A 144,179-nucleotide genomic window follows, 5' to 3' on the forward strand; every position below is an offset into this window, starting at 1 on the left:
ACTCTGAAGATGATCTGTACTGCTCTTCCTATCTGACCCCGGTGCCTGGTCCCCAGGACAGGACATCTGGAATCCTTTGAAGGTGCCCTACTTGGGTGATCTTCCTGCCCCACTGATTTTATGGTAGGGTCTGGCCAAGATTCCAGATAACATTTATGACAGGATGTGGCCTAAGAAAAAGAACACATAGGCATTTTGCATGAGAGATATGATACAAAATACACATGAGATGAAACATATACCTAGGTAGTATTGTTTTCAAGCAATAAGTTTTTACACATAGTATTGGGTATCTCCTCCTCTCTAGCGGTAAAACCTCATAAGAGTGTAAACCTCCCAAAATTAATTGCCTGAAAACAAATGGTCCAAACATTTATTCTGAACATGGCTTGTCCAAATCAGGCCTGATTGTTTGCCAAAGTCCTCAAACACCTGACCATGATAATGTTTTTAATTGGGTTGAGTTTATCAATATTACTACAACCCAAAATACAAGTGCGGAACATACAGTGGATATAAAAAGTCTGAGACAAAGATAAATCATGTCAGAACTTTTTCCCTCTTTAATGTGAAAAAAACAAAACAACCCTCACAATAACCTGGTTGCATAAGTTCAACCTTGGTTTCATCAGACCATAACACATTTTCCCATGTGCTTTTGGTGAACTTGATGTTTGTTTTTGCAAACTTCAGCCTTCTTGCCACCCTACCCCATAACCCATTCATATGAAGAATACAGGAGATTGTTGTCACATGTAGCGCACAACCAGTACTTGACAGAAATTCCTGCAGTTCCTTTAATGTTGCAGTAGGCCTCTTGTGAGCCTCCCTGACCGGTTTTCCTCTCGTCTTTTCATCAATTTTGGAGTCTATATTTTCTCCATTTAATGATGACTGTCTTCACTGTGTTCCATAGTATATCTAATGCTTTGGAAATTATTTTGTACCCTTCTCCCGACTGATATCTTTCAACAATGAGATCCCTCTGATGCTTTGGAAGCTCTCTGCGGACCACGGCCTTCTGTCTGAGATGCAACTAAGCAAATGTCAGCTGAACTTTATTTGTGATTAATCAGAGTCACTTTAAATGATGGCAGGTGTGTAATGACGTCTATTTAACATGAGTTTGAATGTGATTGGTTAATTCTGAACACAGCCACAGCCCCAGTGATAAGAGGGTGTGCACACTTATGCAACCAGGTTATTGTGAGTTGTGTTTTTCCCCTCAAAGATCTCAGTTTGTTTTGCAATTGAATTGTTCATGTTGTAGGTCACATTAAAGGTGGAAAAAGCTCTGACATGGTTTATCTTTGTCTCATTCTTAAACATCACAATAACCTGGCATTTTAACAGGGGTGTGTAGACTTTTTATATCCACTGAAAGGATGCAAAAAAAGAAGGTCTTAAATCTTTTTCACAGAGTTTTTGTTTTCTTTTAAAAAGATCATGATATTTTAAGGATAAGCCAAATTATTTTACCACATTAATTAGAAAGACATTGATAGGAATTTTATTATATTATATGACAGTAAGCTGGTCCCTTTAACTTGATACAAGATACAAAACAAGGTATGATGCTAAACTTAAGATGTACTTCTATATTTATGCATGCAGATATCAGGGTAACTAATATGCTCCTGGGTTCTTATGTTCAGATGTCCTAGGCAGTAATCTATAATGGGAAAAAGGTCACCACAACCAAAGATAGTGGTGGATGCCAGTGAATTACAGAGAAAAAAAAAACATGAAAGCATCATTTAATTATTTTTGTGAACCTTTACAACCACATACATTTTTTAAGTTGCAGAAGAAATTAATATAATTATTATTAATAACTAGTATTTCAATAATCAATTGTATTTGGGTAAACTACAGCAATAGCTTATGAGGGAGGTTACTTACCAATGACCGGTGGGCCCATGGAACCCAGGCGGCACTTTGACAAGCAGAGGTGGATCCAGGGGGTCAACTGGGCAATTGCCCCAACCCCCGAGAAAGCCGACAGTATGCTTCACAAGTAGGGATAAAGACTTAAGTCCTGAGTCCTGGACTTACCTCTTTATACCCCTAGTTTCAACACGGGGCAAGGGAGTTGTATGTGACTGTCTGGATTTGTTTGTGCATGTGTCTGGGTATAATAGCATGCGTGTCTTGGTATGGGAGCATGTGTGTGTCTGGGTATGTGTGTTTGTGTCTGCCTGTGTGTGTATTTGCCAGAGTGTGTGTCTGGGTATGATAGCATGTGTTTCTGGGTATTTGTGTGTCTTGCTCATGCTTGAGTCTGTGTGCGTTTTTCTGTCTGTGTGTGTGAGTATGTGTGTCTGCGTGGGTATGCGTGTGTCTGGTAATGTTCGTCTGGGTGTGTGTACATTTGTTACTGCCTGGGTTTGAGTGTGTATGTGTCTAGGATTGGATGTGATTTTGGTGGGCATGGTTTTGGTGGGGAGAGGGGCAGCATTTCATCCTAGGACAGCACAATGTCTTGGACTGGACTTGCTATGACTTCATAGAAACGTTTCTGCGTTTTGTGGCTCCCACACATTTCAACTGCATGTGCCAGAATTAGTTTCCTGCTTCCCTCCCCATTATTTTTGTTATTGTTTATTTTGTAGGCAGGCTTCCCCTCTTTGAGGTGGTGCTAGTACCAATGCACAGTAGGGCTTATAAAAAAAAAAAATATATATAGAAAGAAAATATATATAGTATTTACAGTACATATTGTGACAGAGTCTATATGAGGGTTGTAAATGGAAGGTATTTAGGATCCAGAACCCTCCATAGCCTGTACTGTTTGTGTATAATTATCCTACAAGACAGTGCTTTCTATCCATCCAGGGGTGTCATGTGTGTGGAGTTTGTCACAATATATAGGAGGCAGGGATGAGTGATGTTCTTGTCATGACAGATACAGACAACAAAGGCCACATATGCTCTGTGCTCCAATGTGACTTCATGTGATGTCACGTCAGCCAACTGGAAAAAATTTTTAGGTGTCAGGTGGCCAGCATGAGCTTGTATTACACTCAACATTTCACTGTACCTAGTCGAACTGTGGCCCCACATTTTCCACTCTGACCATATAAATAATTGTTTAAAAACATTTATTCTTGATTGTTTAGTAACTTGAAAACCACATTTGTTTTTTTTACGGGTTTGTCAATAAATACATTTGTTCACATGAATAACTGAAATAAAATATTTCACTTTAAATAATACCACTGTATATATTGTATTTGTTTCATTAGTTTTATTCATTTTGGCTTAAACTTCACTCTATTAAAAGGCAAAATAGAGATTGTGTTTATTTAATTTCTGTTTTCTCTTTAAGGATTGCTGTAAATAAGATTCTAGTGTGATTCTTTTGAATACTGTTGATGTCAATGATAGACATGAGACACGTTATCCTTCTGGCTGTACTGCCGGAGAACCTATGACATGCATTAGGGTGGGCATGAAAGGCCTTGCTATCTACCCCCCGCCTTTGCATTTCACTTACCCTGGTGAAGTCCTGTGGTGGGAGCGCAAGGCCTCAGTCTTGCTGTCCTGCCACAGGGTGGTGAAGCTGCGCCGCAACCAGGGCCTCGAGCTCCCACCACCCCATTCAGGGCAGCGGTAGGAAGCAGAGGAGACAAAGGGGGCCGAGCGGTTGCTGAAAAATGTTTCATGTGCGACCACTCGGTGCCCCTATCTCTCCTCCTCTCCCTGCCTCCTCGATGCGGCCCTGGCCTTAGTGATGGGACGGCCACATGACTAACACTACCCTGTGTATATATACACTACTACACTACACTGCTACTGACACTGAAGCTTTTTGTATATTTTTATTTGTCCTTGAGACTACATTCCTGCTATGACCTTAAAAATGTGAATGAAATGCAAGAACATGTATATCATACACAACTATGGTATGATTAATGGTGCTAAAACTGTTGACAGGTATGCCACACACCAGCCATGTGACAAAATTCTTTATTTTATTTGCACAAGAGAAAATGTGTAAAGCATCATACACTTTTAAATGTAATTTTGTGAAGTTTAAATGGCACTTAAATGAAGTATGTAATGTCATAATCCAGATTTTTTCATTATATCATGTCAGATAACCTACTGTGCTCTATCAGCACATAAATAGGTTATTGTATTACTATTCCTCTAGGCATGTGTAACAAAAGCATTTCTGTAATTGATACTATGCATGTAACAAATTTCAGAGAAGGGCTAAAAATATATAAAAAGCTTTAGGTTAGTACTTAGTGTCGGTAAAAAGATCACACTGGGAAATACCGTACTGATACAACTACATGTACGCTTAAAGTAATGTAAGTAAAGTAGAAAAACACAGGTAATTCTTTAATTAACCCCCTGTTATCTATGTACTGGGAGAAGGTAAGTCATGTTGGTATTCCATGGTACCTACATATTCTTTACATATCTGATGTAGAAATGTGCTGGATGTTATGATACATAGAGTTAAAAAACTCTTTCACCAACATTCAATATAATTTAGCATGGGGCGATTAGCTAAACATATTTGTTTTCCTTATTTGTAAATTGAACATAAATATTCCAGGAATAGCTATATGAACTTTAGCAGACAAGGTCATGATATTATTGGTCTACAAACTGACCTTTACATTAAATGCAGATAGATCTGTTTACAATCCAGATGAGCAACAGTAAGCCCTGACATATCTCTATTAAGTCTTGAGAGCAGCTCCTGTAGATTAACCACTATCTGTAAAGAGTACTTTAGGACAGTGCAAACAAATAAAAACCAAATGGATAAATGTATAGCTACCTACACTCAGCTTAGCTGCACAGGTGGAGTGTACTCCCACCCTGTACAAATAACATGATATAACCAGAAACAGGGAGAACAAACAGGCACCCTCCTACTAAGTGAGGCGCTTCTGAATGAACAAATATACTGGTACTCGGTTTGATGTGCATGACCAAATGTACAAAAATAGTCACACCACTATAAATCACCACGCATCATTAAAGTCCAATAAAATAAATAAATGTATTGTAATTAATGAATAAATAGAGGAATTTGATATGTAATAGCAGTGATCCAACACACAAAAACTAGCAAACTCAAACTGTTAGTTCCACAGATTATGGAAATATATGGACTTTGGAGGGTGCAGATTGCAATATGTGGGGGGGGTAAATACAACTGATTTTGTAAACAACACTAAGTGATATTGAATTTTGATCGATTGCCCTATGAACCTCCTGAAGAAGCTGGGACTTGGATTTTACCCAGTGAAACGCGTTGAGAGTCTAGAGGCATTGTGAAGCAGAATTCCTGGATCTGTTTTGGACTAGTGAGACTCTTCCAGTGAACTGCCTGTGAGTCTTTCTAACAGAGCAGGTTCTATCCTTTATTGTACTTTGTTACGCTATGTTTATTGTATTGCTTTAACAGAGTAAAACCAATTTGGAATATTTTCAATTGAGGCAATTTTTCACTTTATGTTCGTGAGTGCATTTAACCCAAAATTTAATATCACCTACTGTTGTTTACAAAATACTACACTATCAGTTGTATTTGTTTTTTTCAACACATATTACATCCTGCGCCATCCAAAATCCATATATTTCCACTGTCTTATAAGCACCTGAGGAGTGCTAGGGAAGGCTGCGTGTTTATGCGTGGGTATTATTATAATTATTTTCATTTTCACTGTATTCATTGAAGAGTGAAACACCTAGTTGTTTTATTTCCACAGATTAGTCTAAATGTCCACAGTTGTAAGGGTCTTATAAAACGCTACAAAAAAATATGGTGGTCCAAGGAAAAGAAGACTCCCTCTACCAGATCTTCTACCCTCTATTAACAAGTAACCATAGTAACCTGTGGCTGTAGGCAAGGTTTTGTCCCAATTCAGCATTAGTTAAAAATGATCTGGCTTTCCAAATCAGTTTAATAGCATATTGCTGCACTAGTGACACTATAAAGACACGTCTAAAGCTCTACACATTTTTATTAGCTTTAATATGGCTTATATAAATGTTTTTTTCTATAGGTCATGTAGACACACAGAAATGTACAAGTACATTAGTTAAGTAATCTTAGTCTGAAAGATGAACTATAAACAGTTTTAAAAAATCTGCACCTCAGGTAATCATGAACCTTTGTCACTGGAGAGAATCTATATACAACAAAATGTCAGGTGTCCAACCTTGGCCACCTTTGTTGGGGGTAAGGTTCGTGATGGACATGGGACTGCGTGAGGCAGCCATTCCACAGCTGTGATGGAGGTCTATGATACAAAGGGTCCATGAATTTTACATCTTCCTGGGCTGGTCAGGGGTGATCAACCTAACTGACCCATGATCCCCACTGCTTACAAAAGTGGGGCAGCTGGAAAGCTTAGTGGGACAACAGGACAATGTTGTAGAATCAGGACTGTCATATGGAAAATGGGACACTTGAGAGGTATGTGATTGCTCAACATAAGAGAAAGCCTAAGAGAAAGTAGGTTTAGTTTATGGCCTTTCAGCAGGAAGAAACATAATGTCAGACAAGATTGGACAAACTGCTCTTCCAATTTGATTCTTTGTATACATTTTAAAGGCTTTTTTATTTTATATATTGCACAGTAAACATGCTGATAATGTATTATGTGTGCAATCAACAATTTTAGTAGGAGGTGGGCACATCAGTCACATTTACAATAAACATTTAACTCACAAAGTTTACATTGAGTGGACAATTGTTCTTCGGGGAATAACATGACCATGTCCAAACTAAATGTTATGTATTGAGTTATCGATCAGTACCTTATCTCCAGTACTAAACCAAACATCTTGCAACTGGTGGTGAGATATTTAAATGTGTACCTTGAAGCCTAACCTAAGAACATTCATCCATGGCAACTTTCAATAAGCAGTATTATGTACCCTCTCTTATTACATCCATTGCCGTCATCCACCCCATAGACTCAGTACATGGTAGCTAGCCACTGCATGTTATGGTTCTTCTATTCTATGAGGCAATCACTGTCATGTAGGTACTGCATAAATATAGGTACATACATGCTACAGTATGCTTAGACCACCAACCACATTTAGAAGCCTAATATTCCTCTACATCTTGCATCCGGACATTAACACTGTGTTTGAAGACAGCCTTTCCATACCCCCTCTCTCCTTGGTATGACTCACTGTAATCAGAGAGCACAGCAGTGTCCCAAGGAGATCCATATCACTTCTGAATCTCCAAGGTCGTTCATCTACCAAAAAAAGTGCATAGGCTATGAAAGAATTACGGCATTAATAATGCCTGTACTTAACTATTATGCACAGGGAATAGAAATCCTTTTGTAAAACAACACACACAAATACGGTGCCTTACATATTTTTTAGGCTAATATGTATGACTCCAATTTTAATGTTTAATTAGAAATGACTTATGAAATCCTCTTAATATTAATTTGATAGAAGTTGGTGTTATACTATGCAATGCTGATAGGGCTGTGTGTGTGTACAGTGGAATAACTGAATCATATAGCCAATATGTTGTGCCTCAGGGAATTTTAATAAGAAATAAGAATATTTTCAAGTGGCTCAATTTAAAGTATCAAAATGCCTGTCTGGCTATCCTGTTATTTTTTTAAATGGGCATTCCCGGGATCATCTTACTTTCTGAATGTACATATTATGTAGCCGAGCTATGAGAAAGTTGAAATACATTAATATTGGTGCAATGCACCAATTTCTAAATATCAAAATAATAGCCAGATGGAGGTAATCTCAAAACACTAACTGTGTTTTAATGTTGTTGACTAGGATGCACACTAATATTTACCAGGGTGACCTAAATTTGTGGGACAACCACTCCATAGCTGCTATATATAGCATCTTGTCTTTCCATACATGGAATGGAAGGCCAGCAGCATTCCTGTACAGATAGATATTATTTTTGTTTTCATCAGTCTGAGCCTGGTTAGTAGGTTAACACAGACCTTGCTCTTCTCTGCATTGAAAGTCTTACTTCTACTTCCACAGGTAAGTGTTATGCCTTTTATATTATACAATAAACTAGTTATATGCTGATTGTTAAGAAGACATAGAGTGGACATAGTGGAGGTGGATTTGGTAAAGTAGAAAATATAGGAAGGAAAACACATACTGACATATAAAGTTGAATTCAGTTACGGGTAACTTTGATGATGTCATCTATTTACATAATTTATGTTTAAATCTGCCTCTTTTTTGTAGGTTATGATTGCTTGGAGCATTTGAAATATAACCTACAGGGGTTAAATACTTTGTTCTTAAATACATGTAAAGGAATAATATGACATGGCTTTATTATGTGTTTTATTTTTAAATCTGTGTGTTCTATTGTATGAAAATATCAGATGCTGTAACATTTATTGCACCCCTAGTATCTTTCTTTGAGTTTTCTACCATGTTTGACTTCATTTCACATTTGAAACATTTGCTAAACAAAGAATATATTTGTATAATAGGATGGATAACCATGACAGCCAAGTATTTAAACTTCTTGTTAGTAACTGAGTCATCTAATGTGCCCTCTTAGATCTCTTAGGAACCATTAAAAAAATCCTTCTACTTAGCTAACTTGAACACATGCCACTAATAAACTAACATCCAACGTGGCATTAGATGCATTATTTGGCAATTGCTGAGAGTGGCTTTAGAACAAAGTCAAGCATTTAAAGCATGTATTAATGTGTTTCATTCAAGTAAGGATGTTTCTGAGATATTTTAAACACCCTTTTTATGCCTAGGGCGTGTTAAGCAAATAAATATGATTGTGTATGCTTATTTTCATTCAGACTACCAAATGTAAGTTACATAGACATGCTTAATATAAGGTAACTCATTTTTGAGTGTTTATTTCTAAATTCAGAACTAGTGATGTTCAGTATTCATCATTATGAACGTATGATGGAATTGCTGGTCACATCAACAAAGCGGCTGACATTTATCAGTGTAAATTTTGCTGCAATAGGTTACTCCTGGTAGTAAATATGAAATTCCAAAGCCTTTGTGTATCAGTGTAATTATACTATGCATGTAAATTTGAAAATGTGTGCTCTACTGGATCTTAAAGTGTGTAATAAAACAAATATACCACTGATATTTGGAATTCTGACTTAATAGAACCCAGGAAAATGGCTATGTTTCAAAACCAATGCATATCTGTCACCATTTGTCTAGGTAACAAAGTCTTGGTTTGAGGATTTACTGTTATATCCTGTAGATGCAGGAGGCGTTTAATTACAGGACACAATGACGTTGTCCGTAATTGACTGAACAGTCAATTTGTTATCACATTATTTTAACCAAAAAAAAGTCTTCGTTCAGCTTACCACAATTTGCACTTACATCACACCTCTGTTTTAGATGTGATCTCAAGTTACATCATGACAGACTTGGCATATATGTTACTGCCCTCTCATTATCTTGAAAGGGCTGCCCCTGTTCTGCACTGATTTAAAGAATTTGGGCCACTACTAGATGACATGTTTTACTTGCAATTCCATAGTCCACCAGGGTGTCTAAAGTAAAGAAGAGTCTAAGCAGCTTTAACATGGCGATTTAATCATTTCTGCATTCTTGTTTTGTATTTTCTATACATTCTTGCAAAGGTTTAGAGATGGGCTCCACAGATGCCAGAAAAATTCTCTCACCCTAGCTATGGAGTCCTCAAGAATGTAATAGGACACAGACGCTTTGTGTGCCTAATTTTATAATTTTTTTACTGCATAGCTTTTTGCTATTTGTTATTTTCCACTCTCCATTGCTTAGAAGTTAAATAAATGTTTTTTGACTAGACAAGTATTAAAACAAGTATTTAAAAAATGTCCCCATGCTAGGTGAAATTCTTGTACAAAAGAACTAAGAGAGTGTGGCACTACTCCAAAACAAATGCGTATTTGTCACCATATTTCAGTTTAACAAGTCTCCTGTTTGAGTATTTGCTGTAAGTGGAGCAGTTATCGGAGACTTTATAGCAGGCTTTTAAAAAATAATTTGGAGAAAGCCAATGCATTGATAAGCTTTTGGATCATGTCCTGTTTTTACATGGGTTATGGTAATTGCAATTTTAATTACATACCAAGTACAAAATATGCTTTTCTGTTTATAAAATTGGGTTGTGAGGACAGGGGTGTAGAAGAAGCTGCTGCACAATTACCCCTACAACATTGTGTCCACATATCTTCAAGCTATTTTAACATATTTTGGAAAGTATGATAAGACATTTCATGAAGTGTCTGTAAATAGACATTTTAATTACTAATTTTGAAATCTTCATACAGACATGAAATGTTGAGAACATTAATGGTCCCCTTATCCACAATCCTCCAGTGTATAGGGTCCCTGTAAATTCTTTGCAATTATGGCTACCTATCTAAGCACTAATTACAGGCTCTGCTACTGTGTGTATGCCTTTGAAGCTGTGTCCTACATTTTACTACTATCTGCTCTCATTTCTGCGGGTTACAAATAGATATAGTGAATAACCTGTTACCTTATACGATATTGTAATATTGGTGGATTGATATGACCACTTACTACGTAAGTATATCACTACGTGATATATGACTTACAACTATAAATTCAGTAGTAGTAACAAACGCCTCCCTTGCTAGCTTAACAGTGTGCACTTAAGCCAGTCTTGGATAGAGAAGGATTTGTTTTAAGCATTTCTGTTGATGGAAGTCTTTCGTCTGCTGAATGTTTAGAGCAGCTGCAAAGGCGACTTGGATGTTATCACGCTTACCACATGGTACTGATGGAAGACACACAGGGCAGGACAGAAAATAATTTTGTCCTTGTGAATCCAGTGAGCCGACTGCTTAAATATAGAGTGCAATTTCTGGCTCATTGCCATAAATACACTAGGACATTGCTAATATTAAGGATATATATATATATATATGTATGCAGAGCCGGCCTTAGGTGTTCTGGCGCCCTGTGCGGACTACTCCTCTGGCGCCCCCCCATCCCAAAAAAAGAAAGGAATAAAAACTTGTAACAAAACTTGTAACAAAACCCCAATCACTATATACTACGCGAAACATTGATGTGGTCTAGGCCTACCACTTAATTGTCTGGCTTAGTAGTAGGGATGCACCGAAACGAATTCTGGACTGAAACCGAAAGTGCAGCATTTACCTGGCCAAAACCGAATATGACCCCCCCCAACAACATGAAAAATCTAACACTTTTATTTAAAGTAAGTAACACACCAAAATAGGAGAAAACAATTAAATAATATTATATATAGTCCAAAAATAGTTACCGGCACTCCAGGGACTTTCCAAATAACCACACAAACAACTTCGGTTTTCAAGTCTATATATATCATATATATATATATGATTAACAGCAATCACATTCCTATCATGCCCAGGCATACCCAGATTCCAGGATTTACTCGCAGACTTGGCATGATAGGAGTATGATTGCCCTATCTACCCCTTCTCACTCTCTTCTGCCGTATCTACCCCTTCTCACTCCCTTCTCCCTATCTACCCCCTTTCCCCTGTCTCACTCCCTTCTCCCTATATACGCCCTCCTAACTATCTACCCTTTCCCTCTTTGAAGTTCACTTACCTTTCAGGAGTCCTGCGGTGGGGGTGCAAGGCCTCTGCCTCCCAGCTCTGCCACTGTATGGAACAGTATAGAATGATGGGAGTTATGATGTACTTTTAGAGCATAATTAGATCATGAAAAAGACATTGGAAATGGTACAGCATAACACCCATCACTCTCACACACTTACCAATCCACACACATACTAATCCACACGCATACCAATCCACACGTATACCAATCCACACGTATACCAATCCACACGTATACACTAATCCACACGTATACACTAATCCACACTTACCAATGCACACATATATACCAATCTAGACGTATACCAATCCACACGTATACCAATCCACACGTATACCAATCCACACGTATACCAATCCACACGTATACCAATCCACACATATATACCAATCCACACATATATACCAATCCACACACATATACCAATCCACACACATATACCAATCCACACATATATACCAATCCACACACATACCAATCCACTCTCACTGAATGCTTTCCTACCTTTCCTCTTTTCTCCTTACAGTTCCTTTTCCTCCTCTTCGTTCTTCTTCTTCTTCAGTTCTTCTTCCGGGTCAGAGGGCACGGACAGCGGTGGGCGCGGCTTCAGTGTTGTGCGCCGGGATCTGACAACAAACCCCGGCGCACAGCAGCTGTTGCTGCGCGGATCACAAGGGAGCGGTATCGGAGGTCTTTAACAGACCTCCGGCTCCCTTGAGTGATGTTAAGCCGGGTTCAAGGGAGATCCTTGAACCGGCTTAAAATCACTCAAGGGAGCTGGAGGTCTGTTAAAGACCTCCGATACCGCTCCCTTGCGAGCCTGCTCCTCCAGCGGCGGACATTACTGTCCGTCTCTGGAGGGGTGCCGGGTGCCCCCCTGATGAGCGGTACCGGGTGCCGCTCGCCCCCCCCGCTAGGTACGCTGCTGACGGTCGCACAGGTCGCACACCCCAAAGGCCGGCCCTGTATGTATGTGTGTGTGTACTTAGACTGTTCTTTCAAAATCAAATGGTGAAATTTGACAAGACTCTTTAATTGTCCTTACATTCCATTACTTTCTGCACAGACATCCCTAGCTTATAGGCAGATAGTACATTATGCGTTATTTGAAAAGTTAAATGCTCAATGCATTTAAGTTGAGATAATAAGCCTCAAAGTCTACTAGCCCCTATTTCAACTGTTGGCAGTGACCACGAACAACAAACAGGGGTAAAAAAACCTCATTTCACTATCCCTAGAATTTTCACATCTTTGTGCTTCAATACTTTTTTGTAACATGGGGAAGACATTCTCTACCAGCTCAGTGTCGTAATTCTCCTCTACTGAAGGACAAACCCCCCTAATGTAAGGGGTTAATGTTTTAGTCCTTACGTTTTATTATACCAACAGCGGCAGTAACATACCACCTACCCTTTTTCCCACTATTCATAATTTAGTAGTGCTCTTTATTTACCAACAAACCAATATATTTAACTGCTTAACAAATAAACCAACCACTTTCTTAAGGATGAGTATGGCACCTCTCGATATATGTATGAAAGCAGATAAGAAAAAATGGTGGTAGAGTGCATCCTATAACTTTTCTTACATGGGGCACCCTGCCATCTAGTTACACCACTGTTTCAATGCAGGCATTTAGCTTATAGTGTATAATATAGCACACAAAGCTAATAAACTAGTTGTTACAGATTAAGACCATCCCAATGCTATTTATTTGGCCAATATTCCTTTCTTAAGATATGCAAGCTGTGATTGAGGCAATCAATTGCCTAACTCCCTGAGAAGCAATTATACTTTTATTTACCAGCTTTATTGGGTTCTCTAAATCACTGTATTTGGTTGCGCCCATCAGTTTTGTGTTGCTTCTCTTTTAAGTGATCATTGATTTTTAATGGCCCAGGACTAATTAGGATTATCTATTAGCTGCATTGTATGATGTTTATTGTGAGCGCTCTCTCATTTTCTTGGTGTTTATAATACTTCACATTGTTATTAATTCCCATTAATCAAAAAAGCAAGAGTATCTAATCGCCCATCGACACAAACAACATTATGCCATATATTTCTGTTTATGCAGTTCTATAACCAACATTGCTGGGACTCCTTGCAAGGTCCATTACTTATAGAAAAGAACTTTGCACACTTGCCTAATAAGAACATACACATGAATATACATGTGAATTGCAGTTATATTATGGATCCAATAAATGCCAGGGACAAGTGTTGTGTAAGAATAAGCTTATTATAGGTTTATACAAACCTGATAATAAGCAATCACAGACATCATAAGCAACTGGTATCTTAAGTAACTGCTCTTGTGGACCTCATGCTATGCACTTGTGTTTACAGTATGTAAGAACAGGACAGAGAACATTTAATACTATTTGTCAATGAAAATTAGAGAACAACAACATAAATCATTGCAAGATGCCCTTCACAGTCCACAGTTGGGCTGGTAAGCTAGAGAGGCTTAGCAGTTCTTCCATAACAGCGGTATACCTGCTAACTGCATATTGGATTTTGGTATTTGGTGACATATTGGCTACAGTGAGGTCTGTCCTTCATCCCTTTACCTTTCCTGTTTTCTTTACTTTTGTTTTTACCTTTCTTTTCCATACACTTTCATTCCCATTTCTCTCTGGGATGTGCAATATCTTCTATATGCTTTAGTAGCCAGCTGCAATTCTAGTTTTAAAATCCGCTTTCTTAAGGCTGCCAGATCTTCACACCGTGAGCTCACCGTGTTCAATTGAGACTCTGATTCATGAGCTAGCACATTAAAAGATATTTGTGTTGGTTTAGCTAATGAATGAGACCTGCACTGAGCTTGTTCTTAAACAATATATATTGAAACTAAAGTACCACCATCACAAGTAGTGTTTATGCAACCAAAATACTATATGCATCTTTGTGTGTAACTATGAAAGGATGCTGAAAAAAAGATTACATAAGTAAATTATAATGAATACAATTTATAAAATACATTAATAAACATAGTGCTGCAGAGAAAAATAAAATAGTTTTTTTTAATAATACATAATACAATAATAATGTCTTATTACACCCAAATGACAGAATGTCATATTCAAATTTCCATATGTGATTTTTATTCCATTACACATTTTAATTGAATACAAATGATGGTGTAGTGTTAATTTGTATGTAGCAGACTAGCTGAAATATGTTAAAAGTTACACCATATATGGTCAGTAAATATATATATTGGGCTGGCCCAATATAGGAAAGCAGTAGTGTATTCTGACCTAGGCCAAACTAGATCTAAGGCATCAGTTCCTGGGGGTTGATAGTTCACTGCTTCTCAATAGGTTGGTTGCAAGGGAGATGCTTTATCTCCCAATCTGGGCCATTTACCGAGCAGGTACAGCCTCCATAATAAGCAGTCATATCCCTCAGGAGTGAGGTCATTATGTGCAGCTGGGCAACTGCCTTGGGTTAGGCCTTTGGTAGTGACCAGGGTAAATACCTTACTGGAAAAAAAGTTAACTAGGTTACTTGACAATGTCTACCCTTATATCACGACTGCCTGCCACCACCTGCTCAATTGTACCATATTCTACATCTAGCCCATGACAAAATGGGTACGTCAGATTGTACACAGGAAGCCAATAAATAAAAAGAAGCCGAGGAGTGTGACAATGTCTGATTTGTTATTTTGTTATCTGTCGATATAACAACAAAACGGCATGCAAATCTGATTGGCATTTCTAATAACTCTTTAGTGCTTGCCTAGATAACACAAAATGTACACAAAACAGAGAAAGAAACCATTATATACCCAGCGAATACCATTCAAAAGCACTAAGTATTGGGGATTCTGTTACAACATCTGGCCATATGTTGTTTAGCCCGCCACTATGTCAAAGCACCCCAAGTTTGGTGAGCCCCAAGTGATTTCTCATAGCTATATTGCTTACCAAGGAGCTAAATAAGTGGGACTGCACTGCATTTTAACCCACTGAGACTCTCAAGCAACTTAAATCCATCTCTGGACACTTTTAATGAGGCACCTGTGAGGCAAGTGGGGTGCCGAACCCTAAGGTTTGGTCAAAACCTGCAAATATGCAAAACAACAAGAATACAGAAAAGAGCATAAAAGGCATACACATTCAGATTCACTGGTAGCTTCCAAAATAATAATGACCAATAGCTACACATATCAGTGCTATCTTAGAGTGTCAGAGTATACTTTTGTGACACAATTTAAAGCAAATTAGCTACATCAATATCTGTTCAGGGGTGATATTAACCAGCTGTGGGGCTTTCTGATGCCCCTGCTCTTCATGTGTGTGTATTTACCTCTTTTTGGCTAAGATGAAACTGGAAACGTATGACGCTTACTTGCTTGGGTCCTTTTGATTTGCGTATCCTAACACACCCATGTTAAGCTTAGAATAGAATTATTACATGCAAAATTACCATGAAGACCATACTGTTTCAACAGCTGTGCATAACCTTCTAATTTTGCCCTTGGCTGTTCTTAACTCCTAGACAAGAATCAGATCTCTTTAAGGACCTTATCCATAATACTTTTTATAGGAACTTCTGTTGTTTAACAACTGGCTAGATTCAAAGTAAGCTATAAATTAGCTTAAGGGAATTTTGAGGAGTAGTCATTTAAGACAAATGGATATGAGTTTTGTAGTTAAAATTATGTAAGATCCAACCTAACCTCAAGTAAAATAGTTTTGTGTTTCATGACAGTGTCAGTTTTCAGATTTAAAAGATTAAAAAAATGGTTACATTTTTTTAAAATAAAATGTTCTTTCCTAAAAAATCTAATTCATTATTCTGTTACCTCCAAGAATTCCAGATTACAAAGAAATAAAATAGGTTCTAACCAGATTTTTAAAAACTAATTATATTTATGTTTTTGTATGGTTTTATCGCCCCCTACCATTGACTTCTGTAATCAAGTTGTAACAACAATCAGATACAAGTCAATACAAGTGTAGTGAAGACAAGTAATTGTAAATACACAGTGATCAAGGGGTAAATCTTTATCAAGATTTTGTAAACACTGGCTTTGCATGTCATATCGGTTGTAATTGGACATCACAGTGATCACATGACCAGGAGATCACAGGATTGGGTTCTAGAGCCAACCCACTGAACTAGAACCCAACAAAGACCACCATACAAGTTAAGTTTAAAATGTGGCATTCTAAGCCATCACAATTGTTCCTAGGAACCATTACATACCGATGACATAGAAAACAGGTTAAACACATTTCCTTTCTCAGATTGAAAAAAAAATATTTTACTTTTGGTGCTGGACTTTTAGAAAATTTTCAGAAAATTTGGAGTATCAGTTGAAATTCACCTTGTTTTCTAAGGTGACCAGAATTCCTGTTGAATGAGTGACTATTTTTATAATAGAAAAATAATGTTTTTATAATAGATTCACTTTAACTAAGAATTTATATACAATTACCTAGTGTCAAGTAGTAGGTCCATAAAGACATGGTTGGATGAGTTTGGTGTTGAAGAATTTGACTGGCCCACACAGAGCCCTGACCTCAACCCCTTCAAACACTTTTGGGAAGAATTGGAGATTGCGAACCAGGCCTTCTCATCCAACATCAGTGCCTGACCTCACAAATGCTCTACTAGATGAATGGGTAAAAATTCCCACAGAAACGCTCCAGGATCTTGTGGAAAGCATTCCCAGAAGAGTGGAAGCTGTTGTAGCTACAAAGAGGGGATCAGCTTCATATGAATGTCTATGTTTTTAAAATGCAATGTCATCAAAGTACCTGTTGGTGTTATGGCCAGGTGTCCCAATACTTTTGTCCATATAGTGTACATACAATATAATTGTAAGCATCATGCATGTAGCTTGATCCCCCTCATTTTTTTGTCAGGACCCTCAGATGGATGCATTAAAAAAGGTGCATATTTTCATGTGTGTGTCTTTACCAATAAATATGGGTGACACAAGTGCACCTTGTCATACTAGCAGTTTTTGGTACCTTACTTTTTTCAATATCATACTTGTAAGACGAATATAGATTTATTGAGTGCATTGCATTGTAATTTGTAGGATTTGGGAATCTGATGGATCCCCATTAAGAATTTATTTATGCTTAGAGCATTAGGGACGGGGTCCTTCATTTTAAGGTGACCAGAATTCATGTTGAATGAGTGACTATTTTTATAATACAAATAGAATATGTTTCTATAATGGATTCAGTTTAATTACTGTACATTGATATACAATTACCTACTGTCATGTAGCAAAGTACTTAAGGTTTCTCTTTTGGGTCCAGGTCATTTTAATATTTAATGTTATTTAATGTTTGGGAGTGACACAAAAATAAGTGACTTTAATAACTTCGCTACTTTGCATTAAAATTTTGAGACTGATTATTGAAAGTTTGAAAATCAGAGATGTTAAATAAAAAGCTTTCTATATCCTCCTCACCCAGTAGTATCATACATATTCATTCGCATGATACATTTAATTACATCAAAAATATTTATTTTAACAATGTTTATAGTACATGCCCAGGAGTGGAGACATTATTCTTTGCTTATATATTTTTTATAGGATACACTGATTACTCAATATTTTATAACTATACAGTAACAAATATTCAGAAACAAAGTGTCATGCATTTAGCATTTTATCATTAATGAATTACTATTTTCATTCTGTGAGAGCATTGTTGTATTAATTATTTTCTTCGCTGTAGAGACATGGCAAAAGTTAATCCAACCCCTTTTTTTGGTTTTGCTATGTTAAAGGTCTTCTGGGCTTCATGTCGACAAAATCCTGCCAATGTCCAACAGTGAAAACCACATAAAAATAAATGTTATTGCTCAGCTTGTTACAATGTTGTGGAATTTAGTAAAAGGTCCTTTGCCAACAATGAAGATTCCCTTGCCTGGGCTTTGTTCTAGCAGAATGCTGTCAGTCATTATTGGTTTTACTGCTAGTAAACAAATGTGCCTATGCTATGCAAAACTTTAAGAAGATCTTGTTCCGTTTTCATGGCAATAACATATGGGTGCTTTCTTTTGTGTTAATAGCAAAGTTTCGGGTAAACATTATGTCTTAGACAACACCTCACATGATGAAAGGATTATTTCTGGGAAGGGCTTGGTAACTCAGCAGTACTAGGAACGATTATTCCAGGGCTTAATGACATAAGAGTTAAATTCATCAGTAGTAGGTGAAACAGCACCTAGGATATTTAATCATAAATGCATTTTATTGATTGAAGAAAACATTTATTTTCATATATAATAAGCATGGATTTCTTTTTATTTCTAGAGGCCGGCACCATGTCGTCCAAAGTGGTTCCTTTCTACCAAAAGAGACAGAAGCATTATGACCAATCGTATCGCAACCTCCAGACCAGATATGTAGTACAGGAATATTCTGCACAAAAGTAAGTAGTAAACAGTGAAAAAAAACATGGATTTTAAACGCATGAAACTTTCCTCCTTTGTCAATACACAATTTTCTTATATTTCTTTATGAATAGAGAGGGCCTTGCAAATCACTTAAACTCAAAAAGTTACATAAAATGTATTTACTTATGGAGAACATGATGCTAATGAAGTCCAGGCGCTATGTGATGCATAAATGTACATTTTAAACATATAGTGATTATAATTTATATTTAAGATCTCAGTTTGTCATAGTATTATGTTTTTGTACAATAGTTTAATATATACACTACTTTGTTTAATGAGACTGGAGGTTATAATAAACACTTTATAGATTGTCCACTGAAGATAGACTTTGTTAGGGATATTAATGAGACAAAATAGGCAAAACCAATATTTTATCACACACGCAAAATAACGACGCTATCAATTATTGTGGGATCGCATCCACAATATTAATACAAAGAGATACCCTATATTTTATCTCTGATCCTAAATTCTTTCAGACCGCCGAAAATTATAATTCAAATTAGATATATATCACCACGATAGTCAATCAAAAATATTATTTATTGTAAACACAATTTATAAAATATCTATATGACTCACACAGTGCATGATATAAAACAGAAAATTCTTAAAACATGTCAAATTGAATCAGTTCCAAATACAGTATATAATCGAAAGTTATCAATATGAATTACTACTTTATGAGTCTAACACACACAATTAATTCCCATTCCACTCAGCAACCAAAATAATAATAATCAGGGCAGTAATAAAAAGATCACTAACTCTATCTATATATTAGTTCTACTAATATGACAAAATAAGAGTATTAGTGAAGTTCCTAATAGATGCAAATAATGTCAAACTTCATCTACAGGTAAAAATACCTTTTCATTATTGTCATTATCACGGGTTATAAGCTGCAGTCTCACAAGCCGTCATATACAATAACGTCAAATACTTGCTATTTCCCAGAAGAAGGGAATTCTATATGAAGAAGACAAAATTCACCTCTATTTAGAATAATCAAACAATTATAATTACCACCACTTGTTGCTGTGGTCCAACTGATCCTTGTAGAAGTTAATCCAGGTTCAATGGCAAGAAATTAAGTGGAAAGAAATATAACTTTCTAAAAGTTATATAGGTTAGGACTCAAAGTAACTCTAAGAGTAAAATTACGGTGTCAGGATCTTAAGATTCCAATTCTCTGGGGTAAATTTGGTGACTTAGTCCGTCAGGATGTGTTTGTTTCAGGGTGCCTTTCTTTCAGGGTGCGTTTTTAGGGTGAGTCCCCTCAATTATTAAAGACATAAGCTTTTAAAGACAGAGCTTATTATCATAGCCTCCACCTCTTGATTGGAATTCTCCAATCATAACGGTGGGTTTTACCCATTATAATTAGGACTTCTACTCATATTTACACCGTTGTCATTTCTTAATTTACCTGTGAGAGACGCTCTGGTCTAAGAAATAATTTAAGACCATTACATATGCGTTTGGAATTTATCCATGGTCACCCCTATCTCTAGATGTTACCTTCTAGATAGTAAATCAGGTCTTTGTAGTCACCCATATCTCCAGATGTTGCCTCCTAGGTAGTAAATTAGGTTTTGGTGGTCTTACGACGTATCCCCCATTCCAATTTACATTCCTAAGGATATGTAGTGTCTACTCCTTAACTTTCTCATGGAAGATAAGGTTAATTGGATCATATATACTGAAGCATCTATATACATGAATACTTCTTTGTTCTCAATTATAGAGGGAACAAGGACAAAAAGAAATAATCACTATATGATTAAGTAAAATAAAATGGCTCTGACTCCATTTTGTGCTCATGTAAAATACAGAATATATAGAATACATGTTTTCCATCATAAAATATCTGACAACTTAAACTTGTACCACATTGAGGTCCAAACTATTTCTTTTGAAGACTGAATTGACTCATAATGGTAGACACTCCAATGCCTTAATAGTTCATGGTTTAATGCATTTCACACTAGTTCAGGATTATTGCCTTGTTGGCATTATTATTGCCTTAATGGTATTATTGTAGCATAATATCATGTGACATCTTCCAGTCTGTCGCTGGAAGATGCCACTACCAGCTCCACTTTTGGCTCAGCTGAAAGAACAACATAAAGAAGTGCCTTCAGAAAAATCTTTGCTATATATTACCCTACATTTTTCATTTACATGATGTAATTGCCAGGAACACATTAACATATCAATGGCTATAATTCCCATTTCTACACTGGCAGGCAGAAGCTTAGGTTTCTGTTAGTGACACCTTTGATTTTGGGATCCGTAGACAGAAAAATCAAACACATACCAAGCAATTTCTATGCCTTTTGTTGTAAGAATTACATTGTTTTAAGTATATCTTTTTCATAATAGATTTTTGTAATTTTCATAATTTATTTTCACTTTCTTCTTCCAGCTCTTCTTTTTTCCTGACAAAAATCAGAGAAGCCAATCTCTTTATTTTTCTTGGATAATCATCACCTGTGTCTTCTTTCATCCAGATTATTAAATAACTCCATAGATGTATTTTATGTAGATATGATCAGAAATATAAAAATATATATGGAATATATACTTTGTGTCTAAGTTAGATTTGAGTCTTTTGGATCACCAACATGTTATTGTAAAACACTAATTACCTGACGATGTTCAATTTTCCATTGTGTTTTAGATATTTCAATTTGTATGTCATTGTAACCTGTAAGTAACAAAGGCTTTTCAAGCTTCAATTTAGGTTTTGTTATTCCAGACTATTAGGCAATGCCAAAAAAGCCATACATTGTTAAAGGCAATTTTATAGTTATTGTTTGGTTTAGACCAGGCAGGCTATAAAATTCATTTTGCACAAACTTGACCTTTTTGTGTTAATCTCCAGTAGGAGTTTAATACTTTGAATAACAGTAGCCTACAATGATATAAAGTAATTTAAGTAAACAGAACAGTAATAACAGTATATGTTAATTATATTCTTTGTATAACTGATTCATAAGTCGTTAACAATATCCTAAGACTTTTAGAGGCAATTCACAAAGATGTGCAAAATCTATTGATAGGTTCCCCTTACGGATTTAAAAAAACCTAAAAGTTTATCTGCAATTCTGATTGATCACACAATTCAGTAAATATATATATATATATATATATATATATATATATATAAATATAGTATATATATATTTAAATAAAATATATGTGAAAATATATGTGAACACTAGCCTTAGGAACCATTTAATATACATGATTTCCTTCGTGTCGCTTTAGAAGAAGCTCCTCGGCTTCTGTTGAAAGAAGTGCAGCAAGTTCAACAAGCTCATCACTGTCAAGGAGCAGATGCATTTGTGGGGCTGATAGAGATGTTCAACAATACTATGTCCCTGAGTTTAGAGCAAGGTACATGCTGCTGTATGCCATTCAGAGAGCATTAATGGCATGGCAGAACAAAGCAACTGTACGACAAATAAAGTTGCCCCTTCTTAAATAAGAATGCGTGGGTGCATTCACTAATTTGGTGCTAATCACATTAATAATAAATGATATTGCTACAATGTGTGATTCTTTAATAAGTTGGATTTTTTTACTTGCTTTTCATATTCTCCCCTTCAACCTTTTTTTTTTATAAACAATAACCAATCAATCAATAACATGTTAACATTTGAATTTTTTTTTAAATACATCATACCACTTCTTGCCTAGGTTCTGCCTTCTCCTCACCCACTAATGCCTACTCCCAACCCACTAGTGGTGCTACCTCTCCCGCTATGTGTGGCTAGCCCTGCCGCTAAATAAAACCATACTCCGGAAGAGTTTGGACATACAGGGATGGAAATGGCATGGAATATATGGTTTAGGTTTCATTTTGTGTTTCTGGACTAAGAATCCTTCTGGAATTTATTTTTGCCATTTTTAAATATTGTTTCTTAAAAGTACAAAGAAGTAATAATATTGAGGGACCCAGTAGAGGCAAGGCTGGGGATTAGTCCTTGTGGAGTATGCCAATGCAAAGAAAAGCAGTCAATCACTGGCAGAAAAACACCTCCTTTGAAAGCAATGAGAACCCTTTTCACAGACATGTATACAGGGGGCTTTATTAAACCCCCTATGGATATCGTATGTGAGCCATGTCTGGAACTGGCTGGTGGTGAGTATCTGCACACAGATGAGCAAGAGTTGCATTTGATAGAATGCATCTTCTGCAAGTCAAATAGCTAAAAGGGGAAACGTGCAAATGAATAGTGATGAATCTCTTTATGCATTTGAGTGTACAAGATGTTTCAGGATTCCCAACAAAGATTGCAAAAGTCTCACCTTTGGGTAATTACTATAACAATACAGTCCCCTAACATTCTTAAATGGCCTTAGGGTGATGCCTCTCTTAATGGCCATCCATGCATTATTATTGTGTTTTTGTGAACCTGATTGGTACCATATTAGTCACCATATCAAAGACTGCATCGTGGTTTATGCATCTTGGAGTGTTGGAGCTTCTGCATTTGACTCTTCCATCCTTTCTGATTTCTCCAAACTACTACAGGGCAATTTTATTTCTCTTATATAAGAAAACAAGGCTAACACCAGTGCCCATTTTCAGATTTTTCTCAAGTACAAAATATCTTCTTAAAGTTTCTGCTATACTTCTTCTTTGGCAAAATAATCTGACCGAAACAGTATGTATAATACATACTTTTATATTTATAGCTTCATAATTTCTCATTTAGGAATTTTATATAGTGTAGTATGCCTTGATCCATTATTTTTCAACCTGCCAGTGTTCCATTTCTGCTGTCCTGTACTCATGAAACAATTTGTGTTGTCAATTTGTTTTTGTTATATAAAAATATTAATCTCCTTCACCCTAATTCATTTTTTTCTTATCTCTGGTGTTATTTCCAATTATTTCCAACTCATTTCAGGCTAATTTTCTTTGCTTGTTCTTTTTAATATTCTAAGTGCATTGCTCTCATTGATAACACCTTTTTCAATGCAGCTCTCTATAAACTCTTCTCTAGTCTCTGACACATCTTTTTAGTTCTGTTCATCTTGCTTTAATTATGTATGTTTGTGTGTGTATATATGTATATATATATATACATCATAGTTTACTGATAAGAGATAAGACTTGAATCAATGCATTGTGTGTTTAAAACTGAAGAGACAAAGCAGCTTCAAGGTGGGATGGATTTAGAAAGTAGTAGGAGACAGGTGAGCAGATTATTAGAAAAGTTGAAAAAGGAAAAAAGTAATTCATATCAAGGAAAAAAGAAATATTAATGAAGATATGAGGGCAAAGCAGAAAAGAAACATGAAACTACAGAAGGAAAAACAATAACAGATAAAGGATAAGAGAGAAAGGGAAGTCATATCCAGCAGACAGACATTGATGTGAAAGAATGAGAGAGAAATAATGATGGTATCTGCTATGTTGTCCATTCTAACTGCTTCTCATAGAATGCATGTGTTTGCAATGATCAAATAAATAAAACACTGATAAAAATTACAATATACATGGTACATTAATTAGCAATTTTTTGTTTGACAAAAACAAACGTTAATCTTCTAGAGCTTGTTCCTTACCTAATTTTCCTGTTTATACAGAACCCATGAAGAACATACAAAGCAACTGTCTCAGCGGACTCAGCAGACTCAGCAGACTCAGCAGACTCAGCAGACTCAGCAACATCGCAGTTATGACAGAAGTTTACACTATTCAACTGAACTGGCATTTTTGCAAGAAGATGTTCGTATTGCAAGAGCCCTAGCAAGAGAACAGATTGACAAAGCATCCATACAAAGAATGGTAAGTGAATGCTGATTGTACTTAAATGAAAATATACTTTGAAATCACATGTTTTAACTATATGTTCATGCAGGTAGAAGAAAAATTGGCATTGCAGAGAAGCATCCACGAAGAATGCATAACTCGAGCTCCAGATATCTTGGTCCGGCTGAGATCCCACACTGTTTGGGAAGGAATGCCTGTGAAGCTTTTCTTTACTGTACAAGGATACCCTACTCCTTTAGTACAATGGTAAGGAAATTCTGCAAGACCATATTTGTGGACCATTCCAGTTGCACAACTGCTAGTGACCTCCTTAAACCTAAATCTGCGAATTGGTGCATGCGAGCAGGTTTTCTTGGACTTTACTTTGAAAAAATTAAATCATTCTATGATTGCTGAAACTTCTCTTACATCACAATTCTTCTGGAATAAATGCATAATATGCATAAGCTAGATATAGGATATACTAAAGGAAAGTACTCAGAGGTTGGGCAGACTGGATGGGCCTACTGGTTCTTATCTGCCGTCACTTTCTATGTTTCTATGTTTGATAAAAGATTCACAATTGTATAATTACAATTTAGTTTTTTTTTTTTTACAAATGTAGGTGTTTTTTCTTAAGCAGACCACCAGATTCCTGAATCACAATATAGGACAGTTTTAAGCTATGTACAAATTGAAAACCCAAACAATCCACCTAAGCCATAAACACATTACAAACATGTAGAGGAGACTTACACACTGACATAGAAAACTATAAACGGTATGTCTAATGAGGACATAGAATCAATGCTTAAGGGTTGCTTTGCTTTAATAATTTATGAATATTTTATAGGCATTTCTTAATAGTCAGGATAACTGGCAGCAATTCTGAAAAAGCCCAGTGCACAAACATATATACATATAAAAGATCTGACTCTGAGAGTTGGCAGGGACTTGACATAGCTGAATTTATTTTTTTCATGTAGGGAGTTACTGAGAGTGACTGGTAATCCACCTAAGAATGCAGATACTTGTTCTCTGTGCCCACTGAGATATATTGACCTCGAGTATAAACTTAAGAAGCAAACATAGAACATTTTTCAGATCATGCGCCTCTTTACCAAAAACATATATTTTTTTAAGCTGTGACTTTCAATAAACAGCTAGAAAAAACCAGTTGAATTTTAATTTTCCAAATTAATTTCCCGCTTAATTTGTTTTTCACAAATTTGACTATATAAAAACACTGCATGGTTCATAAGCCCCATAGTAGCATAGTCAAAAACATTACAATTCCATTCTGAAGAGCACTAAAAGGAAATGCCTCCTACAACACGCTAGCCATTAGCTATAATTAAATTGTTGGTTGCATTTGAAATACATGAGCTGTTTATTGGTTTCTATGAAATGTCAATGCTCCTTGACATTATTTAGAACTAACACGATTGTTTATGACAAAATTGTGTTTGCCGATGTAAAGAATGCCCTCCTTCTTATTGTGATTAGGTATAAGAATGAATCTTTGATTACCCCAGCAAGTGAACCAGGAAAATACAGGATTGAAAGCAAGTATGGCGTGAATAGTCTGGAAATATACAGGTGAATACCTATGCTGATTTGTAAAACAAAACTGCAGCATTATTTTGTTTCTGTTAATGATGTCAAATTATAATAGCACACAGGCTTGCTGATTTAACCCTCATTTCACAGATTCTTTTTCACAAGTCCATGAGTCTGCAGGTGGGGTGAGGTACAACATTTTAACTCACTGATTTTACTGTCCATTATGAAAGACCAACCCCAGTGAGCTTCTTCCAAAAGAAGGAGAGTTGGCCCGGCATAATTTATTCTTAATATAGGTTGCATTTCTTACAATATATTTTAAATTTTTACTCTTCTAACAAGAGAAGTTAACTGGACATAACCTCTCATAATCAAAGGATAACATCACTAAGTCAAACTATACAGCTCACCTAGATTTACCTACAAATTCCTGACTTCATGAATAAAACACCTTAGAGAGCTAGAGAATGCATTGAAATTTGGAGCACAATATTAATGTATAAGGAAAGAAGATTGTCAAAGTCTGACGCCCAGAAAAAGTAAAGCCTGTTAGGATCTCCTTATACAATGACCGTCCACAACTGTACGCTATAACTAATAAAAATAATCAATTTCAGCTGGAATATTGTTGAGGCATACTCTCTAACCATTTGCAATGCTTAGAGTTGTGAATTATACCAGCGTTAATCATTTGTATTCTTCAGACAAAAGCCACAGAAAAGCCTCCACCTAAAAGAATAATAGACTTACTATGTATATTTAGCCAAATACATTGCAGGAACGTTTAGACCATGCCATTGTGCCCAACTGGCAATAAAGTAGTGGGCAAATCGTCTATAACTAAAACTTAAATGACTGAAACACTTGTATTAATCAGAAAACCACTCTGATTGGTAGAGGACAGTGCTCGCAAGAGCCATTGTCCTAACTTTTTAAACTTAAATTCATCTTATGAATTTTATAAATGTTAAAAGAGCAACATGTATGATTTATGTGAAGGCCTTATACTTGATATGTATCTATCTTTATTTATTGAAATGCATTAACAATAAATTCAAATGTATTTCAGCTGAGTGAGAAATAAAGGCTCTAAATGGTTTCCAGGGAACCATCCTCTCCTTGGATCTGAAAAACTAGCTAACGGCTAATATTAATGTCTGGCCGAACTAATCATACTGTTGCATAAAGTACATTTGTTTGATTTGTTGAAATTCTTACTACAAAATGCATGAAATTATATTCTCAGCTGTTCATACCAAATTGCTGAGCTGTATGATATTTGATCTATGGATACTTAAAACGGCTTGGAATTTCTTGGCTGTCATCTTGACTGTACTGTAATGTTAGAGAACTTTTCCTGGTGACATTTGTCTAGCTGAACATAGCAAGTGTTCTTTGGTTGGAATGGAAAATGCTTAAAGTGCCTAATTGAGAACATCACTTTTAACTATATAGTTTCAACAGATTTTACTAGCATCAATCAGTCTTATCCACTTATATTATTTCATTATAGTACTTCATTTGTAATAATTCAATCCACTAGTAAAAAGTAAACATACAAAATAGAATTTCACACTGGAGAAGAACCATTCAGCCCATCTAGTCTGCTCATTTTTCCTGCTGTAAAGACTGAAACCTTAATCAGTCCATAGTCCATAAGCCTATCCTATGCATGTTTAAATTTATACTTGCTTGTGGTCACTTCCCTTCACAACCAACAGGGCATTTTTATCACATAGTCTTTTTCTTGCTCCAAAATATAACATACATAAAACATAACAATCCACACTTTTTTTTCCATATTAAAATATTATGCTGCCTGGAACCATAAAGTAATTCAGACTATTTGATAGCATAGCAATCACAGTGCACAAAATATTTTGGGTAAAGGCATATGAATGTGGTCACTCACTGAAGATATACCACTGTTTTTATAATTTTTTGAAGCAATCTATCATTCACTCAGCATATGAAAACTATGCACACCCTGCACTTAACTTGAGCAGTCACCCTTTTACCTTTAGTCCACATTAAATTATATAGTTCTACTAATGTATATCATTCAGCTACTTTTTTTTTTTTTTACGAAACTTGCAATCACTTTGTGTTTTTATAAAGTATAGGTAACACGTTGTTATTTTTTAATTCAGAAATATTGCAGGTGAAGAACTAATTTACATCACAGAATACTTGAGCTTTAATTTTAATGTTTAACAGTGCTTCATGTTAGATGAGCTATAAATCTTTTTCTTTTTATGACTGCCACCATGTGGAGAGTTTTAGAAAATGCAATTGTAGTTCATTAGGAGTCAACCTAATAAAACCGTAAATGAGATGTCTATACTTATTTAGATACTTATGGTTTATTGGTAAATAAAAGTAATCCATTATGTTTGAGTGTAGAATAGGGAGCATATTTTTCATAGCCACTAAAGGGTTAATTTATATTTAATGGATTACTTTTATTCAAACCCTTCCTATAACATAAGATATGTTTTAACTGGGTTACAATTGACCATATTTCAGTATTGTGGTTTAAATGCCGTACAATAATGATGTTTGTTCTATTTCCTTTTAGAACCAATTTTAACGACACTGCTACTTATACAGCTGTAGCAACAAATATTCACGGACAGTCTTCCACCAATGCAGCTGTTATCGTAAAACGTGAGTAACGAGTAACATATTATATTATGGGTTTTTAGGGAAAAAAAGGGTATAAGCATGCTAATCCGGGGAAGACCTAGTACCTGGGAGCTTGCATACATTTTTTTGGTAATATCGTGTTTATTGGTTTTGAGTATACAAATGAAATATTGTGGGTACAGAAGGAAAAAAGGGGAACATAATGCAATTCAACATGCAAGAACATAGTTTCCGCCAATCTCTACAGTGCCGTGACTACAGAAGTAGTAGCATTTTTAACAATTTTAAGATTCAAAAGACGGAGCAACATCCTCCAATTCTGCTCTATAAAAAATCTGCACCATAAGTGCTTACATGCCTTCAGAAAAACATAATGAGAATAAAAATAAAAAAATGGAAGGGTAAAGGGAAACCTCTGCGCTAATTGCCGTTTGTCTATTGATCTGTCAGTAAGCTAACCCAAAATAGGTCTCGCACCAATTGTTTACCTCATCCTCACTCATCACTCTTAACCATGGATCCCATAGGGTTAGGAACTTATTTTACTGATTCTGGGCATTATGAAATGCCCTTTCAGCCTGACATATGTGGCCCATCAGTTCTAAGACCTCTTGCACCACAGGTTGGTGTGAATTCTTCCAATTTTAGCCACCACCATTTCTGTTGATTTCTGTGCTGGTGTGGGACATGTTTAGGAGAGCCAATTTCTGACACTCCGGCACTTGGGTATGCAAGGATGTTTGCATACATTTAATCCTGGTTAACCTTTTAAACATAGAAATTACTGTATTAAATCATCTTCTTTTCTATAATATAATATAAAATGATTTTGGATTACCTATAGTTACCTATAATTGGTCAAATCTTAGGAGCAAGAAAGCCAAAAGGCTCCTTTATTGTTACGTCTGGGTTCTAATGTTTTGCACCGATATACAGTACTTCTTTGCTTTAAATCACTACATTTGCGCTTACATTCATCTATTTCTTACTTTAACAAACTGACTACTATTTGAACCGAACATGCACTAATTATCTAATGTATCATTTTAAAGGCTTTAGAGGTGATGAAGATCCACTACGCTCTGTTTCAATACCAGTCAGTCGTAAGTAAACCTTGAAAACCATTGAATGCTATTTCTGTGTATAGGTAATATCATTTCATTTTCAGGTTAGCCTGTAAACTCCTAAGCAAATACACTAGTACCAAGCTTTGTTTTTCTTTACAAAATGCATGAAAGTAAAAGTGTGTATTCATGGATCCATTTAAAATGCACTTAACTGTAGGTGTTAAAAACCACAAATAAAAAGGGACAATGGGTGGGAAGCGGGCAAAGCATGGCAGAGAGTGGGCCTAACTAAAGGCATACTTGCCAACCTTTGCTCCATGTGTCCCGGGACAAAAAGGTTGTGGACTCTAAAGTAGGCAAAGTTACCGGTGCTGCGGGATCCTGCAACATTGAACTCCAGGCTACCTAGTACAGATACTGGGTATTTGAAACTCATTTACCAGTGTTTAGGCTGTTGGCTGTTCAGGACTGTTGGCAACTATGGCTAAAGGCCCCCACCCAGAGATTAAAATTCTGCCCAGGAGGCCTGTCAATCAGCTGCCATACATAGAGCCTCCAGAAGACATCCAATGAGTTTCTAGTCATGAGAAGAAACAACATTACTCCAGTCTAACTAGGCCTATACACACAGCCCAAACTAATAAGAGTCATAGTCACAAACCAGATGAACTGAGCACAAAAAGATCTAACAATCTGAATGACTTTAGGGCATCCCAGATATATGTAAAGCAGAAATTACTGTATATGTCACATTTTAGATTATTATTATTATTATAGAATTTAATTTTGGTATATGTCGCCAATAATATGATATGTAAACACACATACTGTAGTACCTTTTCAGATATGTATTCATTTTTCAATAGTATCAATCCAAAACAAAAATATTTGTTGAAAAAATTGAAATCATTTATTTCCTGTAGACACATTGTGAGTATAAAAGAAAAAAATTGAATATTGAACTTTGAGCTCAATACATCAATGTCATATTATTCTAAATTCCATATTTTCATGTGTGCACATTTATAAAGCTACTTGAAAAGTATGCAATTTCAATAAAATATGAAAAAATATTAATCAATAAATGCTGTATAAGACTATGGTATAATTTTAGCATATGAGGATCCATCACTGTCTATCACATGAATTTCAAATTCATGCATGAAACATTTTGTAATTAATTTTATTTTAGTCATTGAGTAATAAACGTCCATATCATATGAACCAAATTGGCGTTTCAATAGTGCTATAGTTTAACATGAAACAGGATAAGGTGGCAAAAACTGCTAAAACACATACAGCACACCAGACTATTTCTGTGAAAAAGGCATCTCACAGGCTAATTCATCACGGAACCATTCGTGGTAGTATTACTTACCAGGAGGAAACATATATCTTCTCAGTTTTATTCATGTCTAGAAGAACACTGATGGATTTATGGAAGGCATTCTCATTTTTTTCCTCTAAGTGAAATGATGAATAGAGCAAATTTAAAACATGCATGAAAAGTCAATGCATGAGAAGAGATTGATTTGTAGACAAAATTAATAAGACATTGATAAAAAACACCTCTTATACTAAATTTGCTATAGTTCTGTAAGCAGCGTTTGACAATTTGTAATGATACACAACTGTTAAACACATTTAGCCGCACCATACAGCAGATGTTATATGTCATTTTGGATAATGTTGAAAATCAATGTGATCTGATCCTACTGAAAACGTAGTAGTCCTTCCAGCTGTAAGTTCTCTCTTTGTTATATCTAAGTAAAGAAGGTATTATCTTATCGTTTTAATTACTTTGCTTTTACTTAGATACCCAAAAGATTCTAATCTATTTTGCAGATATCGTGTTTCAACAAAAAGGTCTTTGTTGAAGCCATCATGAGTGAATTATATTTCCCTTAAACTGCTAGCACCTATCAGACGTTTCAGCCTCATTCCGCACTCTATAACCATAGTTTATTTTGACCCCTGTTTCTCCCTTCTGACCTCATGTATTCCAATTCCACAAGCATGCGCCTCTGTTTTTTTCTGCTCCCTTACACACTACTTCCACATGCATAAGGGAAGAGGAACATAGAGTTATGTACACAAGCTCTTGCTTCCTTGCTGGACATACCATTTTTTGATGGTTTTCTGATCCCCCCAACCTGTATAAATCACTATGGCCCAGCTGGGTGTCCATGATCACCTTGTGAGGTCACCTAATCTAATTTGAAAATGCCACAATCCAAATGGGTGTGGTTTTTTGAAGACCAATAATCAGATAGGTGCAAAGTAGCAGACAACCAGCACAAGGAACAAGACAAGAAAAACACATAGGCAAGCAACCATTATACTGTAACTCAGAGGCAGACAAGAGAGGTTTCAGGCAATTACCTTTCGGCTTGGTACTAGCACCATAAGTAAAAAAAGATAGAACATAACAAACAAATTTGAATGCAAACACAAAGGGCCAACTCTAGGACTTGACTCAAGGCTAGATGATTAAAGGTTTTGTTCCAGCTAATGATCATTGGAGTTTTGAGTTATTTTTAATAATTCTATGTAAATTGATATATATTTAACATGTTACAATTAAATATTAATAAGCTTTTTTTTCTACTACAGTACCTTTGTCAGCTGCAATTTCTTTCGCCCATATCGACATCCAGTTCTTGGAAAAGTTTGGTGTGACATTTGGGGTTGAAGGTCAAACAATCACCTTATCTTGTTCTGTGCTTTTAACTCCTGATATCAGTAGACTACAGCCACGACCAGAATGGTATAGAGATGGTGAGTGCAATCTAATACTTGTATAAGTGTATAGGAGAACTAGAAGCAGCCAGTGGAAATCTGGTGTTAGAAAAATATTGGCGGTAGAGTTAAATATTGGCATTAATTACATGTTTCAAGTTATGTTTAAGTTTTATCATAGCTAAACGCCAAAGGAATTATGAGCACCTCCACAAGACAGAACACTGAGCATCCCTGAGCTGTCAGAGACCCCATGACTGCGTAGGCTTATAACATCCATACAGATATCCGTAGAATAACTTTACTCTTCCCCAATAAGACACTAGACACAAATATGTGGACAAAGGCTTGGCCACAGCTTTATCGACCAAATATTCACTGCCAGGCCAGCTTGAAGACATTAACCAGTCCGCAGCTGTGAGTAAACAGAATATTAGTGCATATTAATCACTAGTAATTGAGGAATAAGCCACTGCCAGGTGACGTCCTTTAGCTCCATCATATTCACCAAGCGTTTCAAACCAGTTGTATTGGCCACCACTGGCTTTGTCTCTCCCAATTTCTGCTGTTGTGGAATTACCAATATTAGTCTTCATAGAAATATATTCCTAAAATTCCAGATCTTCTCCCTGTCTGATCCTGGTTAAAACGTAAGCAAGAAAGTGCCAGCTGTGTTTATATACAGTACCTGCTTGATAGAAAGTTGTAAACATGAGCAATGAATGAGAGGTACACAAAGCATAGGCCAGCAGTCATACTCCCCTTTCCCATTGGTTCAGGGGGGGGCTATTAATTTCAATATGCAGTAAACTCTAGAGATTAAACTGTTAATCGTGCCAATTCGCTCTGTAACTGTTTAGATGATACAGAGATGCAATAGTTTTTCGTTGAGGCTCACAAAGATGCTGTTGAAATGAAGCATCATAAGAAACAAGCCAGATATACTGTACTTGCTACTATTGTGGCTTCCACATCATAGTACATGCCCATGCAGTAGACATATAATTTTGTTTTTCTTTAGCCATGACAATATATAAATGCATCAGGATTTAAACTGAGATACATATTATACACAAAAGGCAAATAACTATTGAGAAACATTTACATGTGAAATGACAAATGCTGATTATTTTGAGACAATGTACTACTGTTTTTGTCATTTTACTCATTATTTTAACAAAGTTCCTGTTTCAACAAATAATGACGCTAATGATTTACATTTCAGACGTATTACTCAAAGATTCCAAGTGGAACCAGTTGCATTTTGGAGAGGGGCGCACCACTCTGACACTTAAACATTTGAATAAGGATGATGAAGGACTGTACACTGTAAGAATAATCACAAGGGGTGGTGTCAATCAGCACAGCGGATTCCTCTTTGTGGCCGGTATTTTTTTCCATTCTAATATTGGAGTGTCTTATTTCAAATATAATCATTTAGATCTGTGGGTAAATCTCCAAAAATATTTTTGTTGTTATTTTGCTAGTAGTAGAACACCTAGTAATGTAATTACTTTCAGTCTATTGTTCATCTTGTGTTTATTAACATGCTTTGTAATATGTTTGTAGTATACAGACTCATGTCTAGATGGTATCAAATTTAATTTCCTGAAAAGCAGATAATCTTGTAACAGTAATTCTAACGAAATCCCTTGATTTAACACCGTGCACAATTCCCTACTGTAGCTCTCTACACAACAGTTTCTCATGTAGAAGGTCAGCTTTGCTCTGAATAATGAAGGACAATAAATCTGTTAATGAAGACATTGTCCGGGAAGACAACAGTGACAGAATGTTTCCTAATTTAAGCTATTGACTAGTGCAGATCCTCGTTATTAATTAACATGCAAATTTACAAAATATGAAAGGTTTTCTAATAAGCCCACATGAATAGAGTTAAAATATGTATTAGAAGAATTATTCTTTTAGTAAAGTCCAGTCCAGACACTTTTCAAATCTGTCACAAGTTTATGTACATAAAGTCCATGTCAGCATATTTTACATTATACATAACCTGATGTATTTACGCTTTCCCTTCTAGAAGTAACATGATGTATAGCAAAATATATAATAAGTTGTTGATTTTATAATTACAATACAATTACAATAGTGATAGGAACTTTCACTATTTTCTTGCAGGGTTATATGTGGCCCTAATAAGGGACTTTTGTATTCCACCTCTGTTGAAGTTAATTAGGATTTTTGGTAACGCTCTACCATGTTAAAAATAAAACACTGATGATACACTGAAGAAGCATAGGAAGATAAAATTACTCCAACATGCATTCATAGCACTTTATATATATTCACAGTTTCTTTTATGACACCAAAACATCTCTGGAGGTGAATGGGACAAAAGTCCAAAATTAAATTTATTTCTTAGTTTTGGGAGAATGTTTATGATTACTGAAATCTTAGCGTAGTTGAAGATATGTTGGTCAAAGGGCACATCACCATAGCTATGTATGATTATTCCTTTCATTTTGTATACTATGACCAATTAGGTATTTATAGCTAGGTTAACTATGTCAGGAATAGATTGTTAATGAAGAATCAGGTAATCAGTTCAAGCTAAAAAAGGTAACAGAGAAACACATTTGAACATATCAATTTAAAACCTACTAAAAAAGACCTCTTTTTGATTCTTGTTAAGATGCTGCAGCCTTGGTAGCTGGGGCCCCAGGTGCACCAATGGATGTTGAATGCCATGATGCTAACAAAGATTATGTGATAGTTACATGGAAACCACCAAATACAGCAAGTGAAGCTCCAGTCATTGGCTACTTTGTGGATAAGTATGTACAAGTTGTATTTATTTTTTGTGGTCAGATGTAGATTTGGCTGTTTAGTCCTAAATCATTAATTGACACACAATAAAGCCAGGTTAAATTCAAGTTTTCCAAGACTTCGCCAGGTTCCAGCCTTTGTTCTGTTTATATTTGCTCTTTCCCATTTTAACTTTCATTTTAGAATCTGGACAGTCTTAATAATAATAATAATAATGTCTGACAATTGCGTTGTCATTCAGATATAAAAAGCTATTTATGATCATATTTGCTTAACTTCCTAAAGCATAGATCATACTTTTACATGTTGACATAGCACAGCACAATGTAAGTTAAGTATAAGTGATTCTGGTGCAAGCTTAGAAAAAATGTCTTATTCCTAAAAAAAAAGTATTGGTCCAATAGGCTGAAACAGTCCATTGGTAGCTTTCTATATACATTACCTAGAATGGATCTTTCAGATGTCGGTTCAGAGATTATTCTCTTTTCCTGTGAATAGTGTACCCATGTAAACTATATATTGTTTTTTCAAGGAGAGATAGAGCTTTCTTTTGATACCATAGTTGGATGATTAGCTGAAAATTTAGAAACTGGTTTTTTTACATTTTCCCTCTGAATTCTCACAAAATTAGGTAAAGTGATGGAAAATCCCCTCCAAGTTTATCAATTCAGGTGTCCTGATTCCAGAAATACCTAATTTATATAGATTTTCCATACTTTCCCAACACCAGGGAGCATACTATAAGGTGTACATTTTTTGTATAATTTTTATGCCTATGGCTTAACGGGTTTGGGGGTTGTGAACCGGGGCAGGAGGGTTATACTGGCTAGATGTTATGCTAGGGCAATGGGATGTAAGGTTTTATAATTATTTTTTTATTATTATCTTTTTTTATTTTTATTTTTTATTTTTTTTTATATTATTTAATTTATTTTTTTTGGTATTTTTTATATATATTTTTTTTACACAAAAATGGTTAGAGGTCCTCTTAGGGTCCTCCTGGACATGCCAGTGATGTCACAATGACATCACAGCTCACATTATCATTTTTTTAGTATTATTTATATTATTATTTTAATGATTTTTTTTTACTATTATTTTTTAAATGAATTAACTTTTTTTTCTGCTTTTCTGTTTCAGGACAGGAGGGGGAGTGAGAGACATGGTTTCTCACTCCCCTCCCCGGGATCCCCCTGCACACTGATCACACTGTGATCTCTATGCAGGTCCTCAGAGACGTGCATAGAGATCGCAGCGTCTGTGCCTCATCGGATGACCTTCCGCGTTACGTCAGCAGTGACGCAACCCGGAAGGGAATGCCCGATCGCGTGATCGGGCAGTTTGAAATGTAACAGCTTTCCGGCTTTCATGCCGGAAGCTGTTACATCAGATCGGACAGCAGAAAGCCAGCGATGTCGGCTTCTGCTGTCAGTGGGGAGTCCAGGCTGTCAAACGACAGCCTGATCTCCCGTGCAGCAGCAGGGATGTGCCCCTGACGCTGCAAGAAGGGCTAGATGTACCGGGACATCCATAGGGGTTTCTTAATAGGCGTTTTTTGGACGTCCCGGTACGTCTATAGGGGATTGAAGGGGTTAAAGTCACACACAATAACAAACTGGTACAAAAGGAGAAGGCCCTGCTCTTGCAAGCTTACAATCTAGTCAGTAGTGGAAAGCGAAATGAAACAGCAGAAAAGGACTGCGTGGGTTGGAATAAATTGATTGTGTTCAGTCGATCTGTTGAGGTTGCTGATCAGTTGGATGGCTTGATTAGGATGATGGCTGAGAGTGTTAGGAAGAAAGGTTGTACGCTTCTCCAAAAAGGTGGGCTTTCAGAGAGCTTTTCAAAGTTGCGTACGAGGGAGAAAGTCTGGTGGAACGGACAAAGGAATTCCACAGAAGGGATACAGCACAGTTGAAATCCTGAGTGAGAAGAGGTAATTACAGTAGAAGAGAGACACAAGTCATTATAAGAAGGAAGAGAACAATTAGGGGTGTATTTGGAGTCTGGTAATAAATAACAAAAATGTCTACACAACTATAGTATCTGCCTTTTAATGTAGATTAGCAGCCAGAAGGCACAACTGTACATCACCCCTAGAGAATATTTGCTCTGTCTGCTTTGCAATACAAATTCTGTAAATTACAGCGAATTTCCATTCTCAGAGTCAAATTAGCAGTTTGACTAAACCACCTTTTATGCAGGACTAATCAGGCCTTTGAAATGATGTTGTGCCATGTAAATAAAATGCGTGGTAGCCGTGAACTTTGTGTAATTGTTTTTTAAAAGGAATACATTATTACTACTAACCATTCACTAAATAAATCTAATGTTATCCTTGTAGGTGTGAGGTGGGCACTGAGAACTGGATTCAATGCAATGATGCTCCTGTGAAGATCTGCAAATATCCCGTAACTGGTCTCTTCGAAGGTCGATCATATATTTTCCGTGTTAGAGCGGTTAATAAAGCCGGTGTAAGCAGACCATCTAGAGAGTCCTTGGCAGTGGCTGCTCTGGATCCAGCTGATTTGACTCGCTTACAAAGTAGGTGCCTAATAGAAAATATACAGAAACTGACTTTAATGTCTACACATAGACTGTTGGTTGTATCTGTTTTTTTAACCAGTTTCAAACATTATTACATGTATTATATGATAGCAACCTTGTAAAATGAACATAAATGCAATAACTTACTCATCATCAAAACCCCAAAAATCTTTCACACCAAATATTTTTATTATTCCTTATTATAGATCAAATATATAACCCACATGAATATTTTATGACCTATAAAACGGACAGCAGTTCATGTTAACTTGTTACTTTTCTAGATTAGTGAAATATCAGCTACTATTAATTGATTCTAGCAAAATCAAAGCCACAATCAGTATTTTCTCTAAGCAGTGGGCATTAAGTGAAGCTTGATGATACAAATTACTGTCAACTAACTAATGTCTAATTGCAAAAAAAATGCATCTGAAACATAACCTTTGAATGGTCCATTCCAAGAGTCTTCATGTTATCACAGGTAAGAGTTAGGAACAATGAAGAAACTTGCCTTAAGGTCAGATGATATATCAGGTTTTACTGGGTGACCTCTTTATCATCATGCTCTTAATGCTCTAACTTTTAGTCCGAGCACTTGGCTCAGTAGACTCTGCATTGAGCATTGTGTACAATTAGACCAACAACTGGGAGAAATATCACCACCGGTCTCATATCATGTCAACTGAATGAAACAGATTTGAGGTATGAGAAATAAGAAGAAACAGAAACAGTCTTACATTCACTGCTCTGGAAATAACTTTTCAGGTAACCGTACAATTCAAAATCAACATAAAATAGTATAAGCAAAGACTGTAAACAACATTGCAGCAAAGAACACTATGCACATTATGAAGTTAGAGAACACATTAATATTACATTGTACTACAAACAAAGTAAAAAAGTAAAATTTCACTAGGAAACAACAGAAACATTACAATGAAAAAAAGAAACAATAACATTAGTAATGGAAAACTGAGACACTGTAACATAAATTGCCGAAATACACATCCATCTTCTGAATAATTGATTAACTAGTAATAACATATTCTGCCCTTATCATTTTATTTATACAATAGTCACACACTGAATATCCTGTATGATCCAAACCTTGTATTCAATAGAATGTTTTAGTTGTACTTTCTATGCCAAGAAGAAGCAAAATGTGCATACAATTCTCATAAACTTTAACTTGAAAGCAGATGTCAAGCTGTGTGCCACTAGGAGAGAACATAAAACAAGCTTGTTAAGCCATCATAGCCATTAATCATAGGATTATGTGTCAGTGCAAGCAGATTGATTTTTATTTTATTTTTTTGTTGTAAAATTTGGTGTAAATTAAAATACACATTTTAAACAGATATAGTTCATGGTGTCACTATATCAGTATCTATTATTTGTAAGTTTATGGAATTTGGAAAAGTTGAAGGATTTCAGCATGCTAACCAACAATTCAAATATTGTTATGTTTTGAAAGTGTTTTTTTTAATGTTAGTGGTTTTTATTCCCAACTGCAGGGTCGGTTGTAGACCAAACAGTACCCCAGGCAAGAATACCCTGCCCCCATCATCTTTTACTTTGGGATTTATCCAATTCTGAATATTCTGGCTGTGCCTTGGGCCCTGGGGGGAATTTTACAGGAATGGCTCCTTCTCTGGATTTCCTGGCTATAGTTTTTCCTTTTTTCTCGCATTTCTGTTGTTTCTACTCTTTTTTTTCCATTCCGTTCTCTTCTTTGCTCCATCTTTGGCAATTTATTTTGCTCTATCTTTTTTTTCCATCTCACTTGCTGACATCTTTTCCTCACTGTTTGCTATTTTCTTTCCTTTTTTTTTATTATGTAATAATAATAATAATAATAATAATAATAATAATAATAAAATGCTACTTACATATATTCATTTGGTTTGAACAAGGCAAAATATGTCAATAATGTTTGTGTTTATTACCTACTATACAGCATTGTGGTATTTAGTTAGACCATAAAATAAAACATTTCTGCTACAAAATTAATTTTTAATTTTTAATAAAACATACAGTAAATCTAGAACATTTTATACAACTTAAAAGTCAGTGATCCTTATATAACTGCCTAAGGATAACCTTTCTATTTGCATAGGATATGTGATATTTACTTAACACCTATATTTAAATATTCTTATGGCCTTTGTTTCCTTCCCTGCAGCAATCCATCTGGATGGAGGACGTGAAATTGTTATCTGTCAAGATGACTTAGAAGGTATTTAACTTTAATAAGCTTTTTGAAATTAGTAACATAGAAGACGGAAGTTTCCATCAGCTCTCCTGATATATTTTAGCTTCTCTGTACTGAAAAAAGAATATTATCCTGATTATAAAGTAATACCACATCAGAGACATTTGAGAAAAGCAGAAAAAGACTGGTTTCTTTAGAGTAACTTCCTGAGTGCTATGCTACATATGTTGTTCAATTTTATGTAATTTTGTATATTTTTTTATTCTTCGATATAATACTTTCCAATATGACCACTTCAAGAGAAGTGTCCCTGAAAAATACACTCTGTGGTGCTACACAAAAATCAGAGAAGGCTATGTACCAGTAGTTCATAATTTTAGCAACTGTTTCCAATAATTACTTAACCAATCATAAAATATAATTTCAATTATAACATACTTCTAAAATATGTTTTTTTTATTTGTATAATGAATTAGTTATCATTTCTATAAAATATTTTTATTGCCTAATTGAAGAGGCCCTAGCAATAAATCATTTTATCTCTTTCAATATTATTGTTTTAATGAAATATTCATTTATATATAAAAAAAATTATGGACATTGCTAATTATATTCATTTTTATTTTTTGCATGTATAGAGTAACATATACACATTACTGTCACTATTATGGCTGTACATATACCCACCAATTCCTGTTCCTAGAAGGAAGGGACAAGGGAAAGTGTGAAAATTTGGGTCTCAAAGAGGGACTGTCTCTTCTAAAGTGTGGCACTCAGGGGAGGGTGGGGAGATGGGCAATTACCTTCTTAGGTTGTCCAAATCCTTTAAGAGGGGCCAGTCAGACATGACCCTAACACTCAGATGGGCCATACAGTAGAGAACAAATATATATACATAGCTTTAGGATTGCAAGGGAGTGGCTGTCTCTATAATCTATGACTCTATTTTGCAAATATATTATAATAAGCAAAGGATGAAAATATCACTGTCTTTCTGGATATTCAAGATTGATGTTTCTTTTTATAGGTGATGTCAAAATCCCTAGTCCTCCCACCAATGTTCAAGCGTTAGAAACCAGTAAAACATATGTTGTGCTTAGCTGGGATCCACCAGTTCCCCGTGGCAGAGATCAACTAGTGTATTACATTGAGAAGGTAAAGTCTTGATAACTTTCAGTGTTGAATTTCTAAAGGTTAGACAATCTACAGGAAAAGTGGGTTTTTAATAAAATAAATAATTTAATATTACACAACAATGGTCTATTCACTTAAAAGTGGAGTAGCCTGTAGAGTTAAGGGTTTATTCAACCGTCCCCACTCAAATGAGGCTGCATGTTCTTACCACGCAAAACAACTGACAAGGCCTTGGACTTTAAATGTTGCAAGTTTTTGGGCAAGAGCATGAGAGAGCATGCAAGTTGACTTAAAACTCTCATGTTCCCTCCTGATGTAAATAAACAACTTAAAATTAAAAAAAATTGAGCAATTACTTTCAAATGTTGCTCAAATTGAACATTCCTGTCAATTACTTAAAATGTAACACTTTATGCTAAAACTTGGCTTTACTTTGATGAATATGAATCAAACTAAGGGATTTATTTATTTCCTTTTGTGTACTTTATCATTTTCTTCCTACATATTGGATTGATTGATTGATTTAATCCCCAATGCTGGGAATTATGTGATGATGAAAAATTGTTTAGTTTTAACATAAGTTTTAATTCATTGTTTTAAATAAACGCATTGTCCACAAATCCATGAAAGGAAAACATTAATCAAAATTGTTCCCTCTACAATACCCTATAGATTTAGCAAACCATATAATAAAAGATTTTGTAACAACTATGGTTCACTTAATGTCAAAAATCAGGTTTTGATGACCTATTGAAACCATATCCTTTTTTATAAAGGATATTAACCTGGAAAATTGAACTGTAACCAATAAACTAAAACTATCCGATATATTGGCAAACAATATTATTATGTCATTTTAACAGCTTAAACCCAAATATGTCTTCAAAAGAAACTTTTACGTATATGAGAATAAAAAACTTGTTAGCCTCAAACATTATTTCTGAATGCAATGTTCTTAAACAAATTAGAAGTCCTTCTCCCAGGAAGACTGGCTTTCTGGTATTTCTTTTGATAAAGAAAAATATCCACTGTATAAGTCTCCATGAGCTCCATTATAAAGTCATCTATTGATGGTACATGGTCCCCACTAGATTACATAATAAAATCTTAATTCTAATGTATGTTGGAGATGTTTAAGATATAAAGGCTCTATTTTATTTACTACATGATTGTGGGAGTGTGAAGACCTAATATCACAGGACAGAACTGTCATAACTTCTTAATAGACTTCTACTTTCCAATATCCAATTGTTTGTCTTTATTGTCTTTATTGTGAAGATTGTCGGTTTATATGATTTAACAGTAAAAAAAACACATTGAACATAAATTACCCCCAGGAGACCTGTAGATGATAATTTAAAGAAGCATACAATGTATTCAGTTTTTTATAACTTTATATTATTATTATTATTATTATTATTATCATTATTATTATTATTTTTTTCTATCTTTTATTTTTATAGCGCCAACAATTTATGCAGCGCTTAATAAAATACATATATTCAAGGGGTATGACAAGATGAGAATTGACAGACTAAGACAAATGGTTATATAACATGTATAACACATATCAACAATTATGCAGTTCATATAACTGCTATATTTCACATTAATTGTAAGATATCAAGAGCAGGGCCCTCTTTTAGTTCTGCAACAGCATGTCTGTTAATGTTTTTGTCAATTTTGGATATTGTAAGTTTTAATGTTGCTTATTTTCTCCAAATTCTAATTGTGCTATGCAATCTGCTGGCGCTCTTTAAATAACATTTTATGTAATTATGCAATGTGAGGCACTTGTAACATGAAAGGTAGAACGTTCTGCATATATCCCACAGTTCTATTTCTAAAAAAACTGCTGGTTTCACCAGTCAGTATTAGTTCTCGTTTTTCTCCTGTTCAACAGTTGCTTCATCACTGTCTTAAAGGTGATGATGTTCAAAAAATTCACCATAACCCAGCTGTTGCTACACATTTCTACATTTGGAAAGCTAGAGAGACTGCTGTTCTTCATTTTGTATTAACTTGTGACTTTGTTTCTACCATACCTCAATGCTCTGGAATATGAGGGGCCTATATAAATCAATAAATAATAATAGTAATATTCAGTTTGCTCTGGATGCAGAACTGAAAATAACTTTTTTCTAAAACTCTGCAATGTGATATATCAAAGAAAATATTTGGATTTTTGTTTTGCAGACAATGGTTGGCAGTGGAAGCTGGCAAAGAGTTAACTCACATATCGCAGTAAGATCTCCTCGTTACGCGATATTTGACCTAGTTGAAGGAAAGTCATATAATTTCAGAGTGATTGCAGCAAATAAGTATGGTGTCAGTGAACCATCAGAAATAACCCCACCAATACAAGCACAGGAACGTTTAGGTAAGAAGGAATAATTAGCATATTTGACATATATATAATTACAATAATTAAATATAATTATGTTATGCAAAAGTTAAGTCATTGGAAAAGAAGGTGACCTTCTACCGTTTCAAGCAAACTACCATAACTACACACAAGATTCTTTTAGCTAAGTAGACATAACATTTTGATTAGACTTTTGAAATTTGCATATTTCATTAATTCGTACAAATTTCTGAAAACGAGGCAAACCTCCACAAAGTAAATGAAAATTAAGCAAAAAGCTTTGAATTTTCTTTTGGAATTTGTGGGCTCATTCACTCCCACACTCTCATTCACGTTTTTTCACACACTCATTCCCTCTCTCACGCTGTCTAAATGTCTCCCTGGCTTCTCTGCTGACCATTTCTGCTTCCTTGTCTTGCAGCTCCGATTCTTGTCTAGCATCTTCTTGTTCTTCCGTCTTCTTTCTTTCAACATCTCCATGGACATGACCTCCTGGTGAACTTCAGCAAAATGGCAGCGCTTCCTAATTAATTTTGGGAGAGAGTGTGCATGGAATCTCTGCTATTTTTCCTCAAAATAATCTCCTGTGAACTTCCGGTGACATCCTCTCCCCGATTGGTATATGCCACTTGAAGCGCTACAATTTTGTGAAAATTCACCGGGAGGTCATCTCTGCTGAGGTTCTGATGAAGAAAGAAGACAGAACAGAGAAGAACAAGAAGATTATGAGGGTGCTAGAGAAGAAGCAGAGTTGCAAGACACGTAAGTGGTGGGCAGAGAAGGTAGGGAGACATTTAGAGAGTGTGAGAGAGAGTTAATGAGTGTGGGTGTAAGAGAGTGAGCTTGAATGGAAGTGTCAGACAACAAATTGAAGTTATGAATTGAAAAAAGCTTCCCAATTTCTATCCCAAACAAATGGGCATCAAACTGAATCTGTTGCCTGAAAATGGATGGGCCAAAAATGAACCGAAAAATTTTCCTGAATCAAAAAATGTTGTCTGAATCATTTTGAATCAAACCTGCAGATTGATCAGCCAACTGAAAAACCCTTAATCACAGTTTATTTCAGAAGAGCTTGTCTTCTATTTTAAGTCATCTTGTATTGCAATCATCTTGTTCTCATATGTTTGTTTTTATTTTTACTCCACCTGAAATTTTATTTCCTCGTGCAATAAAAAATACAAGCATACTTGGTTCTTGATTTATTTCCTGCCTGTTTTTATGCTTATGTTCACCTAAAATTAATAGTCTTTCTTTTTTTTTCTTTTTTTCCATAGCTGTGCCATCTGCTCCTGGTCGTATCTTGGCATCTAGAAATACCAGAACATCGGTAGTCGTACAGTTCGATAAGGCTAAAGTAGAGGAAGAATTAATTGGATACTACATTGATTCATCAGTGGTTGGATCTAATCATTGGGAACATTGCAATCATAAGCCTATTAAGTATAATAGGTAGGAGTGTTTACTATTTCAAATCAGTTTAAATCTGCAGAATCATTCCATAGCAAAACCGGATTTAATATAATTTGAAAGTCTAAGAATAGACACAAGCATGGAATTCAGAAACCAACACCCATGTTACATACTAGAGGAACCATAAAATGTACTATTAGTTTTACAATATCCTAACAGGGTTGTGATTAGGATGATATCATCCATCCATCATTACGCATCCCTCTGCTCTTCAGTTGAACTACAAACACTGTCATTCGAAAGAGACACAAAATGCTGGACCCCTGAGACTTTGGCCTAATCACAACTACTTCCCTTATGCAGTTATTTCAGCTTTTGAGCTCAATCCAGAGAATCAGGTATTTTAAGGCAATATTTCAAGGTATTTGTAAGAAGCAATGGGATATTGATGACTTCAGTGACTAGTTTGTGACTGCTTTATATAACCAAACGTTAGCTATATTAGTTGACAGGGCCTCTCTGAGAGTGGTTACGAGTCGACAAAGAATGCAGTAGAAAACGTGCACAAGCTGGACAAAAACCTAACTCACAAATTTACTAAAGCCAACTCACTAGTACTCACAAAAAAAATAACAAAAACCTGGATATACTCACATGCAGGAGATGTGAGTGTACGCGAGTGCATGAAGGTTGAAAAAAGCAGGCAACTCAAATGCACTAATCTGCAGGTCGCCTGCACCTTAAAATGGAACTTGGAAACGTGGTGGAAGGGTATAGAGGGTTGTTTTTTTAATGTTATTCAAATAAATACTTCCATTCCACAGGACACAGATGGAAGGAGGAGGAATTACATAGAATTATAAGTGTACAAGGTCTGTTCCCCACCCAAGGAGATTTACTTAGCCCCTCCTTTTAAAATGTTACACTGTGAGCTTCTTTGTACCAACATGATATTCAGGGTCCATTATTTTAGGATATGAATGTTGTGGAAAATTTATTTTTTTCTTCACAGTACATAATTAGATGAATTTCCTTAATATTAGGAATCAAGTGGCTAAGCTATAAGGTATTTCCTTAAAATTTGGAATCAACCCTTACAAAAAAAATACTGCAGTTTTTCTGAAGTAATACTGCAGTTTTTTGGACATGAAAAAAACTGGAATACTGCACTTTTACTGCAGTATTACTGCACATTTACTGTATTTGTACTTCACTGTACTGCAGTTGTACTGCAGTTATTTTTGTACAGAAGTACAAATGCAATAAAGCTACAGTACTTTGAAGTACAACTGTAGGTTTGCAGTATAAAAGAAAAAAGTGCAGTAAAAGTGCAGTAATACTGCAGTAAAAGTGCAGTATTGCAGTTTTTTCATGTCCAAAAAACTGCAGTATTACTTCAGAAAAAACTGCAGTAATTTCTCGTAAGGGAAGTGACTAAAATATTGTAAATATAAAGATACAACAAAAGTAAACAGATTAATACAGACGATACTAATTTAACAACTAAATACAGAATATTAAACCTTTGAAGGTTTGGTAGTTAAGATAATGATCCTAGATAAAAAAGCACCTTTCTTTATCGTATCTGATAATGTTGTTCATTGCATTATATAGATTTGTTGTACATGGTCTAACAACTGGAGAAAGTTACATTTTCCGTGTAAAGGCTGTTAATGCGGTTGGAGTTAGTGAAAATTCGCAGGAGTCAGAGTCAATAACGGTTAAGGCTGCTTTGAGTAAGTATCCACATCAAGTTACTTGTGTTTGTCAGTTGTTATCACTGAGTTTTTAATCACTTCATTGACTTAACCCTGCATTAGGAGGGACATGGATATTATCTTGCACCTTTATAAACTAAACATGGAAATGCATAACCCTTAGCCAGACTGGGGCATATAAAAATTGTAAGAGATTGACTTTGTTCATACATTTGGTGCTGAGAAATAGTTTGATTCACTAAAAGGTCAAGTGGTCTTGAGGCATGAATCTCAACCTGTCTTTCTTTCTGCATCAGATGGACGGGGTTTTAAAATTAGAATCCATCTATGAATTCATGGAAGTAAATTCATATATATATCAGACATAAAAAGGTACAATATACTGAATGGGAAGAAAAGTTTAGGTCACAAACCTTTTGTAATTGAATTATTTGAATAATTCTTAACAATTTTATCTATATTTCAAGTAGCAGTTTGTTTTTTAGCAGATGAAAAAGTACTGTGATATAAAACGGCATATGTATACCAAAACCTATGAATATAATGATAGATTGGTATAATAAAATACATTTCATGGGAATTTCAGGTTCTTTACTCTCCAAATGGGCTAAGTACTCTTCTTATTCTTCTAGGTTTTTGTTTTTTTTAGTTTTGTTAGGTTAAACAATGTCTATAATATAAAAAAAAAAGTTAAACTTACAACTTCTTTCAATTTAATGGTTTTAGGAGGTGGTGTCCCTCATGGTAGGTGGTCTCAAAATGCATGCTCAAATACACTCTTCACCCTCTATTGACTTTTTGTTTTCTTCACTAGGCTAATGTCACAAAAAGCAACAACATGAAAATAAGCTATACATACTTACTTTGTATTTTTTGCATTGATTTTATGTAAGTTTCTTAGAATTAGAAAAGTAGACAAAAGAAGCCATAGTAATATGATTATATAATAAATAAGCAAATGAATTATAAGTTAGATATTCTATTATCTATTCTATTAGGTCCATGGAGCTCACTTTTAAACCGTATATAAAACATTTCCTATTTAAGCTATTTTTTTCTCTAAATGTACACATTCTTATCCTGTAACTATCCTGGGAAGTAAAATGTTTTTGCTTGTCCAAAGCATTCTCTAATCTTAAAATGTTTCTGTAATTTGCAGAACATTCAATTTCCTTTCACAACAGTAATGAATACATTTAGAAATTGACAGAAAGTACCACATTTTATTATAGCAATTTTCAGACTTGATTAACAAAACATTTTATTTTATTTTTATATCACGTATTTCCTATTTGAAATCACTTGCACTTTTATTAACATTGACATAAATGTATCTAAACAAATTCTCCTTTCATTCAAGTAACTCTTGTTTTAAGCCATCTATAGCGGAACAGTTATATCAAACACAGCACTACAAGCGATAGGTAAAGGTTTGTTGGGAAAAAACCTTATAGGATCAACACAACAATTTATAGATCCCGAGCGTTCTATTTTTTACTGTTCTTCTAAGTCCAGTTTATAAGCCTGCTTATTAAAGAATAATATGGAAACATGGGGATGCATTCAATGCATGTTCTACCATATACGAAACTGTATACTTAGTTGTGTATGTATCACATATGGTATATTTTTTAGGCTGTGCGTACAACCCCATAGTTCATAATGCACACAGCAAAATAGTTGATTTAATATTTTAATGCACATAAAAAATGAGATGAGATTTTTTCCACAAAATATAGTTTACTAAAATGTTGCACACTTTATGTTTTGATTGTTCACATCCTACAATAGTTAGTGTAGACATTATTATTAACCAAAATAAACTGACTTAAGTACAGTAACAAAATGAAATGTTCCTGTTTCTTCCAGCTAGTCCATCTCACCCCTATGGGATAACCCTTCTAAATTGCGATGGTCACTCAATGACTTTGGGTTGGAAGTTACCTAAATTTACTGGTGGATCTCCTATTTCTGGATACTTCATTGATAAGCGTGAGGCTAATCACCTTAACTGGCATGAAGTGAATTCCAGTCAAATCCAAGAAAGAATTTACACAGTGAGTACTGATATAAAATATGGTTTGGAGCGGAAATCTGACACTCATATCATTTTTCACTATTACTGACAAGAATAGGGACATATTTTTATAGAGTGGAATGTCTGTGGGAAATAGTGACATTTATGTGGTGTGAGGTGTGTGTTTCATCTACTTGACAATGATTTATTTCCAATTAGGCACTTTTTTACTTTTTTTAAAATGGTAAATGGAGATAATAAACAAAGCATGAAAGGCTATGGATACTCTGATTCAACAGAGAGGTTCTTGTAAAGTAGCCTTTGTTGGTTAATCATAAAGTTTAGGAAACTTGTAAGAAAATTCACTCTTCTTTGGCTTGGGCAAAGGCTGTGCTTGCTTTTGTGGAGCGTTGCCCCTGAATCTTCAATGTGTAGTTGGGTAATTGTAATTGGTTTGATTTGTCTGATTTAGACACCAGTCTTAAGAACAGCAAATTTTGCAGAATATTCTGGCTGTCTACTATACTGTGCAGCAGAGCTCAACTTTCAGATTTAGGAGAGCTTGTGTTTTAACACAAATTTATATGAACTGCTATTCCTGTGATGGGGTCTGGAATAATTAAGTGTAAATTCATTATTCCACTTACATGGTAGCACTACTTCTACCCATATAGTTTTCCAAATTTCTGTAGCCTGGCTTGTTGTACAAGAGGTTTCAAAGTAAATAAAATACATGTTTTACATGATAACTGTAAAATGTCTACAAGTTAAATTGGCTAATCCAGGCCTGAAAAATGTATAAGTAGCATAAAGTTTGCGAGCTGATGGTGTAAAACAGTCAATTTGCCAGTCACTAGCCCTTCCTCCACTGCCAGAGATGGATGTCAATTGTTCAGTGAAGCAAATTTTTGAAAGCTAAACCATGGAAATATAATATGAAAAGTCTGTGAAGGACCGTTTTAGTCTAGATATTTTTGTATGAATAGAAAATAAAAAGGATTGTGAGGCACAATCTTGAACTAGATATTATTATTTATTTTTTTTGCAGAAAACTATTTAAAAGTATTTAAATAAAAAAAAATACACAACTGCATTTAAATTACTGATACAAAGGCTAATGAGATTGAATACTATATATTGTTTGAGAATCAAATGATTTTAAAATTTAGACCCATTTTAAATATCCTTTACCACGAACATCTTGCTTTACTAAGAACAGTTTTATTTTAATGGGATTTAACACTGGAATGCTTTTCTCTACTGTCATGATTAATTATTAAAAGTTCATATGCCAGACATACAGTACTTGGTACATTAAGTAATCATGCGCCTGTCAGAATTCAATGAGTTCAATGAGTTATACAGCATTACGCCCTTATGAAATGGCATCTACAAGTAATTTGGTTTGTAACGTATCTAATAGTACTTACTCTAGATCATAATGACGAATCTTCACAAATCGCACACGAATACTGAACCCTCATACTAGGAGGTACCAGTGCTTTCGTTTTTAAATTTTCTTATCCTAAATACAGTTAATTTGCACCCAATATTTTGCTAATTAGATGTGGTTAAAGGCCTGTCCACAATCCTCTAGTCATTTTAAGCAGCTACGTCTGGTGCACAGGTTACCCAAACTCACTACGAGCGTGTTCGCTGCATAGGAAATCCTCAGTGAATGCATTACCGGATTTATCGCTGAAATGTTATGATGTCATATATCTTTATATACAAGAAATTTGTATAGCTGGCATTCTCTCTTAGAGCCTTGTTAGTATTTAAGAATATATCTGTTGTCCAGCCTTCTACACTTGATAACTTCTATAATCCATTCGATCCCTTTATTGTGCATTTATTTTTAAATATTTTGTTGTGGAGAAAGTTGCACTTACTAGCTACTGGGACAGCATATAAGAACTTGCTTTATACATTGGTATCATTAGCAGGAGTCAGCAGGAGTTTATAACTAATAGATCATGGCAAACTCATTTACCTGATTTTGTGAAGAAATAAGAAGAATTTTAAACTAGGATACCGCCGTGGATGTGATCCATTTACATTTTGGAGAAAGCTTTTAAAATAGCAACATGAGGTTGTCATATAAATAAAAGAATATAGGCATACAATCAATGGTTTGTACTTCAATACAGAGTAAGTGAATGACAGAATATGCAGAGATGTTCTAAATAACTTCCTGTTTAGACAAAACCTTTTACATGGAGTTTACATAGTTCTTGCACCCTATGTACATCATGCACGTATTAGTTGTCTTGAGGGGACACTGAATGTAGTATCAATCAAAGGAAAAAAAAGTCCTGTTACCAGCCAAGGTTTTCAATGTTTGAAGAAGAAAGAAAGAGAGGCACTCCAGGTTTGCTTCCAATTCATATGTATTTTTTTTTTAAAGAATCAATCTATATTATATCAGCGTGGGGAATTCTTTGAAAATACAAAACTGTACAAAATTTAACGCATTTCGCGCCTCACTTGGCGCTTAATCATAACTAGGCTGGTTTAACACATCGGGTACAATAAGCAACTTTTTTTCTGGCATCTATTTTATTACTTTGTATACTAATACTGTATATGATGTAGAATGCATCTGGTTGGTATTAACACTACAAATTCAGTCTTATTTTACAATTATAGGTTGAGAATCTGAACGAAGGTGCTTTTTATGAATTTAAAATAGCAGCATCCAATATTGCTGGCCTTGGTCTTCCTTCTGATCCTAGTGAGCACTTCAAATGTAAAGCATGGACAATGCCTGAGCCAGGTAATATACATTCTAGGTTCCCCTAAAGAGACCCAATACTGCAAAAACTACAGTGGTGCATTTTAAAGAACTGACAATGTGCCAAACTGTTAGTTATTTACGTCAAATATGGTTTTACAGAAAATTTTTAGGTATGAACTCTTTGTATGACTACTTGGATTTGGATAGAGATCTCATTGATCAGCCATACCATGTGTTGAAAAGGAAGTTTTATATAATGGCATGTGTAAAAAAAAAATTAAGTGATATTATAGTAATGTAGTATTGAAAACATTTTAAAAACTTTAGGTGGGTAAAGCACTCAGATTTAAAAGATGAGTGCATTCCAATACCAGATTGAAAACCATTTCATGCTGCATGAACTATAAAACAATGAAGAGTTTAATAGAGTATCAGACCTATACTTTCCAATGAGATACATAATGGGTGATAAAAGTTAGCGTCTTTATAGACACAAATCCCTAGTGTTATTTGTTATGTAGAATATGCTGTCACTAGAAATATTTGTCCAGTCATAACATTTTTCCTCTCTTCTACCTATCATGACATGTAGAAAATCTTAATCACATTTTAATATTACGTGGATATCCTTTACTAGGACCTGCCTTTGATCTGACATTCTGTGAAGTCAGAGATTCTTCCCTGGTGATTCTATGGAAAGCACCAGTTTACTCTGGAAACAGCCCTATTGCTGGGTATTTTGTGGAATACAAAGAAGTGGATTCAGAACAGTGGACAAGAGTTAATGAGACGGCCACAGCAAATCGCTACCTAAAGGTATAGTTACTAGATGGCCAATTAACGGGTTGTTACAGTTTTCTGTACAGTTTTGCTAAGTTACTAAATTTATGCATTTGGGATTTAACCCAAAAGGTATTTTCATTTAAACACTTACAAGCCCTTAACAGTGGCGTCTCCAGCTTTCATATTTAGGGGGGGCACATGGGGGGCCAGGAACCAAAGTATGGGGGCCAATTATAAAACGGTACATATACACTATATATATATATATATATATATATATATATATATATATATACACACATATACACACACACACACACGTTAGGCAGTTATTTCTCATTCTTTAATATTAGCCCCTGCTGATGACAATATATAGAAATATTACACCCTGCTTCTGATATATATTAATATTAACCCCTGCTGCGGATATATACTTATATTATACCCTGCTGCCGATATACATAAAAATTATACCCTGCTGCCGATATATATTAATATTTGACCCTGCTACCAGTATATATTAATATTAGCCCCTACTGCCAATATATATTATTAGTCCCTGCAGCCAATATATATATAAACTTAGCCCCTGCAGCCAATATATATTAATATTAGCCCCTGCTGCCGATATATATATAAATACTAGACCCTGCTGCCAATATGAATATAAATACTAGACCCTGCTGCCAATTAATATTAATATTAGCCCCTGCTGCCAATATATGTTAATATCTCCCTCTCCCTCCCAAACTATCCTAACTACCCCCTCTCCCTCCCAATCTATCCTAACTACCCCCTCTCCCTCCCAATCTATCCTAACTACCCCCTCTCCCTCCCAATCTATCCTAACTACCCCCTCTCCCTCCCAATCTATCCTATCTACCCCCTCTCTCCCTCCCAATGTATCCCTATCTACCTCTTCTCACTTCCTATCTACCTCTTTTCACTCTCTAACCCCCTCCTAACTTTCTACCCTCCTCCCCCCCCTTTGAAGTTCACTTACCTTGGGTTTGTAGAAGTCCAGCGGCGGGATCGCGAGGTCTCTGTCTTCCTGGTTCTGCCGCAGTGTGCGCGGCTTCATTGCTGAGCGCCGGATATGACATCATATACCGGCGCTCGGCTTGAAATGCCGGCACTGCGACCAAGGCAGAGGCCTAGCGGTCGCGGAAAAGAGTGAGAGGCGCCGAACGGTCGCTGAGAACTTATTCCTCAGCGACCGCTCGGCGCCTCTCTCTCTCTCCTCCGGATCTATTAAAAAAAAAAAAAAAAAAGACGGCGTTTCAATTGGGGGGGCACACCGGGGGGCACAGCATGATTTAGGGGGGGCCATGGCCCCCTCTGGCCCCCCCCTGCCGACGCCACTGGCCCTTAAGAACCAATCCATTAATTCCCAGTTATTTTGCACTTGTTAAGATGACATCAAAATTAACTTGGTGTACAAGGAATCTAAAAGCTCTGGTTAAGTGCTAAAAATAATCTTTATCCTTATTGCATTATACTTAGATGGGTCCTTGTGAAAAAAGGAGTAGATTTGTTCATTTTTAGAGCTTGGGGTGTAACTAAATGCAATCATCTCCTACTACCAAAAAGTCCAACAAGAAGTAACACATGGAGCCTCCAAAGCAAATGCAGAGTTCCCAATTCTTTGATTTCTACAGGTTTGGTTTAATATGTCAAATTGGTATTATTTTCTTTCAAGGTCAAGGATTTAGAAGAAGGTAAAACCTATGTTTTCCAAATCCGTGCTGTGAATGCTTCAGGAGTTGGCAAACCCTCTGATGTTTCTGAACCAGTTTTGGTACAGTCCAGGCCAGGTATGTAGTAAATAACATTCTATCTAAAAATCACTTTACAAAATAAATAGAGTTCTCAGGGGCTCATTTTCTGTGAGGAATCATAGCTACAGGTTTATATTTAAACATAAGTTAATTTCTTGTATTGTTTGAGTTAAACCCTTTAAATTCTGCACTGCATGGTACCAGGTACCAGGACACTTTGCTCAAATTTATGTTTAATTCATAGAGGGCAGGGCATCAAAGACTTAATTCAATGACTGTTTAAAATATCAACTTCTAATTATCAAGGTCTAGTAATATGGTATAATAATGTTTATGGTGAACATTCATACAACTTAGGTTTACTGTATATTTCAGTGTATTTTCCCAAAAGACTTGGGGATCATCAAGATGTTTTTTGGTAAATGTGAGAAGAGCCTTTTTGTTCTTTTTGTTCTTTTCAGAAGTGTTTTTCACCTTGCAACTCTTCAATGGATACAATTTTTGCATAGTCTCTGACTGAGGCAGGTGGGACCTGCAGTTCTTTACATGTTAGACCGGGACCTTTTGTGACCTCCTAGATGAGGTTCCTTTTTGATGAATTTTGGTAGGCCGGCCACTCCTGGGAAGGTTCACCACCAAGTTTTCTCTATTTGTAGATGATTGCTCTTAACTCTTGACATCCCAGAGCCTTAGACATAGCTTTGTAAACCTTTACAGACTGATAGCTGTCAATGACTTTGCTTGTCATGTGTTCTTGAATTACTATATACTTGCTGTACTGCTTACCATTTATGCTTTTTAGGTTGTACTCTCCCCCTATCCTGGGTGTGTCTGGTGAAACTGAACGCAATTATCAATAAAATCTGATAATTGGTTGGCAATTACTTTTTCACATAATGTCATTTAGGGTCATTCAATTTACCAGTCAATGCTTTCATTTATTATGGCCAATTTTGATCTATTAGCAAAATCCTTGAACTGTCCTATATTTACAAAGGTGTGCACACATGGCACACTTTGACAAAGCCAAGGGCTGTTTAAGCTAGTTTACATGTTTACATTTTCATGTAATTTACTGTATGATTCTTGCTTTGTTCAGTAATAGACATGAATTGTAAGGTGGCAATGGCATTCTGCCACATACTAGCAATATATGCATACCACAGTATATATAGACAACCTGGCGTTTATAAAAAACAATTCTGGGAAAATGCCATTATATTTAATAACTACATTTCTTTGACACTTCTGGAATTAAAAATTGATTAAGAATGCAAGACTGGCATGTAATATTCATACTGGGAAAAATAGTGGATGTTTGCCATAGATTAAATGGAAATGTTGCATGATATGGACATGTGTCAGCACATAGCTCGACGCAAAGCCATGAAGTCATAATAATATAATAATATGTATAACAAAAGGCACACTCCGCCTATCATGTGCATATTAATGTATATTATATCTGAGTATCCCTTTAAAGTAGCGCAAGTATTCTTCAGCAAAAAAACGAACCTTTGGGAGCCCGTCTCTTATCTGATGTCATTCAGTTTTTGCTGCCGGAAGCAGTCAATCTGACGAATCCTCCATGTAAGGGGGAAACCCTTACATGGAGGATTCGTCAGAATTCCCTCAAGAGGTCCAAGGGGATCTAATTTGACCCCCCACCATGTGCATGTGCAGACAAGCACGTTAAGTGCTTTCTTGCCATTGATTGACTGCTTCCGGCAGCAAAAACTGAATGACATCAGATAAGAGACGGGCTCCCAAAGGTTCATTTTTTTGCTGAAGAATGCCTATTAAACTCCAAATTGTAATATATGTCCTCATTGATGGGGCTACTTGGGGCTCTGGAGCTCTTTAAACAACCATACATGAGCTGGGAAAACTTCACATGTAAATATTTCTTCATCAAAGGATGTTGTCTCATTCCTATACATATTGATGCAAATTATAAATGCATTCATGCCTTTTGTTACTGTAACCTCTCCTTGTTACTTAAATCTTAGGCACTCAAGAGATAACTTCAGGTGTAGATGAAGAAGGAAAAATTTACCTTGCCTTTAACTGCTCTGAAATTTCTGAAGCATCTGAGTTTTCATGGTGCAAATCTTATGAGGAAATTGATGATGAGCTCAAATTCAAAATGGAATCCGCTGGAGAAAAGTATGTTTTAGTAAATTTTATACACATACTTTGATAAGGAGTATTTGTTCTGTCTGTTCTTCTATATGTGGTGAACCATAAAACCTAAAACATTTAGTTCTTGGCTTTTTGTTATGTTCACGATAGCCTTATGCCTAAGCCATGCATGCATGTGTTACCATCTGCCATATGCTTTACCTAGTTAGCTTATATAAACATCTTGTTCTAGTATACATGTTCATTTAAAAATATATTTCTCTATTTTGTTGAATCCTGTACATATTATAGATTTCATCAAAACACTTATTTTTACATCATATATATTTATTTAATTTTAGATCAAAACTATATTTTAAAAATCCAGACAAAGATGATTTGGGAACCTATTCAGTTGCTGTTAGTGATACAGATGGAATTTCATCTAGCTTTGTAATGGACTCAGAAGGTAAGATTTTTTTTTTCTTTAATGTGTCACATGGCTAAATTATATCACTTGGAGAATTGCGTGGTCTATTATGAAAAATATATCTTGGCACAGGAGATAGCAGTATTTGGTATTATGAGATTTTACTAGTAAAACCAATATAGCAATGTCTAGAACTGCTCTGTATTCTTCATTAAAACGTCAAGGTTTAAATGAACTGCTGTCCAATATATTGTATGGTTTCTGCTGAACAACTTCTTTTTTATTGAGCTTTATGTAACTAAAAAGTTTATATTATGATATTAAGAAAAAAACCTGTATTATTACAAGGAAAATAAGACAGTTTTGCAGAAACCAAGAATAAAAATTGATGTGTCTACTTTGCTTAATTTGCTTTTGATCAAGTAGTTACTGATTACAAAGCTTCTAAGCATGATCCATTTCTTAAGATTAGACGGGCTAAATATGTTTTTGTGTACGTAGGTACACAATATACATATACTGTATACAAAAGGCATACAAATTTTCCACTTTATACAAATTAGTTATTTTTATGCTTATGTTTACATTTACATTATGATTTAATCATCCAAAATATCTTCTCATTCCTTAGAACTTGAACGTCTAATGGCTCTAAGTCATGAAATCAAGAATCCAAGTAAGTGGAAATTTTATTTTATTTTGATACTGAATGGATAAGCAATTTAACGTCAGCTTGAAGTCTTTAATTTAGGCTTACAAAATGCTATCATTTTTGTACATCCTACATGCATTTTAAAGAGACATGCAGGTATTTTCAATAGACACATAATATCTCAATCAGCTTTTGTTGGATAGATAGATAGATAGATAGATAGATAGATAGATAGATAGATTTACTGTCTCAAGAGATTTGTATTTAAATGTAGATCAGTAATATTGAAATGAATGCCTGAGCTGCCACTGTCACAATCATTGTTTTTAATTTTGCTATATTTAAATACAGAAATTTTGAATTACTAACCATCTTTTTTGTCTGTTGTGTAGCTATTCCTCTCAAGACTGAACTAGCATATGAAATATTAGAAAGAGGTAAAGTTCGCTTCTGGATTGAAGCTGTGAACTTGTCTGCTGATACAAACTACAGATTTGTCGTGAATGACATGGAAGTTAAAGACAGTGAGGTATGTATACATATTTTCTCTAAGACATTTTCAATGCATTTATCTTGAACAATAGATGCTCAGACTGCTGTATATTATACCTAACCTTCAAACTTAGAAAAATAACACATGGTATGGAAAGAGAGAACGGCCCCTTTAGAGTCATCAAACAACTTTGTTGTCTAATATATTAAGCTGATCCAAAACAAAGGCAAAATAAGACAAGTTTTCTACAGCTAAGCACTAGCAGTAAATTAAGTCAGAGTTCCAAAATCCCACATCTCTTCACAATATAAACTGCTACTGTACATCAGTATCAACAGAAGATTATTGTAATATTTTTCTTTGCCGCAAGGTAAACTCTTGGTAGTTGGATATAGATCTGTATAATAAGCTGAAGCAAATATTGATCTGTTATATAATCTCTAAATATATATTTTTTTCCTCTCTTAAGGTACAGATCCAATTATATTTTCATTTTCCCCAGAGAACTACATTTTGTTGTAAAAGCAATGTGGAAAAAAAACTAACATTTCATGATTGTTACATTGTTTTTCCATGTAGCATTTGTTTTATTCACCAGGGTACTAGCTCCGTACCCTGATCAGGGGTAGACAAGGTGTCAGTACAAAGACAAAGATTTGTGTCTGTGACAAGTCTTGTGGAAGTCATTGGTGCCTTTTGTGATACTTAGATAATCCCCAGTCTGTCCTCTTCTGTGGCAGGTTTATTGTAATTTGCCCCTCATAGTAGGTGCCTGATCTAACATGATCTAATAACATAAACTAGTATAAGTGCAGGGACACAGTGGAACCCAATTTTCCCATGATGCACACCTTTGGGCTGATTTCAATCCTAATATAGAGGTCCCAGAGTTTTCAATGGCCGTTCTAGCTACACATAGTGGTGTGGTTAGATATAAAAAGGGTTCTGATTTCAGGATCACTCTGGTGAATTCAGAAGAGTTCTTTGGTGTGACCAATCACATTTGGTGGTGGATGATAGCAAAATCGATTTGGACAAACTTTTTTAATTAAAAAATGATACCCGGGGTGTCCCCAAAGGGGGAGGTCCCTGACACCTTCTGGACTCACCTTTCACTTAACACAGCACACACTATGCACTGCAGGACCACTAAGTGATGTGTGTGTATATATATATATATATATATATATATATATGTGATATATATATGTGATATATATATATATATATATGTGATATATATAAAAAATGTATACACATACTACAGTAGTACACTTAAGCTTCTCCAATCCACCCCACACCAGTAAATGTTCTGCACTAAAATAAACTACTATTACTTTATTAATTAACATGCAGTATTGTACATGAGCAATGAACATCAACCTACAACTACAACTCTCATCCGTCTGCTACTGACAAGTTACAATAGCGTCTGCACGCTTATATATCTAATGCTTGTCCCTACCCTTGTAAATACTGATTCACAGCCATAACCATGAATGAATGCTGATTCATAGCCATAACCACCAGTACTACTTCTGCCTATCAGTTATTGATATGTATACCCTCCTACACACAGTTCCTTCCCACTTAATCTAATTAACGAGCACCAAAATGGTTTGTAATTGCACCAAAACACCTTGTACTGGTACCAAATTGGCTTGCAATGGTCACGGCTGCATGTGGCGACGAATGGATGAATCCAAACGAAGCTTTGACACTTTTGTAATTTGTTTCCAGCAGTTTCGAGGGATCGCCCTTGTTATCGAAGATTCGTATGAACGTAGGAAACAGACATTTTTCATTAAAAAACAAGTTTGTCTGAATCCAAATGCAGGAGTCTAGTGGTTAATTAAACCAGTAACAGAATTAAAGGCATTAGACATAACTTTATGGAAATATGAAAATAGATGTAAGCAAAGAAATCCTAAAACATAATAGATTAAAAAATGATATTAAATACTATTAGGAGAGGGTGTGATAATGTTATATAAATATATATGAGCATAACGCAAACCACTCTCTGATAACCTGTTCATTAATGGAATGGAAAGGAATTTACAGCTGAATCTTTACATTCAGAAAAAAGAGTAAAAAAAGACTATACAGAAATATAAAGGGTAATAAGCATATGATTAAATACAGCTTGTAAATGCAGTGGGAAATTGGAAGGCCGTTTAGAAGTCATGAAATCATGTTAATGAGCTTCGCTTTTATCTTGACATATCTCTTCTTTTAAGAGAAGTTTTGTGATTTAGAAGATCATAAATGTAACCATACTTGTTTAAATGTTTTAGGCTTAAATGCAGGGGTGTTCCTAGGTCTCTAAAAGATCCAGGGATAGAACCCACAGCAGATTTGATAGCAGTGGAGTTTGCTTTGGGAGTGGCCGCTGAGCACGTTGCATATATATATGCACACACATATATACACACACAAATATTTTCCAAATATTTAGAAATTCAGACTTTTTTAAATTCCAGAAAATGAAACCAAGTCAATCTGCTTTAGACATTCCATTTTAACTATATAATATGTACATAAGGACACAGGACATGCTCCAGCACCCAAATTGTACCCGTAAGACATGGCCCAGCACCCAAATTGCTCCCAAAGTTTGTCCCCAGCACTCAGATTACACACAGATACAGGACATGCCCAGATTATACCCACATGACATGCCCCAGCACCCAGATTGCACCCTTCTTTGGTCTTCTCTCAGTGTGGCTCAGGCACATTCTTTATTCATTTGTTTACCACTTAGGCCATACTCTACCCTTACAAATGCATGCCCATATATACATACATACATACATACACATGCACATTCAAACTTGCCCTTACACATAAACATGCTGGCTTACACCTGCCCTTGCATATACACACACTTGCTTGCTCTATCATACACATTATTTATCTCCCCTTTCTCATAATTTTTCCATTTTCTATTGATCTCTTTCCTTTCTATTTTTCTCTTCCCTTCTATTTGATCTTTTGCTTTCTCTGTATCTCAGCTCTCCCTTATCTCTTTATCTCCCACAAAGCATGCTATAGCCCCAGAGTCTCCATTCAAGGCTATGAAGTTACTCCCCTAGCGATGCCACTGCTTAATTAGAATGTAATGGTAATGGTACAAAGTTAACTTAGGGTATAGTCCAACATATATTAATTTCACAATCTGTTTTCACATGTAATATGCAGCTATGAAGGATGCAAAGTGATTAATATTTTTTGATATTTAAAAAACACTGTCCACTGGATATATACTTTAAACATTTTTCCTTTGTATAGAGTCACAGGATCAAATTTGACAGATCCGCTGGCATCATTGAGATGGTAATGGAAAGATTTACAATTGAAAATGAAGGAACCTATACTGTACAAATTCAAGATGGAAAAGCCAAGAACCAGTCTTCATTAGTCCTCATTGGTGATGGTAAATTATCTTATTTTGTACATAATTATTATAATCAGTGGCAGGGGTCGTAACTGCAACCAGCCCGCCACTCTAGGGGACCCAGGTAACCACTTCTCCCACTTGCCCCCCCTTTAATGCTGTTATGTGTGGGTATTACCTGCAGCTAGCGGCACAGAGAGTGTAAGGATCATCCAATTAAATTATCTGACAATGTCTTCCTGTATGCCGTGTCTGACTGATCCAATGTGCAGGAAGTGACATCACTTCTACTTCCTCTATGCTGGATCAGTCTACACACAGCACAGAGGAAGAGAGACACGCCACTCCCGCATGTAAGTAGTGTGGGCAGGGGCACAGGCTGTTTTGGAGTAAATATGGCACATAAAGGCTGTTTGGGGCAAATATGACACAGGTAGACTGTTTGGAGGCACTTTAATGGTGTTTGGTGACATAAAATAGCACTGGCAAGCTGTTTGGTGACAAAGGTAGCACAGACAACCTGTTTGGGGGCAAAGATGACTTAGGCAGGCTGTTTGGGGGAACAGACAAGCTGTTTCAAAACAAAGATGCCCCAGACAAGTTGTTTGGGGACGAATATCTCACATACAAGTTGTTTGGGGACAAAGATGGCGCTGAAAAGCTCTTGGGGTAAAGGTGGCACTCACAAGCTGTTGGGAGGTAAAAGTTACACTCACAAGCTGTTTGGGGGCAAAGCCGGCACTGTGGGACATGTTGCTTGTTGAAGTCAGTGGGCCCCCGGCAATCTTATGCTTTATGCAAATCAACAATTTTCAATTGAAGATCTTCTGACATTTTTAGTGAGAAATGGTTTATATCAGCAGATACTTCTTGAGAAGCAAACTCAATTTGTTTTTTTATGTCCACGTAGCCCTACAACACATATCCAATCCCGATTTCATTGATTGCACTCCAGATTTTCCAACTCCTGAGCCAAGTTAGCTTTTGCTGATTAGCCTAGGGGTTCAACTATGTGAATGTTTGATTGATGTATTCAATAAGGACTGGAACAATACAATAATTTGTATGCTGTTAGTTAAAACAGATTGTGTTTGTCCATTTTTGTAAATATAATATTTTAAGACAACTTTATAATTTTTCTTGTCATTGTTTATTGCTTCTCACAGGCATTTTAAATATACAGTGTGTTAAAACTTAACAAAACTTAATACCGTATTTGCTCGATTATAAGACGAGGTTTTTTCCAGAGCAAATGTCTTAATCAGACCTCAAAAAATGTCTGCTGGGGCCATGCTGCTTACCAGGCTTTGGTCGTGAGCAGCGTCTCTGCTACTAGCAGCAGGAGAACAGGAATCTAGCACAGTCCTCACATAACTCTACCTACCCCATGCTTCCTCTGGGGGGGGCAGAGAAGTTGCTCGCACAGCAGGGCCCCTGCAGAAGTCTGTGAGTGGGAGATCTGCCTTTCAGGTAAGGGGGTGGGGGAGGGTTTTTGAGTATGTGTGATTAATGAAATGAATGAGTATTTAAATGTTTGTGAATGAGTGTGTGTGTGATAGCATGGATGTGCAAGGAGGGTGGTGGTGGTAGCATGGCATAGGCATGGCATGGCTGTAATCACACTACTATCATCCCCAGGTTCCAGCATGTACTGGCTGCCTTGGCTTGATAGGAGTGTGATTGCTGTTAGCTGTTATATATGCTGTTATATATATATATATATATATATATACCTCCAGAAATGCCTTTTAACCACCTAAATGCCACTCAGCCCCATGATATGCCTTTTAACCACCTATATGCCAGAGTGGCATATAGGGGTATAAGGCATATCATGGGGCAGAGGGGCATATAGGGGATTTAAAGGCATATCATGGGGCACAGTGGCATATACGAGGGTATAAGAGATTTCTGGAGGCACAGTGGCATATAGAGGGTTAAAAGGCAAATCATGGGGCAGAGTGGCAAATAGGGGGGTATAAGGCATTTCTGGGGGCAGAGTGGCAAGCCTGGGGGCAGATGTGCATAACTGGGGGGGGCAGGTTGGCAAATAAAAGGAAATAAAAAATATATTTTTTTCTCAATCATAGCATTTATTAAATAAGAAAAAATAGTTTACATGAATTAATATTTACTAGTAAAACGTTTTTTCCTATAGGGTAGTCTTATATTCAGGCTTTTTGTTTTTTTCCTAAATTAATATTTTGATTTTGGGGGGTCGTCTTATAATCAGGGTCATCTTATAATCGAGCAGATACGGTACTTTAGATTAAATGTTTAACATTGTTCTTCAGCGTTTAGCATATACTGGTCTAAACTGTAGTACCTGCCCTAACACTTAACATTGTTTTTTAATCTCAAAATATTATAATGCAGTTCATGGAATAAGTCGTATTCTGTTACTAGTGATACATTTTCATCGGTGAAACAATCTGCCCCAATACCGAATAATTGAGTCATACTTCATTCCTTATCAGCCTTTGTTAAAAGGGGTGTAATTACAGTTATAAGCTGTATATTTTTTCTTTCCAGCATTCAAGGCATTGTTGGCGGAAGCTGAATTTCAGAGAAAGGAGTACATTAGAAAACAAGGTAAAACAAGACAAAAATACAAAATCTAATGAAACAGCATGCACACTGCATTGTAAGTGGCAACAAGGATAGAAGAGTTCTGAATGTAGAAAAGTAAAAACTAGTTTAATCTAGTTCTGCTAATTTAAAATCCATACTATTGCCACAATAAAAAGGTATAGTCATTTATGAGAAAATAATTTAACTGATCATTGAAAATAAATGCTTTCGTGTAATTTTTTAAATCTTTCACAATGAAACCAAATCGCACAATTATATAAAGGAGATCACATAAGTACTTTTTTCAGTACGCAAATATTTTTGATTAAAGTTGCTTTCAGGACCAGAACTGTTCATACCCTAAAGGTTATGTTAAATTCCATACAGGTTTAAGAGACATAACCATTATTATTTCACGGATGATATCCATTCCAACATTCTAAGTTAATTTGAAATTATTCATTCCAAGGAAATGTGATTCATGAGTCTTTTAGCAAATTGGCTGTTGAAGATGACTATTTGAAGTGGGTCTGTCACATCTTCCAAATCCTATACTTTACAACTCTATACACTACATAAACCTATGTAATTGTATCTTCAGAATAAAATAAGCAATATATATGTATTAAAAACCCTTATTGTGTGGTTACCACAGGCAAAGCCTTCTTAACGTCCTTTTCTTGGAGTACACATGATTATTTCTTCTCATTACTTTATCTCTCCCCTGATGTTAGGTTGCTTATTATTTAGTAGGACTCTTATTATGCCAAGTATATCAGTCTGCAAGCAGTTGTTAGAAAAGTATGTAGGGATATTCTCTGATGCTACAATCACAAGCCTCAGTAAAATATCTATAAAAAAATGTAAGCATAACCGGTAAAACAGATTAAGAATAGAGTTTTAGTCAAAAACATAAGTGTTTTACCATTAAAGTATAAAATAAAATTATTATATTAATCCAAAATATTAATATTTGTTATATAATTTCTATTACGATTTTAGGCTGGGTGATTATTAGGTAGTATAAAACCACATAAAATAAGTTTTTTTCCTTGATTTTGGAGTGTGGACACCATTAATAGTCTCTTAAAGACAGGTGCATTTAAGGACTATATCAGTATGTATAAACCAGATGGATAATTCCGTATATATTGCATTTCAGTGGGCATGTGTTACTCATAGATGCATGAGACCCACATCAGAACGACACAGCATTCCACTGCATTGTAAATGCATTTTGCCCTTGTTTCTAACAACCTCAAATGCTGTGGAACACACAATGTGAATAGAATAGAGAGAAATAAATAACTTGGCCCCCCCATGAGGTAGGTTATGGTTGGAAGGGACGATCTACTGGAGATATAGCGGGGTGCCTACAAGCTGGGCATATGTTATCGCTTTATTATGATGTGGTTGTCAAACCATATATGTACTCTGATTTTGTTTCTGTTAATCTTAATAAAAATATGAGCCATAAAAAATATATTAGACATATAATAACTAATAAAGTTGTAGTGTATTTTATTATGAATGGGCTCATATTTTTGTTATATCTACTTGGATTATAGGTCCTCATTTTCTTGAATATTTGTATTGGGATGTTTCAGAAGAATGTGAAGTTTTGTTGGTGTGCAAGGTATGTCATTTACATGTTTCTTCTGTGTTTGTAAATATAAAGACAAAAATAGACTCACAAACCAAACTTAAACATAATTAATAAGAATCTCAACTTGTGAACGATCTATGTAACAAACGTCAAGTTTTTAGCCCTGGAAAATTTCAATAAAAAGTTCTATAACACTTTAGAAACACAACAGTGACAACACTTAGAGAGATATTTGTTATTTTTGTATTGTCTCTAATGCTGATATGTTTTTGTTTTTTTTATAAATTATTAAAATTAATTTTAGGTCAATTAAATTATTAAGATGAATATAGATAATACAAAAAAATGCAGCATTGTACTAGTCTGTGTATGACTTTTGTGTTATTTTGTATAATGAAAATGTGCTATGAATAATAAAACAGTTATTGCTTTATAGGTAGCAAACACAAAGAAGGAGACAATATTTAAGTGGTATAAAGATGAGATTCCAACCGAGGCTGAGGATGTTCCTGATCTGCAGAAAGGAGTTTGCATTTTTCGCATTCCGAAGGTAATATTCTACAATTAGAAATTAATAATAAATATTTTTTTTCTTCCTTATAATTAGCATCAAAAGACTGTATGAGTGTGGTAGTATAAAAGATGGATTCAGATTTAACTGAATCCAATCATAAAATCATTTTAGCATTTTGTTTTTAAATTATTTAATTATTTGTACATAAGAAAGTATTAGAGATCAAGCACACATCAATAAAATACTTGTAACATTTTATTAGTGTAAGAGAACAAGGAACTAAATAGCATACCACACAACAACAGTATAAAACACATCATGTCACATCATGTAATAATACTGTATGATATTTTGTTCTTTGTTCACTAACTTTTTGTGGATCATGCCATTGTTCTTTTAAAAACTATAATTAAGATCTTTTTTTTCTTTAATTTGATTGTCATTTCTGTGTTGCCCACACGTGGATGTTTTTGATGGTTTAGTCAGTAATCAGTGAGGCACTGCTTTTGAGATCAGATGCCTACTTTTAAAGTCACTAACACGAGTTTTAAGGCAAATCTTGGCACCAGTTTAAACTAAAGGAAATCTTTCTTTACAACCATTGTGCTTTTTTTCATGCTAAGGTTTGGGAACCAATAAAGTAAATAATAGAACTCTCAACAAATCTTGGACAGAACACATCAACAAAAAGCCTTCTGGTATTTCAATGGTCTACCAGTCATCAATGGGAAAGGTTTTTAACTTGTTAAATCAAATGAATAATAACATACTAAAAAATGTGTCGTATTTATTGATAGCTGTCTAAAAAGGATCAAGGAGAATACAAGGCAACATTAAAAGATGACAGAGGTCAAGATATATCTATCCTTGAACTTTCAGGAAAAGGTATACATACATACATTTGTGTATATGCATCTTATTTTATATATTATTGATTTTGTATACAACAGTAAAACACATTTCCTATTTTTATGCGCTACCTTCAGTAGTATAATACAGTAGTATAATATATATATATATATATTTGTTTTAATACTAATGTTAATTGTATAAGAGAAGCTTATAGTGAAATGTTGAATGTTAAATAGGGAGTTAAATGTTACTGATGGTTATGAGAGATCACTTGGTGTAATCATTTGTAATTTCCCAATGTATTTAACTATAGAGAATGTAAACATCAACCTGTGAAAACATTATATTTCACATAGGAAACAACATCATTAAAGAGCCAACAATGCATCATTATTTATCAACCGTATATTAAAAGGCACATTTGGCAAACCTGATATGAAGCTTTTTTAAAAAAAAACAAACATAGACAAATTGAAAGCACATCTTTGTATGTACAGTGAATCAAAACATCCTTGCCATGCATATTCAGAATCATCTAGAACATCAAACATTTGTTCTAGTGTATACAAATAGCTAGGAGGAGTGAAATATTTTTAGTGCAGTACCCCTTTAAGAAAAAGTATATTGTCAACATGTCTATTACAAATCCATGTTTATCACCCTAAGATTGGCTTCATATAGTCAATTTTATTTTAAATTGGCTACACATCTATTTTACTTAACTGGCCTTAACTTATAAGAAAATAAAATGTGGTGATGTAGCTTAATTTCAATTATGATACATCATTCAATTTCCCATAAAAAATATCAGTGTAGATAAGAGAGTAGTGGCATTTAAATATGCAATTTCAGTTATAATTGCTTTTTGCTACAAGATTTTTTTTTTTCTTTTCATCCACATTTACCTGACTAAACATTTTCCTTAGACAGCAATTAGGGCATTGCTTTAGAAACAAAGTCAAAACGCGTATCTGGCAGTTTGTGTGTGAGGTTAAGATGATGAAGATAAATGGGTCTTAGTTTTATAGCAAGTTACACATATTTGCTTCTGATTGAAATAAAAACTCAATCATGTGTTTGCAATTAATTTACATCCCATTTGCCATTATAGGTAGCAATACACAGCTTTGTTGATATTCTCTTACGGTGCCTTTCTCATTTGCAGTGTATGAAGACATAATCCTAGGAATGAGTAAAGTCAGTGGTAAGACATACATTCTTATTATTGATAGAAAAAAACACAGTTTTACCATATTTACATTGCGTGAGATCAATTTCCTGCATGTAAAAGTGATTATAAAAACGTGTATCAGATGTGAGAGAAGGGTTATTGGTGCCTGGGTGTGTGAAAAGAATCCTAAATCCTTATGTATTATTAAGTTTGCATTCTCATTGGACATCTGACTTACCAATGTGTTCATTTGCTTCTTCTGATCACTTTTTCACATTTTTTTTCTTATTATTTTTTTCTCTTTTCTAAATATATTTTTCTAAGTTATTTTCAGATCACATCACAAAAGTTTTAATGTGACAAAGGTCATATTTGCGTAATCAAAAAATGACAACTGTACATGTCCATTGTGTTAGTATAAAGCATGAACTTCCATGGGATGTAAAATTAATAGTATAAACAAATACCCTGATGATGTTGAGATTGGAATGCCTGGATAAAGCAAGGTACATTTCCACATAAGACTGGAGTTATATACCTGGAAATGTTAATTCTACTTAAAGTATGATAATATCATGCTTAATACAGATTTTAATATGTTGGTACCTATAAATTATACATATAATTGAATAATAATATAATATAGTTATCAATGCAGATATGGAATCAAATATTTAATTACTCAATACTTAGTACAGCTGAGTTTAAAAAAATATATTTTTATACCTACATTTTAATTTATTTTTCATTAAGTGATAAAAATAATTTTGTGTTATGTCACAGGGGGGAGGTTGGAAGAAATTTGCATGATATACTCTGAGTTTGCCTTAGGTTAGTTGGAAAGCATTAATTTGATTAACATAAAGGCAGGACCAATCCCATCCCGGTATAAAAATTGTTCTTTTATTCCAATTCCAATTTTTTGTTTAGTTTTTGCTCCATTTGTTTTCAGACAATGGCTTCTATTTCCTGTCCTTTTGGATGAAAATCAGAGGACTTGTTACCATTCACCCTCATTCACTCTATCATCCTCTTTCACAATTTCTCACACTCTTGCCCGACACTCTCACATTTACATTCACTCATACTCTCATTCACTCACTATCACACTCTTTCTGAATGTCTCTTTGCCTTCTCTACCAACATCTTCCGTATCCCTGTCTCCGTGCTGCAAAGCTCCACTTTTCGTCTTTCATCTTAACAAGACAGAAAAACAAGAAGATGCAAGATTAGAAGCAAATCTGCGTGGCACAGAGACAGGAACACGGAAGCGGTAAGCAGAGAAGGTAGGGAAACATTCAGAGAGAGTGTGAGAGAGAGAGTATGAGAGAATGTGAATGAAAATGTGGGAGAGAGTGTGAGTGAAAGAACCAACAAAATTCAAACAATTTTTTTTTATATTCTCGTTTGATTCCTCCTTGTCCCTCCTCGTTTTTGGAGATTCATACGAACTGACGTAATTGGCAAGTTTCTCTAAAATAGCAATTTGTATGAATTCAAATGCACAAGTCGTATATATATATATATATATATATATATATATATATATATATATATATATAGTAGCAGGTTGGCCAGGTTCTTGGCAGGACAAACATTGTAATCTTATTAACATTCTACTCCAGGCAAATAGGGCTGTGTCACAATATGAGAAATAAATAAACAGAAAACAAAACCAATCCTACTCCATTGTGCAGGCTAACTCAACAACATATGCTAGCTGTCCAACCGGCCATCTAAAGTCTAAGCTGCCTCTAAGGTTCTAACAGCAAAAAAGACCTGGCCTCTCACAAGGAAGTGGGTACCCACTCCCAATACTCAAACTTTGAGGGAAGGATCATCAAATTGATTCAGTGCTGGATTCAGTTTTTATCTTAATTGTGGCAGTCACCCATTAAGAACACCCTTACTTGGCATATTGTTAAGACATGATTGTTACTTCGATCATTAGAGGCTGTGTATTGTACACAACAAGTGACTTGTAGTGCTGAATTTCCTAGCTGATTTTTCTTGTTAAATGCTGTATTTTTTCAGAGAATCAATGCGTCATAATGTACAAGTAAATTAGATATCATGTAATAGATTTTTAAAAGACTTTAACACCTTACGCTTAGCAATTGTAGAAGACAAACCTTTATTGCAATACTGGAATGTCAGAGACATTGGCGTATAAACTCTATCTTATCTTTTTAATTTTCTTCATTTTTTCCCACTTTCAAATTCCCTCGAGTAATTACAAAGCTCTACTTCAAAATGTATTTTAAAGCTTTTCACCTCACTTTAAATTTACTTTTACTGGGTCTAAAAATGAATATGCTAATGTTCTTTAGCTCATCTGTGCTGTGAAAGTCTTGCTGACTAATGTGGAATTTTATGTTCAGTCTTTTCAGCGAGATATACATATTTGCAGATTGAGAAGGAAGAGTAAGCACACATAAATTGCAGGCAAAATAGACCATTCAAATGTCAGATGCTTGTAAAATATATTATGGAAAAATGTAGAAGCTATGTTAATCATAAATAAAATGTCATTCAAGTCATGATGTATTATATCGTACAGAATACAGCAACAGTGGTTTTGTTTTCTGTATTATGAACTGCTATTGGAATGACTAACAATTCAGTACACCCACAGGCTTTGGAATAAAAATTCAGTGTTGGTGGGCTTTAAAGATATTCAATGAAAGTTGATAGAAGGCTTCTTGCGAAGACCAACTCAGTTGTGGTGATGTTGTGGTGCCTCCAGGAAGAAACATGTCTACGGGTTACATGGTCCATTAATTTTGCCCTCCACCCCAAAAAACTTCTCACATTACAAACATGTATGACAGATGCTGGATGCATAAGGGACACAATCATTAGCGGTGTGGTTGGGGTGCAGCTGTCTTGGTTTATTTCACACAATTTCAATTAAGAATACCTCCACATATGACTCAAAATAGCTAGTCTTGCCATGACTATTTCTAAAGGTTGTCTAGTTTGACATGTACAAATAGTCTATAAATTAATGACGGCTGTTTTTTCCATTTTGTAGGATCTTCTGCTTCTGAGCTTAATATCCATTGCACCCCAGAAGGAATCAGATTACACTGTTTCATGAAGTACTATACAGAAGAAATGAAAGTTTCCTGGTACCAGAGGTGGGTAATTACAAGGACATGGGAAGCGAGTATGAAAGCTTTGGCATTTGGGAGGGGAATGTAGTGTGCCTTTAGAGGGCAAAGCTGTGGAGTAGTCACTCCTCACACTTAGTTCACCACTGTAAAGACACTAGAAAGGGCAAGCAACACTTCTGGCATCTTCCACTGACAGGTCCAGCCCTACCATAAAGGCATGCAGCTGCTTAAAGTGCTGGAGTAGTGGGGACATCACCACAGTGTTCTCCACTATGTAAACAAATAGGTGCATGCAGCAGAGGGAACCATATACATGGGTCAACTGGGAGGCTAGAAACCATAGGGCTGACCCTGCCCACAAATATGTGAAAGTGGTTTGAGGACCTTGCATGGATGAACCTGTAAATATTCAAACACAATCCTCCTATTCACCAGTGGGATTTGGTGATGTAATTTAAGCAATGTGTTATATTTATTACTAGGTATGTATATGTATATGGGAAAGGACACATACCTTAGTCTACTAAATCATATTGCAGAAAATGATATGGATTATAAAAGTCTTTCAACAGCACGCAAATAATGCATTTGAATTAGTATATCTTCCACTTATTCATCTGTCTACAGATTAGCTCACTTTTGTGCCATATTGCATATTTTATATGTTCTGGTGATTGCTCAAATCCTTCAGAAGATATTCAGATATTTTCCTCCCATAGTTCTAGGTACTTTTTAAAAGTGTAATACTATTTTGTTTAATAAAGAACAAACATCTAATAGCGATATAGAAAGTTCAAGCACTATCCACTGGTAGCAGAACAACAAATACTAAAATATTAACCAAATATACGAAAGAGGTAAATGTGTTGGTGCAGTATAAACGTCCTCATTAAGGTCTCATATTATTATTATATCTTTTCTCCTACATTCATTATGTTGTCAGCATTAACATTTTGTACTTTTAACAAAACCTGTATGGAGCTACTCCATAGTCTTTCTTCTTAGTTGATGTTTCTGCAATAAAAAGAATGTGTACTTTTATTTATGATTTGTCATGTTAGATGGACTTGCAGTATTAAAAACTGCTATAAAAGTTAAGAATAATCCTCTGTGCAAAATTGTATATACAGAACACAGTGATATGCACAGTTGTTGCATCTCTGCTCTGACTACCAAAGATTGTTGGATGTTCACAAGCAGCTTTATGGGTTGTCTATAAATATAGGCTTTTCAACAACTTTGATAATTGGGTTTATAGAGCTACTCCTTTTTTGTAAACTTATCACATGAGCTTACATTGGTTAGAACTGTACAGTTCTGAATATTGTATAGAAATAAGCAATTAATTTAAACCAAGCCACAGAATAATGGAGACTTTATAATCAAACCACTTTTAATCAATAAATTGCTTCTAAATGAGACATTTCATAAACACGAGACATATATATCTAAAAGCATTTGCATCTTAAAATTAAGTAAGACAGAGAAATGATCCCCATTTGCATTTAGAATTATTCTTGAGAACTTTATAAGCAAACGTGTGAACTGAATAAAAAAGACTGAAAAAAATCACCACAATGTACTGTATATACCGTATAACATATAGCAGTGTGTCTAAACATTACATTATGTGAATACAATTAGTTTAGTAATGTAGTTTAGCATTGAAGACTTGGTTTTATTTCATTTTATGTGCTAAAATATTGCATTACTGGCAACAATGGCATCCTTCGGGCCTCAGATAAAAGAAGGTTCAATGGATCAAAATGGTATAACCCCAGAATTTGTGAATGCTAACCTACATGATTTTATATAAATTCAAAGAGAAGAATATTTTTCCCTTAAATTATATCTGCCATAATTTGCCCTGGAAAAATGTGTCCTCCAATACAGAAAGGGTTAAACAAATGCTTGTATTAAAAATGAGGTTTTTTTATGTTTATTGCTTTTCATTTCCTCTGCTATTCTGTATATAGCTTATGCTGGTCATATGCATAATTACAAGTGCTTTTCTTGTTTGTGTCTGGCGGCCACAATTTGTCTTCTTACAATACTTACCCACTGCCCCTTTAGGCCTAGGCCAGTGTAAAATAAGACAGAAAAGTGAAAGGTGTCAGGCATCCAAATTACATCCTGTACAAATTGCCATATTCTGCATGAAGCAATTCTACTGGGAATTTTAATACAGTCCCCTAGTAAACAGTGAGATTAAGACACTACAACTGTAATATTACAAATCATCATTTGCATGGAGAATGCTTACAGAGATTTGTAGGAATTGTAGGAACCTAAGCATTGCCATTGAAATTATCAGTGCTTCAAGTAGAATAATGACTTGATAGTAATTGAGAAAGTTGATCACCATTGTTAGCCAGTTAGGACAAATGCTTGATGAATAAAATAACAGCTGCAAATTGGAATTCATTTGTATGATATTTAGTATTTAGCGTATTTGAAAATTTTAATAACCTTCACATAAATTGCTTGATACTCTTATTAGAGTAAAAATAAAAAAATAAAAAAAAACTTTATTCCTGTCCTTGGACAGCAGCAGTCAACAACCTTAACCAGCAGGACTAGACTTCACGTTTGATGTGTTTCGCACAACCGTGCTTAATCAAAAGCAGCCTGGTTTAGAAGGAAGGTTACACCCTTTAAATATAAGGGTATAATTAAATAAAACAATAAAACACAAATTAAATTCAATTGAAAGTGGGAAAAACACATTGCCCTTAACCCTTCACACCATAAACTCAAAATACCAATTAAAAAATGTAATAAGTAAATTAAGTAATTAGTTAATAATTAATAATCAATTCATCATATGTAAATCAAATAGTATTAATATTTAATTTAAATTAAATACATTATTAAATTTATACACATTTTATAATTATATTATACATATAATTTACATAATGTAAAAAAAAGATAACAACATTAAGATAACTCTTAATATAATTAGTTCATAGCATCATGATTCATAGAAAAGGGACACAATTCATAATGCCAACAAATTAGTCATTAATACCTAATGGGGAATACAAAATATCAATACGAAAAGCATTTTCAAAAGTACATTATACTTTTTCTAGAATCGATATAATTTTTGGAGACGATAAAGCACTAAACCAACTGGAACAAATAATTATGAGAGAGAATGTCTGGTCAGATCATAGCTATATCTTGTTCAACTTAAGGTGGGATCCTTTTTCAAACAAAACATGGGGTCTAGATGATTCTATTCTTTACTCTGAAGAGAAAAGAAATTATATTTTGGAGATGTCTAAGATCTTTTTCTTAGAAAATAAGGCAGGTCAAACAACCCATGTAATCAGTTGTTTGACGGCAGTAGTAAACTTACTCCGGAAGATGTGGCAGAGAGCTTTAGGTCTTATTATGAAAAACTCTATAGTATCCCAACAAAAACTAGTGACACAAAAATAGAGGCGTATTTGGAATTGGCAAGCCTGCCGGTTCTATCAGAGGACCAAAGAGAATTATTACATAGACCAATCGAGAAAAAAGAACTAAGTAATATAATCGATAAACTTCAAGAATATAAAACCCCAGGCCCAGATGGATTCACTAATTTTTTCTATAAAACTTTAAAAACAGACATAATGGACCAACTGTTGGCCATGTATGAAGAGATCTCAAAAGAGGGCAAATATTCTCCCAATTCTAAAGAAGAATAAGAATTCAGAAGACCTAAAAAGCTACCGACCCATATCCTTAATCAAAGTTGACATCAAATTGTTTTCTGCGATATTGGCAGAAAGATTAAAACCTATGCTGAATACTTTAATCTATCAAGATCAGGTGGGTTTTGTACCAGGCAGAGACTCTACTAATAACATTCGGCGCTTGATAGATGAATTAAACCATGCCGAAAAGGAGGGATACCCCCTCCTGACCCTTTCATTAGATGCTGAGAAAGCATTTGATAGGGTCAGTTGGGGGTTTCTTAAAGCCACACTTAGATCATTTGGAATTACTGGTTGGTTCTATAATGCTATTTGTTCTCTCTATTCAAATCCTAGTGCACGAGTTGTCGGCCACGGGCTTTGCTCCAGTTGGTTTAACCTTCAAAATGGCACCAGACAAGGTTGCCCTTTGTCTCCTATACTATAGATTCTCACACTAGAATCCTTTGCTAATAAGATAAGAAAAAACCATGACATAACGGGTATTAAAATTAATAATGAAGAATTTAAAATTTCATTATATGCAGATGATGTAGTCATCTCGTTATGTAATCCAATAATTTCAATAACACACTTCATACAAGAAGTTGACAAATACAGCTTAGTCTCGAATTATAAACTTCACTTAAACAAAACTATAGTTCAAGCCAAAAACATTAATCGCCAAGATATGGAGACTTTACTTGAATGCTATGATTTAAACATAAATGTAAACGAACTTGAACATGTTGGAATTATTATTCCCATAAAAACTGAAAATATTGTTGAAAAAAACTTCCTTCGTCTACTGAGATCAACAAATGAATCCATTAGAGAATGGCGCAGAGTTGAACTATCGTGGTGGGGCCGAATAAATGCCCTTAAGTCATATCTAATGCCAAAATGGAACTATCTATTCAGAATGCTTCCACTAAAATTCCCACAGAGTTGGCTTGACATCATAAACTCCAGCTTTACTAATTTTGTTTGGAAAGGGAAGAAACCTAGAATCAACAATAAGCTGATGGGTACTCGGTTCAGAGACGGAGGAATGGGTTTCCCTCAAATAAAACAATCATATGAGGCTAGTATTATATACCATATTGTTGTCAAAGGTTGTCAGGATATATCCAAACGAGAGGCCTGGTATACGATAGAACAAAATTTATGTGAAGCTAGCAGCTTAAATAAACTTATTTGGCCCCTAAAAGATAGGGATGTATTAATACAAATTAAGGGGAAAAATAAAGTATTAGAAAATATACTACCTGAATGGTTCCAGTTTAAAAAGAGATTAGGCATTAAAGACAAATTAATTGACTCTTTAAATTTCACTATAATAGAAGAAATTATCGCTGACATTTCCCTTAGACCTTGGATACAGGCTGGAGTTAATTCACTGGCTGATATTATGTTAAAATTCTCCAAATGTTCAGAACTAATGAGGATAATAGAAGGAAATAAAATAATCATATTCACAATAGCACGATGGGAAAAAAAAACTAAACATTAAAATTCCAATAACTGACTGGTTAACTGCGATTAGGAGGTTACCCTCTAGGATACACGATCTCTCTCTTCTTGAGACTCAAGTGAAAGTTATATATAAATGGTACTTAGTAGCAACACGCGTAGCACATATGTCTCCACTCGGCTCTAACATATGTTGGCGCTGCAATCAATCAATAGGAACATATTTGCACATACGGTGGTTATGCCCCAGGGGCGGGCTGGGCCGGGGGGCAGGGGGGCAATTGCCCCCCAGGCCGCCCTGAATCCGGGCCGGTGGGCCGGCCGGATGGCCGGCAGACGGATATTCAACACAGCCGCTTAGTTTGCGGCTGGATTGAATGTGCCCGTCGTGCCGGTAGCGTACCTGGCGGGGGCAGCCCGCCCCGGCTGCCGCTCATCTGAGGGGTGCCGGCGCGGCAACTGTGGCTGTGCGCCGGGATTTGAAGCCACGCCCACCATCTTCCGCACTGGAAGGACAGGACACAGAAGAAAGGAAGAACGAAGAGGAGGAGGAAAAGTGACAGTGACAGAAGAAAGGTAGGACAAGTGGATAGTGTGTGAGAGTGATGGGTGTTATGCTGAATGTTTGTGAATGAGGGTTTCAGATAGCATGGATGTGTAAGTGTTGGGTGACAGCATGGCATAGGGAGGCTGTAATCACATTCCTTTCATGCCCAGAAATGATAGGAGTGTGATTGCTGTTATCAATTTTTTTTTTGGTCCAACTTTGGTTGGACAGAATAATTATATATATATATATATATATATATATATATTGCAAACAGCAATCACACTCCTATCATGCTAAGTCAGCCAGCACATGCTAGAACCTGGGCATGATTGGATTGTGATTGCTGTTAATTATATATATATATATATATATATATATATATATATATAAATTAATTAATATTGTTGCTGATTTTTTTTAGTCTAATTTTGGTGAGTTGCTTTTAATAAAGTATTTTAAAGTTTTTTTTTTGTTTTTTTTGGTTTTGGCCAAGTGAATGCTGAATTTTCAGTTTAGGTCCAGAATTTTCATTTCAGTGCATCCCTACTATATACTAAGCCAGTCACTGACGTGGTAGGCCTACACCACATCAATGTTTGGCTTAGTATATAGTGATAGGGGTTGTAGTGCAGTATTGCCAGTGTTTGGCTCAATGTATAGTGATAGGCACGCATTGACGTCAATGTGTGCCTCAGTATATAATAGTTATGCTGTACCCCTGTCAATGTTTGCCTAACCATAGAAACTATGCAGTTTTAAAGAGTGTGTGGGGGGGTGCCACATACAGTATATGCCACAGGTGCCAAATACTCTCGGTACGCCCCTGCGTCATGCGGCAGTCAGACCCAATGGCTGTGCCTCAGCTCTTTGTCCCACATCTTAAAAGGGGTGGGATGAAGAGATGAGGCACAGCCATTGGGCGGTGCGTGCACGCCGGCCGCTTTGATTTCATTAAGCGCCGGTGGAGTGACTGCCGCACGACAGCCGCTTTCAATGTCGCTCGCAGCCGCTTTGGTGGTGCAATGGGCCAGTTGACTAGACTTGCCCCCCAGGCCTTGGGCTGCCAGCCCTCCCCTGTTATGCCCCATAGTCAGTAGATTCTGGAAAGAGATTCTGCACTTCTTAGAAAAAATAGACAATATTGTTATTCCAGAATCCCCAGCCTCTCTTTTACTATATTTAGGTTGGCCCTCTCTAAATCAGGTTCAGATGAACCTAACTATCCATATTTGTCTAGCAGCTAAAAGACTCATAGCTAAGCAATGGAAACAAAATTGCTGTTCTACCTTGACGCAGTTTGAGTCTCAATTAAAATTCCAAATTACGATGGAAAAGGAAGCCTCACGGACACTATATTCCTCCTTTAAAAGAACTCAAGTGTGGGATTCATGTCTCCATAAAATAAATATCTTGAATTGTGGTTGCAATAGCACTCACCTATAGACTTACCTCTTTCCTCAGCTCCATTCCCAAAATCTACTTTTTTTTTTTTTTTTTTGTCTTCACTGTATTTTTTTTGTATATGATTGTATGGTACATTTAAATTTCTATGTAAATCTCTATTCTCTACTATTTTATAAAAGAAAAAAAATATGAATTAAAAAAAATTAAAAAAAATAACGAAAAGCATATAATAAATTGATAAGCAAAACAATAGTACAATTCATAATACTAACAAATTGATAATTGGAGATGTCCCTGCTGCTGTGAAAACTGTATGACCTACAGGTAACTCCTAAAGGTAATCTTGGCATACCTTTTGAGGATATATTTTATTACTACAATAGGGTTAGTTAGGTGTTAATCTTAAAATCTTAAAATCAGTTGCTTCTTAACATTATCAGTAACTGACAGACCTAGTTATCAATAGATATAATCAAAATGTTACTTTAATCATAACCAGAGAAATAATAATATGCTGGATTATAACTAGAGGTCAAAGAAAGGTTCACTATTTGCACCTATATCACAAATCCATAAATATATATATCTGGGAAGCCTGATGACCTGGATGGGATAGATGCTGTCAGTGTGCTAGGCTGGTGACGTTGCTGGTGGGGCTAGTACCAGTACTAGTGGTTCTATGCGGGGGGAGGGGAAAGGTTCATTATGTTTGCACTTATTACCTTGCTGTAAATCCACTTGCTCAAATAGATAAATAATAGCTAAATATATATTTAGATCTTGATAAAAGTTTTGATTCAGGACTGAAGTTTTGATCTTCTGTATGTGAACCTCTTATTAAAGTACATTTTTGGGGATTTATAAGACCTGTGAGTGCTTACATTATTGAGGATTTATATATGAAATATCATCATATAACATCAAATGGACCAGAAACACATTGAAGACAATGTTCTAAATGACTATTGTAGCTGGAAACGAGTTTTAATGGAATATCTTCATAGGCTTACAGTCACTTTATCAGCAACCATCACTCCTGTGTTCCAATAGCACGTTGTGTTTGCTAATCCAAGTTTTTAGAAAACCCTTTTGCAATTAGCTAGAAATGTCCTTGTTTTTCATAAAAACAGCTAAGTGACCTGTACCATTGCCTACCATTTTACTTACTCTTATCCATCTGACCTATGATTGTTAGCAAACTGCAATATTAGTGATTTACAGTCACAACGCCATAAAAGGACATCATTAACCACAACATCATATACTTATTTTTAATAAATGGTATTCACAGCTACCTATAAGCACTAGTTGTTTGCAAATGAACCATTTTATTACTTAACTATTATTCAGCTTTAGATAAGTCTGATAAGTATAAGATGTCATATTAGTCTTATCACCATAGAAATGAATTAAATATTCCTGCTGATTGGACCCTTATGTTGTTTGCTAGTTAACATGATTTATTGCGTGAATATATATTTCTATCTATTTCTCTGTTGTTTTTCTCCATCTGTCTGCATGTCCATACTAAATGGCAGCATTTAAGTGTGCTCTATTGCAATATTCCATAAAATTTTCATCAATACTTATGCCTCATGCATTACTGAACATCTCAGAAATGTACAGATAAAATCATCTTTTTTTAAAAAAAAATCCTTTTTCTTCTGTCCCCATTATAATTGAATATGCCATGTTATAAATTATATATTGACAAATACAACTTTTTATGAAATCAGTTGTGCTCTGATCATTGCTAAATAATGTTTGGTTTATATAGTGCACCAGAAAGTACTAAATACAAAACCTAATCAAAATGTATACCTGTTATTCTTTATAAACTTTATAGCATCTATATAACAAAGACAAATTAAACAGCTGACTGCGGAATGACATTTGAATTAATTTTAAAAGAATGCCTTAGTTCTTTGAGAGTGCCTTAGTTGTACAATGTTCATTAATTTGATGGAGTCTGCAGCTTTTGATCTCCCGGATTAATATTAGTTTCAGATCATTCCTTTCAAGCACTGCTCTGGTATTACTGCTGCGCTAAATACTGAACAGAACAGTGTCAATTAGAGAAGGGATGGCTACAAGGGTGACATTTTGTTTATGTTTCAACAATTTTCACTGATTATTTTTTTGCTTTATGGATTGCATTAATATAATGGTGCAACTGAAGTTGTTGTTTTGTGTACTAAGCTACGTAGGATATAGGGGTTTATTCATGAAGCCATGAGTTTGTATGAGAACCAACCAACTTCACTATATACCAAGGAAATCAACCTCTGCATAGTGCATAGCTAAATTGCCGATATATATATATATATATATATAATGACATACGACTTCTTGAACTATTCATTATACAATCTTTTATCTTAGAAGAAGGCATCTGGTGTCATTTTGTTTTAAATTCATTATTTGGTGAATAAAATCAAGCTATGAAAGCATGTAATGGTTGCAGGGACGTGTTTTGGTCAGTGTTTTAGCCATATTTAATAAAGAAAAAAATTGCCGCAGCTCAAATCTAAACAAACAAACAAAAAAACATTTTATAAAGAAGATGTTTCTATTCTATAATTTGACTAAATCACCCAGGCTAATCTGCCTTATAACCTATGCATCTCTGTGTTTCACATACATTACTGAATAGTAGACCTTTTGTTTTGTAATGGATGCATTGTATTAAACATCCTGTATTTATTGCTTTCTGTCATATGCCCTTAATGTAAAATATTGAAGGCATTTATCCTACTGGCTGACAAAACATTATTGTTTTGTGTGTCATTTTACCTTTTAGGTAATGTTTGCAAAAATCAAATTCTAAAAGTGTGTTTTTCTTAAATACAAAGGGAATCAAAGATCTCGTCAAGTGAAAAGATGAGGATTGGAGGCACAGATGAATATGCCTGGTTACAGATTTGTGAACCCACAGAGAAAGATAAAGGAAAATATACATTTGAGATATTTGATGGCAAAACTTCCCATAAGCGCTGCATAGATTTATCAGGACAAGGTAATTTTGTATATTCACAGAACATGTGTGCAAATATATATATAGATATATATGCATAGTATACATTCTCTCTCTCTCTCTCTCTCTCTGTCTCTCTCTCTCTCTCTCTCTCCCTCTGCATATATATATATATATATATATATATATATATATATATATATAACCACAAATAACACATCATTGTTTCACTTTCAGCTTTTGATGAAGCTTTTGCTGAATTCCAGAGGCTCAAGTAAGCTTACAATGTCATACTTATTTTTAAAAAAAACCATATTTCCAAAAATATAATTATTAAAAAATGTTTTTTTTTTTTCTTTAATTCTCTATTCCATAGGGCTGCTGCATTTGCTGAGAAGAGTAAGTATTACATTCAAAAATAGTAAACGTGTGGTTGCTGCTGGTGTTTACAAATAGCATGAAAAGCCTATGTTTTTTTTTCTATTCCAAGGAGTGTCAAGTATCTAGCTGGCCATTTGGCTAGTGTGTGTGTGTGAGATATCAATTGAGCACCATTAGGCTATACTGAGGTATGCCAGGCTACTATTATGTAGTACATGTCTACTTTTTGGAAAAATGTTGTTGATGCAGCACCTATTTGAAGGCTACAATTTCCTAAAGCATATCACACTGAGCGACAAGAATTCATTGACATTTATGAAACCCTAGGGCTTCAGATGGGTCTACTGGATAAAGACATTTCCTAGACATGTTACCCTGCTGGTAAAAAACGTTAGTTGATACATTTCCAGTTTACAAAGGAAAGTGCCATGGACTTCTAAAGGTATGGAACGGTAAAAGAAAGACTTGTAGGACACCACATTAAAATGTGGTCTTAGCTTATGTTTAACTGGCAGCATATTACAATCGAAGGGCAAAATATGTGTTTCAATAGTGACTCCTTCCTTGAAAAACATATGAGACAGACAACTGCTAAATTGTGCTTCAGTCCAATGGTTTGTGATTTATGTCTTTCTTCATTCTCAGATCGTGGTAAAGTCATAGGTGGTTTGCCTGATGTAGTAACTATAATGGAAGGCAAGGTAAGGTAACCTGTATGATCAGGTACAACAATAAATATATGGGCAGAAATGCATTATTATTTCTGTATTATCAATCATAATGCAATAAACGTTTCTATATCCATAAAACACAAATTATAACTGCATACTTCTTAGAATTTATTTCAATATTCTTTAAAAATGGAGCATAACTAACTGATTTATTATTTTTAGTACATGAGCCTTCCCAAAAATGTCTTTAGTCAAATGTAGTCCTTGATTCTACTTAATAGTAATGCAATGAAAGGATTTTGTACCTCAAATTCGGAAATACAGTCATAGGTCATAAGACATTGTTAAACATAAAAGATTTATGAGATAATTTCAATATTTCATGTCAGGAATATGGATTTCTTTACACTAAGAGCAAATAAGATGTAAAATTCATTGCAAACTGATGTTCATTTTGCTGTGAATTCTACATTTTATTTGCCCTTATGTGCTTCAAATAAATAGAAGTACACAGAATGTTAATGTTAAAACTGTGTTTGGTTAAAACAGATACACAGGGTCATTAGGCTCAATGCAACAATTAGATATTTTTAATTCAAACTGAATGTAATAATAACTGTTAATAATAATCATGAATAAAGAAATAATGGCAAAAAAGGACATCTAAATAAGTAAAAAAAATGTGAACATTTAATTCAAACCCACTAAATTGCATAATTTAATATCACAATCTACATTGCAAGTAGTAGTGTCTAGTGTTAAGAAGACAGCTTTTAAAGTCATTATTCATAAATAGTTGAATTTAATATTAAGTACGGTAGTTTAAGTTAAGCTGGGTTTTTCTTGATTTAATTTATTTAAAAATAATACAAAATGTGTAAGCATTGCAAAGGGTTATTATATTTTTTTACTTTAAGGTATCCCTTATTTGATATCTGGGATGTTTGCCACCAGTTTGCTCCAATGTATCAATGTAAACGGCAAGATAACTTTCACAAATTATGATAATAATAGTTTGTCAGGACTTCATGGGTAAACCATGTCGTACTTAACATTGACACATTGTACTTGCACTTACAAATTATTTTAATGTGGTTAGTTTTAATGATACTTTTGTGACAAGTCATTCCATTGCATCACTCAAGTGCTTTTATTTTAATGTTTAGTGAAATAAGTCTAGATTCTATGATCATCTATGATATATGCATCTTTCACCTCTGTTAAAAAAATTAAGATTTAGCTGGTTCATTGAATGGACCTCAATATATGCAGGGAAATTGGGAAAATTTTGGGTTTTTTTTTTTTTATTTAATTCTGTTAGTTGGGCAAGTTAACTATTAAAAATAATATTCAAGAAAATATAAATGTAAATGCAATGTTTATTATTTTCATGTTTTTAGACTTTGAACCTTACATGCACAGTGTTTGGTAACCCTGATCCAGAAGTGTCCTGGCTGAAGAATGACAGGGATCTCGAAATAAATGAGCATTACTTGTCCACACTTGAACAAGGGAAGTATTCCAGCCTAACCATCAAAAATGTGACTTCCGAAGACTCTGGGAAGTACAGCATCAATGTTAGAAACAAGTATGGTGGTGAAACAGTAGACATCACTGTAAGTGTATATAAATATGGTGAGGAGGTACCTGAAATTAAGCCTACTCAGTTTTCTAAACCTTCACCTGCACCTGCATCTGCTCCAGCACCTGCACCAGAAAAGGCTAAACCAGCTCAGAAAGCAGGAAAAACAACTAGAAAGTAAAGATTGCAATAACTAAACTATATAGAAAGTGCATTTGTTTTAATAGGTATGCTGCAGTGTTGCTTTTTTATTCCTTGCGAGTGACAGCTTGTCTACCAATACAATGTTTACCCCTCAGGCACTCAAAGGGTTTACAAGGCTTAATGCTGTACTTTTATGTGTACATTTTAGTTATTATGGGAAAATCAGCTAAAGACATATGATTCAAATATTGGAAACTATGGAACCTATAGTCAGTCGTGGCGGTTCTCTAAACTACTTAGTAGGACACAGAGTTTAACAATAACTTTTCAAATCCCTCAGATTAAACCATTGCTAGTACATGGTATAAATCAAGTTAGATTCATGAATAAAGCTAATTATTGTGTACTGTGCCTGCCTTTGGCTTTCAAACAGTTAAATTGAAAAGTGTCTGCACAATGTGTTGAATTTCTTAACTTAAAATGCCAAAACATATCCCACTAATATAGTCTAGCATTATATGACACTTGCTTCCACTATGGGGAGCAATGCTTTAAGCTGTCATCATAGGACACATCTTGGCCCTTGGAGAGCGTTCTTAAAAGATTTTTCAGTTCACTAACGTCAACAATATAACAAAAAGGGAAGAAGCCTCAAGTTAATTGCAATTCTGCCTAAGCAAAACTTTGTAATCTTTCTCATAGTTTGTGTTTTTCTCAAAGTGGATTTAATTCAAAGGTTTAAATTATTTTATCTGGTGCAGTTATAATATAAAACAATGAATAGACAGCACACAGTTTACAGAAACAAGCACAGCCCATAGCTAAGATTAATATATGTGTTTATTGCAATCAGCTGGTACAAACATTACATTATATGTATTCATCATATGAAATATTTTCCTGTAATGCTGGTATTATTGAAAACAGAATTACTAATGTTGTTTTCCTTGCTTGGTGCTAATAAACTACAAAAGTCACCTCTGTTTCCTGCTTTTAATCACCTGTATTTTAATGTATTGTGTTTTTTTTACACAAAGCTCGCTAACCATTCACATGTACACATGACACCTATTCTAGCCATCACTTTTAATTTGAATTCACTGAGACTTTATGTCACAATAATCACTAAACTTTTATCTAAGATTATCTTACATATTACCTTAACTAAGTTAAAAAGGTAAGTCGATTTTATATTATTGCTTGGTTTAAGTTGCTCAGCAAGAAATAGTATATCAATTATATGTATTATACTGCTACAGCAATTTCCTTCAATCTTGAGGTTTTTTTTTCTTCTGCTGTAACATGATAGCCTGGCCTCCCCTGCAATATTTGAGTCCATAGTTGTTGGGATATTATTTTTATAGGTAGGCAGCCAGTGTGGACTTGAACCATGCTCCAACCCAATGCCTGGCTTTGTAATGTTCATCAAAAGGAGAGCAATACAATTCAGAGCAAAGCTGGCTAAAACATCTCCCCATTTGGTGATCTGGCCCTTGTGGTTGTCTATATAGATGAGGGAGGAAAGTCTACTCACTTACAGCTGAGTACAAGCTCTGTTGTTAGGCCCTTCTCCCCAGCCTTGGGTAACATCTTTATATAACAAGGTGTAGACAAGTAGCATAAGTTTTCAAAATCACACATTTTCTTGATAAATCTATAAAGGTTATCTAGAAGATTGTCTCTCCTACAAATAGGAGGGCCTACTGAAAGTTATCATACATTACTCATTTGCTTAAGTAATAATTTGGGTGAATAATTTGAAAGTGATCTTCTCATCAACCAAAGAAATGTTCCTGCTGATTAGACCAATGCTGCCACTGCATTGTATTTTTCAAGTATTGCATCAGATTGTTTAGCTAACGCTCATTGTCTTAGGGACCAAACTTTCTACCTCTGAATCCAATTGAATCAATGTAAAATGAATGCACACTAGAAAAGTTAAAATAATTGATTAACCCACTAGCCTAAGTAGACTACAATGACCTATGTAATTTAATGTTTCAAAAATAATGATGAAAATATTGAGTTTTTATAGTGGACTCAAATAATAAGAACATATATATCATCTCCCTTTGTAAATTACCTGAATATAAATACTCAGTACCATCACATTTTCTTTTTATATCAGCAGTGCCTCTGGTAGGTCATATTCCATTACAAGAAATCTATGTAGATTAAAGGCTTTATCTAGCCTCTGACCTGCCACTGCTCTACTGCAGCTTTGCAGAAATAGTTCCAATGTATTAGCAACAGCTGTGTTTTCACTACTGTTCGGTGTACTATACTTTTTTTTTTAAATAATGACACACTTAGCTAAATATACACCATGATATATAAATGGATTGCCGTACTTCATGTTAAAGATGGGGAAATCTGTATAAAATGTGGCCTGTTAAATGAAATGGATAGCTTTTATCTCAACCTAATTGTGCTGGAAATGCAGATGCAGCCTCATTCCTCAGATTCCTTTGTGTATTCTTATGTAAAATATTCAGGGTTTTGGTATACAACAATGTTCCTGCGTTAATCTGACACATAAAAAATATAAAATAATAAATAAGAGCTTTTGTTTGAGGGAGAGATCTGTCTGTCATATGAGTACAGCAAATATTTTTGTTATTATTTTGCCCAGTGAGACCCTAATTGGTACATGTTTCACTCAGACATTTTGTTATTTGCCGTTTCCTCTAAATTATTTTTTCTTGAACCACGACCATAGTTTGGGAAACTCATCCAATTAAAGGAAAGTATTGCTTAATGTGATATATTTGCTTTCTTTACCCCCGTGTTCTGGTTCTATCTACTGCTACCGTACTTCTTTTGGTATTGTAATAGAGTGCCACACATTACTAAACTTTTCAGGATTTGACAGCTGAAAAGCAAAGTGAGGAAAGCTGTGCACTATGTGTTAGTCCAATATAAAAGATAGGAACTCTAAATATAGAAATCTAAGAGACAATGAACAAAATAATGTCAAGGTGTCTCCTTGTCTCGAAACTTCCAAAAAAGTGCACATAAGCTGACAGTTTAAACTGTATTATATTAAACAAGACCCAATCATTCAAAATCCACAGGATGTACAGTCATTATCCCATGCAGTATAAGAAAATATATATTTATCAAATATGTTTAGGGACAAAAACGGTCCCTTTGGTATGTTAATATATATATATATATTAGTATATAGGAAAATGCTTTAAAAAACAAACCAGAATGTAAATGGGGCATTAAATTTATGTTTTGTTTCTAATGTTGATATATAAATATAAAATAATAAAAATGATAAAATAGTGTATTGCAATTAATTAAATTACTTAACATATTATATTCCAATCCTAGGAAAAATTTTGTTATATATCTGTGAAATGATCATATTTTCTATTGAGGATAATTTTCTTTCTGTTATAAAGTTTCTTGATTAATGGTAATTTAACTGTTCTGTTCTGCTAGTTTAAATTCTAATGTTACATTTTTAAAGGGACAGGTATGAAACTTTATTAGCCTCATTATACTGGTAAAAGATGTGTAAAAAAGAAAGGTATTATAACAATGTATTTTGATTTATATGTCCATTGTATATATCCAACTGACAACAGATAAAAAAAAAGTATGTATGTTGGCCTTGAATACCACCACCTGTGCCAGAAATGTTGAGGGCCTAGCCTTTGGTAACTACCTAGATCTGTAAGCAGGTAAGTACAAGAGGACCTTAGCATCCATGGGTCAAGTCAGGCACCGCAACAAGAAGGACTTGCTTAAGCGCACTGCCAGATCTTGTGCTTCCCTCTGCTTTCTAAAGTAGATGTGACATCAGAAGGAGATGTGACCTCTAACCTTGCCCCAGGCTTCAAAATAACAAGTTATAAGGGTTTGAGCACAAAAATGAAAGTCATAAAATGTATAAACACTATACAGAAAAGTAAGATTAACAGTTAGGGAACATATACCCATAATACCAGGAATAGGAATGAAAGGATCAACATGGAAAAACACATAAAGTAAAGTTTATAAAACAAAACATACAGCTGTACAGAGAAGCTTCTAAATTCATAATACTGACAGCTATAGATATGCTTAAATGAATGCAGCTAGGGGAATCCGATTGAAAGCAAGGTCACTATACATCTAGCAGAGGGCCACATAAGGGATTTTCTAGTGAGGCGATATGTGTGCTCACTGTTCAATTTCAAAAGCCAAAGTTTATGAAAATTTCGAAAACCAGACAAATGTGCAATCTCATGTGACATCCCGTGGAAGATCCGGCCCTTGGGAACTTATTATATATCTGACACTAAAACACTGTAGTAGGTTCAAGATTAAATCTGCTTTACCATATAACTCTCAAATGCCCCTCTTACCAAGGCAAGTTGACCCTCCCTTTCCAGTATCTCAGGATGTTTTCTGTGTATCAATGTTTAAAAAAAGCTGAAAATAAGTCACAAAGTCACAAAAAATAAGCCTAGTCTTAAATCAGGCCTCTAACTTCCGAAACAAATGTATCCCTCTTACCATCAAGTACAATTCTCTAATAAAACAAGTTGTGTCCATGAGTATGCATAGCCCTAACCATGGTCACATTACAGGGTTAAGGTGATAGAAATATGAATTACCATTTTAGTTGTCCATTGAAGGATGCAATAGGAAATGTAGAGATTTTAATATTCTGAACACATAGGCACTTTTTCTAGGTGAATGATGGAGATTTTGTCAATAGTTCTTTTATGGAATTCAAGATGGAAAAGAACAGATTTAATCTTTGTCTGGTTCATGGAACTGGATTCCACTGAATAAGTAAAAAATAAAATAGCTGTCAGAAATTGATGCACCAAAAGGCTATTTGATAAAAATGATGCTGAAATTCACTTAGAAAAGGCGCTGGTCAGCGGTGCAAAAGAGAGTGTTACCTTTCGGAGGAATATTCAGTAATAAAGGAGGCATGAAAGACTGACAGATAAAATAGAGTGTACTAAAAAAAACCTCTTCAAAGTTACATCTAGATATGCAGAAGTATCCAATAGTTAAAAAGCACTTTACAGCTTATGAAAAAAATGAATTTTGAGATGACACAGGCAGACTGAGAGCCAAGACCAAACACATGTGATCCTATTCAAACACGTTTCAATAAAATGACAAAAGCAATAGTCAACCTCCAGAGCTCTTATTCAGTAAGTAATGGAAGCTATTCAGAAATGCTTTCTTGATTATGTCACATAAGATATGTTAGTATAAGATGAAGGAATAGGAAAAGCTACAAGATCAAAAATTTGCTTTTAAAACAGAAATAATAAAAAGCATATCTAGAAATAGATTACTCTTTTTTAGAACTAAGGCTCATTTCACAAGGTTTTGTAAAACGGTTACTGTGGAGTGTAAAAAGGTTTATGTAAAAGAAAATCTATGATGTTACTGTATTATTAAAAGCACAGTCATACTCAATTATTATTTTATTTATTTATTAACATTAATGAAGACCCCTTGGTTTTCCCTGTTACAAAGCAATATTTCTATGCAAAAAAACATGTACACAGGACCTTTCCTTTGTGCATTCAACAAAATCGAATCTTATGTAGAATGTCTGTTGGTGACATAAATGTGCGTGCAGAAGTGCCTTCATGAACAGATACCCAGTGCTAATGGGTAGAATTATAACCACCCAGTGGGCAGTGAGTGAATGAATGAATATAACCCTGCAGGTCAAAGTACCAATATGAATTTTTGTCAAACTCTTTTGGGTTTGCAGCTGATTGGCAAATCACAATCACTTGCAGTTTAGTGAATTGATTAGATACCATTGTGTTAATTTTGAGTACAATTAAGGAAAGAGAATTGCCCAAATGACATTCCAACTAAGCCACCATGGGCTCTTTGGAATGACTGGATCAGCCATCAAAACTAAAAGGGATTAATGGCAATATTTATTATAATCAAAGGATTCAAATAAAACAGCTATTATTTAAATATAATGCATAACATTGATTATTTATCAATACGGATATGTGGCATACAGCAAGCCAAGTCACTTAAACATAAAAATGTTGTCAAATATAATAAATATTGACACCTTTTTTTCTGTCACCATAGTGTTCTAATCAGTTCAAATGGGTTTCCTGTTAAATGAGAGCAAAATAAAATATAGCCTTCAATAAAATAAAAGAATATTTTAAATAAAATGTAAAGACTTAATATATAAACAGCACTTGACGAGGAAGAATTTTTTTAGAAAAAGAAAAAAAATCTAATTATTTAGAGAAGTTTTCAAGGGCCGAAAGGAGCCCTTCCCTTCTCCTTCCTAAACAAAGGATAAATTATCAAGCTGGAGTGCATATTATAATACAAGTGGCAAGAACCTGAAAGAATGTTTGAAAGGGCAGGATTTAGGAAGATTTAAGGAAGGAAATACACATTTGAGTACCACTACAGAAACTACAATGGTAAAAATAATATGCCCACTAAACCTGCATTGTGCAAAAAAACAAAAAACAACTTCATGATTTATCTAAACACAATGAAGGCCCAGCTTTCTCAGTCTTTCTCATGTGGTGTCTCCCATCTTCAGCAGTATTCATGTTATTTGATTTTTACTATCCTCTGTTTTTTCGTACCAGCTTATCAGTTGATAAATTATCAGATCCTACTCCTATAAATGTATTATTTAAATTGACCAAAGTTTACATAATATTATTAACCATCTTAAAATCAGTTACAAAATTATAAGACTTTTTATAAAAAAAACATCTTTTTTTTCTTTTTATGCTCTCAGATTTCATTCTTTAATTAGACCTTAATGACTAGAATTTTTTATCCTTGAGCAAATTGCAAAGACTGTGCATGTATAACTTTCAGAGAATTCTGGAAGTTTGTGGAATTTGTAAATATCAGTATTTGGGACCTTAACCAGTTCAAATTATTTTAAACACAAGGTGGCACCAAAACATCAGCACACATGGAATTTGTTATTTGTAGAAAATACAAAATTTGGGATCAATAAATGCAAAATATTTAAGGCAGGTAATTGATTTCATTATATAGCTGAAAAACTGCTTTGAAATCTATAAAGATATATAAATAGCAAAAAATACACACTTAACTCTCTATAGCAGCACCAAAACCACAATTATCTACATCCACACTTGAGACCATTAAACACAGATGTACTGGAACTACACATTTAAATCTAAGGTTTAAACAAAACTAATGCACATCATAATAACTATGACAAGAAAATGACATTTTCATTCAGGGCTCGAATGGGGATAACTATGCAGTCTTTAAGTCAGTGGTCAAAAAATTATGCGGCATGATATGGGAGGCAACGTGTTACATTATTTTATTCAGAGTGCAGCCCCACGTATCCAGCCTGTGAGCGTAAACTGCAGGACTTCTGTAAGTATGTAGCCCTATCGGCCACCAGCTCACCAGGGATTTGGCTGCGTGGCAGATGGCCACTATGGGTATTTTTCAATGTATTGGTAACATTACCAATTACCTTTACATTTCTCACAGGGGTTGTTTTTCAACAACAGTTGGAGATCTTCCTGGAGGTTAAACTTAGATCATTTTATACATTGATTTTTCTGTAGCACACAAATCAATAAATACACTGCAGCATATTTGCAACATTTGTGATATACTACCCAAAGAAAAGTGTGTATTTGAGATAGGTGACATTGCAGATGTATGGATACTCTATGCTTCTTCTTAATCATAATTTACTGAATATGGGAGGGGAGTTGGACAGCCGAGGAGGGCAAAACGGATCATTTGTCCTAATGGACATTAGAATGCTGGGACACACAGCTATTATATGCATTAAAGTTTCATGTGATGGATGACATGACCCTTTATTTTAAACTGAGAATATGCAAATTGACAATAATATTAACTTGTTAGGGCACATTTGTACAGAAAAAAAGAGCCTGTCTTTTTGAGCCTACAGAGGACAAATATGAACACTAAGACAGAGTGCAGTTCTTGAGAGTGATGGTGATATCAGGAATAGTTGATTAAGGACATAAGGCTCAGTCATGGAGATGTGTTTGGGTTAGTAGGATTCCATCCAAGATGTTATCTCAGAGAAAGAGCCTAGGAGGTGAGTTCAAGACAAGACGCAATGCCAGGAGAGGGAATTTAAATTAGTGAGCCATACTCATAAAGTTGGTACTGGAACTCAAAATATTATATTAGTTTTCCAAGAGAGGAGGTGTAGGAAGAGAAGCGTAAAGCCCCTGGAACCGAGACCTGAGGCACACCAACAAATAGCGGTAGAGCAGACAAATAGGTCCCAGAGAGAAAGGGGCAGTGGTGGCACAGGCAAGCTGTTCAAGGGGCAGTCTAGTGGAGGTCTTTTAGATGAAGGATGGATGGGAAATATGGCAACAATGAAGGTTAGGTGGTGTTAGATAGAGAATAGTGCATGTTTGATATTTAAAAGAAGACTAGATGACCATCACAATGTGTGGAGGAGTTGGTCCATTGCAAGCAACCAAAGGATGAGAAAATATAGCAGGAGAAGGGAGATTGTCAGTATGTATGTTGAAACTACGCAAGGTTAATGTGAGGATGGTAGAGGAGAGGAAGCAAGAGAGCAATGCACAAAATAATAGGATAATTATTTTTAATTATAATTAGGATATAGGACCACAGGACATTAAATCACTATCATATGCGGGGAAACAGAGAAAAAGATAGGAATACTATAACTTTAAAGCAAAGAAAGAGAAGGAATTGCTGTCAAACCCTGAAAGGTACAGTTGGGAGAGAGAAGGGCTAACATATTTTTCCTGTCTGTCTCCAGGACTAGAGGTATAGCTGAATTATTGGCCACCATAAGAAACAGTTGTAATATGCATTCCAAGGATCATGAGAAGGGGTAGTTAGAATGAACTGATATGAGAGCAGAAGGTTATATGATTTATTTGAAACCAAGCAAGGGTAAGGGATAGGTGACCAGAGTTGGGTTCAATGTCTCCTGAGCCTAGAAGGAGAACAGATATAATTGGGATCTGTGGGGATGGGCAGTACAGAATAGGGGAGTGGTACTTTTCACCCTTTTCCACCTGTTTTTAGCCAGCCCTGCCACTGTAACCTGGAAACCCCCTCTATCATCTTATATGAAGATAGCTGGGAGGACATCTCAATCAGCATAATTAGCTATCCATACAATTTGTCTGTACCAGTAAAATCTTATGTGTATGTGCTCAGTGTGCTTAAACACACACACAAAATAATTGGTACCTTCATACCAGGGACATTTTGACCCACATAAGTGTATAACCTTCAGCAATGGTAGATAGAAGGATGTGCTGGCTTAGAAAGTTCTTGGGTAATGTATTATCACATTGTCACTGATTTTTATGCATGTATTCCACAGTTAATACTACCTAAAACCAATGTACTAGCAAGATGCAAGGTTAATACATCTATTAGAGTGACATATATTCCAGTCATAATGCTGTAATTGAGAATACAGCACCATTCAATGCTTTAAATGTATAAGTACAGAATAGCGCTGGTATCTGCATTTCTATTTTATAGAATTTGAAAACCAGTATAGAAATTAAAACTGCATTATCATATTTCCACAGTCTGATTTAATTACATTTTAAATCCAATTCTAATTCTAACACATATGTAAAACACAGACATGTTCTTTTTTATTTTTAATGACGCACTGCCTTATGTTATGATAGTTGCAATAATAGCTCTATAGAAAAACATATAGACAAACTTTAACATTAAAATTTCATGTACAGACTGCGAAAACAATTAAGGAACTATGTACAACCTCCTACTGGGGCTGATCCAGTGGAACTTTCACAGAGATATCTTAGGGAATGATTGATAAAGTACATGGAATATTCTGGAGTTGGTAGAGGCAGATTTGATGTTCCAGTTGTTGTATAGTAGACATTATTTAACTTGAAAAAGGAAATAAAAACTAAAAGCAGAAGGGGTTTCTAATGCTGAATTCCATTATGCCTTTTCTACTTCTTAATGTTTCATATGCACTTTAATGCATATGAATGCTGAGTAGTCCCTTTAAATTTTCATTTTGTTCATTTTTGCATGTTGCTCCACAGGACACATCTCAGTACACATGATATATTAACTTCCAGTAAGATCTAGTGTGGGCTTTGCAAGCATTCCAGGCAGGGGTCTGTTCAGACCCTTGTGCACATGTACATTAAGCATTCCCATTGATCATTGAATGTTTTTGCTGCCACTGATTGAAGTAAATGTTGGACTGTTGAAGAGGAAGTACTGCAACCATAGGTTGATTGCGGGGGGGGGGGGGCGGGGGGGTCAATGGGGCAGTGGTACCCTGGGAAGTAAGTATAAAGTAAATTCCAACTTATTTCTTTATCTGCCAAGTATGGCGTAGGAGACTGTCAGGGTACCAAGAATAAGAATGGAGACAGGAATACTAGTTAACACACCTTTATTGGTAAAAAAAAAAAATAAGGCAAGTAAATAATAAGTCATATCAGAATCCAAAAGTATAAAACATAAAACGAGCCAAGGTCAGAAACTGGAACTGGTAGTCATGCATGCCAAGATCAGGAGAGGAACCCGTAGTCAGGAACCAGCAGGAGTCAATATACAGGAATCAGGAACATCAGCCAGGCCAGGTCATACACAGGAAATAGCAACTGAATAGCTCAGCAGTTATAGCCACAACCTGAAGGAAGAAGAGGGGTTAGCTGGGTTATTAAGGCTATAAAGGAAAGTGGGTGTGGACTAACAAACATAAACCATGAAGCAAGCATTGCAGGTAGGACAAACCCTGACAGAGATAGAGTTGGGTGGGGTCACATAACATCGCATTGTGTGACCCCGCAGTAGTAGCATTATAGCTTTCACTGTGTGTAAGCTGCATTAAAAGGCTTCACAGGGTTAGTGAGTAGCCTGTGTGTGTGTGTGTGCGTGTTTGAGTTTGTCTGATTATGTTAGTGTGTATGTGTGTATTCGTGGATTAGTGTGTGGCTGTGTATGTTAGTGTGTGTATGTGTGGGTATTTTACTGTATGTCTGGGTGTGCTAGTGTATGTGTGTCAGAGTATGTCAGAATTGATATATGGGTATGGTATTGTGTGCATGTGTTTGTGTATGTTAGTGTGTATGTGCCTGGGTTTTTTAGTGTGTGTGTATGTGTGTTCCTGAGTATGTTATTGTGTGTATGTTACTGTTTTTATGTTTGGGTATGTTAGTGTCTGTGTCTCAGTGCGTCTGGGTAAGTATATGTGTGGATATGTTAATGTGTGTGTGTCTGAGTATGTTACTGTGTAAGTGTGTGCGTCTGGGTATGTCAGTGTATGTGTGTGCATCTGAATATGCTAGTGTGTGTGGGGGGGTATGTCAGCATGGCAGTGTGTATATGTCTGGCTATGTTATTGTGCGCTTGTGTTTGTGTACATTAGTGTGTGTCTGGGTATGTGTACATTAGTGTGTGTGTCTGTGTGTGTTAGAGTGACTGTCTCTGTGCAAGTGTCTTAGTCTGAATGTCTGGTTGTGTTAGTGTGTTTGTGTGTGTGTAAGTGTGAGTATCTGTGTGTTTGTGTAAGTATGTGGTTGTGTTAGTTTGAAAGACTAGGTATGTTAGTGTTTGATTTTGTGTGTTAGTGTGAGTGTGTGCATATATGTGTTATTGTGACTGTCTGTGTGCCTGTGTCTGTGTCTATGAGTGTCTGGGTATGTGTATGCAAGTGTAAGTATGTGTTAGTGTAAGTGTCTGGGTTTGTAAGTGTGTTTTACTGTTATATCACCCCACTCAACTCAACTGCCCATTAAGTGCATTTACTTTGTAAGATTATTTTTTATAAAGTAAATTCACTTAAAGAGGAGTTGAGTGGAAAGTTTGTAGGGCAATTGTGGGTACCACACATCCACTTCACTATTTGTTATGAAGGGCCAACACTGACAATGCATGCTATAATGGGTGATGAGACTTTGAAAACATCTTCTTGATTTAACTATACATTATACAGGGCACTTTCTGTAACAGAAGCTCATTGGGGTTGAGTCTAATGTATAGGAAAGTAAAAGAGCTGAAACAATAACTATCCTGCAAAATCTCATAAAACTGTCCCTTTAGTTAATCGACTGCTCTGTATCTAGCCTGTCATTTCTAGAGCCATCTTACACTTCATTCAGTTACATTGCCAAATGCCAATATAATGAACGATATAAAATAATAAGAAAAATGCCTGGGAACTTTTAAATGAGCTGAAACTGAGAATATTTGGATAATAACCCTTTAATAATCCAACATTGTGGTTACTTAGTGAAAACCAAATAGTTCTAATAATGGGCAGGCTACAACTAACATTTTAGAAGGTAAATATATTCAGTAATATTAAGTCATCTGTATGTAAGTGCTTAACCATACTATATCAATATAGATATATAACAAAATGGAGATGAATATATATATATATATGTACGTATAAAAGAATAGGCTACAGATCGTTTTACTGAGAATTTTTCCATTTAATCTGAGACACATGAAATGCATTCTTCAATAATCAAACCTTTCTACGATCTTTGATACAAACATTAATATATATTTTTTAACTGCAGGTTGTTGCAACTGGTAGAGGAGTTAGGTCCCATCACAGCCTAAAAGATAAAGAAGCAACAGAAAGAAGGATGAAATATACGACAAAAGAAGGTATTTCATATATATAATAAAATAAACAGGTGATACAGAAAATGCATTTGTCATTTTTACACATGGCTTACCAAATTTATGTTACATTCACTAGTGAAAAATTGTATAACATGGTGTTATACTTCTTTTACTAAAATATTCTTTTTATCTTATGCAAATACACTGAAGATGAAGGCACACAAAAATGAATCCTTTGACCAGGGGGTCAGGTATTCCCAAATGGGCCTGCGGGCTAAAAGTGGTGATGAAGATACAAACCATTGTACCTTTAAAATGTATTACTTGTGTTGACCTTTATCTCAATCAGAATGAATATCCATTGCATTTCTGCATCATAATCCTTTGAGAGGGACATTGACAATATTTAACATTACAAAATGTTTGTACTGGCACAGGTATCAATCCCATTGTCTGAATAACAAACCAAATAAGATAATGCATCTTGGGTTGCATGCCTGAGGAAAGGTTGGCAAGCCGGAAAAAGAGTGAACAAGAATGATTTTTTAAAAAAAGAAGGGGAGTGAGAAGGGGAAAAAACATGAGTCTAATGATTGAGAAGGAAAACTGTGTAAGAATGAGAGAGGAAAAGGAGAAAAAAAAAAAGGGCCAGTGCAAATGGGAAACCAACAATAGTAAATGGGGTAGAAGAGTGAATTAAACTTGAAGAGGAACATAAAAATTAGTCATTTTTTTACACCTTTTTAAATGAATTTATTAAAAGCTAAAGGTATCTTTGGGGGGGGGGGATGCTATATCCCAAAAAATATCCAAATATGGGTTGAATGTTTTTGCTTATGGTAATTAAACTATATCTATATATATATATATCGTATCATACAGACATATGATTTTGCATTAAAACACAAAATGCTGTCAGGCTACACATCATCCATCATAGCTATAATCTTCATAGTATTGCACTGCAACTCACAAACTTAATTTATGCATAAATAAAAAAATAAACAAAATGTTTCATTATAGATGTTCATGAGACACATGGTTTTCCAGTTAGTCAAATACTAAATGCCACATAAGAACAATCGCTGGACACAACCATAGGACATGTAACAGTGTGCTGCCTTTCTTTTAATAAAACCTGCCAGGCTTAAGGCATGTGCTTATTTAAGGAAGAACGGCTGCATGTCACATCACATTACTTATAAACAGCAAGTCTTAGGTAATATGAGATTGTCTGCTGGAAGAATCCTTCATATTAACTTTACTTAAACTTGCTACAATGTTTATTTGAAGACGAGGCATCCCATTGGCTTATGTAGCTATGCTTGTCTTTGTAAGAATATTTTTATGATCTAAATACTGTTAGTAAATAAACAGTCATCTTATAAAATGTTTTGTCACAATCAAAAAAAGAGACACTAGGTATACATACATTTATATATATAAACAAAATTAACTTACCAAACCATGATGTATACAAAAATAAATTAGACAAAAGAGAACAAAAGAGAAAGTAGATTGCTAACGTTGAAATAATGTAAAAATAATGCAATAGTGATGAGTTGCCATGGTAATCTATGCGCACAGGGGATTTAAAGTGGCAGCATATTTGTGTAATTTGCATGCTTAAGACTTGTGTGTATAAGGAGTCATACATAACAAAAATTCCAGAAAAATGATTAAGGTAGCCAGGCTATGACATCATAAAACATTGCACTGCATCTTAATTACTGAACAAGCACTGCTTATATTCCCAGTATACTGTCAGTGACATGAGATGCAGTGATGCATGGCTGTTGGACCCTCAGAGGTTAAAGACACAGCTAGACTATAACCCTTGTAGTTACATTACTAACTGTAACAAATTCAAATAGAGCATTTTCTTGACATTTATTAATAGACTTATGGAGGAGAGACATATTATGTTGACATTATAGGGTTTATTTACTATACCATGTTTTTCAGCAGGATCATCATAATAAGGAATTCTGTTTTCCCCTCTTATTTGGAATCATTTGATTGCATTCAGTGTGAAAGTATTATTAATAATGTGCTGGTAATTTGTGGGTCATTACAAATTATCTTCATATGTTACTGCATATTGTTATTTCTTATCAGATATTGATAAGGAATATTGTAAGACAAAAAGTTCAGGACTGTAAAGAATGTCTTCTGAGGTCTTCAAAGCTTAGGTGACTATATATATTTCACTCTACAAATATAGGAATGTTCTTAAAGACAAAAACAGTAGTATCCATTTTCGCACTTGTAATTAGAACATTGGTTAACCTTTTCTTTCACATTGAATAGTAGGGATTCCAAACCTAACAAGTTATGTAAACAGGAATGATTATATGTCCACTTTTCTCCAAAAGTAATTTCCTTGTGAACGTCTCCTAATACTAAACTTAAATCCCTTAAAGTGATATATATTAAAGCGCAGAGGATTATCCTAAAAAAAAGTATAAAACATTGTCCCCTATCCCTTATTGTCACTGGTCACAAGCACAATTTATTCTTGGGGTGATACATAACACACTGCTTAGTGACGTTAAGTGTTAATTAGTTAAATGTTAATTATAGAAATCCTCTCAAAGAAAAAGGAATTGCACTAAATAAAAATGTGCAATATTAAAAAAATATAGTTTTTATTACCAAAAATAAGTAAAATCGTATAAAGCACTGACATGGATATATAGGCAAACAGGAAAACGGAGACTGTAAGACAGATCCCCAACTCAGGGATAGTATTTCAAGAAATTATGCACTGCCAGTGGACAGTTCAATGCCCTGTCTAAATGTTCTTATTTATTTATTTTGTGCTTTACAAAAATATGAGGCTTTGCTGGTAGTGTAACTGTATTACTGCAAATGACACACGGTGCATGCACAGTCCCTGCCTGTTGGCCTAATTTGAGAACGTTTTTTATGTATTTATTTTGTGCTTTACAAAAATATGAGGCTTTGCTTGTTGTGTAGTGGTAAGTGTATTACTGAAACACAACTACATCTAGAATGGGAGATGAACATCAGTTTCTAATAGACTTGCGCATTCGTCTTTGGGCGAACATGAAAACGAGCACGAAGAGGCCGTTTTTTTGTTCGTTCCGAAGACACGCCGAAGAGAATACAGTGCCGGCAAAACGTAGGAGAAGACGAAGACTCACAACCACGAAGAATCGAAGATTCTTCGTGATCGTCTTCGTTTTTGCCGCGCAGCCGCCAAAATTTCAAACAGGAGTGAGCTGATCTCGTCTGTCCAATCAGCTCACTCTTGTGACGTCACGCTAAGGGTCTCGTCCAATGCCTGTGCTGCTGTTTTTTGAATTCTGAAGGCGCCTTTATAAGACCAGAGCTTGCCTGAGAGATCCATTCATTTTTCGCTGTGACTGCTTTGGCAACACTGCTGTGCTGCATCCGAGCGTTACAGAGAGAGATTGTTCTGTTCTGTGTGAGACTGGTAAGCCTTAGCCTGCCATTTCTCACAGTGTACTTCATCCTCACTTCAGTGCTACTTAATATAATTAATAATAATAATTTGATTAATTTAATTTTTTTATTTAATTTGTCATCAACTGTAGTGTAAGTGCTGTTGAGTTGACAGTGCACCCAGTGCCTCAGTGGCACTGGGGTGCCCTTGCCCTGGGCTGGCACTAGTGCCTATTGCCTGTCCTGCTTAAATAAATTAAATAGAATTTATAAATAATAATTTAATAGAATCTATAATTTAATAGTTCATTATTATATATATATATATTTGTCAGTCATATATATATATATATTCTATAGTATACTAGTGTAGAGTGTACTGTAGACATTCATCTACTAGTGTCTAATTTAAAATCAGTAATATTAATTAATATAATTAATAATTGAATTCATTATAAAATTATATATATATTTGTCAGTTATAGTTAGTAATAGTATACTAGTGTAGAGTGTACTGTAGACATTCAAGACATCGACTAGTGTCTAATCTAAAATCAGTAATATCAATAATTCTATAATTCTTTCTTGTCTTAATAGTTAATTAAATTAGCTATAAATAAAAGTAATAATATTAAATAATTACTACTAGCGTATAGTTCAGCTAATCTTATTAGTACTGGTGCTGCAGCTCTATAGTTTGTGCTTTGTTTTAGCAACAGCAAGAGACCAAGTCAATTTTTCTTAATTAATCTTTCATTTTATTTCATTTGTTTTGCTCACCTCAGTCCATCAGTGAAGTGAACTTGTTGGGCTAGTGAGTGCAGCCGCATAAGTGCTGTGTTTTTTTTTGATCAGCAAGCAGTGACGTTAACTGTTTTGCAAAGATTTTCTCATTTATTTTACATTTTATTTCAATTTTATTAAAAGTACCCTTAGTGTTTTGCTCACCTCAGTCCATCAGTGAAGTGAACTTGTTGGGCTAGTGAGTGCAGCCAGCAGTGAAGCTAACTGTTTTGCTGTGACATTTTATTTTATTTCTAATTCTTTTCAAGAAAAATTGACTGTGACGAGCTGTACTAAGCAAAGCTTCAAGCTACTAGCTGTAGTACTAAAATAATTCTAATCTTCTTTAATCTTAATCTATAATATATTATAAATAATATATAACAATATAAATTCTAATTCATAATCTATAATATAAGTAATTCTAATTCTAAATTCTAATTCATAATCTATATTCTTCTATCTATAATACATAATATATAAGTAAATTATTTCTAATCTATTAATATTATATAACTTAATATTAATTAATAAATCATATACTGAATCTGATTTAACCTCACTTTAGCTTAGTGGGTTTGAGAGCGTCTGCCTAGAGGTAGACTTTTAGTAAGGAAATATAGCTTTAGGCTAGCATAGTAGTAGGCTAAGCTCTTAGGCCCGTGTACATTAAAATTAAAAATAAAATACTGCTAGTTATTAAATAGTTAATCTTGAGTTAATAATTTAAATAACTTTAGCACTTTGGCAGATTGCACACAGCACAGTGCAGTAGTGCATAGTTACTTTTTAAGCAGTAGCACTGAAGAGAACTTCCTCTAATTTTTTGTCTTTAATTCGTTTTTCCTTTTTTTTTATTTTTATTTTTTTTTATTTTTTTTATAGTTTTTTAAACACTACACTACACTACACACACAACACAAAATTTGAAATGGATCCTCCTTTTGGGACTAAGGAGGGACAAGCTCCATCTACCACCGCCACCACCAGCACCACCACCAGCACCACCACCAGTTCTAAGATGCAGCCTTTGCGTCAGTCTAGTCGGCCAAGTAGGCCAAGCTCTCGCTTATCATTTGGGGAAGCATTGCTTGAAGGATCATCAAGTAAAGGAAAGGCACCAAAAGCAGGCAGTAGTAGTGCGGCTAGGCCCACAAGCTCTATGGTTTTTTACGGAAAGCCTAAAGCACCAGAAGCACGTTCAAAGTTAAAGGGTAGCACGAGTAGTACCAGCCCAGTGACTAAAAAGAAGTGCCTTTTGCCCCAAGCAGCATCTTCCCCATCCACCAGCAGCATGCAAGGTACCAAGCAGAGCCAAATTAGCAGCAAGACTCAGAGGGGTCCCAAACCAAAGCGATCTCATTCCTTTGTAGGGAAAACCACCACCACCACCACCCCCACCTCTACCGCCTCTACCACCACTAGTGCTGCGCCTACTGTTCCCACTGGTACCGCCACGCCATGTCCTCCTAGTACCTCTAGCAAGCCACCAAGTCCTTACAAAATTTTTGTAAAGACAGTTAGAGAGAGGGCTACACATAGTGGAACTCCACCTAGCGAGGTAGCAGAGGAGCCTGAGACTGAAAGGCCAAGTGCAGAGTCTATTCTTCCTGCTCGCACTACTACTAGTCACGAGTCTCACGACGATATCAGTCTTAGCTCCAGCCTAGCAGGAATTCCATTCGATCTGGCTAATGAAGAGCTAGACTATGAGCCAGAGGAAGTAGAGGAGATGAGTGGTCAGGAATCAGATTCCTCAGGGAGCAGTGTCCAAATGACTAGTGCACAATTTTCCCCTGAGCCTCCACCTTCTCCGCTACGATCATCACCACCACCACCACCACCAGCAGCAGCAGCAAAACCTAGCAAATCTAAAGCAATTAGCAGTCCCACTATGGCCAGTACTGTTACCACCAGTCCCACCACCACTAGTTCTGCCTCTGTTCATCCACCCCGAGCAGTAGGAGCAGCACCCAAGGCACACTCCAAGGCTATGCGCGCCCCAATTTGGGAGCACTTTGAAAATGTTGAAGAAGGGCGCTATGGAAAGTGCAAACATTGTGGGAAGCTAATAAGCAGAGGGAAAGTGTCTGGCCATTTTACCAGTGCTAGCATGAAGCATCACCTCAGCACTCAACACAACGCTGTGCTATTGGGGAAAGATGTAGAGGGAAAACTTAGTGCAGGCAGCATAGCTGGTGGCCGTGGAAAAACCCCAACAGCTTCTTCTTCTGAGCCAATAGCAGCAGCAGCAGCAGCAGCAGCAACTAGTGCTGGCAGCCAGAGACCAAGGCAGGTTGGAGCACTGCATGTCCAGCCCACCCTGGAACAATTTGTGGCATTCCAATCCAAAAGGTCAATGCCCAAACAGCAGGCCAATAAAGTAACGCGACTGATTGGTCAGTTCATTGCTGTTGGAGGGGCATCCTTCTCTATGATCGAAGGGGAGCCTTTCAAACAATTGATGGCGGCTGTGGCTCCACAATATACAGTTCCGTCACGTTCCACTTTCAGCAGGAACATTGTCCCCTCATTGTATCGGTCCTGTGTTGCAGCAGTGAAAGAGGAGCTTTCCAAGGCTGCTGGTCAGTCTGTTCATTTCACTACAGATTTGTGGAGTGCACCTAGCGGCCAGCATGCCTTTCTTTCTTTGACAGCACACTGGTGGCAGCCCGGTGTGTCTAAGGAAGCTGCTGCAGCAGGCTACCGATCTTTCCTTCTCCATGCAGAAGTGATGGATGAAAAGCACACTTCCCAAAACATTCTGCATGCGATGAGGAAAATGTTTAGCCTTTGGGTGAGAGCAGAGGCGGGCACCAATGTTGAAGTTGGTTTTGTGGTAACTGACGGAGGTGCCAATATGGTGAAAGCGCTGCGAGATGGTCATATTGTTGGTGTGCGCTGTGCAGCCCACATCATCCATCTTGTAGTGAAGGCAGCAATGTCAGAAGGAACTAATGTGGCAGCAGTAGTTCTGTCCCGCTGCAGAAAGATCGCTGGGCACTTTCACCATAGTGTTAAGGCTAGCCAACTTTTGAGGGAAGAGCAAGAGAGGTCAGGTCTTCCCGTACACTGCCTACGTCAGGATGTCAGTACACGGTGGAACTCCACGTTAGACATGCTCGAGAGGATTTTGGAGCAGCAGAGGGCAATCCATAATCTTGCCTCAGAGCACAATATTGGGATTACCTCTCCATTGAATAGGGAGGATTGGACAGTGATCGCCCAGCTAGTGGCAGTCCTTAAACCATTCAGGGATGCCACAGAAAATTTAAGCTCAAACACTGCCAGTCTGGCCCAGGTAATCCCAGTGTTCTCCCATCTAGGCAGCAAGATGGATGTGTTCCTTGGAAACCGTGAGGCTGTTCAAGGTGGCACTCTACATCCTGACATAGCAGCCATAGTCAGGAAGCTGAAGGATCTGCTAAAAGTACACCTTCGCAAACGAATGGAAGAGAGTCCCGAAATGATGCTAGCGTGCCTTTGCGATCCAAGAATTAAGGGAAAGCTAGCTTTGAAATTTAATGTTCTCAGTAGCTACCGGGAGCAATTGGTCAACAAGGTGCGTGACTGACAGCGTAAAATGGGAATGCTGTCCGAGGAGGGAGAGGTGCAGGAGGAGGAAGAGATGATGTGGTCTGCTACTCCTAGCAGCAGCATCAGCAGCAGTGCCACAAGCAGCACAACACAGCTGAGTGGAGCAGCTGCGTTTTGGGAAGAGGCACTTGGGAGTATAGTTGGACCATCTGACAGAGCTAGCAGCAGAAAGGAGAGTAGTGCTGCTGAAATGGTCAAACTTTACCTCTGTGAAGTTCCTTCTGCGCCTAATGTTGATCCTCTTAGCTACTGGGATGAAAAGAAGAGTGTGTGGCCTGCACTCTCATGGGTTGCGCAGCAGCTACTATCATGTCCGCCAACCACTGTTCAAAGTGAGCGCGTGTTTTCTATGACTGGAAACATACTGAGTCCACAGCGCTCACGCATGGCACCTCATCTGATGGAGCAGATTGCCTTCCTTAAATTCAATCTGCCCAAGTTGGGTTACCCAGCTCTTAGCTTGGAAAGTTAATTTTTTTTATCTGTAATGTTTAAGGTAGTTTCTCCCCCTGGTTGCACGTGTTTGCGGTGTGGCAACGTCTGCTACCTCCGCCGGTGTAGCCAATTTACGCTAGGGCCTAGTGTCTGAGTTCTGGAAGTCCGCTCCCAAACGCCATGGACTGACAGACTTTCATGCTTTGCCCTGGGGTGAAACAGGTGAGCGGGTCGTCAATTGCACACTCATTCACCTTTTTCCTTTTCCAACGGTGCTGCTGGTGGTGGTGCCAGCATCTTTTGCCAGTTCGCTTCCTGGCTGAAATCATGCCTCAAATGTCCCTAATGGAGAGGGTAGTTTCTCCCCCTGGTTGCACTTGCTGCGGTGTGGCAATGCCTGCTACCTCCGCCGGTGTAGCCAATTTACGCTAGGGCCTAGTGTCTGAGTTCTGGAAGTCTGCTCCCAAACGCCAAGGACTGACAGTCTTTGGATGCTTTGCCCTGGGGTGAAACAGGTGAGCGGGTCGTCAATTGCCCACTCATTCGCCTTTTCCAATGCTGCTGCTGCTGCTGGTGGTGGTGCCAGCGTCTCTTCTCTGCCAGTTCGCTTCCTGGCTAGTGTCATGCCTTAAATGTCCCTAATGGAGAGGGTAGTTTCTCCCCCCCTGGTTGCACTTGCTGCGGTGTGGCAACGCCTGCTACCTCCGCCAATGTAGCCAGCTTACGCTAGGGCCTAGTGTCTGAGCTCTGGAAGTCTGCTGCCAAACGTCTAAGACTGACAGTGTTTGGATGCTTTGCTCTGGGGTGGAACAGGTGAGCGGGTCGCCAATTGCCCACTCATTCGCCTTACCCAATTCTGCTGCTGCTGCTGGTGGTGGTGCCAGCGTCTCTTCTCTGCCAGTTCGCTTCCTGGCTAGTGTCATGCCTTAAATGTCCCTAATGGTAAGGGCAGTTTCTCCCCCCTGGCTGCGTCTGTTTGCGGTGTGGCAACGCCTGCTACCTCCGCCGGAGTGGCCAGCTTACGCTAGGGCCTTGTGTCTGAGCTCTGGAAGTCTGCTGCCAAACGTCTAGGACTGACAGTGTTTGGGTGCTTTGCCCTGGGGTGAAACAGGTGAGTGGGTCGCCAATTGCCCACTCATTCGCCTTTCCCAATTCTGCTGCTGCTGCTGCTGCTGGTGGTGGTGCCAGCGTCTCTTCGATGCCAGTTCGCTTCCTGGCTAGTGTCATGCCTCAAATGTCCCTAATGGTAAGGGCAGTTTCTCCCCCCTGGCTGCCTCTGTCTGCGGTGTGGCAACGCCTGCTACCTCCGCCGGAGTGGCCAGCTTACGCTAGGGCCTTGTGTCTGAGCTCTGGAAGTCCGCTGCCAAACGTCTAGGACTGACAGTGTTTGGGTGCTTTGCCCTGGGGTGAAACAGGTGAGTGGGTCGCAAATTGCCCACTCATTCGCCTTTCCCATTTTTCAATGCTGCTGCTGGTGGTGGTGGTGCCAGCATCTCTTCTCTGCCAGTTCGCTTCCTGGCTAGAGTCATGCCCAAAATGTCCCTAGTGGTAAGGGCAGTTTCTCCCCTCTGGCTGCGTCTGTTTGCGGTGTGGCAACGCCTGCTACCTCCGCCGGAGTGGCCAGATTACGCTAGGGCCTTGTGTCTGAGCTCTGGAAGTCCGCTGCCAAACGTCTAGGACTGACAGTGTTTGGATGCTTTGCTCTGGGGTGAAACAGGTGAGTGGGTCGCCAATTGCCGACTCATTCGCCTTTCCCAATTCTGCTGCTGCTGCTGGTGGTGATGCCAGCGTCTCTTCGATGCCAGTTCGCTTCCTGGCTAGTGTCATGCCTCAAATGTCCCTAATGGTAAGGGCAGTTTCTCCCCCCTGGCTGTGTCTGTTTGCGGTGTGGCAACGCCTGCTACCTCCGCCGGAGTGGCCAGCTTACGCTAGGGCCTTGTGTCTGAGCTCTGGAAGTCCGCTGCCAAACGTCTAGGACTGACAGTGTTTGGATGCTTTGCTCTGGGGTGAAACAGGTGAGTGGGTCGCCAATTGCCCACTCATTCGCCTTTCCCATTTCCTTTTCCATTTCCATTTCATTATTTTCCTTCTGATACACAACCAACCAAACATAACACACACAATAACACAAATAACACAGTGACATAACACATAACACACATAACACACATAACACATACACGTACAATGCAAAAATCACAAGGACCTTTCCTCTTGTTATTTGTCCTGGCCTTCATTTCTACACTCACTAGCATTAACGCTATAACTCACACTTCATACTATAACATTTTTCCATCCACATACCTGCCAACAGACCCAACTTTTTCAGGGACAGTCCTGCTTTTTTCCAGTCCTGTCCCATCTAATTTAGCTAAACTAGGTATGCAAATACACGTTGGTAGTTATAGCTCGGTAGGTAGCACTAGTATAAACATTAAATAAATATAATAAAGTACTAAATAATAAATCTAACTTTAAAATACATTTAAATAAACCCCTAATTTTTTTTTAAAACCCATTAAAATTAAATTATTATTTAGACATAATACATCTTTAACCAAAGCAGTGCACTGCTACTAATCTTAAACATAACCGTACATTAACCCTAAGCTATTTTTTAGTTCTTGTCCAACATTTTTCCATCCGCATACCTGCCAACACACCCAAGATTTTGGTGGACAGTCCTGCTTTTTTCCAGTCCTGTCCAGTAAAAGTTGGGTTGTTGCAAAGTATGCCATTGTAAATAGGTAGCAAATGTTAGGCATGTATTACAAGTGGTCCAAAATCAATTTAAAAATGTAAAATAATCCCTATTCTTTTATTAAACATCTATGGATGTGTGATTGTGTATGATAAACGGAGGCCAAGTTCCTTGGAGCATTTGTCTCTAGGTCATTTTGTGTACAGTACACCTCAGTACGTGTGTGCAACTCTATTGGTCGTTTCGGCAGGGGGCTGGCCTGCCATCAACGAATGAAGTGCGTTCTGCAATTCACTAGTTGATGCCAGACCAGCCCGCTGCCGAAACGACCAATAGAGTTGCACACACGTTCCTTCACGGCAGCTGCTGCTGCTCCGATGTGTTGTTAACCCCGTATTAACCCCTGCAAGGCAACCGGGAAGAAAACGAAGATTAAACGAGCACGAAGAATGTCCGCGAATATTCGCCCGAAGAGAAGACAGGAACGGGCGAATATTCGCGGAATACGAAGGTTTTTTCCCCCCCGAAGACGAGCACGAAGACGAACACGAAGAGCCCCCTGGTGCCCAAGTCTAGTTTCTAACACTGTCACTAAAACTAACGCTTCTCTCATCTGTTTCTGTCTGTTACTGAATTAAATTGTATGTCTATGCCTGTCCCTTGTAAATACCGACCAGAGTTAAAAAAGTAAATATGAATCTGAATGGCCAAGTCTACTAGGCATGTGCCCCCCCCTCGATGGTTTAATGAATAATCCAGTGTGTGGATGTGGTACTACTGGTGGCGGTACATAGAAGCAGTAGCTGTGTGAACGTGAGTGATAAATGGGATCACATTATGCCATATGCCAAAGAGAAGTGGAGCTAGACATTTGACAGGTAAGTGTTAGTAAGTGTGTGTGCCCGTTGGTTCATTTATTTATTGTTGGGTGGGGGGGGTGCCCAGGGGCCTCAGATGAACCTGTACTCTGTATAGTTTTATATAGTTATATGGTTTAGGTTTAAAATAATCTATTTGCTAAATTGTGAAACTGTTGTAATGATTTAAGCTGGAAACTGGCAAATAATATAACTGTTGTTTTTCATTGTACAGCATGATGTGCAAAAGTATGCAAAATGTGCAAAACATGGTAAAAATGTGCAAAACATGGTAGGTTATACACCATTCAGGTGTCATCAGCAGAACATAACATCACACCAAATAGCCTCCCATGTTGCATGTTCCATGGTACCTCTACCATACATACAAAAGAGTCACATTTATCTCAAAATAAAATCTTATCTTATGGTGCTTGCTTATTCTTAGAAATCTTTGTGATGAAATCTACTCACCAGCATATATGAAGGGTCTGTCATTTTTCCAATGGTTTATATCATGCTGGGTTTTCATAGTTACCACATTCCCCATTAGATATATGCCCTTCTTTGGTGGAAGTACTGTAGCTTTAATAAAATATTTTGATGATGTTAAAAGTAGTATAGAAGACAGTTTCTCTTTAGAATCCACCCTTATCCAAACATATATGTAAGTAATGTAATGTATATGTAGGACATACAGTATATTTTTATGTGTATGTGATGCATTCATTCATTTTATTCATTCATGTATTTTTATGTTTCCCCAGAGTAGAATGTACAAAGAAAACAAAGAACAACCAGTTTTCTACAGATGATCAAGAGAATTACAAGAGAACTAATAATCTTTAGTTTTCATACCGGAAAAATGATGTAATGTTTTTCTTTTTGGTATTTATGCAACACGCAGCCCCCCAAAACGTTTAATCCTTCAACCACATGTAACTGTATATGTCAGCTACCACATACCAGTAGTCAGGCCTGGACTGGGGAAGTAAGGTGCACCTGACACTTTATGGCTACTAGATTATGTATGTGTGGCTGCTGGCTAGATACACGTGGCTACACACTATGCGTAGCATTGGGCTGTGTGTATGGTCACATGGCCAGTCTAGGCCTGCTCATATCACTTATCACTTACATATCTTGCTGTAATACATTTTTCTATATGTATATGCTTTGGGATATCAAATCTGTTTTTTACGTAAATCCTTTTATAATTGGTGTGTTCTTCTTAGCTGTTTGAGTTATTTCTTGACTAAGTGCTTATGTTTAAGTTGGTTCAAGTGAACTTACAAATTTGTTTATCTTTTTTTATTCAATGTCCCAGTTTCTCCCCAGTCGCAAAATAATTCTGTATCTTCTAGCCCTAGTGAGTTCATTGGTAATTGATTCATAATTCATGTTTATTCCTTGGCAGTAAACCTACCTATATAAAAATCTAGTTTCATACCTGAATGCCAGATAAGAAAAACAGCCACTGCTGTATATTTAAACAATGTCTTATATATATATATATATATATATATATATATATATATATATATATATATATATATATATATATATATATATATATATATACTAGAAATAGAATCACAAACTTTGTGTAAGCTATAGACAGTTTAGTGTTCATATTGCCATCTGTACACACGAAATTCAGAGCAAAATCATATTTTCAGTGCATTTTAGACAAACAGTATTTATTATTGAATAGGCGTTCTGGTGCAACGTTGGAAATACAGGCCAATCATCAAGAATGTTCTATTGGTTGCTATGGTGAGCAACAGCACCACAATTTCTCCTTCTACATAACACTCAGTATGTCTACTGTTATACTGGACATTTTTTATTTAGAATTAAAGCATATGGAAAATATTGCCACAAAGTGTTTTATTAGTTACTGTGCTTCATTTACATCAATGAAATTCTGTCTCCCCACAGTCACGTATGTCGATTTCACTGCTATACTGCACGTAACATGGATAATCTAAATATTCGAGTAGAAACATTTATTTCTGATTGTTAACATGTTATGCATCCTCAAGGCCTATATTGGCATGTAAACAAAAAGTAAAACAAACAAAAAAAGCACACATAGTTTAGCTCATCCACAAGTCCTTAAACAAAGGCAAGATCTCATACTTAAATATCCTCTTCTTTATGGAATGAAATTTTTTTTGTGTGTGTCTTAGTCACTTAATAAAATCCACATATTTTCATGAGGGTGTTAATAAAATATTTCTACATGCTAAGGTCTAAATCAGGTTATAGTACAAACTTTAAAATCTGTTAAATGGCAGCCAATAAAAAAAGAGGCAATCAATTGCATGCTGGGGTACAGCATGTTCTGAGCAATATGTGCCAGAACATTTAAAGACAGTGGGAGAGTGAAAAGGGAACCAAAATGCAAATGAAAATGCAAAGCTCTCTGCTTTGTTTTCATTTGTTTCTTTGAGAGCCCCTCCTCGTTTTCAGACAATTGTAAGAATTAACAGAATAGAAAAATTAAAAATTATAAAAAAAAAATAAAAAATATTTAAATTTATACGAATCTGAACCACATTTGTAACCCCCTGGGGATTTGAGCGGAATTTTGAGAGCTGGAACTTGGTTGTTACATTTTCAACTTACATAAGCTTGCATCCACTCAACTTTTCTGACGAGTGAGGGAATTGTGAATCCTTTCTTTTGAGTATTAACATAAATTGGCTTTCGTGGATTGGTTAATTGGACTACACTGATAGGAAATGCATTCCAGGCTCTGCTAAGTATGGCAATTGGTTGCTTTCCCCATCTCCAAAGGCTGCAGAGCCTCCTTCCCTGCAGAAAGAAGACTCATGTGACCACTAGCCCAACATTTCCTTGGACATAAAGGGTAAATTTGGGACATACTTCCTTATTCCAGGACATTTGAGGTGAAACCTGGACAGGTGGCAACCATATCTATAGCACAAAGTCCTCATGATTGGCCCACCGGATCCATCTTGCAAACTTACCCTCATCAATATTAAATACTGCCAATAACATTAAATAACAAATGTTTTCTCCTAAGGTTGTCAGAAAGGCAATGAGTACATTCCATATATCCTTGTTGCTTACCTTGCATGGCTGTTAAGTAAAGTAAATGACCACAATAAGCCAGTTTAAATATAACCTCAAATACAGGTAGTTCTCAAGCAGTACTTTGTCCCTCAAAAGTGGAACATGGAAAGTGCATACATTAAAAATAGTATTTTTGACTGGAGCAGGATTCCAATATTGTAAAAATTATGTAAGCATTTCACAGGAGGTAAATTTTGACCATATTTTAATAAAATTATTTGCATTCACTGTTATTTATTATTTAGTATTTGTATTCAAAACGAATATGAAATTCACATAAAAACTGCTATTTTTATAAAGAGATTGTTTTGGAAAGATTGAACTATGTATCTATAACTAATATTTTGTGTATTTCATTAGATGTTTCTCCAAATACCTTTACATGTTAATCTGTCTATAATAAACTAGGTTTATTTGCAGGTTCATTTTTAAACACCCCTTCTGCATTCTAATGTAGTTACAAAATGCACATTATCAATGGATTCAGATGACTGAACTAATGCTATTTGAAATGCAATTATTTAAAGAGAGTGAGGGCCTGAATAGTGATTTTCAATGTAGGGAGAAAAACTCAACTATTAAAGGACTGTATTTGATGTGGTTTTAAATCTTATTAGAAAATCCAGTGGTTACTATTTCAAGCTAATAGTAGACAAGGACCAGCAATTCCTTGTAATTGATGTTCAACATCCATAATCGTTGTACTACTAATAAGTAATTAAGAACAATGACTGTAGATAAAATATGGCTGTGTGTTTGATTCATTGAATGTCAACAATCACATTCACACAATAATGATCTCAAACATAGCACTTGCACTGGAATTCTCACAAGAAAAGCCAATAATTTGACAGATGGCTATTATTTCTCCAGGTAATTTTATTCTTCAGTTGCATGACTCAGGCAATGCTATTCTATCAATAAATTTATTAGAGTTTTTCAGCTTCTCAATTCTTTCATGACTTTTTATTTTCCGAGATATTCAGCACCATTGTGAAACAGTAATAACCAAAAAAACATGCTTTTCACTCTGCAGTAATACAAGGTTGGATGTCACTCTATGTCCCTTTTCGGTAATTCTGTCGTATTTATAGTTATACATTTCATATCTTCAAGTATGACTGCTTTACCCTAACATATATTACAAAGTTTGTCTTCTCATTTTAAACTTTGTGACTTTATACATGTTGATTTTTGTTTTCTGTAAGTTACTCTCTGTTATACAGACTTTATTTTTTTATTTTTTTTATTAATTCCTAGTTTTGTATCACCCAAAACTGTTTAGGGTCCCATCTCTGATGTTGTCAATTATTGAATTTCCAAAAAAAAGTATATTCTGTGGAACTTTATATATTTTTAAACATTTTAAGGACTACAAATAGCCTATATGAAAGTACACTATTAAATGCCACCAAATAAATTACATTAAAACATAAATAATAATTATTATTATTATTAAGAACACCTTCCTACCAAAAAAGAACCTTGTTCTTGAGTCTGAACACTAGTCTTGGACATTTAAGTAAAGTGGCCTCATATGACCTCATGTCCCATGCAGCATTTCAGGAAACTATAATAAAATAAAATTAAAATGTTTATCACAGGGGTTCCTAAAATATTCTGGATATAAAATGCATCAGGTTAAGGGTGATATGACTTCATTCAAAGAATAACATGATAAATAATGGAAATAAAAAAGACTGCCAGCAGAGATACTTTACCTTGTCCCAGCGGTTCCATCACCTCCCCTTAGTAATATCAAAGGCGATCTGACCCAACAAGGAGAGATCCCTCCAAGTTCAAGATGAAGATCAAAGAAAGTACTCTCAGTAGATGAAGACTAACCAGTTCACAAGAGCTATACAAGAAAAAAACCATGTGGGAAATAATATCTAACTTACAACTGCATTGCAACAAATTCAGACATTATGATGCATCGTAATATGTAGTCAAGATTATATATAGGTTATATGTTATCCAACAGAATGCAAACTACAGATTCCTACAAGGAAAATGCAGTTATATATTATTTTCTACTCGCATTCAAATCCATTAAATATAAATCGGAGGAATAAACAGAAACACATGTTTCTAAGTGTACCTACATCACCAGAGGAGCTGTGGCAAAAATAAAACCTGCAATAAATCACTGAAAATCATAGAAAATCACAAAACCTGTAGGTAATGCTAAATCGACAAATACTTTATTTTTTGTAATTTATTTGTATATTTATAAGTACCTAAACAATAAATGGCAGGATTGGGATGCAAGGGCATATTCATTTCAACATGAATCAAGTTGAGATCATATATTCTTTGCAGAATCCCTTTTAAAATTAGTAAATATTATAACTATTTTATTGGGGATGGTGTGATTTCCACTCCATTTTCTGCTAAAATGCTCTCTTGCTCTAATAAACCCATTTTATTTTAGCTCACACATACGTATTACATTGTGGACAGCAGTTCTATTATTAGGGGCAGTAATACCAAGATGTTTTCCTTTTCAGGAATCAAATACCAAAGCAGTGTTTGTCTCACCAATGACATTTCTTTTAGTGAAATGATTTTGCAAGCAGGATTGCTGGGGCTATTGTGTTCTGCTCATCAAGAGACATTCTATAACACTTTACACTCCACCTGAAGCAGGTACAAAAGATAAATAGTTGAAGGATGCAAGGAACTTAGCAAACTCAGAATCAGAGTAAAACTACAAGATAGGTCAGTCCATGCTAGGGGCCACAATGTATATGAAAAACATTGTCATGAAACAAAGCCAAACGGGTCTCAATATCAGAAACCACAAAGATAGGCAACAAACTGGATATAGGAACAGATAGAGCAGAGTTGTATCAGCCAAAAGAAAACACATGGGCACTTAGAAAAGAGTACCCAAAAGTAGAACATTTCTTGGTAGCCATTGAGCATACTTTGATTAATTGGACAAGGTTTTAGAAATCCGTCCCGCCACATGTGCAGTAGTGCAGTTCCTATTGGACCACAGAAGAATTTTCTACACTATGCAGACAAATCACAACACACATGTCACTCATGTGTTAAAGTAGGATCATCATTTTGTATTAAATGGAATAACACATATTTGACCAAATTCGCATGATGTAGCCTGCAGAATGATATGCCCAATATCATGAGGATATGAGAAAAGTATTTTCTTCTTATTAGAACTCTAATGCATAAAATACGCACTAAAGTATAAAACATAAAATACCATTTTTAACCCCTTCGCGACCTTTGCCGGTTCAGGACCGTCATAACACGAAGGTCACTAAATGACCTTTGACGGTCCTGAACCGTCAAAAAATTAAATAAGCTTAGAAAGTGATCAAGGATCACTTTCTTCGCTTAAACGGCCTTGCTGCAATGCCTCGATGTCGAGGCATTCAGCAAGGCCGAGATCAGCATCGGGGGCCATGTCTGGCCCCTCCCCGGGGCGTCAACAGCCGCCATACATTGTATGGCGGCGGACGCCCGTTTTAAAAGCGTTTAGGAGGCGATCAACGATCGCCTCCTAAACTTAAATGGTGTCGCTGGAATGCCTCGATCAGGAGGCATCCAGCGACACCAAACACTTACCTCTGGGTGGGCTGTGACCGCTCCGGAGAGCGGTCACAGCCGCCGCTGCCGGTGATCTTCGCCATCAAGCAAGATGGCGGCGGCCCGGGAAATAAAACAATAAAGACGAAAAAGTTTGCTAGAGGGTCTCCAGGTACTGCATTCAACCATGCAAGTCAATGGAGCCCAGCTTTCTAATCACTATGTGATTAGTAAAATATTCAATAAAAATAAATAAAAAATGGGAAAAAAAATTAAAAAAAAATGTGCTAACATTTAAAAATAATTATGCAGTGATGTCACTAGATGAACCATCCAGTACCAGCAAAATGTGTAAAAAAAAAATATAAAAAAAGTATTAAAAAAATAAAATTAAATTAAAAAATAAAGTTTATTATTTTGAGCAAGTGCTAAAATTTCTCAAAAATCTCAACAAAGAGTTAAAATAAAAGCACTTCAAATACCCAAGGGGTGTCTAATATATAAAAAAAATGGCTGATGGGGTAAATTGGAGTGGCCTAGCTCAAAGATAGGGCATAGGTACAGACTGACCAAAATGGAGAAAAAAGCGCACTTCCCAAATGTGGCATTTTAAATCTGAAACAACCCGACAAACCCATGCATGTCGGGTATCACTGCACTCAGGAGATGTTCCTGAACACACATTGGCGTGTTGTTTGACAGTGGCATATACCAGGACCTGTATATCTATAACTAAAGTACAATTTGTGTGAAAAAAAATAAAAAAAATTACTATTACAAAGTTTGACAAAGTGTAGTTCTATAATTGGTGCATGGAAAGGGTTAAAATAACAGCATTTGGAATACCCTGGGGTGTCTAGTTTTCAAAAATATATGGTTTGAATGGGTTAAATTGAGTTAACCGGCTTCAAAGATATTCCAAAGAGGAGAGGGAGGCACAATGACCAAATGACCACCTGAATTACGCATGCCCCAAAAGTAGCCTTTTACCAGCCAAACAATCTGACAAACCCATGCATGTGGGGTATCGCTGTACTCAGGAGATGTTGCTGAACACATATTGGGGTGTTGTTTGACAGTGACATATACCAGCACCTGTATATCTATAACTAAAGTACAATTTGTGTGGAAAAAAAAATAAAAAAAATTACTATTACAAAGTTTGACAAAGTGTAGTTGTATAATTGGTGCATGGAAAGGGTTAAAATAACAGCATTTGGAATACCCTGGGGTGTCTAGTTTTCAAAAATATATGGTTTGAATGGGTTAAATTGAGTTAACCGGCTTCAAAGATGTTCCAAAGAGGAGATGGAGGCAGACTGACCAGATTTGTTAAAAAAGATTTGGAAATCATAAAACGCTGCTTGTACTTATTGCCCTATAACTTACAAAAAACAGCAAAAAAACATAAAAACATTGGGTATTTCTAAACTCAGGACAAGTAGTAGAATCTATTTAGCTAGTTTTTTTACTTGCTTTTTTAGGTGAGTAAAAGATTTTTCAAATAAAAGTCATAAAATGTATTTTTTTTTCAATTTTTCACCATGTTTTTTTAATTTTTTTTATAGTAAATAAGATGATACGATCAAAATAATGGCATCTGAAGAAAGCCCATCTTGTCCTGAAAAAACAATATATAACTTATGTGGGTACACTAAATGGGTGAGGAGAAAATTACAGCTGAACACAAGCACCACAAAAGTGTCAAAACAGCCTCGGTCCCACAGGGTACAAAACGAAAAATGAGCCCGGTCCTTAAGGGGTTAATATAGAAATTATATAAAAAAATGTTGCTTTAAATTTCAAAACAGTTGCTGATAATGATTTACCACTTTACATTACTATGTAACCAATTCTGTGTTTAGAGGTGATTGTGCAACCCTTTTACTATTAATACAATCAATATTATATCTTCCTAAATCTGTTTACTGAACATCCAATGACCAATACCATCAAATCTATTTGTGGTTTCTCCTCAGAAACGGGTTGAAATTGATTGTCAAGTGGTTTAATCTATGCATTAAGATGGAATACTAATTTAAAATGGAATTCTGGGAGCACACAATTTGATATTAGACTTCAGCTTAAAAGGGCATCACATAAAGCTTGTTTTTTTCAATCTCACAAGTGTCATAAAAGGTCAAATCATTTGACTAACATACTCTATTTTATACCTGTATTGGAAGTGCTACTTAATATACAAAGAGCCCCAGTAAATTTTTACATGACTTTACAAGACCATCAAAGCATATAGTTTAGCACACATCAACAGGAAAGCCAAGTTGACACTAGTGCATACTGAGATGCCTTTATATTATAGTTGAGTTAATATGTTGCTTGTGATAATGGTAGGATTTAAAACAGAATTTGGTAGAAGAATGTATAGAAAACCATCTGATACAGCAAAACATCTAATTTCAGCTATATTTACAGCTGAGGAATGCAATAATAAAAAAGGCTTCAAGAGATTAATGACAATTTGACTTCTCTAGCAAGATAAGAGGAGCCAAGTTAATAGATAAGCCTATTAACAAACTGAATTATATATCAGAAATAGAGGATCTTTACTTGGTTACCTTGGATGTAACTAGTTTATATACTTCTATTAAACATTGTCAAGGGTTGGGTGCTTCAGAAATTGCACTCAAACATCTAGGATACACAGGTGATCCCCTTTCCTTTCTGATGAGATTGCTTGAACTGGTTATGGTTGATAACTACACATATGCAAACATCTATATGGCAGATCTGGAAGAGAAATTGATTTACTCCAATGACCTTTTTAAACAATGTGCCGTCAAATGGTGGCATTATATCGATGACGTGTTGTTGCTCTGGGGCGGCAAATTGGAATCCTTGGATATGTTCTTTGAGTTTCTAAACACTTGTTCGGATAGTATCAAGTTTACAATGTCTTATGATTTTATATCTATTACATACCTGGATATTTTGATCTATAAAAAGAATGGTAGATTGGAGACTAATTTATTTAGAAAATCTCTTGACAGGAACACCTTACTACACTACTCAAGTTTTCATCCACCTGCTTTACTTAAATCACTTCCAAAGAGCCAATTCCTTAGGGTCAAGAGAATTGTCTCCCAGGAAATGCAGGTCAATGATCAGTTACAGGAGATGTCACAAAGATTCTATGAAAGAGGTTACCCAGAGGAAATTGTAAAATCACAACTGTCATTAGTGGATGATTTGAAAAGAGAATCTCTTTTAAACCCTTCTAAAAGGACTGTTACACAACCTAGACTCACATTCGTTACCACGTTTAGTAAACAATCTTGCTCCATTAAAAAAATTATCTATAAACATTGGCATATTCTCTCTGAGAGTTTTCCAAATATCCCAGAATTTAGTCGGCCCCCGATGATGGCATATAAAAGATGCCCGTCCTTGCGTGATAAACTAGTCAAGGCTGACATCTCTACTACCGAATCCATAGATACACAAATACACAAAGGTAATGTACCCTGTTACAATTGTGTCTCTTGCCATTCAATGATCCTTGGAAAGCATTTTTTTCACCCTCATGATGGTAAAAAATATACATATCATATTACTTGTAATTCCACTTTTGTGGTATATATTTTAAAATGTCCGTGTGGTTTAGTATATGTTGGACAAACTACACAGCGTTTTAAAGATAGATTTTCAAAAAATAAATCCACTATACGCACTGGACTTACTGATCTCCCCATTCCTGCACATTTCAAAGAGAAGAGACATAATATATCACAATTAAAATTTCAAATTATTGATATGGTGCCAGAATCTATCAGAAGGGGAGATAGGGTGAAAATGATTATATAGGGAGGCTTTTGGATTAAAGAATTGGATACCATCTTTCCTAGGGGTCTTAATTATGAATTTGACTTGATGCCTCTTATTTGATTTTATTTAAAAATTTATGTTTTTTCTCTATTTTCCATTTTTTATGATCAATTTTTATTCTTTTTTTCTTTTTTAGATTCAACCTCTTTACTCTCTGTTCGTTCTACATGTGCTGATGTCGTCCTATATTAGTTTCAGACCCTCATAATTCACATGATTTCATCGATAATTTAATAGCACTGTGTCAATTTAAGGTATTCTGTGCAAAATAAAACGTTCTCTCTAAAATACATCACTGAATGTGTTACACTTTTTCGCTGACCTCTATTATCGATGCACTTTATTAACTTTCTTAGAATTGGTTACATTTTATACCTACTTTGCACTTTACTTGATTGTGTCACATTATAATATACCATTGTATATTAATATAATTTATGATGACTTTGCCATTTTTGGTTTTTGTAAATATTCAAGTTTTTTATCTATATTATAAGAACCAGTGACTTTTATTTGTTTTATTCACAACATGTGTCATATAACTATTAATTCCTTCACAATAGATCGTTTTTTTACTATTTGTCTGGTCTTTACGACAACAGATGGTGATCTGATGATACATGCACTTGGTAATACTATTGCACTTTATGATTACACCTGTACCATTTTATCAGAGATAATGCTCTTGCGCATGCGCAGAACGTCACCACGCTTTAGTGCTGACAAATGTTTGCTTTTTTTTAATTTTTTTCCTATTTCAATCAGCATATTTGCTTTTGCCGATTTGGTTGTTTGGTTTGACTTAATTCACATTTTTTTGGAGCATTAACACTGATTGTTTTTACATGGAACTGCACTAGTTAAATCTCTGTAAGTGTCTATTACTGACACTGATTGCACATACTTTATGGGTATCTTTTTAATATATTCCCTTTGGTTATTTAATACATATGGATCTTAATATATTTCTTTATTTGTCACTGGTTTCTTTTAACATCTGCAAGTATCATTTATTTACTATGAGATGTATACTTTTGAATATTTACTTATGTCAATATATGATTATCAATTATACTACACATGGTGTTAGATTAGATCGGTCTTTTGATTGGCTATCCATTTATTGATATGTGCTATTTAAACTTTTACTTTTACTTGTGTGGTTAACTTGTTAAGACCTCATCGTGAGGTCGAAACGTTGTTGTCTTTCTCCTTTAATAAATCTGCCTGATGGAACCCTTGAGTGCCTGGAGCCTTTTTCTATTTTGATTTACTGGGGAGCTGGCCCTTCCTGGCACAGCTAAGCACCTGAGTTCCTGTGGGGAGTGTGTGCAGATTCCTGATTTTGGTGACTTATTATTAAACATAGACTTTATGGCATTGCTGCTATGAAAATTGATCAGTGTTTGTGAAAACTAATCCTAACAATTGAAGAAATTTTTTTTTATTTTTTAAGGTCAGCAGAAAACTGCTTTTCCCCATTTCAAATGTGCTCTAATCTTTAACCTCTACATTTTTTTTCATTTTTTGTGTAATGACATCTTGGTGGAAACTATGAATCTTCCCTTGACCACATATTGTATCAATCGTTTTCCCTTCTTTTTCCATTGCATTTAAGCAGATGTTAAAACTAGAGTCCCAATGACATGTTCCACAAAAATAAGAACATTTAATTCATATACAGTATATACTCTGTTTGGTAAATAGCTTCCCATCTTTTAAACGCTAGCTATAACAATACTATAGGAAGAGATAATAAAGAATAATGTAATTCTGAAGCTCATAGAAACTATTGTAGGAGCAGTTTCAAAATTATGAAGGAGTAAAAGTTAAACTAATATAACCTACAGTTTATCAAAATACGTGATTCCGCTACAGTTTATAAATCATTATTTCTGACCCTCTGCAAAAACAATTCTTTCAAATACCTAAAAAGTACAATGACTACAATAAGCATTATAAATAAAAGGAAGGTTATCTTTTCTATGTTATATTGTATGTCATAGACTAAAAAGCACTTGCAAGGCAACAATATGTAAAGCTTTCAAGACAGAATTTTTAATTAAAAGATAAATGTGTGTGCTGCAGGTTATGAATACACAAGAAATTGCTGATAAATACATGTGTTGTACCATTTCATAATTAACTCAGCACTTCCAGTTCAGACAAGGAAAATATAATCAGAAATTAACAGCAAAGTAAAAGCTGAGATTCATTAACCTTTTTTTGGATTCAATGAAAACATGTAACGAGTTTCATTATTATAGCAGAAGACATCCTTGTAGTTCAGTAACAGTTATGCATAAAAAGGTGATTCTAGTGTCAAAGAGTCCAATGCGCCAAGAGTCCTATGTGGTTTGAGAGATATTAAAGCTGTGAGAAGTCCTTGTTTGCTAAAGTGGAAGGTCAATAATTCTTGGACCACAGCAAGAGAGCAAATTGGCTGATTGACTGAAGTACTCATAATAACTTTATATATATATATTGTGACACAATACCCCTTCACTTGGTACTCTGTCCGGGAATCTTTGCTTACACACAGTCTTCCAGGCTGCAGAGACGGCTCAGACAAGTGGAGGGTAAAATAAAAAGCTGGGCCTGTTTTTATTTTGTCATCACAGGCATTACAGAAAATAAATAAATCAAAACAAAAAGCCTTGCTCTCGTGAGCACTAACTAATACACAGTTCTCCAGCCTAGCTGAAGTTGGACGGCTTATCTGTTCCCAACAAACAAAATAACAAATTGTATATAATATTGGCAGCACTCAGTAGCTTAGCAGCTCTCTCCCTCTCACTCAGGGAGCCAAATGATCTCCCTTGATTTCAGATCAGGAGGCTACTTAACTGCCTTTCCCATTAATTAGTGGAACCAGGTGAGTAGTAGGAGAGTGGAGTGGAGTGGAGCACTGGCCCGCCCTACTCTCCAAGTGCTCCACCCCAGGGACCCAAAATACACAAATAACAGACATCAGCAATTACATTCTTAACAATATATCTCCCTGGGGCTAGTAGAAACTATTGTGGGTAACCACCCTGCAAAATATAAGGGGATAAGTACACTCCCTCCATTATCATCCCCTGCTTTCTGTCACAATATATATATATAATTGTTTTGGATATTAGGTGATTTCTTTTGTTTTTAATTTCTTTATGGCCTTTAGAATAGAACACCTGTTTTAACCTGCACAGGGCAAACTCTGGTGTATATAGCTGAACATAATGTAAGTTAGCCTTAACCTTTACAATTTCTGAAATAGTGCCTGAAATATAAATATTATGTGGTCATTTTGTGTGAAATACTATTTAACATGGCCTGTAAAGTCTACTTGGAAATAAGGAGAAGTTACTTGATCATACACTGGCCTCGTTGTCTTTCTCTGATGCTTTATTGCATTTCCAAAGCCCCTCCCTTCTGTTGTTGCTGACATTCCTCAGTGTTTTATTCTGCCTTGATATTATTATGTTCTAACTGCATTATTTGACATTTATTAACATTATACTGCAGCTACTACACTCCCAACCATCCTTCTAATTTAGTTCAAATCCCTAACCATTTGCCTTGTTCCACCAGGTACCTATTTATCCCCCCTACTTTAAAGAAAGAAGTGGGGTTTAGCTGGGTTACATAACGTTGCAAAAAGCCTTCCCAAAAGACTGGAGGTTATTATAGCAAAAAGAGGAGGGCAACTCCATATCAATGTCTGTGTTTTGGGAACAGAATGTCAAACACGTTCAAAAAGGTGTGATGGTCAAGTGCACACGTACTTTTGGCCATATGTGCTGTGCATACTAATTGATAATGACTGGAGCCCAAACGTTCTCCTTTAGTGACATGTGAAATCAATATTAAACAATATAAGCTTTAATACACAGAAAAGATGCTCTAAACCACACTTAAGATGGTCCCTCTTATAAACACCCAGAAAGAAGATACCAAATTAAGGTTTGAAGGATTTTGAATTAATATTCTGAGCTTTTTGCTTCCTTTTCGTCCAAATTGTGAGGGGTCAAGACTCATTTTCAGGGCTTTGTTCAATTCTGAATGCACAAGTCTAATATGTCTTCTAAAGGTGCTTATGTTAAACCTGATATATATTTGAAAACATGGCTTTCAAATCACTACAACATGTTTTTAAGGCATGTCTTATTTACTACAATTACAAGTATTACATATATAAGTGTATAATATGTATAATAAAATGTAAGAATTTATAAAGATGTGAATGACAATGGTAATTTATTTCTGATGATGATTGCTGATTATGAAAGATGAAGATGGCAAGTAAGTTAATGCCCAATATTTGATTACATTTATTCACTGCCACAGCATATACTATCAAAAATCTAAATATAAATTACGAAAGTACAAGTCAACAATTTATTGGCTAGTTATATCTAGCTTTAGCTCATCATGAATAACTTGTTTAATGCTACTCTAAATAGGGGGGGCCTGGGCAAGTGCCTGAGGTGCATTACAAAGAAACCTGCCCCAGATGGTTTAAGGGGCTCAAAAGTGCAGCACTGTGTGATGAGCAAATAAATAATAGTGAAAAATTGTAAGCAACTTAAAAATAAGTATACTTAAAGGGAGTACCCAATGATGTAATCATGACATCAACACTGGATGCCTCTTAGAACAAAAAAGTTATAACATATTTGGCATCTGTACCCATTTTGGGTTCTATACAAATGTCCTTTGTTGGTGTCTGGGAGAAATGATGAAAGGGATTTGCCTGGATTGTGATATAATACCCTTCTAAAGGCAGCCTGTAAACTCTGTTCATGGGCAAAACAAGGAGCTTATATGTTGCAAGAAACATAATCAGCATCTCTAATTCTGGTTACTGATCACATTAACCTACTTTAATCTTTTCAATCACCATGGTAACATCAAAAATCAATCTTGTTTTTGTAGGACGCTGTTATTTTACAATAGTACATGTGCAAGTCACAGTGTGAAGTTTTTGTAATCAGTAGAAATTTCACGGTTAATAGAGCATACTTTGAATTTCAATCCAGGTAGGGAAATTAGTTACTTTAGTTTGTACCATTTTTCTGTAGAGTAAATCTACGAGGAATAAAAATATAAGCAGAAGGAAGCATCTAATATCCTGCAGTTCAGATTTTGATTTTTGATAGGCTAAAAGGTCTGGTGTCAATTTACCTCTGGTGCTACAGAATGTAAAACAATAGAATAACGTGTTCAGAACTATCCTAATACAAAAACAACAAAGATTGTCCTTATTTTTATACTTAATATCAATATGAATTGTTTGATAGATGGGAGTCTGCAGGATATGTCCTCCCCACATTTCCTAATTCCCCCTTAAATACCTTCTTACCTCTTCCCCATTGTCTACCTTTGTTGGCTTAGGAGAGCGGTTTCTAGATGTGAGACAAATGTTAGTTACCCGTTAATAAGGAAAAATATATGACCATAGTAGTAGTAGCTAAGAGACCAGCATGTGCCTGTGCGGTATGAGAACTTTACTTTACAAAAGTTGGGGTGGTAAACATTAGCCACTAGACACTAAACATTTGGATTTGTACAATTTTGGCAAATTTGGTGACTTGTACAAACCCACAAAAATGAGGCCAGACCCCCCACGAAGGGGACGAAAATCCGCCAGCCATTTCACTCACACTCTCATTCACTCTCTCAAACTCTAGTTCACTCTCTCACACTCTATAAATGATTCCCTACCTTCTCTGCTCACCATTTCCCCCTCTGCTTCCACTTCTGTATCTTCTTGTTCCTCATCTTCTCTCTTCTATCTTCTTTATTTCACCTTTGCGGACTTCCGTCAAGAACAAGACAATGCAGAAGCAGAAGCAGAAGCAGGATTGGAAGTGGTCAGCAGAGAAAGTAGGGAAACATTGTGTGACAGAGTGAGTAAAAGTGAATGAGAGCGAATGTGGGCACTGGACAACAAATTTCATTTCTGAATTAAAAATGCTCCCGGATTTTCATTCAAAGTGAATGAGCAAGTCTATAACTAAAATTCCCATATAGTCATCAGACGTGTTCGACAAACGTGTCGACTGTCCAGTAGATTTAGTTCAATCCCATAAAGCCCAATCTACAGTTATAAGATACTATTCCCATAATAACATGCCCCTCAACTGTCCTGATTTCCACGGAACAGTCCCGATTTCGGGTCTCTGTCCCGCTGTCCCGCCTATCCCTTCCTCTGTCCCACTTTGCAGGGGCAGAGGAAGGGTGAGGCGAGAGCCATACTCACCTCAGCTGCAACTGCGGGGGGCGCACAGATGCCCGATCTGCAGCTGCAGCCTGTAGACTAGCTCGGAAATCACGATCTCCCTCTAGTCATTTCAACATTAGGGAGCGCGAGGTCTGTCACTTCAGACCTCGCTTTACTGCTCCCTAATCACTATGCGCCGGCAAATAGCCGGCGCGTAGTGATGAGGGAGTAGTAAAGCGAAGTCTGAAGTGACAGACCTCGCGCTCCCACTGCAGGATACAAGATGGAGGCAGAAGGAAGAAGGATGAAGGATGGTGGAAGAGATAAGAGATGGAGAGAAAGGGGTGTAAGGGCAGTGTATGTATATGTATGTGTTTGTAAGCTTGTGTGTGTATGGGCCGGTGTGTGTAAGAGCAGTATAGGTATTTGTTAGCTGGTGTGTAAAGGCAGTGTATATGTATATATGTGTGTGTAAGGGCAGTGTATGTGTATATATGTGTGTGTAAGGGCAGTGTACATGTATATGTGTGTGTAAGGGCAGTGTACGCGTATGTGTGTGTAAGGGCAGGGTACGTGTATGTGTGTGTGTAAGGGCAATGTATGTGTATATGTGTGTGTAAGGGCAGTGCACGCGTATGTGTGTGTAAGGGCAGTGTACGTGTATATGTGTGTGTAAGGGCAATGTACGTGTATATATGTGTGTGTAAGGGCAGTGTACATGTATATGTGTGTCGAAGGGTAGTGTATGTGTATATGTGTGTGTGTGTAAGGGCAGGGTACGTGTATATATGTGTGTGTAAGGGCAGTGAACGTCTATATATGTGTGTGTAAGGGCAGTGTATGTGTATATATGTGTGTGTAAGGGCAGTGTACATGTATATGTGTGTCAAAGGGTAGTGTATGTGTATATGTGTGTGTGTGTAAGGGCAGGGTACGTGTATATATGTGTGTGTAAGGGCAGTGAACGTCTATATATGTGTGTGTAAGGGCAGTGTATGTGTGTAAAGGCAGTGTATATGTGTGTTTATGGGCAGGTGTGTGTAAGGGTCCTGGGAGGGAGGCTAACATTAGCCTTTTTACATTTAAAACAATCTCTGCTGCTGTGGACTACTCTTCCAATGATGCTCAGCCACCATTATGGTGGATACCTGGCTGGCTGAGAATCATGAGAATATTTGTTCACAGCAAGCATCTGCAGCTTTACTGTTGCTGCACTTCCCATGACGCTCAGCCAGCATCATGGCAGTAGTATGTCTGGCTGAGCCTCATGGGAATTCAATTCAATGTGTTGGGTATTTTTTAATATGCATGACTGCTGACAAAAACGAAGTGTGTTTTAAGTGGCGATGTAAGTGCGACATTGTAAAGTGCAATTGCTTGTATCAGTTCCACGAGATTTTAAAAAAAAAGTGTCCCTCTTTCACATTTTGAAATGTTGGGAGGTATGTAATAATCAACTAGAAATGTTGCTTGGTCAGCATTATGGGAGTAGCAGTGAAAAAATGTTAATGTTGTGTAGTGTAGCTCTGCAATGCACAGGTAACATTAGGACATGGTCGTTTTGTAGCAGCCATGGCTTACATTTGGCACTCAAAGTGTTGTTATTACACTTCTCATGATGTTCAGCCAACCAAATGGATGCCTGAGAATCATGTGATATGCATGATGAACCGTGCGATTTGGCACTCCAGATGTTGAATACTCACTTTCCCATAATGCTTAACATACCAGTCTGGCTGAGAATCATAGGAAATGTAATTTCAACAGCTGGAGTATTAACTAATCCTAGCTACAATACATGTTTGAAATCAACTATCTTGTGTCTGCAATATGCAAACGGTGCCCCTTCCCAGATGGGACTCTGTACCTGTGAAGAAGCAGGTGCCAGAGTGAAGGAGAGGAAACCAGCTGAAGGCAGAGGAAGAGAGCAGACCAGATCACTCTGACAGCAGGGAGTGTACATGCTATTTTAATGCACTCCCCTTACTACCAGGTGTTTTTCTGCTCTCTATGTCTAGTCAACCTACTCTAAACAGGTAGGTAGTGCCCCATCTTGCCCCCCCCACTCTGGATACCTATGGTTTTATATCATTCAAGTATGCTGATTTTGTGTAAAAGATTCTAATAAACCTCAATTAAGAAATGGACCATATATAATTATTGGTATAGGCAATAGTTCAATGATAGGCTTCAAGGTTTCCTTGACCTTAAAATATGGAATGAAGGATTTGCTGAACAGGCATTCTATAGATAGGATAGTAACTTGCTAATGCAGGGTATAGTTGTAACTCTAAAAGGGCATTACAGTATGCGTACAGCCACCACCTAAAATAGGGTTTCGACGTACAAAGATCTTAGTGAGCATGTTTACCCAATTAGGTGAAGACCAATACCCTGACATCACTATCCAATCCACATATAAGCTAGGCTTTTGTAAGACATGGAGAGGCATGGGAAGAGAGGTCGAGAGAAGATGTACTTGCCATCCACGGACTCTTCATGTCCCAACACTCCCTCCCTCCATCCTCAGGAATGCATAGGACAGATGTCATGAACTAAATTCCTCTCCAAGGTTTTGTAAGACTTGTTTCGTATTATTTTTGTTATCTTCTTTTTATATTCTTCTTCTATTTTTGTTCGTATTAAATGTTTTACCTTTGTTTGCATCTAAGTGACTCTGCCTATTTTTGACGCACATACATTTATATGTGATCCAATTATTTGAAGTTTTGTATTGGCCCGTATACATTTTATTACATATCTGGCGTGCCAGCCCTGCGTATTTTTTCCTGACCTTTGCCCTCCAGCTTGCTCAGGGGGAAGGGCAGATATATCTGTACACTTTTTGCAAACTGTCGGGAGAAAATTAAGAAAAGGACCTTTGAGGATACAGACTTCCAGATTTTATTGGAAAAACAAGTGCTAAGAGACGCTATTGACGGCAGACGCAAGAAAGCCATACAGCGTGATACAACAGCCACTCAAGGAGAGTTCATTAAGAAGGGTAAGTCATGGATTTTATAAAAACATATGCTAACAAAAGTAAAATAACTTTTCAATTTGATAATTGTCCTACTAATGCACAGTTATGGGCTAGTATGTACAAACAATGTGAGCTAGAGAATATGAAGATAGATAAGAAATTGTTATGTATTGATAAACTTAAGAAGAAACTGCAAAATGTCCTAAGCATGTTTAAAACATTTAATGACTTGATTGTGGAGGATTTACAGCCTAGACAAAGTATTTGCATGATTAACAAAGTTGTACCAGAATCTAACCCTGATGACAGTACTGACGACTTTAACAGCTGTCCCGACTGTTTTGTTTTAGCTCAGCAATTAGAGAACTTGGAGAGGGCTAGGGACAGACAAGCTCAGTTACTGTCTAAACTATGTTTAGAAAATAAGAAGGTGTCAGTTATCACAAGACAAGAAGGTAAGAAGGGCGTATCTTTTGTCCCTGAAATAGCTGGTACCTCAACAATAGATTCTGATGAGGAACTTGACGTAGGAGGAGTTGAGAGACAAAAGCTCAGAGACAGTGCAACAAAATTGACTTTAAAAATTAATGATCAATTAATAAAAATTGCCAAAGATATTCCTAAATATGACGATAAGATGGATGCATTCCATAATATTGATGTATTTGAAACAAATACAGACAAATTCCAATTAAATAACAAACAAAGAAACGCCATTTTTAGGCTTTGGATACCTTCACATATGTCCAAAAGGTTACAGGACACACCTACAGAGGATGCATTAGGTCAATTAGTGCATGCAAATGATATGGATAGATTGAAGCAATTAATTCTGTTTACAACTGGTGACTCATCTCCATCTCTTGACTTAATTGAATCTCTAAAAGTAAATCTTCAAGATGATCCCTTTGCATTTTTGTTGAAATTTGAGAAAGCCTATAGAATGGTAATGGGAGTTGATGATGGAGATGAACCACAGGCAATGATTATAGCATTTGTAAGGAAATTTAAATATCTAGATCCTGTATCAGTTCAGCTTGCCTCTGAAAAACCTAGTTTGCAAGAAGCAGCCATATTCATTGATCGTATTAGAAGAGCAATGAAAATGTCAACTGTAAAGGTAAAAGTATCTACAGTACAGGAACTAATTGACAAACGGCGAAAATTAACTCAGAATGACTGTCACAAGCCACAAACTAATCCTACTAATTTTGAACGATTTGATAATACTAACCAAAAGATATTCAGACCAAATGTTAGTTGTTATCATTGTGGTCAAAGAGGACATTTGAAGTGGCAGTGTAAACAATTTCTTAAAAATAGAAAATTTGTCCCTAGAACACAAAATTTTGGGAAAGAGAATGGGCTGGTGCCAACAGCCCCACCTACTGGTAAACAATTTAAGTCAACGTCCCCATACACTCCACTAATAAGACAGGTGCAAGAGCTCACAACAAATAGTACTGCTACTAATGTAACAGGAAAGAATGTCAGGGGGGGTCTGACACCCTCTCAGTGACTAGATAAGAATCAATCACTCTGTAAGTTGACTTATGTAGCTCCAGTGTCAACTGACAACTGTGGCAGACCATATGTCAAGGGAAAATTACAGGGAAAAGAGATTACATTCCTAATTGATACAGGAGCTCAATTAAGTGTGACTAATCAAGCTTTGCCTATAACATCTAATTCACCTGTTTGCACGATTGTAGGTTTTAGTGGTAAAGGTAATACTTCAGCAACTTTAGTTACTGGTGTTTTGTTTGAGATTCCTGGCTATTTGTGTACTGAAATTGATATCTGGCATTGTCCTAGCTCAGAAAATATCTTAGGGGCTGACGTAATGAGAGAAAGAGGTTGGGTCATTGACTTAGGGAATCAAGTGATTTGGAGAAGTAATAACCTAAAAGGGCCTGTAGTAATTGATCCAAGTGACTACAGTGTAGTGGCCGTTATCAATTTAATTGAGGAGGTATCCCCAAATCATGTATGGCCACAAATGGATTGTAATGACTTGACTCTTGTAGAAATTGTGCAGAAACATCCCTCGTTATGGGCTCAATCTAAGAATGAGGTAGGGACGATGAAAGATGTTGTTGTCAAAGTGGAAGGAACAGATCCCATAGCTCAGAAACAGTACCGATTGCCTCCAGATTCAATTGAGCCTTTGTCCAAAATTATTGAAGAACTAATTCAACAAGGCATCATACGCAAATCAAATTCGGGGACAAACTATCCGTTATGGGCAGTTAAGAAACCAGATAATTCTTATAGAATGCTTCTAGATCTGCGTATGTTTAATAAATGTACCCCAAATGTGGCACCAATTGTAGCAGATACCCCTGACATCATGTCTTGATTGAATGCTAAGGCAAAGTTTTTCTCGGTACTGGATATCAGTAATGTTTTTTTCAGTATTCAGATAGAGGAGTTATCAATACAAATTTGCTTTTACTTTTCTGAATGAGCAATATGTATTTTGCAGATTACCACAAGGGGCGCACATGTCACTTAGTCTGTTTCATCAGGCATTGGCAAAAGTATTATCAAAATTCTCAAGGCAAGATTGTATTCTACAGTATGTTGATGATATCTTGTTGGCAACAGAGAGTAGGGAGGAACACCTCATCTTGTTAGCAGAATTGTTTGATCTGTTGTATGAGTCAGGATTGAAATTAAATCCAAGAAAGGTCCAATTACTGAAACAAGAGGTTCAGTACTTGGGAGTTTTGATAAGTCCAAATCACATGAGTGTGTTGAGATATTTCAGGGGGATTATCCATCTCTTTTTAGAAAAGAAGTAGAGGAAACTGATGAACCTGTATTTGTAGATGGTTCTAGATTTTGCTTGAAAGGACAGTATTATACCGGATATGCCATTTGGTTTCCAAAGAAAGGTCGAGCTATTCAGCATAGACTACCAGGACATTTTTTTGCCCAGAGAGCAGAAATTGAAGCTGTTAAAAAAGTATTGGAAATTAATGAGAAAGAAAACAATGATCCTTTGGTAATCTATAGCGATAGTTCATATGTCGTACGTTCACTAACAGACTATTTACCTGTGTGGAAAAAACGAGGTTTTGTGGATTCATCTAACAAAATGTTAAGTCATGTTGATACATTGCAGACTATTTTTGAGCTTGCTTCTAAAAATCCTAACCGATATGCTATTGTCAAGGTACCAGGCCATAGCAGAGGGACTAGTGATTTAGCTTTGGGAAATGAGAAAGCAGATTCTCTAGTAAAGGAAGCAGCTTTGACAGAAGAGATAGTGATGGAACTAGAACGGTTGGAAGTACTACCAGTAAAGAGTAAGGAAGCAAATTTACCTTCATTCATCGATAAAGATGAAAGATGCGTTCATTATAGAATCTAAGAATAAAATAACACCTCCCTTTGTTTGTGAGAACGGAGTGGTGTGTTATGAGATGCAAGGTAATTTACTTCCAGTTGTGCCTAAACACTTGCAGACGGAATTCACCCACTATAAGATGTAAAGATTAGGTCATGTGGGTCAGCAAAAGTTGCTGGAAAACTTCAAAGAGAAGTTTTATTGGGACAAAAAGGTGGACTCTGTACAAAATGTTGTTCAGTCATGTCTCATTTGTGCTCAAGTAAACCCCAGGCCTAAAGGACAAAAGTCTCCACTTCTAAGAATTGCACCTGCAGATGGTTCGTGGTCTATACTGCAGATTGACTACATAGGTCTCCTACTTCAGGTAACCAAGGTCTCAGGTATGCATTGGTTGTGGTAAATGTATTTTATAAGTAGGTAGAATTGTAGCCTGTCAGGAATGATGATGCTTTGTCTACGGCAAAAGCATTAAGGAATCATGTTGTACTTGGGGAATCCCAAGGATGATTTCTTCTGACAGGGGGAGCCATTTTACTGGCAAAGTCATGCAGGCTGTTTGCGCAATACTGGGGGTACGTCAACAATTCCATGTTCCATACCATCCTCAGTCCGCAGGTATTGTAGAAAGAATGAACAGAACGATTAAGTCTAGAATTGCAAAAATGTTACTTGATAAAGGAAATACTTGGGTTGATGCAGTACCTCTGGTATTGATGAGTATTAGGGGAACAAGCTCCTCAACTACCCAGTATACACCTTTTGAATTAATGACAGGAAGGAAAATGCCATTGATCTTTCCTCATGAACCGTTTTTGTCTACTCCACAGAAAGATGCCATTGCAAGAACTAAGTGGTTACAGGTACTTCAAGAGAATTTAAAAACAATTCTTCCCCAGGCAGCATCTAGAATGCAGCGTATGGTACCACCTCACTCTTCTAAATTTGTGAGAGGAGCATCAGTAATGATTAAGACTTTTAGGAAGGCGGGACCTTGGGAAAGCAATTGAGAAGGACCGTTTGAAATAATCGACACAATGGGTCAAGTTATGATCCTTGTTCAAAGGACAGAAAAGACTGTGAAAAATACTCGTAGGCAGCAGAAGCTGTGGGTACATGTTGACCAGTGTAAATTATATGTTTCTAACTAAATTCTGTTCTTGCAGGAACACAGTTCTGCAAGAAAATGGAAGAACAAAACTGTTTACTATTGGACAAAGAACCTCCAAAGAAACAGCAATACAAGAAGCGTGACATCAAGATAGCGTGCTACATATTACTTCCATGGTTGTTGGTGCTGAGTTTTTTGATTGCTGTGTTGTTTGAACTATACCAGAAGCCAATTGGAATTGATGATCCGACAAAGGATTTACCACAGGAGACATTGTTATCACATAAGATAAGAGAAGTTCGAGTGGATCGACTCCTGACATCAGACATTGATACATCAAGAGACATTGTTGGACAAATTAGATTCGGTTATGGCTCCAGAGATCAACCTTGTTTGACTATATTTTGTGAGCATACCTCAGAGATCACGGTTCATGCAAAAGTAGGACCAAAAGCCAAATTCACACAGTCACAGGGGAATTATACCCATAATAATCAGACAGGTGTTTGGGAATGTCATCCTACTGAGTCTATGTGGTGGTTTATAACAATTAAGGGAGAAGAACATGCACAATGGACAGGTGATGTTACCAATGAGATGTTAACATCAGGGAAAATGGGAAGATCAAAGACAGAGATTTGGTATAAGACTCAGTCTTATGGTAAAATCTTGGATCCTTCACTGCTTTCTATATCAGCAGGGGATGATGATTGGACTAGGGTTTGGAACTTTCAGGTGGAAAGAGAAATAGCTATAGTCAAAGTATCTTTTGTATTTACGGTAACTAATTCTATAGCACCTGAAGTTAGAGTTAATCCCCATAGTGTGAAAAGCCAAGAGGAATTGGAACCTATAGAACTACAATGTGGGACAAGGTTACTATTACCCCAGGAAGCATCACTCGTTTGGTCAAAAGGGAAAACATCTTTAGGAAGTTTTACAAATAATCCAACTCGTATACTTCATAAGGGTCAAATGGGGGATGTACATTGGAATGGTATACATTTTATGCTTAGAATAGATAGTCCAACTCGTAAAGACTCTGGGATATATGAATGTTGTGTATTACTGAAAGGAGATTACAAACACTGTGACAGAGCAAATGTCAGTGTTTGGTCCCCTGAAGACAATTTGTGTACTGGTACTAGACTCAAACCATCCAATCCTTTTCAGGTTAATTACTTTCAATCTAAGCCATTGTTGAGGAATGGATCGTTTGTAACCCTAGTTTGGACTTTTAACATGACTGATTGGAAAATATCCACTTGGTTTCCTCAATGTTTGTCACACCTTACTAACCTGGAAAAAGGTCTTGCTCAATGGTTTGGACAAAATCCATTGAGAATGGCAAGAAGTAGACGAGGTATTATTGAGGGAATCTTGGGGGGTGTTGGTTCGGTAGGAAGCTTACTTAATACTATGGATATAAATACTCTTAAATCCGATTTGGGATCCGTGAGTTATGTTGGAAGTCAGGGAGCAAAAGTACAAAAAGGGTTAAATCAGTTATTGGAAAAAATGGTTCTAAGTTCTGCTACTGTGATTGGGTCGTCTGTATCTCACTTACAGGATGCCACTTTAGACTTAATAGAGAGTCAAGAGGAGAATCAAGTGTCAAGAGCATGCCTGGAAATACAGATAGAATATTCCACTAATCTAAAGATGATTGCACAGGCTTTACAGAGTGGTATTACACCTTTGGGTTTGTTGAAAAGCTTACCTGACAAATATAGTTTTGGTCTGGGTCATATTGATTTGTGGATTAATAAATGGATGGGTTGTGATCAGGATTTTTGTATTAGGACATCTTTAATCCCAGTGGCAGGAGTTGAACAAGTAGTGGTACCAGTAACAGTTTTAGGAATTCCAGTCAGTGACACACAATTGATTCATTATAATTTAAGGTATACAGATTTTGTATTTGATGGGGAAAATCTGGAACAATTAGATGTTTCAGCTTGTCTTCATTTTGTTTCTAAAGTAATATGTCTTCCAGGGCAAGAAAAGGTTGTCTATCATTCTTGTTTTCACAATCATTCATCATGTGAGGCCAGGATTGAAAGTGTTACATCTATGCATGAATTAATGACTCAAGTAAAGATAGGGAAAGTTTGTTTTCAAGTAATGAAGGAAGAGTCATTGGTCAGAGCATTCTTTTCAAATTGTATGCATAATGAAACTCTTCACAGAGGATTATATTGCATAGAAGGTGATTTGAAAAAGTTGGAGATAGATGGGAAAAAGTTTAATGTCTCCACTATAGGTACAGAGCGTTTAAGAACACTACCTCTGCAATTTAATCTGACACAGATAGACCATTTTCCTTGGAAAACATGGACAGAGGAAATAAAGAAAGATAAGGGATTATTGGCCATATTAAAGCAACAATTGAAAGATGCAGAAATTGTTTTCCAACATAAACAAGGTGAATTAGAACAAATTCAACATCAATGGAATGATATGTCTGGAGTTAATTGGTGGTCAAATTTTAAAAAATCAGTAAATATGTGGTCACAATCTTCGATAAAATCCGCAGCTGGGAATATATTGTTAAATCCAATTATTATTATGGCTATACTTGTTTTGTTATGTATTGTTTATCAAAGTTTTCTTATGTGTAGAATAAGTAAGATATATAAACATGTTAAGTATGAAGTAGATAAGGGAGATGGAATATTAAGAGAAATGATAAAAAGAGCACAATCCTCTCATTCCATAACAAATGTAGAGAAAAGGGTGTCTCATGCTAATGATTATCATATGGTCCCAGGAAAAGTGTGATGTGATTGTAGTATAAATGTGATACGAATGTGATACGAATGGGGAGTAAATGTGTGTATTTGAAAATATATGATAAGGATATTATCCTATCATCAGGGGGAATTGTAAAAGATTCTAATAAACCTCAATTAAGAAATGGACCATATATAATTATTGGTATAGGCAATAGTTCAATGATAGGCTTCAAGGTTTCCTTGACCTTAAAATATGGAATGAAGGATTTGCTGAACAGGCATTCTATAGATAGGATAGTAACTTGCTAATGCAGGGTATAGTTGTAACTCTAAAAGGGCATTACAGTATGCGTACAGCCACCACCTAAAATAGGGTTTCGACGTACAAAGATCTTAGTGAGCATGTTTACCCAATTAGGTGAAGACCAATACCCTGACATCACTATCCAATCCACATATAAGCTAGGCTTTTGTAAGACATGGAGAGGCATGGGAAGAGAGGTCGAGAGAAGATGTACTTGCCATCCACGGACTCTTCACGTCCCAACACTCCCTCCCTCCATCCTCAGGAATGCATAGGACAGATGTCATGAACTAAATTCCTCTCCAAGGTTTTGTAAGACTTGTTTCGTATTATTTTTGTTATCTTCTTTTTATATTCTTCTTCTATTTTTGTTCGTATTAAATGTTTTACCTTTGTTTGCATCTAAGTGACTCTGCCTATTTTTGACGCACATACATTTATATGTGATCCAATTATTTGAAGTTTTGTATTGGCCCGTATACATTTTATTACATTTTGTTAGTAAATTTTGCTGTGCAAAATTAAGTAATACTTCAAAAATTACCATTCCTTTCCACACACTCAATGCAAGAACTTGTTTGCAATATTTGCCATGAGTTTGTTCAATGATGTTTGGTGCACCCACTCAAATTATATTTTTGTTTCAAGAAAAATTGAAATGTCAAAAGTGTAAATTGTCACTTAACTATTAAAGTGAATTTAAACAAACATGATTTCATTGTGACAGAGACCCATACTCAGGATGAGTAGTTTTGTACAGTTCTTCCTTGCCAAGAATTTGCTAGGCAACCAAGTAATTATAGCTCTCTTTCGTTAAGACACAGCGTAGGGTGAGAATCCAGTCCAGATTTGTAACTGTTATAATAAACAGAGAGCACTACTACTCACTAATAACTAATACTATATACAATTATACACTATAGCTCCCCCAATCCACCCTACCCCAATACACTTTCTGTACTACACTACTGGAACTTGCAGTGTGGTCAATGAGTCGCAACACTGTTACTGTCAGTTTCACAGTCACTTCAACTATCGTCGGTCTGTAACTGCTGCTACTGAAAAGTTAAAATGGCATCAGCACAGTTATATATCTAATGCTAGTCCCTTCCCCTTGTAAATGATGGTTGACCAGAGTAAAAAAAAAGTATGAAAAAATAACCCTCACAGGGGGTTGGACCCATCAATCACAGCCATAACCAATGAGACCATACCCTCCAATTTTTTGGCAACTTCTACCTATCAATCATTTATAGGTACCCTGCTTAACACATTCCCTTCCTAAGTTACCTCATAAAAGAGCAATAAACAGTTTCAAATTGTGTCAAAAGGAAAATACGAATCTTAATAAAATTTCCCATATTTTACCGCTTGCTTTCGTTTGTTTTGTTAGGGACCCATTTCAGTATCAGAACTTCATACAAATGCAAAAAATTGATAAATTGCATTAAAAATCCAAATGCGTAAGTCATATATATATATATATATATATATATATATATATACACACACACACATATATATATATATATATATATATATATATATACACATACACATATATAGTCTTTTCTTCAAACTAGAGAAAAAACACTTATATTCAAATTTCATTTCATTTTTGACCGAAAATAGGCTTTAAATAATATATAGATTTATAACTATGCCTCTAAGTGCTAATTTCCCTGTGCTGATTACTTTAAAATATTGAGAATAATATCAACCCATGTATAATATTTATACCTAATGTACTCCTAAAAGCAGGACAAAATGATATTTTGTATTTTTGCGTATAATATGCAAGAGTCTTCAAGTGCTCTAAAATAGTGGCTAAATTGTTAGTAATATACCTAACAGTTTACAGTATTTGTTTTAGATTGCTCAAATTCCAGGTATTATTATTGCAATGTGTGTGGAGTAGAATCTTTGAGGTTATAGTCTGTTATCAAAACTATTTTTCCTAGTACTTAAAATAAGCAGTTTCTGAAGCCAATAATCTTATATTCACTTTTTTGCGTTCATCTGGTACATTCATGACAGAAATCTGACATTTACATTATACCTAACCTCAATAACCTCAAACAACTGCTTCTGGTAGCTGCAGATCAGACCTGCACAGCGTTTTTGGACCATACTTCCACATAGAACTGCTTAAGCTCACCATATTCTTAGGAAATCTGGTGTCAACGGCTCTCTTGAGGTCATTATACAGCATTTCTAATGAGTTAAAGGTCTGAGCTCTGGCTGGGACACTCCAAAAGGTAGATTTTTTTATGTAGTAGATTTACTTTGATGTCTAGACTTATTGTCCTACTGCATTACACAACTTCTACTGAGCTTCAGCTTATAACTGGCGGATAGCCACTTTGATCTTATCCTGTATGAGATCTTGAGAAACTTGAGAATGCATCTTTCTGTCTATGATGGCAAGCTGTCCAGGCCCAGAGACATCAAAAGCAGCCTTAAATCATGATGCTCCATACCTCACCATTTGGATGATGTTTTAATGTGGGTATGCAGTGTCCTTTTTACCAGTGCCATACGTAGTGCTGTATGTTCTTCCCAAACAATTCAACCTTAGTTTCATTAGTCAACCAAACAATTTCCCAGTAGTGTTGTGGAGTGTCAAGGTGCTCTTTGGCAAATGTCAGGCAAACAGCGATGTTAAATTGGAAAGTAGCAGCTTCATCTATGATATCCTGCCATGGACAGAGATGTTAACCAGTTCCGATGATTCCTTCATGTGTTTAGTGGTTACTCTAGCTGTAATGGCATTGTAACCTGGCTGAGCACCCACTTCTAGGGAGAGTAGCCACAGTACAAAATTATCTTCATTTATAAACAATTTGTCTAACTGTGGACTGATGAATTTTTAAACTTTTTTGAGATTACTTTATAACCCCTTCCCAGTACTCTCTAGGGGCCAAACACAGCTGCCCTCTTTCATCTCTTCTTTTTGTCTGTTGTATAGAGCTCTTTGCCGAATGCATCAGACAGAATCCAGAGATCAGAGGGATCACCACACTGGGCAGAGGAAAAAAATGACATAAAATGCTTGCTCTACATGAATAACATAACCATCTTCTGAGCCGACTGCCAGTTGCTGAGATTGCTCGTCCAGACATGTGAGGACTTCAGCAGAGCTTCAGGTACGAAGGTCAACTGTGAGAAGTCAGAGACCATGCTGGTTGGCCAATGTGATCTGACTTCTGACCTGCTCCTGTTTCCCACCAACTTCCTAAAGAACTTTCAGAGTCTGGTTCAGCAGAGATGGCACAGTTTTGAAGAGCTGAGAGGAGAGACTAACTAAAGTAAAGCATAATTTTAGATTGTGGAGGCTCAGAGAAAGTGGAAAGTGCTGGTGCTGCACAATGATAGTCTTCCCATACATGACTCAGGCCTTGCCCACAGAGCCACCAACTAGGCAGTCTTCCACTTTACCTGGGCCTCTAAAATGGGCAGAGTAAAGTGCAAATGTACAAGGAGTGCCTGGCATCCCTACCATGCTGAGGACCTTCTTCGTATGTAACTGGGTGCACAGGACTCTCAGAAACATAGTGAAAGGCTCTGCTGGAAACTCTGTGTTTTGATTTTTCCTGCGCCCCCTGTAGAGGCAACTCAAGTGGGAAATGCGGGACAGCTCTTTCGCTTATAATTGGAATATGTCCTGGTTCTACTCGGTTGTGGAAAAATTTGTAAGGGAGCACCAACTGGAAGGAGTTAAACCAGATCTGTGGTCACCTCATGTGATTCACAAACTCCTCAGAGACAAGGACTCTAGCAAGAACATCCCAGGGCTCCCTGCTGCCACAGCCACAGCTGTTTGGGCAAATGTGGCATCAAGCATGCTGACCAACAGGCATAACAACGTTGCATGGATGGCCATTCAGGGAGGCTTCTCCCTAAGGATATTTAAGCATACTAGGGGGCTGTGCAGACACAGACACTGCCCGCAGTGCATTGTGGAAGAGGAAACAGCCCTTTATTTGTTTTGGCAATGTTTGTTTGCACAGGCTTTGTCGAGAGCCCGGGAGTTGGAACTTGAGGACTTTAGCCAGAGCATGTACCTGTCATTTTCCAGGAAAATACACTAGATATTCACAAATTACAGGACTTTTAACTAAAGAGGTCCCAAAAATATGCAAACACACTTCAGTTATAAAATAGTATAAATAGTCCAGTTTTAAAAAAACTATGTTCTGTTATGTTATGTTTAATTGGTTAACACAATCATGAGTATATGTAATTGGCGTTTTCAATACACAAAACAAAAGATCTTTTCAAACCTGGCCTCTCAAAACCACAGAAAGCATATATTTTTTCTATTGTTGTCCCATTTTTCATTTTTCACAAGTGATGTAATTTCCACAGCACCGTGTACAGAAAATGCTACCTTTAAAGAGATTGAGCTCCGGAACCAGATCAGGTCACCGTGGCATGACAGCCTTTAATTTTCCTGTGGTCTCAGTGTCTGACATTGGAATTCTTTGTGATGGATACTGATAAAATTCGTTAGACATGTGCAAATGGGCCAAAAACGATTCAGACTGATTTACATTCCTTGCCCGTTCGGTTCAGTTGAAAATTCAGGGTCATTTTTCATTCAGGAATTAAATTCATTGCCCCGTTCCCACATTCACTCTCTTTCTCTCTCACACTCTCGTTCAATCTCTCTCTCTCTCTCTCTCTCTCTCTCCTGCTCTCTAAATGTTTCCCTACCTTCTCTGACAACTGCTTCCGTATGTTCTTCTGGATCTTCTTCAACTTCTCTTCAATCTTCAATCCTTAACCTTTTTCTCTGTCCATATCTCTGCGGACATAACCTGGCAACCTCCACCAAAATGGTGACATCATTTTCCCAATTCTCCAATGGGGGAGAGGATGTCACTGCAAGCACCGCCATGTCTCGTTCAGTTGGCCCTTTTTTGTGACGTCCTCCTCGATCATGCAAATCAAGAGGAGAGAAGAGAAGGGGGAAGATAGAAGATGCAGAAGAAGAGCGGAAGTGGTCTCCAGAGAAGGTAGGGAAACATTTAGTGAGTGTGAGAGAGTGAACAAGAATAAGGGTTTGAGAGTGTAAGAGAGTGTGAGTGAATGTGGAGCCATGAATTCGGACAATTTCTGAGCTTTTTGCTTCATTTTGCATCTGATTCATTGGGGCCTGGCCTTGTTTTTGGCAAATTCGGTAAATTTACAATTCATACAAATGCACAAGTCTAATATTCATATCATTTAAAGAGACACCCCAAGCATCTACACGCTTTATATTGCCAAATCCCTTTCTTTTTTGCCTGATAACTTTGTCATATGCATACAACTACTAAGAATTAGACTTGGGCACCAGGGGGCTCTTCGTGTTCGTCTTCGTGCTCGTCTTCGGGGGGAAAAAATTCTTCGTATTCCGCGAATATTCGCCTGTTCCTGTCTTCTCTTCGGGCGAATATTCGTGGACATTCTTCGTGTTCGGTTTTTCTTCGTTTCCCCGGTTAAGGGGTTAATACGGGGTTAACGCAGGGTCGCGTATAACCAATAGGGTCGCTCGTACAGACTGTTAAACTCCTGGTGCCGTAACTTACCCGGCACATCCCACTGGTCTCACTCCCTATTCAATTAGTTAAATGTCCGTACGAGCAACCCATTAAGTCGCTCGTACGGACATTTAACTAATTGAACAGGGAGGGAGACCAGTGTGGGATGTGCCGGGTAAGTTGCAGCATTGGGGTTTTAAAAGTCTGTACGAGCGACCAACAGAGTCGCTCGTGCAGACTTTTAAAACTTACCCGGCACATCCCACTGGTCTCCCTCCCTGTTCAATTAGTTAAATGTCCGTACGAGCGACCAATAAAGTCCGTACGAGCGACCAATAAAGTTTTAAAACCCCAATGCTGCAACTTACCCTGCAGATGCCACTAATCTCCCTGCCTGTTTTATTGGTCGCTTGTACGGACATTTAACTAATTGAACAGGGAGGGAGACAAGTGGGATGAGCCTATTGGTCACCTGCAGGGTCCCTGTAGGTGACCAATAGGCTCATTCGCACTGCCCTGTAACCCGTGACGGCGAACCTGCGGATTTCCACTTCCGATGCCGCGAAGACAAGGTAAGTTAGAAGGGGGGGGGAATGGTAGACGAAGACGAAGACGATAACGAAGATCTTCGTGGTGTGTGTCTTCGTCTTCGCCTACGTTTTACCGCCGCTGTCTTCTCTTCGGCGTGTCTTCAGAACGAAAACGAAAACGCACTCTTCGTGTTCGTTTTCATGTTCGCCCGAAGACGAATGCACAAGTCTACTAAGAATGACCTTATATGTTTCTTTATTATGTTTGGAATTCTTTGTTTCTTTAAGGAGCTCTTATTTATCATTAATATTTTATAGAAATATACATGTAAAAAGACACAAGGATTGTCTGAATTAACACTTCTCTACATACCAATACATTTCACTGAATATCTGATGTTTATAAGTATTTGTATAATATTGTATTACAAATGTTGCATCTAGCAGATTGTGAAAACTCAAATCAAAATGCATAAAAATTATTTATATCAATCAAATGATTTATTAAGCCATTAGATGTCACTCTTGGTCTGCTCTTAAAAATATATTTTTCTTCAGATCTCTACAGACATAATGCATAATTTTAATTTCTTATCAATGCAGCTCATTTTTATTTAGATATAAAATTATGTATGATATGATCATGCTGTAACAGTGGTAGCAAACAGGTAGCTTTCACTCAACTCTTGTTATACTACAAGTCTAGACATAGAGAGCCCAATATTGTTAGCTACTTTCGATGTATCTCAGTGTATAATCTTTTAGGATATGTTGCATTTATTCTTATAAGTATTAGCATTATTGACGTTATTTTGTAAAAATAATATGTTTTGGTTGTAATCACTAAAAAGTAGCAAATTCAGTCTCACATAGCGTTTACTCAGCTGACTGAATTTGCATGCTAGCACTAGCAAAGCAACTACGAGTCGTCAAAAGCAGGTGGAAGTAAATGTGACTTTAAATTTTGGAATTTACAGGCTAGTCCATGTGATTTTGGTTACATAAAAGAATATAAAAATACTGATCTGTTACTGCAAAAGATTAAGTATGCCGTTGACAATTTGCCATTTATATCATTTACAATAACTTTTAACGGAATGTTCTACAATAAGGTAAAACTATGATGCCAACAGCCTAAAATAAACTTCAAACTTTGAAAGGTTGTGTTATCACCATAGCAACTAATGCAGTTGCTGACCAGACAGCAACAGTGTACAGTGTACACTGTATCGTTCATTGTATTATGTTGAATGAAGAATGCTATTCACCTTTCAACTAAGTTGAAAGTTACACAGGTGTATGTTTACATGTCCTTATGCACGCAACAGCTATGTTTCTATACCCTTGTCATCTTGCATGGAGATTATTATTTTTGTTATTTTATGTTGGTCTGATATTTTAAAGTTAGTTTAAAAAAAAAAATGAAATGACTTCATCCCCTCTATTTGGTGTATGTAGAGGTGTGTTTTTTTTTAAAACTGACATCTTAAGACTCCCAATCCATAACATAAGGGGATATGTATAGGCATTGGGAGGTATGGGTAGGCCCATACTTCTCCAAAGTGTAACTCTTCATTCTTAACCCATTGTCCCACATGGGAGGGGGGTAGAGGTATAAAATTATGGTTGACCTCCATATCTCCCAGTTCCTACATTAGAATGCACAAAGGATGGGGTTTGGGGTGGCGTGGATAAAAATGATAAGTCATTGTCCCTCCATACATGGATGAGTCAAAGTGGGAAGGTGCTTGTTTTTTTAGCTAAATGTACACTTTATGACCAAAAGTATGTGGACACCCCTCCTTATTAATGAGTTTAGGTGTTTCAGCCAAAACCTTTGCAAAGCACATAGGTAGCCGTGGGCAAATATTGGCAGTAGAATGGGTTGCACTGAGCTCAGTGACTTTAAATGTGGCACCGTCATAGGATGCCACCTTTTCCACAAGTCAGGTCCAGAAATTTCTGCCCTGCTAGATCTGACCTGGTCCACTGTAGTTGCTTTTATTGTCAAGTGGAAGCACCAAGGAGTAACAACCAGCCACAAAGTGGTAGACTTATAAAACATGGTTGCTGAGTACATAAAAAATCGCCTGTCCTCTGTAGCATCTCTAACAGAGTTTCAAAATGCTTCTAAAAACAACATCAGCATAAGCACATACATTGGGAGGTTCATGAAATAGGTTTCCATGGCTTCCATCCAGCTGCACAGAAGCTGAAGATCACCGTGCAGAAAGCACACCACCACTGGACTCTAGACCAGTAGAAACATGTGAAATGATGAATCATGCTTCACTATCTGGAAGTTTGATTAATGAATCTGTGTTCTGTGGATTCGAGGATAACACTACCTGACTGAATGCAAAGTGCCTGCTGTAAAGTTTGGTGGAGGAA

The 144,179-nt window shown here is 36.2% G+C and overlaps 1 protein-coding gene across 1 annotated transcript; it reads left to right on the forward strand.

Moving 5' to 3' along the window:
- The first annotated feature begins 18,918 nt into the window (after nucleotides 1-18,918).
- On the forward strand, nucleotides 18,919-84,154 carry LOC149302323 (myomesin-2-like). Its single transcript, XM_089482422.1, has 35 exons — nucleotides 18,919-19,025; nucleotides 24,658-24,859; nucleotides 24,933-25,090; nucleotides 26,330-26,422; nucleotides 28,965-29,053; nucleotides 30,085-30,135; nucleotides 32,713-32,877; nucleotides 34,064-34,225; nucleotides 35,492-35,633; nucleotides 37,970-38,169; nucleotides 40,355-40,408; nucleotides 41,412-41,539; nucleotides 43,715-43,898; nucleotides 45,161-45,335; nucleotides 46,911-47,032; nucleotides 48,884-49,071; nucleotides 51,681-51,807; nucleotides 52,406-52,584; nucleotides 54,251-54,365; nucleotides 56,339-56,495; nucleotides 56,813-56,919; nucleotides 57,512-57,556; nucleotides 57,925-58,061; nucleotides 61,317-61,461; nucleotides 63,955-64,014; nucleotides 65,562-65,629; nucleotides 66,036-66,149; nucleotides 66,911-66,998; nucleotides 68,131-68,169; nucleotides 71,171-71,276; nucleotides 81,218-81,381; nucleotides 81,577-81,613; nucleotides 81,716-81,738; nucleotides 82,366-82,421; nucleotides 83,792-84,154. The coding sequence occupies exons 1-35, from the start codon at nucleotides 18,919-18,921 to the stop codon at nucleotides 84,152-84,154; spliced, it is 4,350 nt and encodes a 1,449-aa protein (XP_089338548.1).
- Nucleotides 84,155-144,179: the final 60,025 nt, after the last annotated feature.

The sequence above is a fragment of the Sceloporus occidentalis genome, unplaced genomic scaffold (assembly GCF_023333645.1).
Source record: "Sceloporus occidentalis isolate IW3139 unplaced genomic scaffold, rSceOcc1.0.p SCAF_19, whole genome shotgun sequence".
Lineage (NCBI taxonomy): Eukaryota > Metazoa > Chordata > Lepidosauria > Squamata > Phrynosomatidae > Sceloporus > Sceloporus occidentalis.

Bases quoted from the DNA above. Each gene is read 5' to 3' on its own strand.
- LOC149302323 (XM_089482422.1), top strand. From the start codon at position 18,919: ATGTCGTCCAAAGTGGTTCCTTTCTACCAAAAGAGACAGAAGCATTAT. The intron at 29,054-30,084 runs GTGAGTAACGAG...ATCATTTTAAAG, and splicing joins TGCAGCTGTTATCGTAAAAC to GCTTTAGAGGTGATGAAGAT. The intron at 56,496-56,812 runs GTATGTTTTAGT...ATTTAATTTTAG, and splicing joins ATGGAATCCGCTGGAGAAAA to ATCAAAACTATATTTTAAAA.